This window comes from Asterias rubens, chromosome 12 (genome assembly GCF_902459465.1).
Source record: "Asterias rubens chromosome 12, eAstRub1.3, whole genome shotgun sequence".
Classification (NCBI taxonomy): Eukaryota; Metazoa; Echinodermata; class Asteroidea; order Forcipulatida; family Asteriidae; genus Asterias; species Asterias rubens.
In genome coordinates, this window is record NC_047073.1 from 13,215,093 (window position 1) to 13,345,587 (window position 130,495).

General features: G+C 38.5%; 8 protein-coding genes and 1 non-coding gene across 11 annotated transcripts in view; 3 read left to right on the plus strand and 6 right to left on the minus strand.

Annotated features, from left to right (window-relative positions):
* Positions 1 to 1,970, minus strand: part of LOC117297482 (FRAS1-related extracellular matrix protein 1-like) — a 29,390-nt gene extending 27,420 nt beyond the window's left edge. Inside the window, exon 1 of one of the 2 annotated variants that reach the window (XM_033780543.1) lies at positions 1,854 to 1,970. The gene's annotated coding sequence lies outside the window, so the exon portion shown is untranslated. The remainder of the gene's footprint in view (positions 1 to 1,853) is intronic. The other variant, XM_033780544.1, reaches the window with a different exon arrangement.
* A 10,692-nt stretch (positions 1,971 to 12,662) lies between these two features.
* LOC117297569 (rapamycin-insensitive companion of mTOR-like) lies at positions 12,663 to 59,188 on the minus strand. Its single transcript, XM_033780666.1, has 30 exons — positions 59,130 to 59,188; positions 58,988 to 59,035; positions 50,463 to 50,560; positions 46,326 to 46,387; positions 38,709 to 38,904; positions 35,799 to 35,925; positions 34,666 to 34,835; positions 33,696 to 33,760; positions 32,961 to 33,028; positions 31,123 to 31,205; positions 30,382 to 30,469; positions 29,259 to 29,416; positions 28,449 to 28,529; positions 27,990 to 28,090; positions 26,701 to 26,869; positions 26,093 to 26,197; positions 25,398 to 25,444; positions 24,638 to 24,788; positions 23,471 to 23,688; positions 23,163 to 23,289; positions 22,360 to 22,601; positions 21,221 to 21,500; positions 19,822 to 19,914; positions 19,386 to 19,492; positions 17,700 to 19,082; positions 17,074 to 17,212; positions 15,763 to 16,108; positions 15,048 to 15,330; positions 14,342 to 14,480; positions 12,663 to 12,968 (listed from the first exon to the last, which is right to left on the minus strand). Exons 1-30 carry the CDS (start codon positions 59,173 to 59,175, stop codon positions 12,876 to 12,878), a joined length of 5,313 nt encoding a protein of 1,770 aa, XP_033636557.1. The 5' UTR covers positions 59,176 to 59,188; the 3' UTR covers positions 12,663 to 12,875.
* Trnaf-aaa lies at positions 26,442 to 26,514 on the minus strand. The gene has a single exon. It is a non-coding gene; the product is annotated as a tRNA-Phe (tRNA).
* A 1,088-nt stretch (positions 59,189 to 60,276) lies between the features above and the next one.
* LOC117297320 (ATP synthase subunit delta, mitochondrial-like) lies at positions 60,277 to 64,757 on the plus strand. Its single transcript, XM_033780288.1, has 5 exons — positions 60,277 to 60,493; positions 61,356 to 61,509; positions 62,282 to 62,370; positions 63,284 to 63,439; positions 63,931 to 64,757. The coding sequence occupies exons 1-4, from the start codon at positions 60,341 to 60,343 to the stop codon at positions 63,410 to 63,412; spliced, it is 525 nt and encodes a 174-aa protein (XP_033636179.1). The 5' UTR covers positions 60,277 to 60,340; the 3' UTR covers positions 63,413 to 63,439; positions 63,931 to 64,757.
* Positions 64,758 to 66,460: 1,703 nt separating this feature from the next.
* On the minus strand, positions 66,461 to 71,200 carry LOC117297998 (cytochrome b-c1 complex subunit 6, mitochondrial-like). The gene is made up of 4 exons (XM_033781210.1): positions 71,122 to 71,200; positions 69,939 to 69,983; positions 69,228 to 69,389; positions 66,461 to 67,869 (listed from the first exon to the last, which is right to left on the minus strand). Exons 1-4 carry the CDS (start codon positions 71,164 to 71,166, stop codon positions 67,837 to 67,839), a joined length of 285 nt encoding a protein of 94 aa, XP_033637101.1. The 5' UTR covers positions 71,167 to 71,200; the 3' UTR covers positions 66,461 to 67,836.
* Positions 71,201 to 72,538: 1,338 nt separating this feature from the next.
* On the minus strand, positions 72,539 to 82,419 carry LOC117298050 (cell division cycle protein 20 homolog). The gene is made up of 10 exons (XM_033781278.1): positions 82,331 to 82,419; positions 80,318 to 80,635; positions 79,243 to 79,476; positions 78,749 to 78,877; positions 77,632 to 77,828; positions 77,084 to 77,178; positions 76,281 to 76,509; positions 75,485 to 75,610; positions 74,699 to 74,816; positions 72,539 to 73,855 (listed from the first exon to the last, which is right to left on the minus strand). The coding sequence occupies exons 2-10, from the start codon at positions 80,574 to 80,576 to the stop codon at positions 73,665 to 73,667; spliced, it is 1,578 nt and encodes a 525-aa protein (XP_033637169.1). The 5' UTR covers positions 80,577 to 80,635; positions 82,331 to 82,419; the 3' UTR covers positions 72,539 to 73,664.
* A 299-nt stretch (positions 82,420 to 82,718) lies between these two features.
* LOC117297968 (glutathione peroxidase 7-like) lies at positions 82,719 to 87,362 on the plus strand. Its single transcript, XM_033781168.1, has 3 exons — positions 82,719 to 82,905; positions 86,412 to 86,673; positions 87,056 to 87,362. The coding sequence occupies exons 1-3, from the start codon at positions 82,723 to 82,725 to the stop codon at positions 87,220 to 87,222; spliced, it is 612 nt and encodes a 203-aa protein (XP_033637059.1). The 5' UTR covers positions 82,719 to 82,722; the 3' UTR covers positions 87,223 to 87,362.
* An 11,745-nt stretch (positions 87,363 to 99,107) lies between these two features.
* LOC117297471 lies at positions 99,108 to 115,186 on the plus strand. 2 transcript variants are annotated; one of them, XM_033780529.1, is made up of 11 exons: positions 99,108 to 99,260; positions 100,001 to 100,273; positions 101,986 to 102,118; positions 103,076 to 103,269; positions 105,000 to 105,166; positions 105,400 to 105,544; positions 106,571 to 106,656; positions 107,469 to 107,601; positions 108,744 to 108,845; positions 112,527 to 112,663; positions 113,581 to 115,186. In XM_033780529.1, the coding sequence occupies exons 1-11, from the start codon at positions 99,176 to 99,178 to the stop codon at positions 114,922 to 114,924; spliced, it is 2,799 nt and encodes a 932-aa protein (XP_033636420.1). In that variant the 5' UTR covers positions 99,108 to 99,175; the 3' UTR covers positions 114,925 to 115,186. The 2 variants fall into 2 exon arrangements, with proteins under 2 accessions (XP_033636420.1, XP_033636421.1); XM_033780530.1 differs by lacking the exons at positions 99,108 to 99,260; positions 101,986 to 102,118 and having other exon boundaries at positions 100,187 to 100,273.
* Positions 115,187 to 117,470: 2,284 nt separating this feature from the next.
* Positions 117,471 to 121,926, minus strand: LOC117297472 (retinol dehydrogenase 13-like). Its single transcript, XM_033780531.1, has 4 exons — positions 121,148 to 121,926; positions 120,509 to 120,751; positions 119,581 to 119,971; positions 117,471 to 117,955 (listed from the first exon to the last, which is right to left on the minus strand). The coding sequence occupies exons 1-4, from the start codon at positions 121,305 to 121,307 to the stop codon at positions 117,766 to 117,768; spliced, it is 984 nt and encodes a 327-aa protein (XP_033636422.1). The 5' UTR covers positions 121,308 to 121,926; the 3' UTR covers positions 117,471 to 117,765.
* Between the last annotated feature and the right edge of the window lie 8,569 nt (positions 121,927 to 130,495).

The window sequence follows — 130,495 nt, forward strand, 5'->3', positions numbered from 1 at the left end:
AGCTTCAGTCAGGCGTGTAATTGCTCAGGATGGACTGTCAATTACCAGTCTGCTGGCTGTAAAAGGGGATGACCCTGGGAACAGCTTGTGGTCTTATTGTGTGGCAAGGCTCAGTCCTGGGGTGGGCTGCTGAAGAAAACAGTAACTGAAAGAAAACGTGCCCTCTGAATACTGGACAAATACTTCTTGTCCTTCTGCTGACTATTATAAATAATGGGGTCGATCCAAGTGTCCGAGTCAGGTCTGTAAACCTTTAACAGGCCATTTTTTATTTTTTATTAAAATCTTAATGATCAACAGTTCCAGGGACGCCTATGTTGATAGCAGCAGTGGTCTAGCCGGAGCTTTCTTCCAATCCATCAAACTTTGCAGCCTGTAGACCTCCCATTAAAATCATTACAGTCCAAGTCTGGCTCCATAGTATTTGATGAGAAACATAAGGCATGATTGGCAGTGAATGCAGGAAAAATAGCAAGCATGGATGCCCCATCATAAAGGGAGATTTTGAGTTTGATTCTCAGTACCATTTGTCTGTCTTTGTAAGTTACAGGGAAACCAAGCAAACACGCGTTTATAAATATCAGCCATGAGCTACTTTGGAAATATTTGCATTGTACTCGACGTCATCTGACGAGAATTGGCTAAAATTACAGAACAGACTTTAATTTCAGAACAAACTATTTTCAGGTGAGGTTTGTGGTAGCACCACGTGTAATATTAATAGGCCTACTGTTTGTTCTTAAAAGAACCAGAGGTTCACAACTCAACGCTTCTTTCAATATACTCTGCCCTCTGATCGTTTTGGGGGAAGCTGTTTTTGTTGTAATATGCAGTTACTCAATGTCCCTGACACGGTGAGCACAGTTTGTCCTCTAAGAGTCTTTTAGATATCCTGTCCGCTGATGGAAACTGTTCAGTCATTGACATACGTACACGTACACATTGAGTGCATTAAACTTGGTTTAACCTCAACTTTGATGGTCATACCATGTGTAGAAATCACACACTTGTGACGACCTTTATTAAGTTTAAACTGTGTAACTGTAACTCAAGTAAGTTTCAGAAGTTTGATTTGTTTGTGTATTGTTTGTTTGTTTGTTTGTTTGTTTGATGGTTTGTTTGTTGGTTTGTTTGTTTGGATGATCTTCCCGTCAAGGGAACTCGACAAACTCCAACAAGAGATGTAACACCAAGCTGGCACAGCCAATCTCTCATTATGCATTTGTTTAACGGCTATGAATTGCACAAATCAAGAAATTGTGATTTATCACCCAATATACTATGTTGGACGACTATGATTATGTAGTCAACCTAAAGTTTCTCCTAACTGTTCAATTCCATATCATCCACATAGAGGTTGTGATATACTACAACTCCTCTTTACAGGTTCAAAAAGCATAGAGCAAGGATGAAAGCATCTCCATGATTATAGCATCCTACTAAAGGATTTGTTTTTGTTTACATTGTTGTCATTATGATTGTGTATGGTCAAAAACAAAGATCAAGAAGACTTTTAAAAAAAACGAAGTACACTACGACCGTTAACAGCCCAAAACCATTTGTTCCGAAATTCAGAAAACAAAAGGGGATGAACACCAGCCACATTGTCTAACAACGGTGACTGATTTTACGGGGATCACTGTCCGGGTGTCCAGTGCACCAGCTGCGCTCCTACACCGGAGCTAGAGCTCCTACTCCTAGGGCACGGCCGACAGACCGGGCTCCGTACCCCTAACAAAGTGAACACTCTCGCTCGTTGATTACAAACTTAAGTTAAAACACTCGCCCGAGTTACATTTTAGTAACCTTAACCATAGCTAACATTACAGTATATGAACAGGCATTAAACTTACCAAACCTAGAAGACAGTATTCCATAGCTAGTCTGACTTACAATTTTGAGAAAAAGCAGGGAGCACACAAAGTGCACTGTGCACTTTTTGTTGACTCGACTCGTGTGTACGGTCTCTCGTCGTGGGGGTGTGTGTGATGATGTGGTGGCCGAAAATAAATCAGTGTGTTCACACAACACTGAAAAAGCGGATTAAATAGTTTAGTCTGTTTTGCAAACTTATAGTATGGAGGGCCAAAGTTGTTAAAAACTTCTCGTTTTCTGTTTTCAAGAATTAATCCTATTTCAAAATCAAAAACTTTGGGGGGGGGGGGGGTTGAAAAAAGTCGCAATTAATGCTTGACAAAGTAAGGCATGAGCTTCTGTCAACGAACATCTAATCTTGTATTCTTTCATTTCAACAAAACAACTTTTTTTAAGAGCCAAACCATAGGGACCAATTTCATAGCTGCTTAAAGGCACTGGACACGATTGGTAATTACTCAAAATAATTGTTAGCATAAAAACTTACTTGGTAACGAACAATGGAGAGCTGTTGATAGTATAAAACATTGTGAGAAACGGCTCCCTCTGCTTCTGCTCTTAAGTAACGTAGTTTTCGTGTGACAAGGGTGTTTTTTCTTCCATTATTATCTCGCAACTTTTGTGCATATGTTGAGATACACCAAGTGAGACTGATCGTGATCTTTGACACTTACCAACACTGTCCAGTGTCTTGAAGCAGAAAATTTTGCTTAAAAAATTCTGCTAAGCAAAACGTTGTATGATACCAGTCATATAGGGTTCACTTGCGATAGCATTTGGCTGGTAACCATATTCTGGTAAGCATAATTTGGTTGTGTTTGGCTATCTCTTTAGTGTTTAAGCAGCCTCTATGAAAATTTCTATGTCAAAGGCCTCAAAATGTGAATTCTTTTACTGCATCAATTGTTTGTAGAGTTTTAGTTTGACACATACCTTCTTCTTGTTTAGAGTTAAAGACCGTTTTTGCTGGACTCCTTTAAGGCTGCCCAAGTTTTGGTATTCGATCTCCAGCAGTTGTTCATGGTCTCTGATTTAATCCTTTACCATTTTCCTTCCTACTGCCTTGACTAACCACATTTACCGTAAATTGTTGACCAAGACAAAGACAATGCTGTTGCAGTATTGACAGTGAACGACCAATTAAAAAAAAAAAATGGCCTCCAATAAAAGTTCTAGCAACTGTACATTGATCAAAGGACGCAAACGTTTCTATACTATGAATTTGATATTGATGCATGTGGCGTCCCATACTTGGGAAAACAAAGTTCCCCGGGGCCCGCCGCTCAGGAAAACCCTAGGTAAACAAAATTTGTTAGACAAAACTCGCACAGGAAGCGGTAGTTGGGACGTTATACACACCAACAGAGCATTAAGAAGACAAATAGACCCTTCCTTTTCTGTTATTACAAACAAACAGCCACTGGGCCTATTGTTGTTGGAAGAATGGGTCTTTGTTATGACTGTTAACGGTCCATAACATAATCATAACCTGTGTCCGCCCATCAGAACACCTGTAAGAGGTATCAGTAGAGGCTTGAGTAGTGGGCATTGCTTCCTCGGTCAATACAGTCACCTTATATCCTGAGAGCTACATTTTAAGTTTGCATTACAATAGGTGTGACCTTACACATTCTTAGAGTATTCTGGCAGGCACGATACTGCACAGGTCGTATGGGAAACTTAACATTTTGTGTCATAATTTCCAGATAAATCCAAGAACTATGGAAGTAAAAGCTGGACAAGTTTTGAGATCTGCCCCCTTTCATCATACCAAAAGTTGGACAGAATTAGACAGTTGCAATCTCCATCAAGTATTAGATTTTGTGAATGTTTCCATACAAATCGTGCCTGCATGAAGTCCAGGCTCTGTGGTTCTTTTGTAAACATGTAATGTCACAGGTCACATCGTCTATAACATCAACTAGTTTGCCTGATAGTATTAAAGGCAACATATAAGTTGTTGGATAGAAATGTGTGCTTTCAGATACATCCGAAAAGCTTCATGCCTGAGCATTTCTCATGTCTAAAGTCTTTACTAGAAAATTAAAAAAAAATTAAACCACATTACTTCAAATGGAGTCGTTTCTAAAAATAATTTAAAGTATCAAAATCTGTCTGCTTTTTACCAAGTCAATTGTTTATAATCGTTAAGGTATCCCTACCTTTAAGCACACCAGTTATCAAATCAACACACAGAAACAAAAATATTGCTGAAAACATATCATCAGTTTTTTATTTTTTTACCTTCAAGTTGAGTTGTACATTATTAGTGCTGTACATGCAGCCATTAATGCTATGTAAATCAAGCTACCCAAAGCTGAACAATTACTGAGCTGTGATTAAAACAAACGACATTTTTGGTTTGGAACACTAAAACAAATTGTGAATGCATCAAGCTTTCTTACTTTTTTTTCTTTCTATACAATGCATAATTAGCTTTCAATTCCTGACACTTCAGTAGGTCTTCCTCTGAAAATAGTTATAGCAATTGTTACACCTATGTTTCGACAACTCGTATGTTCCCGACACTCCTAGTTTGTTTCCTTATAGACCTTTATCCTGCTGTCACCATCTTGGTCATGTTCCCCGTTTCCAATAACAATAATGAATACTAACACTCATTGCGCATGGCACCAGACTATTGTTTCGTCCAGCCTCAGTTTGGTTACAATGAGTTGGAATGGAGTCGGAACATAGGGGCGTCAGAATATAGAGCAGTCACCAAAATTGATCAGGCTCCCAAGATTTGAAACTCAACGTTACTAAAGGAAACCTGCAATACTCTTGATTAGTAGAAGTAATTTTTGGGGGGATGATTTTCAAAAACTTATTTACTAGAAAGTAGATACTACTTTTGAAAACAAAGTTTTTTTAAAAGTAAAATTTGACAATTGTGATACAAGAATTTAAGGAATTAGCATACAGCCTAGAGATCTGTGACTGCAGATTTGCATGATTGTAACTAATTTTTAAAAATGTAACATTTTACTTTCAAGGTGGGCTTATTCAGGAATAGATTCTTCAAATAATTTTGCATACTAAGAAACAGGAACCCGTTGGTTTGAGATCAAAAAGCCATTCCACTCATTTCAACTTAACTACATCATCAAATAACTTTTTCTTAGTAACAAACGATCTGGTAAGGTTCGCGGTAACACCATGTAATGATAATCTCTTTCTGATATTAATGATATCATTTTCTTTGGTTTAAATTTTAGATCTGTAAAAAGTCGCCAAACAGCAACAGGTTTTTTTTTTTTATCAAATCCTGATAAATTTTCATAAAGATAAACAATATATGTCATCATTTTCAAATCTTTGCTTCATATAGCCTATGCACTTCAAACCAAGAAAGTGTAACCTTGAATTGTATATTGAAATCTCAGTAAAGATTGAAAATTTAAACTTTTTTGACTTATTAGTTCAACTTCTGATGGTTAAAGGGAAGGTACACGTTTGGCAATTGTCAAAGATTAGTACTCTCACTTGGTGTATCCCAACATAAGCATAAAATAACAAGCCTGTGAAAATTTGAGCTAAATTGGTCGTTGAAGTTGCGAGAAAATGATGAGAGAAAACACACACTTGTTGGACGAATTTGTGTGCTTTCAGATAGGAATAAAAGACTTCTGGCTAGAAGTCTTTTATTATTTTAGTGTGAAATTACCTCTTTCTCAAAATCTATGCTACTTCAGAGGGAGCCGTTTCTTACAATGTTTTATACTATCATCAACAGCTCTCCAATGCTCATTACCAAGTCAGTTCTTAAGTTAATATTTGTTTTGAGTAGTTTTAAAATGGTTTTACACAAATTATTTACTCATCTATTTCAACAGGGTATGTTAATCCAGAGGGCGTTGATCGAAATCCTACACTAGTCAATTGTATTAGTTATCCCATAGCACAAGCGCTAATTACACGATGGTGAATAGGAAACAAGAAAAGGTTCAGTTTTAGATGTGGGAGGAAAAACCCAAGGGGGAAAACCTACGCAATCAGGTAGGGACTGAAAACCCACTCCACAGGGAAGGCTCTGGTCTGAGGTTGGGTTTGAACCGGGGACCACAGAGGTGGAAGGCAGGGGAAGGAACCACTAAGCCAACCTGATACCTCTTTTCATGACTGAAACATCCTCCAGATTATCTCATGACATTGAAGGGTTAGAAATTAGTTACAGATTTTATTTTAACATTGTTCATACATCTAGGAAAAAAAATATATTTTGACGTAAACAATCTCCAATTGTTAATTTTGCATGTGATGAGCAAAGCAAATTTGCTTGAATTTGGCAATTAGCCTACGGACTGCGCTTTACTACATCAAATATGATTGGAGACTTTTGAGATGATAGAGGCAGTCGCACTCACTGGAACCTTTCCATTGCATTTAGCGACAATAGAAAAGGAGCGCCCTCTATCGTCTCGATAGTCCCACATTCCAATGAGGCTTCAAAGCTTAAATTGACAACTATCCGGCAAACAACAACATTACGCTTACCGGAATCAAGTTAGAGGCCTATAACATGTCACATGAATAATTGTGCTTAGCAGAAAGTAATTCAGCAACTTTTTCTGCTTATAGCTCTGTGGAATTAGGCCCAGGGGTAATCAAGCACAAAATAAAACAAAGAAATCCAACATAAAATCACACAAGTTAAGTTTTGATCGCTTAAGTAAAAAATAATACCTAATAACTAAGTAAATGTCGATCCAAAGATCTCCTACATGTACAAGTATTTCAGAAATGACTAAAATTCAAGCTCGATCTACAGTATCGGTAGCTTGTTGTATTTCTAAACCCATCATGTGTGTGTATCATTTGACGATCAATTTAACGAACTGTACGCTTAACAGACCTTAACAGCCCCCCCCCCCTCCTTCCACCCCAGCCCCCGCTTTTAGGTGGCTCTTATAGCGCGGTCTGCGCTCCTGACAACATTGAGTGGGGGGAGCAGGGAGCGGGAGAGCAGGGAAGGGTATGTTTAGTGGCCCAAGCATTTTGGCCGGGATTATAGTCTCCAACATGATGCAAAACCTTGTTTCATCCTTTGAAAGTTGAAGGGTCTTTTTGGAAAGCTAGTCTCGTGCTCTGGCTTATGGCCAGGGCCCCAATTTCATAGAGCTGCTTAAGCACAAAAAGTAGTTAGGCACAACACAATTATGCTTACGAGAATAAGGTTACCAGCCAATCTACAATGTCACATGTACAAATTGTGACTGGTATCCTGCTCATTTCTGCTTAGCAGCGATTGTTAAGCAATATTTTCTGCTTAAGCCACCACTATGAAATTGAGCCCTGGTCATCAAAATTTGAGCAGTGTGTTTTTTTTTGGTGTGTTTTTTGTGGTTCAAAAACAAAGAAGCCAGAGCCAGAGTCAAGGTTTGGAAAAAGCCCTCTTGTGACCAAACATACAACCTCTTCACATGTCCATTCTGTTTTTATAGCTGGATACAGGGAATACACAAAGAACGTAGCAGCATGATTCAGAATTGCTTTTACAACCCCGAGTGCCTAAAGTTATTATTCCTACAAACTTATACTAATTATAAAAAACATTATACTAATCGATGTCCCCTTAAAATGTCTCCTCAACCCATGAACTCTGATCCGCTCAGCCAACCCTCTCCTCCCTTTAAACCCACCCACCCCACCCCATGCCCACACAAAAAAAACTCACTAAGAGTCACTTATTTTTCAGCAGAAATTATAACCATTCTGACAAAAACATTAACTCAAAAGATCTTAAGCCACTAATAAATAATCATTATCATTTCATAAATTTTTTCAAATTTTGCCTCTTTGGGTACATGTATACTGTTATATTTACAGAAACTCAATGCTAAATGTGTCTCTAATGATCACAGAGTTTTTTACACTATATTTTTGGCTCAAATATACGCTATATAACTTTTCAAGGTATTTACACCGTTTCAGTACATCAAATGTGAGAAATTGCATAATACTTCAATTAAGTATCTCTCGTTTAAAAATCACCTTAATCTCTGAGAGTAAAAGGGGATCATGTTCCCCCAATTGAAAACGTAGATATTGATGATCTACAAACTCTTTTCAAAGTAGAACTTCTGAGGAACATTATTCCCAAATCACAGAAATTCACAGCAAAACGTGGCCTAAATATTAAGTTCATGACTCATGGGGGAGATTCTTCTACCGTAATTTCCTGCAGCTAAGTTGCTAGGGGTTATAAGATGCAGTACCCTTAAACTACCAAAATAAGATACAAGTATTAATGTATAAGGCGCACCGCCATATAAGACGCAACATGTCTTTCATACATAGGCTAGCCAGGGGCCAATTTCATGGCTCCCCTTATTGCCGAATTTCCACACTAATGATCACCATTCTCCGCTTACTGTGCAAGCGCCGAATTTCTGCGCTTGTAGTGTAACCGAAGAATGCCAAATGTGGAGTACACACGCACACAAGCAAAAGTTTAAAACTGGGTTTTTACATTGTGTAATCCATAAAGTTTGCTGATTGGGGTAAGCATTTCAATCTGGGTGGAACTACCCACTCAATCAGTACGCGTCTTATAGGTCTTTGGTTGGTTACCTATTTCTTATTAGCAAATTGTGTGCGTGACAATTTTTATTAAATTATGTTCCATGTCTTTACGTTAAAAGGTGGGTTAACAAGCTTAGGCTCAGTTTGCATTTTTTGAGAAATATTGTTGTGATTTCACTTTTGTAGAAACCAGGAATAGTTTCTTATTTTGAATACAGTCCTTTTGCCACAAAGATTAAAACATGAACATTATGAACATAACAAAAAGCATTAACTTAAGTTAAAGACACTGGACACTATTGGTAATTGTCAAAGACCAGTCTTCTACCTTGGTGTATCTCAACATGCATAAAATAACAAACCTGTAAAAATTTGAGCTCAATTGGTCGTCGAAGTTGCGAGATAATAATGAAAGAAAAAATACCCCTGTCACACGAAGTTGTGTGCTTTCCGATGCTTGATTTCGAGACCTCGAATTCTAAATCTGAGGTCTCAAAATCAAATTCGTGGAAAATTACTTCTTTCTCGAAACCTACATGACTTCAGAGGGAGCCGTTTCTCACAATGTTTTATACTATCAACCTCTCCCCATTACTCGTTACCAAGTAAGGTTTTGTGCCATTAATTATTTTGGGTAATAACCAATAGTGTCCACTGCCTTTAAATTGTATGTGAATGCGGTAAACTTCACTTTAACAAATTTGATTTCCAACCATTTCGCATTTTGATTCCAAATGATAAACAAAAGTTAAAGCTTGGTAAATCAATACTTTTTATTAAGATTGATTAAATTCATGATTTAAAATTTTAGCACACACTGCTGCAAAAATGTAAAAAGACCAATCAAATCGAATAATATACATTGGGTGGGCAATGGATTACTTAAAGCAGTATACAAAAACTCTAAAATTTGTCTTTGTGGCTGCAATATTTTTCGCCCCACACTTTTCTCAAATTTCTGAGCATTCCTTTAGAATACATGATTTGGATTTAAACATTCAAAATATTTCACCAACATTCAAATCTCATACAAAAGTTACTTCTTTTTACAATAGATTGGTCCTGTCCAACATCAGTAACGTATTTTTAATTTTGTTTTCTTCGGTTTGTGATTTAAGAAGTTGTTGAACACAATCATCGGAATTTGACAAAAATTATTGCACTTTTTATAAACCTTAAATTACTTGCACATGATTTTAATTGGATAAAGTCCCTTTTCTTAAAGGATTCGGGTACTTTTTCAAAATATCCACATATTTACATTACAGTTTGTAGATAGTAGAAAGCTTCCCTTCAAATATTACTTACTGAGGTGCTGTAGAAATGAGAAACGAGTAAAACAAGACACAAACTTTAGCATGTAAAACTTATTAACCAGTTATGGTAACATACCATAACATTATTTTTGTAACATTGTTTTACTCATTTCTCAAAAACTACAGCACCTCAGTAAGTAATATTTTAAGGGAAGCTTTCTACTATCATTATCTTCAAACTGTGTAAGCTTTAATGTAAGTCTGTGGACATTGTGTTTTGTGTTAGAAAAAAGTACATAGACCCTTTAAGCTGAGCCGTAAATTCCACATTTGATTCAATGTTATTTACACAGGAAAGCCAGATAACCATAGTAACCAGAAAGACAAAAGAATACACCTATTAAAATTCCCATGAGCCGGCCTGGAATTTCATATTTTTGAGAGGGCAAGGCTTGTTTCATTTTGCAAAGAGCACTTCAACTGAACACATCTTGAAGTCTATGGCAAACTTTTCAAGGGGCACCAAGGCCAAGACCAGGGGCAACAGAGGCCACGGCCTTGACGGCCTCTGTGTCATTCCAGGCATGTAAGAGTTCTCCCAAAAATAAAACCCAGGAGTTGAAATTTGTTTTCGGGTTTGAAACAGACATGCCATTAGAGTTTAGCAATTAATTTTAAAATGTCATTGTTTTAGCTTTGTATTAACTGTCATAAAACTGAGATGTCACATACGAAGAAAAAAAGATTGTCGTCACAAGTTTTCGATAATTGTTTTTAGCAAGGCCATGGACTCTCAAGGTGGGACATAGCAAGGTACAAATCAAGTTATTTTTTCGAGTTGTGGGAGACACTTTTGTGGTGAAAAATTGAGCCACTACAGTGTAGAGTTGTTATAGCCCCCTCTTTTGTTCATTTATTGTCAGTTCACATGTTAATCCAAGATTAGCATGAACCTATGAAGTCACACTTCGAGGCTTCTGAATTGCTGTTGAGCCAACAGAAATTTATCACCTTTGAGCTTGCATCATTGAGATCTCAATTAATCTTTTCAAAGTTAAATTTGACGTGGTTTACATAAACCAATACCTGTCCTTATGCATAGGGATAGGGGACCAGTCGTATCCAAGATGGCTAATCAAGAATAAATCTGACAATGGGTGCGTTCGTTAAGCTTCCCTGGGTCGACCCTGGACTGCCCCCCGGTGCATTCGAATAGCTTTGACGTCATTCCAGGGGCTCACCTGGGTCAGCGCCAAGTGCCCTGCTTGTGGAGTGGGTCACTTGGGGGCTGGCCCCAGGTGCATGAAGTCACTACAAGAGCGGTGAGTGGTCGTACGTTTAGCTCTTGTCAGGGGCTGACCTGAGCGAGCACCGCGGGGTAGACCCAGGGAAGCTAAACGAACGCACCCGATGAAAAGTTCAGAAATCTCTCTAATGTTTCTTGTGGATAAGCCCAGACAGTATTTAAGATTTACAAAAGAAAGGCAGTGTTTCAGTAAAGAAAGTTAAAGAATACTTTGACGAATTGAATTTAGGTTCGGTAGTCAAGTCTTTTCTCTCGCGGCAATGCAAACATATTTTAGCACATTCGCAGAACGCGTTCTGTGACTACCTTTGCCTGGTCCAAACCTGACAGTAGGTGGCGGCAGACACCCAAGGTAGTTTGGCGTTTTTTGGTGTAATTCTGAGATCCAAAACTAATTCAAGTTTCACACTGAATGTAGGTAGAAGTAGGTTGTTTTTCCAACCATGGGCTGGGATCAGGTTTGGAGTCCATCAGTTATTTAGAAATTGTGTGCTTTCCTTACAAAGTTTCAAAGCCCAAGTCGTGATTTTGGAAAATGGCCGAATTGATTTCCTACATGTATATCTAAAAAATCAAAGTGACTTTTGTTTTCCATGACAAAGAATACGGTTATAACTTTAGTAAAGAATACCTTAAATCAGCATGTCGTGCATTTGTACAACACATATCTAGTATTAATGCCACTTTCTGTAATGCTAAGCGGAAGAAAACAAACAGGGAACCAGTTGCAATAACAAAGGTATCACACTTGGCTGGTAACCCTATTCTGCTAAACAAATATTTGTTGGTGCTTAGCTAAGAAAGTGTCAGATTCATGTAAGCGATTACAAAGACAGAAAACAGTTTTGACAAGTAGCTTATTATGCTTAATAAAATGTTTGTTTTTTGCAATAGACTGTGTAAGTATCGCTGTTATTCAAACTTTGGGTGTCCTGGCCGTGCGGTCGAGTGCCCCTGACTCAAGCTCTCGTGTTTCTGTTCGGCAGCGTGTGGGTTTGAGTCCTTTAATTGTCTTTAAGAGAAGGGGTTCACACCGGTATTCTCTGCTATGGTTGGCTGCGGATTGTGCTACATCTTGTTAACTATTACATGGTGTTATGTAAACAATAGGGTCTTGTGTTTTTTTACATAGCACTGCATACCTGTAGTAGAACAAAGTAAGTGCTTAGAGGTACCACACATTAAGCGCTAAAACGTTTATTACTAAAATGCTTGTTTTTCCTTCACACTTGGGAACCCTAGATTCCCAAAAAATTGAATCTTAGTGACACTTGCAAAGTGTATTGTATGTTACACAGCTTCATCTTGTACTGAAAGCTTTTTGAACACTGAGCCCTAGAGCTAATCATAAGATGTAAAAAACACAAACTACTGCTAAGCAGATTTATTCCTTTGGCAGGCATTTGCAGGGCGCCAGTCTCATTGAGCAAGATTTGCACTTCATTAGCTGGTAACCAGTTTCCACAAAGCAAATCTGTGAGCTTAGCAAGCTTATGGAATTTACCAATGGCCATCGACCATATTGACAAAAGCACTTCCACAAAATGCGCACCAACCATTTCCACCATTTTGGGAGTCACTTCCTTTGTGAATATTTCGACTACCAAAATGGCTGACACGGTAAGTGCGTGTAAGAGGTATAGAGATTCAATCCTTTGTGAATATTTCGACTACCAAAATGGCTGACACGATAAGTGCGTGTAAGAGGTATAGAGATTCAATCCTTTGTGAATATTTCGACTACCAAAATGGCTGACACGGTAAGTGCGTGTAAGAGGTATAGAGATTCAATCCTTTGTGAATATTTCGACTACCAAAATGGCTGACACGATAAGTGCGTGTAAGAGGTATAGAGTATCAATCTAAGCACACTCAAGCATTACCATGATGATGAATCCACTTTCATGACTGATTTATTGACAAACCACCGATAAGACGTTACTTGTTTCTTCAAGCTTCTTTTCGATCTCCTGCACGCCTTGGATCTCTCTAGCTTCCTCAAACAGCTACAAGAAAAAAGGGAATCACAAAGCAGTTAATAAATTTTCATTTGTTTAACTGAAGACAGGCAGTGGGTGCGTTCGATTAGCTTCCCCGAGTTGACTCAGGTCTCCCCCGTGAGCTGTCCAATGGCTTCGTAATTCCCTACTTGTGGAGCAGGTTACTTGGGGCTGACCCAGGTGTATGACTTCATGATCAGAAGCTTTCTCAATGGCCACAATTTTGTTTGTAATTTAGCGGGACACTCTCAGAAAGTTTGACAAACATTTTCACACTTAAAACAGCGATTATGTTTTGCAAAATACCAGAATACCAGACACAGATTGTACATGAGATGTGGTATTTTGGCTGGTAAGCATAATTTTATTGTGCTTAGCTACTCTAGCTACCGGGCAACCTCGGTAGTCTAGTTGGTTAGACACTGCTCTAGAATTGCAAGGGTCGTGGATTCGAATCCCACCCGAGTAAACATGCATGTGATATTTTTTCACAGGACTCGGGAAAGTACTGAGTAATACAGTGCTACCACACATCGGTGTATGGGTAAAAAACAAAATTAATATTCTTTAACCCTGATGAAAATTTAACATCTTTTTCTACTTGAGCAGCTCAATGAAAGTTGCCTTTACAGAAACTGGTTACCGGCCGATATTTCATAAAGCTCACATTGTTGCAACTGGTGCCCACTCCTTTTTTTGATTAGCAAAAGAAATGTTAATTTTGGTTTTACCCTTTAAGCGTAAACCGATGTGTGTGAGCAACTGTATTCTCAGTACTTCCCTCGAACCCCCCCCCCCCCCCCCCCCCCCCGAGTCCTGTGAAAAAAATCACAGGCATTTTTACTCGGGTGGGATTCAAACCCACAACACTTGCAATTCTAGAGTAGTGTCTTAACAACTAGAGTATACAGTGCTTTACACACATCGGTGTAAGGGTCAAAGCAAAATTAATATTTGTTCATCCCCCATGCAAATTTAAAGGGAAGGTACACGTTTGGTAGTTACTCAAAACAAATATTAACTTAAAAACTGACTTGGTAACAAGCATTGGAGAGCTGTTGATAGTATAAAACATTGTGGGAAACGACTCACTAAAATAATGAAAGACTTCTAGCTAGAAGTCTTTTATTCCTATCTGAAAGCACACAAATTCGTCCAACAAGGGTGTTTTTTCTTTCATCATTTTCTCGCAACTTCGATGACCGATTGAGCCCAAATTTTCACAGGCTTGTTACACCAAGTGAGAAGACTGGTCTTTGACAATTACCAAACGTGTACCTTCCCTTTAACATCAAAACAAGTTTGCTAAGCATTATTTTTCTGCTTAACAGCTTTATGAACTTGGGTCCCCCCCCCCCCCGACTGTAAACCAGACTAACCTCAGTGTATTTGAGATCTTGAAACAGCTCCTGGATGAAGCGTCTAGCGGAGAGTCGATAGCTACAGTTACCAATCAGGAACGCAACGTCGGAATACAGACACACACTCTCAAATGTTGAAGGGAATTTCTCTCTCAAGCTAAATGAAAAAACAGAACAAGTCAATAGTTAAAGTAACATTACAGAATTGGTAAGAAAAGTACTCGTCTAAGATAACAGATTTACACAACACTTACACAGTCTAATGATGATGATAGTAGAAAACATCCCCTGAAATATTTATGACTGAAATGTCTTATTTGATGAGAGATGAATAAAACTCTGTTTTGGAGTTTATCCCTCAGTGACCATTTTATTCTTGTTGTTTTCATTGATGTCATGGTAAATGTGTCACCGGTTTTTCCCTTTTTTTGTGTGACCCAGATGGCTGATCGATCTCAAATTTCTACAGGTTTGTCAGTTTATGTATATTGTGGATTACATAAAGTGCTTCACTGCCAGCAACTGTTTTGTAAGCAAAAATAAATTCTGTAAGTGATGTCTGAAGCTTTGCATGGTTTGAAGAATAAGAATAAACTATAAATAATATTAAACTTGCACGTGCAACCATGTAATAAATCTCCCAATGTAATTGGTCTCCCAACCAGAATAGTTTTGATGACGATAAAATGATTTTATACAAAGCCACTCTAGAACCTACATGTACCTTAAGAGACCTTGTTCCTGGGCTTTCATCCCCACTGAGCTACCTAGATTAATGACTAGACGTAGCACCTCTTTGCGTATCAAAGCCAGCCCTCGTGGGGTATCCTGTCTCATACGGGTGGAGTGACTAGAATCAGAGCTCTGCGCACTCCCCGTGCTGGTTGAGGACATATCGGCACTGGTTGGGGTGTAGCGGCCACTGGCGGCGCTTGAACCTCGTAGACGAGGCCGGGTCTGAGGAAGGTTGCTGTCTGCCTCACTGATAGAGCGAAGCCGGTCATCTTCTGAAAAACAAATCGGAATAATAATAATAACTTTCACAATAATGTCTCAATGCGCTCTACGTTGGTGCATTTCACCAGTATTATCTCTTAACTTAGAACTAGCCTTAAGTTTTTCAATAACTCCTAAAGAATCGTAGGACTAGTCCTAGGTTAGGACTATCTCTGTGAAATCGACCCCTGGTCACTGAGCCAATAACAATCCTTTAATCTTTTACTTGACTTTTCTGAAAGTCAAAACCACAACACTGTTTAAACAGTTTAAACAGTGAGACAAAACCTATTTTAGATTGAACAAAAAATTTACGCGACTCTCCTGAAAACATTGCTCTGTGGTTTTCACTTTTTTTCTCAAAATCTTGACAACTAATCTTGACAACTTATTCACAGTGAGTAGGGAGGGATTCAGGTCATGGCCAATCTACTAAATCTTACCGTCTTCCTCCGCGTCCAGATTAGTCAGGCTCCTCATCTTGGTGCAGATCAAGCAGTGCTCCACAAGATGCTTTGTGTCTTCAGTAAACTCAATCGGAACACTCCCCTTCCGTGCCCTGAACTCACTGTGGTTACCGTAGCTACCATCATCTTGTGGGTCTGTGTATAACGATTCGCTCGGATTGACGTGGTCTATGTCTCCCGTATCGTTGTGCTTGTCAGGGCGGAGCCGGCCGTCAGGAACGAGGGCTGATGGGTCGATGCTCGAGAAGTCTTGGAAACCAGAGTTCTCTGAGGAGGTGCTTGATGGCGGGCGTCGACCTCCACGGTACTGACTCTCATCGGTCTGAATGAAGAGGAGGAACAAGATTAGATGGCGGAGCCCACATAAAGGGATATGTACTTTTTCCTAACAAAAAACACTATATCCACAGATTTACATTAAACTTACACAGTTTAAAGATTATGATAGTAGAAATCTTCACTTGAAATTTTACTTACTGAGGTGCTGTACTTTTTGAGAAATGAGTAAAAGTAATAATTTTCGTCTCAGTTTTAGCATGTAAAAACGTATTAACCAGTTATGCCATGGTTTTGGTATAATATCATAACTGGTAAAGGGGATTTTACATGCTAAAATAATTTTGGTCTCATGAGACCAAAATTATTTTGTGACTTGTTTTACTCATTTCTCAAAAACTACACAACCTTAATTAGTAATATTTGAAGGGAAGCTTTCCACTATCATTATCTTCAAACCCTGTAAGTTTAATGTAAATCTGTTGACATTTTGAAAAAGTACCCAAATCCTTTTTAACTATGAGGAGCTCATCGAGAATGTACTCAACAAGTTTTCCTCTTAGGATTTCTTTTTTTGGCATTCTCTTTAAACTTGCCTTTTATTTTATTAAGGGGTAAGACTCCAATCCTTGTCAGAATTATTTCCATCCTAAGAAATGCCTTCAGAAATGTGTTCCTTTTTTGCTGTGTTTTGAGTCACTTTAAAAAAAGGTTTTAAAAAAAAGTTACAATTGACATTATACTTGAATCTGTTTTTGATTTACATTTGGTTTTGAGTCAGATATGGTTTTTGAGTAATACTTGTGGTTATGAGCCACATACGGTTTTCAAGTACTTTTGGGGGGTTTGAGTTTGATCTGGTTTTTTGTTTTTGATTGATTTAAAAGTTGGACTTATGTGGAATGTTAGCACCATGCTTTCATGATTGGTTGGTTTCTCCAAAGGAGTTTTGACCTGCTTTATGACTTATTAACCAAAGGTGTAATGTTGTTGAAACCTTGATATACTTACATGGAATATGAGGCTGACATCTACCGGTAGACACAGCCCTAGATACTCCCCCGTCACTGACTGGGATGAGGTGTGGGTATTAGATCGAGGTTTGGGTACACCTCGGATGACATCCAGAGAGTTTATACTCACTGTCCGACTAGCGGGAAATCAAAAAACAACAAAAAGCGGAGTTTAAGATGTTGCATCTTAACCCTTTAGAGACGCAAATGCAACTAATCTCTAACCGTCCTACTGTCTGACCACTCAATAAACTTTAGTGTTCTAAATGATAGATAAACTATGCCAGCCTGCACTGTGGTGAATGCATCTACATGTACACAGTAGACAGTCAACCCTCCTACTGTCTGACCATTCAATGTCATCCAAGGAGATTTAAAATGATAGATAAACTACACCAGCCTGAAATATGATATCATGTGGTGATACACATTAAACAGTCAACCATCCTACTGTCTCACCATTAAATATCATCCAGTGATATAACAATTTCATCAGAGACACATTTTAGGAGTTGATCCCAGTTTGTTCTGAGAGAATCCGTAAAAAATGGGTTACGAGGATTTGGGCAAGAGTAAGGTAGTTGATGTAAGCAAGTTCAGTACAAGTCACATAAGTGTACTTACTCGACAAGAAGTCCCTTCTTTCTTTCTTCAACATGGTAAGCCAGCTCATCATGACTACTGATAGAGGCCGGACGACGTGTGTTATTCTGAGCAGTCTGGTCCCCTGACACCTGACGATGAATACGCAATGCTTTCAATGCAGCGTAGCCATGAGCGTCCCGACTAGTTGTGAAGACAGCGCTCGTCTCCAGGACGTTGGAATACGGCGTGTTAAAGTTCGACGAGACGGTCTTCGATAAGCGTTTCATGAAACTAGGAGTACGCTTAAGATTGTGCTGCTTTCGCAATGTGTCTGAGGAATGAATACCTTTGATTGTTTGACTACTTGTGATGGTGTTCACGCTGGCATTGGAAGATTCCGTCGGAGGACTCCCCGGGTTGGAATGCAAAGAGCTGATCCCGCTGGTCTGAGTGGTGTCCGTCGCAAAACTCTCACTGCGACTCTTTGTGCCGAAGCTGCTGCGTCCGCTTTCGTTGCTGTCGCAGCGGCGTCCGAAACTACGCTCGCGCATCGATGACGCCCGTGCACGATCGGGCATGATGTCGGAATGGAAACGTGCTATATTTGGGTTCGGGGACGAGGATCTTGGTGGTTTGGAGCTTGCGTCACTGTTACTCCTCAGTTTTGTCAAGCGGCCATTCTTCCTCTGACCGTTGGGTTCTTCCATGGCCGGCATGGTCTGCACCCGTCTCAAGATACTGCTCCTTGGCGTCCCCCCAACATGTCCAATAGTTGCATATTTGGAGAATTTCGCACTATCGTGATTCTGAGTTCTAACTGGCATGTCGCTGTGGGAGCCCGACCTGGTCCGCACCTCCAGGTCGCTACCCATGACCCTTGACCTCTTCTCAATCTCGCTAGTGCTCCCGTGAGTCCTCTGCTCGGCGATTCCAACCATTAACATTTTGGTTGGGCTCGATTTGGTCCGGTCTCTTCGTCCCATCCTCTGAACCGGGGGGGCGAGCGACGGCGACTTCTCGTCCGACATAAACTGAGAGTCACTTTCATCCTCTTCCGAGAATCCATGCTGGGGACTGGAACTCCGGCACGGACTCACTTCTCCGCCCACAAAAAATACATTTTTCCCGTCCGGGTCGTTTTCAATGATGAGTTTTGGACTCTCCAGATCCGGCAGCTTGTCGCGGAGAAACAACTTGGGGCTGTCCAGTGTGTAGGTGGATTCACCCAGTGGGGAGTACGGAAATGGTGAGGATCCTGAGCGGTCGGTGAACCGACCGAGCTCATCAAAGAGATTATGGCGCTCCTCCAGAACGGGAAAGTACTCAGCACGACTGTGGCGTACGCTCTCCCATCCAAGAGAGCTCAGAAGATCTGCTCCTTGGCGGTTCTTGGAGAAGAGTCCCAAGACATAGAAGCAGGTCCTGTGGAGAAAGTTAGAACATCACATTAATAACTGGCAGGTTTTCTTAACGGAAGAGAAAATACATTGTTAACGTTGAGTCGTTAACCACTAGTTATATATTATTTACTACACTGTGTAGATTTTGTTCTTTGAGATCTTGCTATATGTTCTACTGCAGCGGAGTAGATTTTAGAATTCAGGAGATTACTTTGTTCCGAAAAGAACTGTCCTGCTCATTAACTACTTCGGACGGGAGTACTACTTTCACTTAGTGGGTCAAGGGGACTTCTCGACTTGAAAATTAAACTTGAAATAATTTTACCCTCGTATGGAGAAGACTTCGCATTCTTCAGCTAGCCGTATGATGTCAGGAATAATGGATTCTGCACTTAACAACTGTAGGCCGTAGGATGATGTTCCTGTGTGACCCTGTGAACGAAAAATAACTTTCAATTGCAAGAGATAATAACTTTATCAAACGAGAGAACTTTTTTGTTTTTTGATAATTTGCCTCTTCTTCAGACACAACAAATTAATACATAAAATGATAATAATAATGAGTTGGCATTCATCGTTTTGATGTGTCCAAAAAGGTGCTTAAAAATTACAACTAAGATGGTAATTTTTTTTAATAAAAATTCAAAATCAATGTCAACAAAACAAGTGGGCCTTTGGCAGGAGTGAGGTTTAGCAGGGATGGGGTTCAACAGGGGTAGAGGTTAGCAGGGCCATGTGTAGGAATAGGGGTAGAAACTTACCAGAGCCCACAAAGCTGCCTTTAGGTTGAGTATACTAGAGTACGTTGTAATGTCAGCGTAGCGTACAATATCACACAGCTCAGGAATGTATTGCTGTTAACAAAAACACAATGTAATTATCAAAAACCATCCAATTATAGTAAGGAAAACTAAACTACATCATAAATTTACAACAGAACCACAGAGCCTGCAGACATGTGGAGATCACACAGTCTAACTGTTAACTTCTTTTTGATATGAAGAAAATGGGACATCTGAACTTGTTCAGCTGTTTCTTTGATAACTCTTGAATTTATTTGGAAATACTGGCACAAAACATAACATTTTGTGTTTGTGTTGCCGTTTAGCCTTCAAGAAAGACTCTGCTTAAGTCAAAAGGTCAGGCCATTATCATTATTATGCTTTTGAAAATTCTCACCACTGTGCCCAAGTTCCCAGAGACTTACCTCATTAATCATTGTATATTACCTTCATTACCTCTATTCGAACTGCCTCCAGATGGGGAATTTTGGTGGTCTAGATGGTAAGACACTGCTCTAGATTGGCAACAGTCAATAAATACTGATCTACATGTACACATGGTGTAGGCTTTAAAGACACTGCAGCTGATTTCACGAAACGCTAGGATCAATCCTATCTCGAGTTAGGACGAGTAACCCATCCTAACTTACGATGAGTTCAATGCGTCCTACGTAATTAGATACGGAACTGAACCCGTCCTAAGTCCTAAGATTAATCCTAAGTTAGGAAGAGTTTGATGAAATCGACGGCTGGACACTTTTGGTAATTGTCAAAGACCAGTCTTCTCACTTGGTGAATTGCAACATATGCACAAAATAACAAACCTGTGAAAATTTTAACTCAATTAGTCGTCGAAGTTGCGAGAGAAAGTAATGGAAGAAAAAACACCCTTGTCACACGAAGTTGCGTGATAGTAATGGAAGAAAAACATCCTTGTCACATGAAGTTGTGTGCTTTCAGATGCTTCATTTCGAGACCTCAAAATCTTATTTTGAGGTCTTGAAATCAAATTCAAATATGTTAGTGGAAAATTACTTCTTTTCTTGAAAACTATGTTACTTCAGAGGGAGCCGTTTCTCACAATGTTTTATACTATCAACAGCTCTCCATTGATTGTTAAGAAGTAAGTTTTTATGCTAAAAATTATTTTGAGTGATGACCAAAAGTGCCTTTAGTAGACATTGCAGTCTATTTAATCACAACTTTTCTGATTTTTCAAGGGCCAATAAATCATAAATCAGACCAAAGTAGGGAAAAAATCTTGCCTGAATATGTCTGCGATTTTTTTCACAGGACCTTGGAAAGTACTGGTACCGAATATACAGTTCTCAAGCACATCAGTGTATAAGGGTTTAAAGCAAATAATACAGTTTATTACCTGTTTCTCAAGTGTCTCACAACCGGCCTTATGTTGAACCAACTGACCGTACAGATGAACCGGAACGTAGACATCTTTCCGCTTCTTCTTCTCATCTCGAGATCGTCTTATGAATCCGCCTTCGAAGATGGGTTTCTGGTAGCAAGTGAAAGCTTCGTTGATCTCTGTCTCCACCAAGGTCACGTACTTACAATTGTAGGAGGTGCGCCATTTCTCTAATTCGTGGGTGACAAAGTTTACTTCCGAGAGATATTTGAAGCCCTTGGGTGTCGACAGAAACCTGAGAGAGGTACGACACAAATTTGGTGATAACTTCGGGCGACTAATAGAAGAATAACTGTGATACTGGTATTTGATAAGTAAATAAACATAAAACAAAATCACCACCTGAGCTTTATACTTGGGTGTCATGGCCGAGCGGTTAAGAGCATCAAATTCAAGTTCTGGTTGTTAAGTTGTGGGTTTGAACCCTGAGCAAATGCTTTACTATAATTGCTTCTCTTCACCCAGGGGTAAAAAAATGGGTACCTGCGGGGATAGAAGAAAGTTTTTAATCCGAAAAACGTTTCATGCAGATGCATTTCTCACAATGTGTTATCCAATTACGGATTAATCTTCCTGTGTGGATATAACCATTCCAGATTTTCGGCGATTTCTCAAAAACGCTACCATCTTTTAAAAAGAAATTTTCATGGGTTAGTTTTATTGTATACATCTACATGTATACAGGATTAAAATAATTGAACAGTTCCAAAAACCAAATGTATCCTCGTCAGACTTGACCCGGCTATCCATTCCTAGATCCAAAAGGAAAGCCGGGGACACAGCCTTCGCAGTTGCTGTAGAGCGCTACCAACAAGTCTGAGAGGAGCTGCGTCGTTGGCTGTGTTTAAACGCCTCCTCAATACATTTTTTTATCCAGAACCATCCTAATTTGCTCCTCTTTTTGTTTCTCTATTAGACTGTCGTTGGTCTGTTTTTGTTTTAGTTCTTGTGTTGCCCTCCCTTTGTTAATGTTAGGCGCTCTGTTCTTTGTATAACGCCTAATAAATGCTTTGCATTATTATTATTATTATTATTATTATCCTTTAAGTAAAACATTTCACAGGGCGATTTAATATGAGGTTGACCGCTCGTACCTTGTTAGTAGTAGCACCCCCCTGTCTCCCATATGAAGTAACGATGGCCGTATCTGTACTAAGCTGTGTAGATTGGAATCGTCTTCACACGCTTCTTCAATGATCTCAATAGCCTCTGAAGTTACAGCGGAGTTCTTGTCGTACAGCTGTGTGACCAGGAACTCCATGCCCCAGTTCTGGAAGAAAGGAATCTGGGCGCGGAGTTGGACTCGGAGGTGACCGGTGGCGTACAGACGTACGGACTGTTAATACAAATATTATTATTGGTTTATTAGAAATGCAAACATTTTCCTCCCACATCTAAAACTGAAACTTCCTTGTCTTCTCTCCATGGGGTTCCTTGCTAGTGCAACGATCAAGTTTGCTCTTGTGATAAATATTGGCTTCACAACCAGGCAGTGGACACTTTTGGTAATTACTCAAAATAATTATTAGCATAAAACCTTTCTTAGTGACGGGTAATGGGGAGAGGTTGATAGTGTTAAACATTGTGAGAAACGGCTCCCTCTGAAGTGTCATAGTTTTCGAGAAAGAAGTAATTTTCCACGAATTTGATTTTGAGACCTCAGATTTAGAATTTGAGGTCTCGAAATCAACCATCTAAAAGCACACAACTTCGTGTGACAAGGGTGTTTTTTTCTTTCATTAATATCTCGCAACTTCAACGACCAATCAAGCTCAAATTTTCACAGTTTTGTTATTTTATGCATATGTTGAGATACACCAAGTGAGAAGACTGGTCTTTGACAATTACCAATAGTGTCCAGTGTCTTTTACAAATTAAATTAATTGATAAGACATACCTCTGATGCAGATGTAAGTAGTTTACTAAGAATAGTCCTCCCAAGTCCGTCTCTGCTACAGTCCAGACAGGTAGAGATGAGCTTCTGTAGGACCTCGTGACCTTGTAATGAACAAACGTCAAGAATACTGCCAAGACAAACACACAAAGAAAATTTAACATTTGTTCTCCTTTATATTTTTATTATGTAATTGAAATTCAGTTCAGCCCCTGACCATGATTTTTGAAATTTTTTAATAACCCCTGCACACAAAAAAAATGACATAAACCACAATTTCAAACAGTATTTCTCCCAAACGTTATACTCACTATTGGAACATGCTGGATTTCTCCATGATCTTCTCTCCTTTGGGTGAATGTGATATTTTACCGATGAACAGGAAGTAATCTTGGCTGAGTGTAGTCTGAATACTGACCGGACTGAAGACGGACTCCGGCGGTACGTTGTTATGAGGTACCAGGGTGATCTCTAAGAGACAGTCAGCGATGTCTTGGGCTAACTCTCGCAGCAACTGTAAAGCCTCGTTCTAAGTCAGGAAAAATGAACAAGACAAACAACTGTAAAGCTACTGAGTGGACTGAAGACGGACTCCGGGGGTATGTTGTTATGAGGTACCACGGTGATCTCTAGGAGACAGTCAGCGATGTCTTGGACTAATTCTCACAGCAACTGTAAGACCTCGTTCTACATTACGTCGGGTAAAAGTGAAATAAACAGAGAACTATAAAGCCTTGTTCTATGTCAGAAAGAGAAGGTTCAAAATAAATCTGAAAACTCACCTTTTCAAGATGTATTATTTTTAATTCATAGTTTTGTTGCTTTCCAGTGTTAATTATGGTATGCTTTCCCTAATTTTAATTTTTGCATTCTTTTCACCGGATATGTACATGCATTGTTTTGTTTAAATGGTCTCTGCGCCTTGAACACCTCTTAAGAATAATATGGGGCATTACAAATGCCTATTATTATTGTTATTATTAACACGACAAACAAACTCAAAATAAACCTTTAAGAATAGACTTTCTTGGTGCCAAGATACAACTTGTTAAAATGTCAAGATTAGTCACAAAGCACTAAACATGCCTTGTGAGGAGCAAAATCCTTGGGTAATTACTCCACAAATTTCTTACCATAAAATCCTATTGGTAAGAAGAACTGCAGCTGTTGATAATGCATTTTGAGAAATAATTCACCACGGAGGAATGTGTTTTAAGAGAGAGGAATTCAAAAAATGTTTGATCCAAGAAACGTTTTATGCAGAAATGTTTCTCAGATTGTGCATGCCAATTACGAATTATTCTTCCTGCGTGAGCATAACCGCTCCAGATTTTCGGGCGATATTTCGAAAACACCACCACCTTTTGAAATGAAACGTTTCATAGATTAGTTTTAAATGGATTACACACTCGCCTTTGACAGCAAGGTTTCATGGTCAGTATTTTCCGAAACTCAAAGAGCTGAAAATCATAACTTACGTCATCCCCTTCAAACAGGAACTCAATGAGTTGACATCCAACGAGTGTATGGGTCTGAAGATTGGTTGGTCTAACCAGCGACTTTGGCAGTTCAATACTTGCAAATTGTTTACTTGTTGGTTTGTAGAAATCGATCAGCTTTCTGAAAAACCTGGAGAGAGATGTTGACATGAAGGATGAGTAATAAAAGTGGCTTTCTATAAAGCACTCATATCTGTCACTCAGTAACGCTCAAGGTGCTTCAATATTTAATGTTTACTCGTAAGGTATGTTGGGCTACGTTTGAATTATACTCCTTTATATAGCACCATGTTATGGTTTACAAAGTGCTGTGGCGCAATATGCTGCCAATCAAACCAGGAACACCGGGGCGAACCACTTCTCTTTACAGTAAGTGCACTGGGGTTCTTTTCCGTGCATATCCATCACTCAGTGACGCTCGAAGTGCTTTCACATTCAGTATTTTCCTGCAAGGTATGTGGTACGTCAGAGTCATGAGATCTACGTCCTTAACATAGCACCATGTTATGGTTTAAGTGCTGTGGTGCCATATGCTGCCAATCAAACCAAGAACACCGCGGCGAACCCCTTCTCTTTACGATAAGTGCACTGGGTTCTTTTACGTGCTTTCATAACACACAGGACCAACAGCTTTGCGTCTCATCCAAAGGATTTGTATAAGCAAAGAGTTAATTGAACTGTACAAATGTTTGAGAAGCGTGGAGAAATAAAAAACATTTCCATGGTGGTTTACAAGTACCTGTTAATGTTAGCATCTTCAAGTTTCTTCAAGAATGGACCCCCTTTCTGTAGAAGAAACAATGGTCATATGTAAGTAAGTGATGAGGTTGCCAAGTGTGCATTTCTCTCAGTTCGTTTTGTTCACGTGTTTCAGTTGTAAAGTGAGTGACTAGACTTGACCAGAAGCCGTGACGTAGCTCTCGAATCGACCATAGACGACCATGCTCCAGTGCATGGTTTGATATAGTCAATCCCCCTGTGCTTTTCTGGTATTTGCTCATTGCTGTCCGTTACAGACCCCTTGCACAATGTGCAACGCTCCCATCCTGTCCGCCAATTTTCGTTAATCAATTTGGAAGTCGAAATGTGCACAGAGGAAACGACTCCCAAAAGGCCAAAATGGTAGACATGTATTGTTCAGATGTGCAGGGATGTGCTAGGCTGTTGAAAAAAACCTGAACTGTATACACAAAGCGTGAAAGCTTGCGATTGCGAAGACTGATTATACATTAATCTTTAGTTTTAAAAGCCCTAATCTGCAATCTGTGGCATTTGATATAGTATTTTACAAAATTTAAATTGGGGGGGGGGGGTTAAGAAACGGATTTCCAGTTTAAAACAGACAAATCACATCCCTGGAGGAGCCTTCCAGGTCGTGCAAGGGGTCTACAAAATTATTTAGTAGGATTCACCTCACTGTTGAAATGTACATACCTTAATGATGCAGCCAATGAGTTCCCAGTTCCAGCATGTATAATCTTTGGCAGACAACACTTGAGTTTCTTTCAGGCTGGCTTGTGTACTGATATCATCAGTATCCTGACAATGAAAACAAAATCTTTTTGATGATAAAAGGTCGTGTGTTCCAATCCCACCCAAGTAATATGCCTGTGATCTTTTTCACAGAGCTCGGGAAAGTACTCAGTATACAGTGTAAGAGATGTTAAATTTGCATCGGGGATAAAGAATATTAATTTTGTTTTTTTTTACCCATACACCAATGTGTGTTAGCACTGTATACTCAGTACTTTCCCGAGTCCTGTGAAAAAATATCACAGGCATGTTACTCGGGTGGGATTCGAACCCACGACCCTTGCAATTTTAGAGCAGTGTCTTACCAACTAGACTACCGAGGTTGCCCGGTAGCTAGAGGCAGTTTGAATCCTATGTTTTGGCAGCGGGTACCGCAAGATATAAGACATGTTAACAGTGAACAGTGCTTACACACATTGGTGTATATGGGTAAAACCAAAATTAAAATTCCTTATCCCCAATGCAAATTTCCATCTACTAAATAGTTACAGTTACTCCTTAAACTTTACCTTTGTCATGCACTGTTTGAGTTTATCCCTGTTGAGTTTAGATTTCCTGTCAGCCATGAACGTCTGCGATAAGCTCATGATGAAGCTGAGAAACAGACTGCAGGGTACAGGCCCTCGCTTGTTCATCTCATGAAGTCGGTCCAGGTGTGTTATGGCGGCACTGGCACGACTAAAAATAATCAAAAGATGACCATAAAAGAACTATAATATATATATATTCAGTTTATAACACTATGTAAATACATTGATATTTACTCTGCAGTGAAGATTTGTTCTTTGAGAACTTTTCTAGCTGTATATTCTACTGCTACCGAATAGTTCTTGTTAATAATAATAATAATAATAATTTGGGGGGCTAATCATCCTTACTCGCAGCTAAGAGCTGAATTGAGAAGGACGCGGCAGGCATGCAAGGGCGCCTTTGGCTGCCAGCCACATCAACCCATTATGACCACGGAGCACAGCCAAGATCGAAAGTGTTTGATTTTTTCCGAGGGAGGAAAACCGGATGTTCTGGAAAACCCTCGTGGCACAGCAGAGAACCAACGCACAACTCAACTCACATATGGCCCTGGCCGGGAATCGAACCGGGTCACCTTGGTGAGAGGCAAGCGCTTTACGCACACGCCAACCATGCCCCCTTGTTATTTGGAAGACTCATTAGCTATGAACTGTACTGTTTTTTAAAGTGCTACCCGAGGAGGTATGAAATGGACCATGACTACCCGTCGCTTAGTAGATCAAGGGGACTTCTCGTTTACTTAACTGCCACAGTGTGAGTTCTTTCTTAATTAGTCTAAACGCTTCAATAGACAAGTCTCACACATATCCAATTTGGGACCCCTTTGCTGTAACCTGCGAAGGGAACAAACGGCGCACTTTCACTGCCGCACCGTTGTAATACACGCGAGACTTGTCCAGTCAACTGCACCGTTTTCTTTCTTCATTGTCGAGTAGATAGTCTTAATACTTGACCATCAGACTTGTGCAGTGACAAAAGGCCAATTCAAATCCATAAACTAAAAGTGGGTACCGATTTCACGGAACACAAGAATTAATCCCATCTCGAGTAAGAACAAGTAACTCGTCCTAACTTAGGATGGGTTCAATGCGCCTTAATGTCTATGGTTACAGAACTTAACACAACCTAAGTCCTAAGATTAATCCTAAGTTAGGAAGACTTTAATGAAATGAGTTAGGAAGACTTTAACTTAACGGCTGCAAACATTTTACCGAATGTTATCATCAGGCGTTACACAAAATATACTTGACAAAATATATTGGCTTACTTTCTTTGGAGTACAGGAACGTCAAACGACGCTGCTAAGATCATTAGGGTCGGTAGACAATGATGATGCTGTTCACATTCCGATGGCAAGATACGGTCCGCCTGGGGGAAAAAAATCAAAATGCCATCTGGTGGTCAGACCGTGGTACCACGTTTCTCCTCGCTAGCATATTTTTGTCTTATTTTTATGTGTTGTGCATCTCTTTAACCATTATTTACAACCTAGGTCATGTTTTTTTCCATATCCATTTAGTAGATACTGCATAGCGCCCTCATGTGTTTATATTGAGTCAGTCAGTTTGTTTGACCATCGTTTGTTTGACAAAAAATTGATGACTAACGAAGATTAAGCTTCTACAGGTAAATTATATTACATACGTCTTCACTCACAGTGAGTAGGGATTCATGTCATAGACAACAAATTAATCTACAAAAGGTATCAGAATACTTTCAGACTCACCATGTGTAACAGTTCACCCAGTAAGACGGTGGCCATGATAGATAAATGGTCCGAGCCTGATGTGATTACTTCAACGATACTCTGTAAAGAAGAATCAATCCAAATTACTTATTATTATCTATAGGATCCTTCAGGAAATAGTCATCTTATCAATCCAAATCACTATGGTCCAGTTTCTTAAAGCTGCTTAGCAGAAAATGCTGCTCAGCAGATATCTTATCGGAGGAAGAAATGAGTGGGGCATCGGTGGCAACAGTATAAACCTAATGAATTTTTGGCTGGTAATCTTTTTCTGCTAGGCAGCATTTTTCTGTGCTGAGCGATATTTTGTGCTAAAAGGCTTTAAGAAATTGGGCAATGTTTATTGTAAGCAAAGAATTGGCACTTACACGAGAAGTCATTCATTGACTCCCCATGAAATAAAATTGCAAAAATATTGTCCTTTCTCTAATTTACAGTTCCTAGTTATTAAGTTCAAAGACAAGCCAGGGAAAATGTATAAAACATAAAAACTGTACAAATTTCTCTATAATGTTAATGTGTTCAGTTCTAGTGAAAGAGAACATTTTGTGCTTTGGCAAGCAACAAGAACATTTAAATCTAGTGAGGTCATCCCAAACAAGAAAAGGCATTCACATGTGAATATTTACATATTTTTCTTTGTGATCGTAAGACATTGTTTGAAAACTGTGCTATCAAATTGGTCCTGTAGCATGCACTGGAGCGGGTTGCCTCCAAGTTGCCTCGTGTGACAAGGCCCTAAGGTTTGAGGAGATACCATGTCCCAACTTTTAGAAAGATGTTTCTTACTTCTAGAAGTCCAGCGTTAGTGAATGCTAGTAATATCAACGCTAACTGGTTCTCTGTGAGGTTGGTTCTCGTGGCTGCTCGGTGAGGTAGTATGGCTTTGCCTTCCTCCACAACGAAACCCTCGGTTAACGCCCACGACGACTGCATCTCATAACGATCTGCAAAGAATAAAACATTACAATAACTATAAGAGAGGTTTGGGGTGTCGCGGCCGAGCGGATAAGAGCACCCAAGTCAAGCTTTGGTGTTTCTGTCCATACACAATAATATTTTTTAGTAAGAGCCTTTTCAAGCAAAATAGCTCTTTGAGTACAATTTTTACAGATTATTTCTTTGACACGTTTCGTTCACCACATTTCTTTATTAAAAAAGTATTTAGATAGCGGATCATAAAACTAAATTTGGCCTTGCCATCCCTCTTTTTACGACTAACAAAGTCACAGAAATAAACCACAAGGGAAACTGACTGGGTCAAATAGAAATGATTTGGTGGAGTTAAACATAAAACAAATTTACTAGAGCAGTATTTGAACCAACGACCTCAGGATTAAAGTGTGGGTGCTCTACCAACTGAATTATAATGGTGGTTTTCCTAATCTTTCAACACCTTTGTTTGGGGTGCAACCACGTTAACACAGAGGCATTGGTTCAAATCCCACTACAGTAATTGGACACTATTGGTAGTTACTCAAAATAATTATTAGCATAAAACCTTACTTGGTTACGAGTAATGGGGAGAGGTTGATAGTATAAAAAATTGTGAGAAACTGCTCCCTCTGAAGTAACCTAGTTTTCGAGAAAGAAGTAGTTTTCCACGAATTTGATTTTGAGACCTCATAATTAGATTTACATGTAGAGGTCTCGAAATCAAGCATCTGAAAACACACAACTTGGTGTGACAAGGGTTTTTTTTCTTTCATAATTATCTCGCAACTTCGACGACCAATCGAGCTCAAATTTTCGCATGCTTACTTTCTTATGCCTATGTTGAGAGACAACAAGTGAGAAGACTGGTCTTTGACAATTACCAAAGGTGTCCAGTGTCTTCAATCCCAACTGTTCCGTTTTCACTGACATCTTTGTCGACTTACAATAATCTGAAACTTGTTGAATTGAAAGTTACCTATACTCTGAAGAGCCACGTCAAAATCATCTGTCCAATCAGGAATAGGGATGTAGAAAATATCAAACAAGACTTGAAGAAGATATCTCTGTGTTAAAAAAAAAGCAAATATTAAAATAAAATAAAAAGTAATAAATTGACTGGGTAAATATTGAAATAACTTAAGTTTATTATTATTATTGTTTTTTTTTTTTTTTTTTTCCTCAAAACCTCCAAAACTGGAGAAGATTTATAAAATTACATCAAAGTTTAGTGATGTTAGACAGCAGGACTTGAAGTCAGAAGGTTGTCGGTTGATTCTACCAAGCTAACCGATGGTTTGACTATGACCAGAATAAGTTTTGTCGTCTAGTTACCGAGTCAAAATTTCTTAATTTTTGCAATTCATAATCATAGACGATAAACCAATGTTTGTATGAGAGAGATTGGCTGTTGTTAACTTGGTGTTTATATCCACTTGTGGGAGTTTGCCGAGTCCCCTTGACAGAAAGATCATCTAAACAAACAAAAAGAAAAATTAACTGGAGCAGGACTCAAAGCTGCAACTTCTGGATTGACGGGAGCGCTGAACTGTAGTCATTTTTCCTTTGTTCAACCAACAAAAAATAATACAGTTATAATGAATAAAGTACATTTTGCACAAACTTTTTTTTTTTTTTTGCTCAAGTTTTTTATTTTTGGAGGATCAACTGTTAAGAATTGTTTTTTAATTAAATAACTTTGAAACTATAATGAGCTTACCCTGTTTTCATCATGTGGTATACATAAGATGGACATTAATGAGTGAAGCCCACTGGCTTCTGGCTGACATAGTCGGATCATTCCTACAAGAAGAGAATGAGGAATAAAATAAACTAATAAAAACCCGCTCCATCGTGACCAGGGATGAGATAAGCTGTTGAGGAAAAAACCTGAACTCTGAGCGCAAAGCACGAATTTCTAATTCCAATAATAGAAATAAATGTTTATGCAATTGGAATTAGAAATATTAAAATTTTTCTTTGGTTTTAAAAGCCATACTGTACGATCTGGGATAAAAATATATATGGTTGTCTCTTCATTTTGTTACGAATTTGATCTTTTTCCTTTTCTTTTTTTAAGGTCAAAAAGAATGGAATTCCGGTTAAAAAGGAAATCACATCCCTGCATGACTCAATTGTTAAAGAGAGCATTTCTTGATTATTACCAATATTATTGTTATTTATTCAGACAAACATTTCAATAAATATACAAGATTACAAGATATTAACATCTAAAGGGAATGTATACCGTTGAGGTTTTTTCAAAAGGTGGTTGCGTTTTGAGATTTGGCTGAAAATCTGGAGCGGTTATAACAACGCAGAATAATTCTTAATTGGAATACACTGTCTGAGAATCTTGCAGCATGAAACGTTTCTTAGATTGAAATGCTTTTCAATCCCTTTCTCTCAAATAACATTCCTTGGAAGTAAATCGTTTCTCAAAATGTCATACATCAGCAGCAGCAGCAGCAGTGTTTCTTACCGAGTAAGATTTTACAGTCATTAGTTTTTTGAATGATTATCCCTCCCTTAAAGTAGCCAACCTCCGCCCAGGGTATGTAGTAATGATGTCACACATGACCACACATGGCGTAAAGACTCATCAGACATCTACGCTTCCCCCAACCTTTGCATCTTAAAGGCGCTGGACACTTATTGGTAGTTATCAAAAATAGTTATACAAACTTACTTGCTAGCGAGCAATAGAGAGCTGTTGATAGTAAAAAAACATTGTGAGAAACGGCTCCCTCTGAAGAAACGTAGTTTTTGAGAAAGAGGTTATTTCTCACTAAAATATTCAGAGCCCTTTTTAGGCATCTGAAAGCACACAAATTTGGGCAACAAGGGTGGTTTTTTTTCATTCATTCTTACAACTTCGATGACCAATTGAGTCCAAATTTTCACAGGTTTGTTATAGTTTTTGAGAAAGAAGTAATTTCTCACTAAAATAATAAAAGCCTTTTTCTAGGCAGGGGTGTTTTTTCTTTCAATATTCTCTTGAGCCAAAGTTTCACAGATTTGTTATTGTACGCATATGTTGAGATACACCATGTGAGAACACTGGTCTTTGACAATTACCAAAGGTGTCCAGTGTCTTTAAGGAGCGAGTAGACAGCGAGACACCGTCTGGGTCTGGAGCATGACTCAACCCACCCACTCCCTACCTTCACATACATGTTACTGTTTATTGTTCATTTTCAATGTTGAGCATTCATGAATATTTTCATGTGCATTTTTTATCTCTTCTGCCGGGATGCGGTGAATGATACCATCCAGCATTAGACCGATCCAGTAGGCTCCGCCCACGACGCACGTGTGAGCAAGAACACGTGGGGCTCTCCAATGCCTTTCTGCACAACACTGCCGTGCGCGCCAAGATACGCGTACGCATGCCGGACCTTATTTGTCGGACCTTCGTTGCGTTGTTATTGGTCAATACACAATGGGGCAGGGCTTAGCGGGGTGCGGGGTTTTCCCAATTTTGATCCCTTCTTGTTTTTTTAATGTTGGGGTGTTTGTTTGCTTGTTTCCTTTTATCGTTTGTTTATTTGTCCTTACCTGGCCAGGATCTGATGAGGGTAACGATGGCCATCCGACTTGCCGCATGTCTCATTTCACGCTCCTCGCTAAAATCACAAATTAGAATCAATTGAAAACATTTAGAAATTGACTCTGGAGTTTTTAATGAAATGTTATTTACAAGTCCAGAATCAAAACGCGAAGAGACTAGAATCAAAACGAGAAGAGACTAGAATCAAAACGAGAAGAGACTAGAATCAAAACGAGAAGAGACTAGAATCAAAACGAGAAGAGACTAGAATCAAAACGAGAAGAGACTAGAATCAAAACGAGAAGAGACTAGAATCAAAACGAGAAGAGACTAGAATCAAAACGAGAAGAGACTAGAATCAAAACGAAAAGAGACTAGAATCAAAACGAGAAGAGACTAGAATCAAAACGAGAAGAGACTAGAATCAAAACGAGAAGAGACTAGAATCAAAATGAGAAGAGACTAGAATCAAAACGAGAAGAGACTAGAATCAAAACGAGAAGAGACTAGAATCAAAACGAGAAGAGACTAGAATCAAAACGAGAAGAGACTAGAATCAAAACGAGAAGAGACTAGAATCAAAACGAGAAGAGACTAGAATCAAAACGTGAAGAGACTAGAATCAAAACGAGAAGCGACTAGAATCAAAACGAGAAGAGACTAGAATCAAAACGAGAAGAGACTAGAATCAAAACGAGAAGAGACTAGAATCAAATTAAGAACACTCAGTTTTATCATCTTACCTTGTTTGTTCATTAGTATCTCCATGGTGACGGTAGTGTACATCTGTATATGGTGCTATGACTTGCTGTAATGATAAACCACATCAACATTAAAACAGTCACTGTTCCTATTGGTGGAGAGTGCGTCACGTGGGGGTGTTTAAACGGCTGATAATGACCAGCTTGAGCTCTGTTTATAACCGGTTGTTTTCAGATACTACGCCCTAGTCTTGGTGCAAGATGTTTCTCGCTACGGGCGATGCGGGCGCTGTCGGTGAGTTGGCCGCGCTGTGTGTGAAAGGAAAACGAGAAACGTCTTGCACCAAGACTACGCGCACGAACGGATCCGGTTGGATAACAATGCAACACACGGACGGCGTACAGAGCTCAAGCACGTCGGAAAACGGATAAGTTTTACAGAGTTTCATACTTTCTTGGGCCTTTTAACCAAAAAGGCATTTATGAATGGGAATAACAGAGTAGGGACCCGTTCTTAAACTGTCGTTTAAATCTTGGCAGGGTCGTTGCCATGTCATCGCACGGCAACGACCCTGCCAGTTTTAAACGGCCGTTTAAGAACGTGTCGCTACCCATTTATTCCCTTATTCACACCACTCTATTCCCTGGGGTCAGCCCTTTCACACTTTGATCGCTTAACCCCTGATCCACGCCGGCAACTGGCCATACCCTTGGGAACAGCCACCTCTGTTGTGGAGTAGGCTTGAATGGTGAAACCCTTGAGTGTTCTTGTAACATGCAACGGGGAATATGGACCTAGGATGGGACAGTGTGAAAATGCGCCTGGGTAACCTTAGGGTAAAAGACTCCCAGGGCTTCCAAAGGGTTAAGAGATACAATGTGAAAATTCCCTTTAAAAAAATAGTTATAAAAATAAAGTTTGCACAGCCACACACTTTTCACAATTGGAAAGAGGACTCTTGAGGGTGCTATTGCAACTTGCGCGCCGTGCAAGGGGTAAATGTTACCGTACCTCTATATCCACATTGAGTCGGATGAACTTGCGAGTGTGTGGATGATTCAGAAGATGAAGTACAGTCATCATTATGGCCTCGTTGATTCTCAGATGCTGGGAGTCTAAGATATTCTGAACCAGGGTAGCCAAACCGCCTGCTACTGCAAACACCTCCGTGTTTTTTATTGCTGGGTAAAACAAAAAACGAAAAAATGTTTTTGTTTTTTTTTCTTCAAACTAAACAGAATCATACAATGGGATTTAAGGCATTGCATGGTGAGGGATCAATATGTATTTGGTGATACCTCAAACCAAATATATAAACAGAATCAGTATAGCTCGATGACAACGTTCAATTTGGTTCCACTCAGCACTTAGCTGTCATGAATAATAACAATTTGCCGTTGAACAAAAGGTGATCCTTCTGCTGCCACTTCCCAGGCTGTAAGACCGGGTGTTATCCCCGGTAGTACAGTAGTTACAGGTTGGATGGCTTCTGACTGGCATGCCCCCAACTGGGAGAGAGCCAGCTCAGTTGATAGAGCACTGGCACATTAATTATGAGATCGCAGGTCCAAGTCTCGTTCTAACTAGTTTGTCTTTGTTCAACCCCAATTTATTTAAAACTTAACCAGTCAGTTTCTCTTTTGGTTTATTACATAAATAATAATAATATAATTGTTCACGACGATGAGATTTGTGTGAAATAGTGAGATGTTTGAAAAGCTCCCCCCCCCCTCTGTATTGCTGCACTTTGGAACTCACTATTTGTATATTGTTTTCCACCATCTTTTAGTCTATCCCAATTTTAAAAGGAATTAAGTCAATATCTTCTCAAGCTTTAAATTGTATTTGTTTTCCTTGTAGCCTCCATCTTATAGTGACCCTTTGACCTTGTGTTGGGCAAGTTTCATAAACAAAACAGTGTCTTCCTGAATAGACTCCTTGCACAAAGCGGAACACACCTCCGAACAATGCACGTCTATATTTCCACCTTTTTGGGAGTAAACTCATTTGTTCACATTTTTACTCCCAAAATGAGTCCCTAAATATGGCAGACAGGATGAGCATGTGTAGGTCCATTGTGCAAGGAGTCTACAGGCTAAAATCACAAAGTCTAAGATATTTCTAAGAAGGGGGAAAGTTCTCACCTAGCTCACAGAGCGTCTCAAGGGCAGAGCGTACCATTCTATCTCGCATCTTCTCACCATCGTTGCCGATAGCAACCAAGGTGTGTACCAACGAGGTGGGGCATAATGCTGGGGCAATGGCAATTATCTGCCAATAGATAGAAATGGAGAAATATTAAGCAGAGCACAGAACCAATTAGCAATTATGTCAGTAAAAAATTAAATCGAGCAAAGTGTCAACCCATGAACAATAGTAGTACATGTAGCATCTTGTGCCCCCCCTTTCACACTGTATCTCTTATCCTTGTGGAATAGAGCCCCGGGGAGGCCCCTGGAGTTTTTCTACCCCACAGTTAAGCCCGGTCCATACTTCCTGCGAATGCAAATGTGAATTCGCATTCGCAGGAAGTATGAACCGGGCTTTACCCGCGGCAAACTGTCCCCGCCTAGGTCCCTATTCAACAGGGTTCCGGATGCACGTTTCAAGAAAACCCCGGTGCTGTACCCTGGGTATTCCCAGGGTATGCCTCTTGGCCAGGGTAGATCAGGGATAAAGTGTGAAAGGGCTGGCCATTATTTCCTGGGATTGCCCCCAGGGATCATAGTAGTGTGAAAAAGGCTTTTGAATCTTCCTCCTTCCAGTGAATTTGCTAGGTAACCAGGGTAACGTAGAAAATAAAAAACTACTGCCAAAAAGATGAGCAAAAATCGTTGCTGAAAATTCAAAAAATGTCTTTTGTTTTAGCCACAATGGTCTTGATATTTACCCTAGGGTCCAGAAAACAATACGCTTCAGGGGATCCCAAGACCAATCCTCATACACCATGGACCGAGGGAAGGAGAGATATCGAACCGCCCTGACCCTAGTATTTTAGACGACTGTTTAAGACCTCATCGCCTACTCTTTTATTCCCGTTATGGCATATGGACAAATTAGTACAACACACACCCTTTTTACAACCAACCACAGGAGTTATTTAAATGGCAGTTTAATCATTTTAATTTTATCGTTACACATCTTGGCACTTGAGTTCATCTGTAAGACACTTCACCGTTATTGCTTTAAGGAACGCAGAGGCTTGGGTCAAGTGTAGGACACTCGGGAGCCTTGGACACTTAAAGTTAGAGGGTTTAGTGTAATGTTTCTGGCTCTCACAAAAGAAACAATAGGGTCGATAGACTGGGTGCTACATGTACTTAAGTAGAAGCTACAAGGCGTTTGTAGGAGTAAGACAGAGGAAACAAGAGAGTACACCGTGACATTTGTAGGAGTAAGAAAGACAAAAAACAAGACAGTACACTGTTCAAGACATTTGTAGTAGTAAGACAGAGGAAACAAGAGAGTACACCGTTCAAGACATTTGTAGGAGTAAGACAGACAAAAAACAAGAGAGTACACCATTTAAGACATTTGTAGGAGTAAGAAAGAGGAAACAAGAGAGTACACCATTTAAGACATTTGTAGGAGTAAGACAGAGAAAAACAAGACAGTACACTGTTCAAGACATTTGTAGGAGTAAGACAGAGGAAACAAGAGAGTACACCATTTAAGACATTTGTAGGAGTAAGACAGAGGAAACAAGAGAGTACACCGTTTAAAGCCATTGGACACTTTCGGTTAACAGTATTGTCTAAAGGCCCACACTTGTATCACAACTTATATATAAAATAACAAACCTGTGAAAATAGGCTCAAACGGTCATTGGGAGTCGGGAGAAAATAATGGGAAAACCCACCTTTTTACAGTGGTTTAAGACCCAGACATCAGGTCCGATTTTTTTTCTGAGATAACTACATATCTTTGGTGACTTGAACAAGAAGAACTAATTTGTTGAAGAATTTTTTTTTTTTGAAATTTATAACCCTTGTTGATTAAGGAATTGTAGTTCGTAAATATAGTGACATACGTTTATATTCAGCAAAAATCACGTGCCCTTATGTTAAAAAAATACCTGGGTAGGCATATAAAAATTGTTTGAGAAAACAAATATTGTTTTTAAATTACCTGTATAAGTGACCTTTCACACTGTAGAAAATTAAACACAGACTGAAGTTTTGATGATACGGAAAAAATGCTTTGAAATCTTTGACTAAAATGTCAAAAAATGCTACTTATAAAAAAAAATACCGCCACACATCTTTAAAATGAGCCATTAAGGGCCTGGACGAAATGCTAAAAATATGTAATAGATTAATAAAGTAACCATTCGTTGTGGCTAGAAATTCACGGTAAATTAGCGAAAATGTAATTTACTCCTGAAAATGAGAATTTTCAAAAAAGCAATTGTTTACATCGCAAAACTAAGGAAAATAAACAAAAATCAAAACGTTGGATATTTTCCCAATCGGCCACCAACGGCCAACATATTTTTTGTATTTGTTTCTATAAAATGATAGAGTGACTACTTAGCTTTGAATATAAAATAGCGCCGAAATCCAGCAACATCGCTTTCACGAATGCGAAGCGAATGTTGACATCCTGCGAACGCGAAGCGAATGTTGACATCACAAAATTCGCAACGAATAATTTGCAACAGTTGAGTTGTGTGCAACTCTCTTGCGGATACCGCAGCGAAAAGGGAGTTGTGACGTCAAATTCACTTCAAATTCGCTTTGCATTCGCATTCGCAGGAAGTATCAACCAGGTTTAAGACAGAGGAAACGAAGGTAGAGACCATAGAGTTATATATCAGAACTATAGGGCGCACTTGCCTATATACGCAGCCAGGCATGCACGCATGCAGCCATATTGTAAGGTCACAAAACAGCATCACATAGCGTGTGTTTATCAACACACACGACGTGCATCTCACATACAAATTTCATCTTACAAAATGGAGCGCGTGTCTGCTTGCGGTCCCGTCGCGTATTTGCTCGCAGCATCACCAGTGCGCCCTCTAGTTCTTATATATAACTCTATGGTAGACTTACTCTTCTGATGAACCTAATGGCTTGTACTCGTTCCACATCGTTAGAGAGACAGATATCTAATGATCTCATGATCAGGTAGTCAACGTGTAACGTCAACATCGCTTGTAGACTCGTCTCATCTTGAAGTAGGTATCGCAGTGCCCGGATGCCTGCGCTACGTACTTCCTTTGTGCTGTGTAACAGGGAAAGCCTTAAACTGCGACAGGAGAAAACAGAAAGATTAAATTGGTTGAGATAAAATGTACTCTAGATGCAAGTACATGTATAGTGCGCTTTTACCTTTAGCCCCAACCCATCAAAATCCAACAGCATGTTTTATTTGATTCCATTGGACTAAGGACTGCAATGGTAAAATGGGAGCAGGCATACTACCATAATCAGAGTCCAACAGTTGAGTTACTGAATGGTGTTGGATGAGGACTGCACTAGTTAAAGCCATTGGACCCTTTCGGTAAACAGTGTTGTCCAAGGCCCACACTTTGTGTACCACAACTTCTATATCAAATAACAAACCTGTGAACATTTAGGCTCAATCGGTCATCGGAGTCGGGAGAAAAATCCCACCCTTGTTTCCACGCGTTTCGCCGTGTCATGACATGTGTTTCAAATAAATCCGTAATTCTCGTTAACGAGAATTGATATTGTTTTGCTGTTTTCTCAAAAAGTGAAGCATTTCATGGAATAATATTTTAAGAGAAGTCTTTCACCATTGCCTTCTGTAAACCCTGTAAGTTATTTGTAAATTTGTGAACTTTTTTTTTTTTTCTGAACCGGAAGGGTCCAATGGCTTTAATTGATTATGCTTTTCATGGGGCCAGGCATACCACCATCAACTTGTAAAGTAAAAGTATAGTTGACATTATTTTAAACTGCATGTAGTGGGTTTTGGTAGTGCAACAGTAAAACAGAATAAACAATACACTGGAACTGCAAGAGCACTGGCACAATAAACCCCGAGGTCCTTGGTTCAAATCCATTTTCCTTTGTCAACCCCAAATCGTTGATATTTCAGAATGTTTTTAAACTAGACTTGCTACACATGTACCAGGTCTGGAATTACACGCAGGCCACGGACACCATGGAGACCTCTGTTGCCCCGGGTCTTGGCCGTGTTGCCCCTTCAGATTTGCGAATGGAAGTGCCCTTTGCAAAATGAAAATGGCCTTGTTTGCCCTTTCAAAGATGAAATTCCAGGCCTGATGTACATTCCATTGTACACAGCAACCATAGGCCCAATTTCATAGAGCTGCTTAAGCACAAAATTCTGATTAAGCAAAAAAATCCATGCTTAGTAAAATCAGAATATCAGAAGACTCCACTCAATTGTTATGCTAAGTAAACAACAGCTAAATTTCATTCACAAGCAATGTTGTATGTATGGCATGAAATTTTGGCCAGTGTGTAAAATAAGCAAGCTATTTTCATGCTTAACCAATTTTTTTGCTTAAGCAGCTCTATGAAATTGGCACCTAGGCCAACACAAGACCAAGAGTAAAACGTGATGAGGAAGGAGTGTACGGAAGAAGGGAGTTCCACATGTCCATGAATCACTCAACTAACCGGGGGAACCCCGGTCCATATGGTTAATACTCCTTAATTGATTTTAAGGTAAGGGGAAACCCCATAATACAGTCTGCATCATTTTGTCATATATGCAAGATGTTTGTTCCTTGGGAAAAAAGTAAGAACATTTTATCGAGGGCAAGGGAAGGCCTATATATACACATTTTCATGCTCTAACATTGAAAAGGTTGTCGGTTCCTACCCGAGTAATATGGCTATGATTGTTTTTTTTCACAGAGTTCGGGAAAGTATGAAGTAGGCCTATACAGTGCTAACACACATCGCTGTATATGGGTAAAACAATCTTTTCATGCTATTGTATTTAATCACAATTTTTTGGATTTTCCCAAGTGCAAAAGAAAATTGGAAATCAGACTAGAGTAGGGAGAATATCATGCCCGACTTGTTTTTGTTTTTTTGTTTTGTTGTTGTTGGGTTGTTTTGTTTTTGGGGTTGGTTTTATTTTTAAAAAATTTTTTAATTTTTTTTTTATTTTTTTTTGGTGTTGGGGTTGGGGGGGGGGGGGGGTTTAGGGGGTACTGTATTCAATAAATTTTGCAAATTTAAGGCAGGGTACACTTTTGGTCAAAAACAAGTATCCTTGTGTATCCTAACGGATGCCTACAAAATAATAACAAACACATCTCTGAGAATGGCAAGAAATAATGAAAGAAAAACATCCTTGTTGCTTATAAACTGTGTGCTTTCAGATGCCTGAGAAAGGCTTCATGCCTTGAGCCTTTCTCGGATTCAGAATAACAAACAATATTTGTATTGCGCATCATACATCATAAGGCCATATCTGATTTGGCTGCTACGGCCTTGGCTACTGCTGTTGCTACATGTATAACGAAGTCTTCTAATAATAGTATCGAAGTCTTATAATATAGCCCACGTATCTACCAAACAAGCCTCAAGGCGCTGAGTATATACACGTTTACAAACTTTCAGAAACAGAGGTTATTACAGTGATGAATTCTGAGACCCAATTATTTAGCCCCTTATGGGTTTACAAGGTGTTACGGCGCATCCACAGCCAGGAACACCGGGGCGAACCCCTTCTCTTTTCGATAAGTGTACTGGGTTCTTTTACATGCGTTACACAACACATGGGACCAACGGCTTTACGTCCCATCCGAAGAACAAAGCAATGGTTAAGTGTCACGGCTGGGGATTCGAACCCACACTCTGCTGATCAGAAACACCACACTCTGCTGATCACAAAGTACCTTGTGTATATCCTTTGTGTTATTGCTTTTTACTTGCCATCTTTTGTTTAAACTTTTACTGCAATTTTAGAATGTTTTAAAATGTATAGTATATCTATAATGTGTATTTTTTATGAGCTAGGTCTGGGAGAGCACATCTTTTTTGATGACAGTTTTCGGACTTTTGCCCTTCCCTGGACGGCCTGTGCTTGTTTTATTGTTTTGCTTTTTTTTGTCCGAAGAATTAAAATAAATAAATAGTGCTCTTAACCGCTCGGCCACGACACTCCCAACAAGGTACTGAAGGCGCTGAGTATATATACAAACTTTCAGAAAGATAGGTTATTGCAGTGATGGGTTCTGAGACCCAATTATTTAGGTGCTACGGCGCATTAAGCAGCCACAACCAAGAACACCGGGGCGAACCCCTTATCTTTCTCCAACAACCCATAATGACCCGGCGATCCAGCCATAGCAGGCCAGAGACACAGCCTAAGATTGGAACGTAGAATCTAAATAAATGAACCATAAAGTGATTTGGACTTGTGTCAGCGGAGTGTTTTTATGTTTATCTTGGTAGCAGCATTGAGCGATTTGGTACCAGTCAATGTTAGGTTGACTGGTCAAAGGGCAAAACCGCACACCCTTACTGACATGTAATATGTAGACTGCAAAAACAGTTAGCAAAGTCCACAAAACTTGAGTTAAAGGCACTGGACACTATTGGTAATTACTCAAAATACATGTTAGCATAACAATTTTTACTGGGTAACGAGCAATGGAGAGCTGTTGGTAGTTTAAAACATTGTGAGAAACAGCTCCCTCTGAAGTAACGTAGTTTTTGAGAAAGAGGTAATTTCTCACTCAAATATTAAAAGGCTTCAGGCCTGATCGCCTTTTATTATGCATCTGAAAGCACGCAATATTGTGCAACAAAGGTATTTTTTCATTCATTATTCTCTGGCAACTTCTCTAACAAAGGTGTCCGATGCCTTTAAGATAATATGTCAAAGTAACAACATCCATGTCAAACACACTATTAGTGACTTTTGCCCTTGTTATTTGTAGACTTTGCTGTCATGATAAATGTACTAAGCAAACCCAAAGTGACACAACAATTTATTTGTTGTTTGTTGTAAGCAAATCTTTAAAACATAATCCTAGAAGTTTGACTTCCGCACAACACACCAGCAGTTTTTCAGAATATCTAAAAAAAAGTACCATTGGTGTTTATGCCAGTTTCTTTGTAATTATTTTGTTTCTTCTTTTTTTTTGGAGTGGGGGGGGGGGGGGACACAGGTATCAAAATATGTAACTTGACAACAAACTATTCAAATTTATAATAACTTAATACAGGCATGATGTTTGGCATTTGGAAATAAGTAAGACAAGTATATTTTTAACAACAATCAGGTGATTTTTGAAAAGAACACAAACTCAACGTTTCCATTAGTGTGCTTCTCTGTCGGTCTCGATCAGAGTCAGAAAAAGACTCGGGACCCGTGCTTGTGCAAAGCAGAGGTACATTTCACACTACCTGTGAACATTGCGTTCTTAGGACCATGGACCCTCTCCCCATGCTTATTTCCCGAGGCCTGATACGTCACAGAGGCAATTAAGGCGATTGCCTCCATGCCCCCATTGGTCATTGCCTTGGTGCCCTTGAAATGCTCTAAAAGAAATTTACAATTTCCTCATAGGGTGCCCTTTACCAAGGAGAAATTGCCTTGGTAGGCTATTCTTGCCCTTTCAAAAACAAAGTAACAGGCTCGTTGCCAACGTGCGAAAAGGGCTTTGCTCAGGGTAAAATATCGAAAAAATCAGACTAAGTAGAAAGAATATCATGCCTCTTTATATCATTCAAAACAAAAGGTAATCTGTGACGCTCAAAACATCATTCTTAACAAGGTGCCTCCCAAAAAACACCTAGCCATCCCCAGAGGCTATAAGTCAGCTCATGCCATCAGGGGCATTGTCCACTTTGAGAAAAACAAAATATCAACTTTCAGTGTGAGAGAAAAAACAGTTTGTAATAAGCCCATAAGGACTGCCTGGCAATAAATTGCATCTTGCAATAGGAGATTTCATTCAACAACCAGGGAGATATGTAGAATTACATTAATAGGACAAAGTTTTCCATTATCAGTGAGTCAAATTTGTGTTCCATAGTGAAGCAAATTTTTATTTTTTTTTTTTTTCCAGGGAACTTTTTGCAGAATCGCGGAGAAAACCATAAAGAATGCTCTAGATGGCACAGCTAGGTTTTTTTTTAAACCAAGATAAATGCAACGTGAAAAATATTCAAAAGACCTTTTTTTCGAATTCAGCAGTAAACAATGAGTTCACCTCTATATTAAAGTAAACAATGCCTGATTCTCCCCATGCACAAGCTAGAATATCAGGCCGATACATGCAACGTTGGGCCAATTTGCACACATTTCGGCCAACACTGGGACTACCAACATAGGGCTTGATAGATAGCCCAGTTAGTAGAGCATCAGCACAATAATCCGGAGGTCGCTGGTTCGAGTCCCACTCTAGTCAATTTTTATTGTTCAACCACAATTATTTTAAATTTACCCAGTCAGTTTCCCTTGTTGTTAAAAAAACAAAAATCTGCCCAAAAATAACATCAAGAGAAAAACATAAAGAAGATTGCTCCAGAAGTTAAAAACAACATTGCAATAAGGCCACATAAAAAAACCAATTGTTGATTGTCCTTTTTTTTGCGGATGGGGGAGGGAGGGAGGTTTTTTTAGTTTTTTTTTAGTTTTGTTGACATGCCAAATATGAAATCAAGAATAAAGAAATCATCACAATCACTATAAAACGGAGGGTTTGTGTGTTTTCGATGTTTTCAATAGTTTTGTCAAACAAATTTAACTCCTAGATGACACTTTCTGTAAACTTTTCGAACAACTGAGCACAGTGTACCCCAAGTAAAAACCTTCTTTAAACATCTTTTCAAACCTGTACATTTTGAAAAAAATATCAGCTGAAAAGTAAGCTTGGGCGATATCGATTTATTTTATTCACGATATATCGCCGACATTATATCGCGATATTCTACATAATCGCGATTAATAAAATTTGACATCATCCGTCTTCAAACTCCAAGTGAAAGTTGTAGAAGAGACAGTCATAGCATAAGAGAGGTGTTCTAATGACCTATTCTTCTGGTTTTACTCCAAACCTATGGGGTGCAAGATGTCTCAGCTAGCAAATACATCGCGATATTTAATCGATATCGCGATATATCGCGATTATCGCGATATATCGATTTTTCGATTAAAACCAAATCCATCCGATATCGAAATCTTTTCCAAATTAATATCGCGATATTCGATAATATCGTGATATCGCCCAAGCTTACTGAAAAGGTTGTTTTTTATGATTAAAAAGATTTTTTTTTTTAAATGGGGTCAGGGTGTTTTGAACGGTCGGGCGGGGACGATCATCAAATTTTTTTGATGTGGCCTAATCCTTGTTTCAATTCAGCAGGCTGCGGCCAAACACCCCAATAAATTTGGTCCTAAGGAGAACCCAGCCATGTGTAGGCGGAGGGGCGAATGATGTACAGTCATGAGAGAAGGCACTAGTCTCATGCAGAGTCAAATGGTCTGTGCCCTAATTTCATATCAATAATTGACAAGGATAATGATGTCAGTGACATAGAGTTCTGCATTGTGCCGCGTCACTCAGACGGTCGGACTCGATACAGAGCTAGAGTATTGTACAGGTGATAGCACTCCACCAGGAAAACTTCAAGCAATGTCTATTTACCTTAAAGGGAAGGTACATGTAGGCCAGTTCTGATTGGAATGATGTCTATTTCCGTAGAAAAAAAGCTTGTGGCAAAAAATTTCTCTCAAAAGCAGAAACAGCAAAATGAGAGTGTTCAAAACAACAACAGAATTAGAACATTCTCTTGAAAGGGAAGGTAATTGTTTGGTAATTGTCAAAGACCAATCTGCTCACTTGGTGTATCCCAACATGAGCATAAAATAACAAGCTTGTGAAAATTTGAACTAAATTGGTCATCGAAGTTTGGAGAAAATTATGAGAGAAAAAAACTCCCTTGTTGGACGAATTTGTGTGCTTTCAGATAGAAATAAAAGACTTCTGGCTAGAAGTCTTTTATTATTTTAGTGAGAAATTACCTCTTTCTCAAAATCTTTGCTACTTCAGAGGGAGCAATTTCTCACAATGTTTTATACTATCAACAGCTCTACAATGCTCATTACCAAGTCCGTTTTTAAGTTAATATTTGTTTTGAGTAATTACCAAACGTGTACCTTCCCTTTAAACAACACAAGCACACTAAGAATCTTTTCTTGAAAACAAGAACAAATTAAGGACATTTTCTTAAAAACAAGCCCACAATAAGAAGGGTTGATTGAAAACAAGAGGATGTTGAGAACATCCCCTCGTAAATAAAAACATGCTAAGAATGATTCCTTGAAAACAAGTGCACATTGAGAACATCCCCCTGAAAACAAGGTTATTGAAAACAAGAGATGTCCAGAAAACAAGAATACATGTTGAGAATATTTTGTTTTTATTTAATCAAGAACTTGTTGTGAACATTCTCTTGAAAACAACACTAGCACATTGAGAACTTCCTCTTGTTTTCGAGAGAAAGTTTGCAGTGTTAAGAACATATTCTTGAAGACAATAAGCATGTTGAGAATGAGAATGTTGTCTTGAAAATGAGAACACATCCCAACCCAAGCGGCTATACTCAATGGGAGTAAAGGTACATCAAGAGTTCGCCTAAGGTCTTTTTCAAGACAACGAATGAGGACAGATGTAGAGCAAAAATGTTACATCAAAGTTTGACACCTACCATCCAACTATTTCCAGTACAGGATGACCCAACTTCTCGATGCTTGAGACATGATTGATGACCTGCAAAGAGAATCAAAAGTTGCGATTGTTTACACAGGCTGTGACCACAGTATCAAAAAGTAACAACCCAAGCCGCAAAATAACCCACAGTAACCACAGCAATTTGCGTGTTAGATTTTAATATAACACACCTCTTGCTTTTTCTGTATTCTGGTTGGCTGAAACACGGTCATCTGGGATGAACTAATATAGTCTAGTAATCGCGCACGCGTGTTTTGCGGGAACTAGTTCTTGAGTGGGCACTAGTCTTTGAAAATAGTGCCCGGTCAGAGCGCCCTCTCTTGACTTGAACCATGAACAGCAACTACAAAACTTCCTTGGTTTTCCAGATTTCTGTTCTGATTTCACATTTAAGACCAAGCTGTGTCATAAAACACATATCTGACTGGCATCGATCTCGGGAAATAGGTCCCTCTTCTGGTCTCTTAAAGTCCCTCGGGGGAATAGACATCCACTAGTTACCTCATTGCCAGTCAATATGTGTATAATATTGTCTGGTACAATGACATGCTTGATCACAAGTTACCACTTAAATTTGAATTCCTCTGTCTATCGTTTTTTTCCCCAAAGCATCCGAACCAAAGATGCTTTGCCCCTTTAAAGCTAAGCGTACTGGGTACTTTTGGTGCAATGTGCACCTTTAATCATGGCAGGACTAGTACCCTTTGCCTCCCACACACCCACACTCAGAAAATCATCCATCCACGAACACCCCCCCCCCCCCCCTTTACGGCCCCTCCAATATATCATAAAAATGCATTAGGCTGCTTCAAATGTCATTGAGATGTCTTGCTCGACAATACCATACTTCCTGTTCCAAATAGCGATCGTGCCGTCGCTTTGCTATATAAAAACTACCTCCAGCAAATTACGGCAACTCACTTCGGGGAAGGGTGCCTTTATTTTTGGAGACAATGAATCATGATCTGTTTCTGACGAACAATAGTAAACGGTTTTTAAAATCTTGACAGACGACTCAAGATTTTTATAAGCCCTATCTCAGAAGTATGCATAATCCCAATGTAGAGAAACAATTAATTAATAGTTCTAATGATCAGGGATTAATATCTTGGTTGGGACATTTGAATCTGGGCAAAAAATTAGGCCATACTTATTATTATTATTTATTTTATTACACAAGTTGTTTGAATCAAGAAGAATTGTATCATGGATCTCCTAATTACAGTAATTAACTGCCAGAAATTTTTATATTTAAAGCTGCCACCACAGAATTGCAGATAATTTTTACTATTTCTCAAATTTTCAGGCAATAAATTTTGCTGATAATGATGATTTCTTTGGATTTTTCCAAAGTCCGTTGAGATTTAATTGTTGATTTTGCTTTAAAAGAATACATTTTGGGGTTTGTTTTTTACTTGCTGTGCTTTTTTTCTGTTTTGTGTTTCTTTTGATTTACACAAAACAAAAACAATGTCTCTTGAAAGTTTGTTTTAATCTGATTCCCATGCAAGATTTTTCCTGATCAGGTTTTCCTAGAATAATTCGTTGCCTCAAGCCTTTACCATTGACGAGCTTGAGGCATTAACTGTCAGTTTCCGACTTCTATATTCTTTTCTATCTATAGGGAAAGTTCACCATCAATTGTTTATTCACCTGAAATCATGAATAAAATACCAGCAACTATCAGATTCATGGAAACATAATCTTCCCTGACAACAGCCAAGGTGCATAACAAAATATCGTCAAGGATTTTTGTTTTTCTTGAATTCAGAGACATGGTTCCCCAGTGACATTTCCATTCGTTCTGTCTCAACTCATTTGATTACACCATTTCATCTCTTGTTAAATTTTCCCCTAAAATCTTGTCCGATGAAGTCTTCAGGAAAATAAACGCGTGGTGACTCGGACTTAATGGTACATCTAAAGGTCTCATAATGGAGATAAAGCCAGGGGGAATTCGAGAAGAAATTCCAATTGGTTAGGTTGAGGTTTTTTTTTATATAATATTAGAGACCAGATATGTCATGTCGGAAATTAAATTTTGAATAAGATTTGGCAATATCGGTAGCTTTGATCGAAAGTTGGGGGAGGGGGGAGTCATAAAAGCGTGTCAATCAATTTTCTTTTCTGATGTAGATTTACTGTCGAAAAGTGATCAAACAGCAAGGATAATAAAAAGTGCAACCGAATGAGATTGCCAGAAGGGATTTACTATGAAACAATTATCAGGGCTCAGACTTGGGGTGAAACTCGCAAGACCTCAAAGGCTTGTAATCTGAAAATGTTTACTGAACCAAATTATATTTCACCAAACCAGAAGTGAAATGAGAACAAAAATACTGACACAGACTTACATTGGAACTGTTTTAATTTGAACAAGCTATAAGAGAAGATTTGGGGTAAACCTCATTTTGAATTATGGGTAGGTATTCTTCAAAACTGAACAAAATTTACAGATAGTTTGGTTGTTATGTGTTTACAGTACTGTACCCAAAGCTGAATTTTGAAGTTAAAAAACTAATTAAAAAAGTGAAAATAATAACAAATTCTTCTTTAAAAACTGAAGATTTTAGTCGGATAAAGTTTTATGCTCAACATTGTACAAAAAAACATAATATATATGAAATAGAAATGTTAACTTTCCTGAAGATTAAACTTTGACAAGGTTAACCATACACATTTCTTATTGAAAAAGATTTTGCTAAAACTTCACTTTCCATTCCAAATTTAAATTTTGTACAATCCAATTCATAAGAAAAACGATAACATTTCAACCACACTAAATTGAAATAATTTAGGGTTCTCATACCAAGCATTCCTTTGTTTGTTTTTTATTTTCACCTCTTCTGGCAATTTGAGTCTTAACTATACAACATGTACACTGTCCGCAAATATGAATTTCCTAATGCACTAACCTTTCAGTGAAGGCATGCAGAGCTTGAAAGCTTTTGATTTTCAAAATCTAAACTGACAGCCGATAACATCACCGAATAAAAAAAAAAGGGTTCTTTTTTTTTATACTGATGGCGGGTAGGGTTGGAAATTGTGGAATAATAACAGTCTGTCGTTATTATTAAGTGAGCCAATTCATCACAGAGATTGTGATACAATAATAGCCGCACGTACCAATCTGTGAATAAATATTGTTTATTACAATATGCACTTGGGTCTTTGGACAGCCGTATTCCGATAGGTTAAAGGCAGTGGACACTATTGGTAATTACTAAAAATAATTATTAGCATAAAACCTTACTTGGTAACGAGTAATGGGGAGAGGTTGGTATTATAAAACATTGTGAGAAACGGCTCCCTCTGAAGTAACATAGTTTTCGAGAAAGAAGTAATTTTCCACGAATTTGATTTCGAGGCCTCATAATTATTTAGAACATGAGGTCTCGAAATCAAGCATCAGAAAGAACACAACTTCGTGTGACAAGGGTGTTTTTTCTTTCATTATTATCTCGCAACTTCGATGACCGATTGATCTGAAATTTAAGAGCACATTGGGTAGGATGATTTTTTATTTGTGTTTTTTTGTTAATTTTGTTTAGTTTTAAGACTTTTTGTGTCAATGAATCATTGAAAGTTTGATATTATTATACATGTACTTTTTAAAGGGAAGGTTTGCATTTGGTATCACTCTTAAAGACACTGGCCACTATCGGTAATTGTCAAAGACTAGCCTTCACAGTTGCTGTATCTCAACATATGCATAAAATAACTAACCTGTGAAAATTTGAGCTCAATCGGTCGTCGAAGTTGCGAGATAATAATAAAAAACACCCTTGTCACACAAAGTTTTGTGCTTTCAGATGCTTGATTTCGAGACCTCAAATTCTAATACTGAGGTCTTGAAATCAAATTAGTGGAAAATTACTTCTGTCCGAAAACTATGTTATTCAGAGGGCGCCGTTTCTCCACTATTTTTTACTAGCAACCTCTCCCCATTACTCGTTACGAAGTAAGGTTTTGTGCTAATAATTATTTTGATTAATTACCAATAGTGTCCAATGCCTTTAAGCAAAAGTTGTATTGCCATTAGCTTCAAGAGTGATTACTAAATGTAAACCTTCCCTTAACGGAGATAAAAAAGAAAGATTTCAGTAGAACGCACCTTGACAAAGTTGTTGAGGAATGCCACCCGGCGCCCTCTATTGATATTCCGCTCCTGGGCAACATGAACGAGAATGTCTCTCACATTATCAGCTGGATCTGTAAAGATACGCAAGAAATTGATAACATGAACGGTTGAATGGCCAAACAGGTGACTGTGTTATAAGATGCAATCAATGATAGGACAGGTGCGGCGGGGGAAATGGTTATTTTTTCTCTCCTCATGATGTGCAGTATTGCAGTTTGTGTTGATCGATAAAGGCACTTTATGTGTGCGTGTATGAATGTTTACGCAAGAATTTTTACTATTATCTTACAATATATTCTCTGTTGACTTGATATTCATATCATGGCAGTTACGATAGAAGGCAGTTGCCTCCATGCCATGGCTCACCCTTAACACTAGCCCGGCATACATTGTCTAGTCAAATCAGCTGTGGGCTAGTAAACACCACTTCTCAACTTGCCCTGTGGGCTGCTAAAAACTACCCAACCTACTGTGACCAGTGTGCTTTGATCTTGCCTGCCAGGAAATGCCCTGGAATGTATTAAGGTTACTTTTTTATACAAAGGTCACATGGTTTTTACTCCTTTTTCCTATATATTAAAGACAGTGGACACTATTGGTAATTGTCAAAGACTAGGCTTCTCACTTGGTGTATCTCAACATATACAAAAAATAACAAACCTGTGAAAATTTGAGCTCAATTGGACGTCAAAGTTGCGAGATAACAATGAAAGAAAAAACACCCTTGTCACACGAAGTTGTGTGCATTTAGATGGCTGATTTCGAGACCTCAAATTCTAAACTTGATGTCTCGAAATCAAATTCGTGGAAAATTACTTCTTTCTCGAAAACTACGCCACTTCAGAGGGAGTATCTCACAATGTTTTATACTATCAACCTCTCCCCATTACTTGTTACCAAGTGAGCTTTTATGGTGATAATTATTTTGAGTAATTACCAATAGTGTCCACTGCCTTTAAAACAAAAATTCACCTCACCATAAAAATAAAGTGCAACTGTATAATATTTCCCACATTTCTTCTAGCACAATAATAATCAACAACAGGTTACTTTGGACTCCCTCTCGTGACAACGGTAATTTCCAGAGCTGCCAACATTTGCATTTGGAAATCAGGGAGATTTTGTGCAACAATGAGAGAGATGTTTAGAATTACATTCAACATTTCAATAGGAGAAAAGTTTCAATAATATTAGGGAGATTTTCAAATTTATTCATCAGAGCATGGACATTTGTTGGGGGTTTTTCAGGGAACTTTCTACAGAAATAGGGTGAACCGACAGCTCTGAATATCCTAATAATAACTTAAATATTTCATTTTTGTACTGCACTGTGGCTCCTTAGATTTCTTTGTTTAAAGGATTTGCATATTTTTTGTAAAACAAAACACAATGTCCACAGATTAACATTAAACTTACACCGTTTGAAGATAATGATATAAGAAAGCTTACCTTAAAATGTTTTTTTTTTAAATGAGTTTAACAATGTCACGAAAATACAATTTACATGCTAAAATAATTTTCGCCTTTAGAAATGAAAGTTATTTTTGTGACTTGCTTTTGCTCATTGTTCAAAAACTACAGCACCTCAGCAAGTAATATTTTAAGAGAAGCTTTCTACCATTATAATTTTCAAACTGTCTAAGTTTAACGTTAATCTGTGGACATTGTGCTTTGTGTTAAAAAAGTACCCAAACCCTCTAAGTCATGAATCACAAGCTAGACACCCGCTACCCACGCTCTACAAAACCTCCAGTCAGCCATTTTGTTTTCATACCCATTTTTACACCAGGAGAAGAATCATGTATAACAATATTCATTAGTTTTTAGTCACGCTCTCTCCTTCCCTCTCCCTGCCTCCCTCAGGAGAATCATCATATAGGCCTACATTGTTACCGGCCAGTGATACTATAATATAAACACTTGACTACATGTACTTCATAAAATATCAGTCCTATAAGGCCAAGTAAAAAAAAAAAAACATGTTTCACGTCCGGGTTTTTCAAAAAAAGGAGGAAGAGGGGCTTTTTATTTTTTATTTTTTATTTCAAGATGGCCGCCATTCTTTGTTAAAATGTCAAATATCCATTGTTTTTTCTACTGCTGAAATACACAAAACATAAATGAAACAATTTAGTCGAGGCAGTCAGACAAGACATTCAGATTGTTTTTGCTGAGATCATTTAAAATAACCCTATTTAAAAAAAAAAAAAAAAAACAATGTGCATAAAAAAATAAAATAAAAAATAAAATAAAAAAGGAGGCGGCCTGTAAAAAGGAAGCGGGCGGGGACGCGAAACATGTTTTTTTTTTCTACTTGGCCTAATATATGAACCAGGGGCACAGTAGTAACATGGAGATAGTAGCAAGTACACACTTCAAGTACTGTGATCTTTCAAACACAAACATCTTTATCTTTTCTTCATAACCAACTGAGCACTACACATTCATCACACCCAGACTTCCCAAAAATCCACAGCCAGGGCCCAATGTCATGGAGCTGCTTAAGCAACAACAAAAAAAGCTTGGCGCAAAACAATTTTGCTAAGCAGAAAAAGAGGTGTTTTTTTTTATGCAAGTCGCCAGACACACAAGGCATAAAGGCTACTTCAAGGTGTGGGCTACTTTTTTCCAGAGGTCGTTGCCACCTACTCCTAGGGCTGAAACAGGGTTACCCCTTTTACAGTCCATACGGATGTAGGCTTGGGTATCATCAACCCGAAGCCTGGCCGGTAGAGCAGAAAGTACTACCTCCCCAATTTTACGTAGCAAGTGTTCAAATCCCAAATCTGCTGATCAAACACCAGAGCTTGAATCCGGTGCTCTTAATCGCTCGGCCATGACACGCCGGGTGCCGGCCAAAATAGCATTATACAGGTATGTACATAGTTTGTCACTGGTTCCCTGCCTATTTTTGCTTAGCAGACATTTGTCAAGCAGTATTTTGTGTATATAAGCATCTGAATGATATCGGACACAGAGCCCAATTTCAAAGAGCTGCGTGAGCACAAATAGAGGCTAAGCACAACAAAATTTTTAACTTACCAGAATAAGGTAACCAGCCAAATACCATTTCACATGTACCATCTGTGACTGGTGTCCTGCTCATTTGTGCTAAGCAGGAAACTGTTAAGCAACTCTCTGCTTAAGCAGCTCTATGAAATGGGCTGTTGTGTGAACCGAGCACCTAAACCCTTACAGTCACCAAAGTGAAAGATTCAGATGGACTGTTTCGTCCTTCAGATCAGTGGACATTAAGCAATAGGATTGGTTTAAAGGCAGTAAACACTATTGGTAATTACTCAAAATAATTATTAGCATAAAACCTTTCTTGGTGATGAGTAATGGGCAGAGGTTGATGGTATAAAACATTGTGAGAAACTGCTCCCTCTGAAGTGCCATAGTTTTCGAGAAAGAAGTAATTTTCCACGAATTTGATTTCGAGACCTCAGGTTTAGAACTTGAGGGCTCGAAATCAACCATCTAAACGCACACAACTTCGTTTGACAATTGTGTTTTTTCTTTCATTATTATCTCGCAAGTTCGATGACCAATTGAGCTAAAATTTTCACAGGTTAGTTACTTTGTGCATATGTTGAGATACACCAAGTGAGAAGACTGGTCTTTGACAAGTGACAATTACCTATAGTGTCCACTGCCTTTAAATAATTCTTAAAAGACAGGACACAAAAATAGCAAAAACAATTTGTATGTAATTTGGCTCCAAAAATGGCCGACGATGGACTGACTGTCACCCTGTTTGATGTCAGTGCAAGGAGAGAGTCACAACACTCAAGGGTAAAGGTTAAAAGAGTAAAAGAAAAAAAAGATAAATTTGTTTTAAAGGGAAAGTACACGTTTGGTAATTACTCAAAACAAATTAACTTAAAAACTGACTTGGTAATGAGCATTGGAGAGCTGTTGATAGTATAAAACATTGTGGAAAACGACTCCCTCTGAACGAATGTACTTTTTGAGAAAGAGGTAATTTCTCACTCAAATAATAAAAGACTTCTAGCTTTTCTTGCAACTTCGATGACCAATTGAGCCCAAATTTTCACAGGCTTGTTTATTTTATGCTAATGATAGGATACACCAAGTGACAACAATGGTCTTTGACAATCACCAAACGTGTACCTTGCTTTTAACATTGGTGAGAAAAAAAACAATGTGAAAGGGCAGGTCTGTATTCTTGGCATCATCTTGGCATCAATCTTCAAGATCATGTTTTTTTTATTTCAAAAGGTCACTGCTTCTAGATTAAATTCTAAATTAATTCATCCTTAGTAGATAATACGGAAATGTAACAATTATGATAATAGGTATTCATAATGATTCCTTTGAAGTTGGACCCTCACAATAATAACTTGAAGCATGTGCGTGTAAGGTGCATTCTAATAATATTCTCAAGGCTTACTTACAATTCAATTCTGAAAAAACTGCGCTCAAGTTTTGAAGGATGATTTACACAGTAATCAATACAATAACCCAATTTTTTCTGAACGGAGTAATATTTCGTACTTTAGAGTGCAACGCTTGCTGCTCACCAACAACCCCGCTAAATTGTATTGGATTTAAAGGTGATCCAGGGCCTTAAACAGGATTTTAAAAATAGAGTATTGCAAACTGGTGTTTAAATTGAAAAACAGGGCATCAACATTTGTTGTAGACTGAAAACTAGGGTGTATGGTCAATTGAAAAAAAAAAACGGGGCATAAAAATTTGTGGAAAAATGAAAAAACTGGGCATGTAAGTTTTGTGGTAAACTAAAAAACAGTTCATCCAAATTTGTGATAAATTGAAAAGCAGGGTGTTAAACATGAAAATAATAATACCTTTTGATTTTGAAATGAATACATTGTTGCAAAATATACTGATGCGAAATCTGGACTATTTGTGGTGGAAAGTTATGGAAAAGTCAGATTTCGCCTAGTGATTATATTCTCTGATGGCAATGCACCAAGGAAATGCATTCAATATTTGTTTTAGACCTTGTTCATTTGGACAAACGGGCAGAGAACAATCATTTAAAAAATGATGGCCTAAAGACACCCTATTATCGATTTATATAAGACTCCTATAGATGTTAAATTTTGGAGGTATCATGGTGGTAAATTATGTACAGTGGCAAAATAAAGGATGCCATATGAATGAAATGACAACCACAGAGCAAGGATTCTAACAACAAGCTTGACATGCCTCAGGCCTAATAGGGCCTACTTCACAGAGGCAATGAAGGCGATCCCCATGCCCCCTGGTCATTGCCTTAGTGCCCTTGAATTGATGCTTCAGTGGAAATTTACAATTTCCTCAAAGGGTGCCTTTTTACCAAGAAAAAAATGCCTTGGTGCCCTTGCCCTTTAAAAAAAAAAGGAAGTATACATGCCTGATACATATTTGTACCACAACTGAGCCATACCCTTTGACCTTTCTGGTTTCTAAGAAACACACAGTGCAGACCACCCCCTTTAAACATTTCATTTTGTATCAAACCCAAATTGTTAATTTGTTATTTCCACATTGATTAATCAGTGGCACAATAGATGAATCTACTTAGACCTCAACAAATTAATCTCTTCCTCCCCGGGCTTTAATGTCGCAAATAACATCCCAGAATGTCCAGGCCTAGGGCTCTCGGAGTCAGAGTTACTCCTAAAATAACCAGTCCCCTCTTCCTTTATAAATATAAATGTAGCCTACTTCTATGGGTTAAATTTTATATTGGTCATGTTTCCGTATCGGTCATCTCACAAGGATTGACACCTTGGGGTGAGTAGTGTGGTTAATTCACAACGCCATATGCTGACCACTGATGACCACCCTAACTAGATTAGCGACCATGAAATAACTGTGTACACAACATGTCCTGTGTGGTTAAGCCTGTTTCATACTTCCTGCAAATGCGATTCAATCATGGAGGTAGAAATAGCCTCCATGATTAAATGCAATACAAACTTTTGCATCACAAATTTGCAACAAATAATTTTGCATCAGTTGACCTGCGCTGAACTCCTGCGAAACATTTGCTGCGAAAAAAAAACAACCCTTTGACTTCAAAATTCACAGGAAGTATGAAGCGGGCTTTAAGCAGTGTGATTTCTACATGTCATTTTCACACCATTGTTTTTCAAGTAACAAACAAACTATATCTAGGGTGTCATGGCGGAGTGGTTAAGTCATCGGAGTGTGGGTTCGGGTCCCGGTCGTGACACTTGAGCAAGATACTTAAACTTACCTCTCTTCACCCAGGGGTATAAATGGGTACCTGCGAGTGCAGAGGTTGATATTATATGTATGAAAAAGCCTGAAGCGCTTTGGTTGCCCGGGTTGTATACTCCCCAGGGAGCTCAGAAAGATTAAAGAAATGTTATTGCCATTGGCCAATGACCTGGGCACTAATGTAAAGCGCATTGAGACGATTATTGTGAAATTAACTATATAAATTATAAGAACTAGTTATTATTATTATGTAATAATAACAATAATTTTAATAGTCGGCCTTCTATGATGTACAACATAAAGCGCTTTGACAAGTGAGATCAAAGCATTGCAATACAGAATAGCAAAATAACTAGCTCAGGGTAAACAAGCTACATTAAAGCATATCAGACGGACAAGTGCCATTTGCAGGCCGAAACAAAAACAATAAGAAGTTATTTCACGAAAAACATCTAGAGAAAACCACAGGCCTGATATCTCATGGAGGCAACGGAGGCGATTGTCTTCGTTGCCCCTTGTCATTGCTTTGGTGCCCTTGAAATGCTCACAGTAGAAATTTACAGTTTCCTCATAGGGCGCCCTTTACCAAAGAGAAAATGCCTTGGTGCCCTTGCCCTTTCAAAAACGAAGCATACAGCCCTGAAACCATATAAAATAGAATAAGCCTTTTAAAACCAAGAAAACAACAAGTAGAAAACATTCAAAAGACCCTGTTTCATACCACAGTGCTTTGGCCAAACTTCCAATTAGAGGGATTTATTTGTACCAGTGAATCATGAAGTAGCAAAACAAGTTGTTTATAAATAGCACTTCTTGAAAATTGAAAACAAAAATCGGTACTTTTTACAGAACTTTCCTCTGTGCTTACGGTACCTGCTACAACTGCAGCATTCATAATAACTAATTAACTTCATTTTATCCTTACATAATGTGTGTTATTAAAAGCTCAATGCTTTCCAAATCCTTTGGGAAAAACAAATCTAAGACTTCTTGGGTTGGAGTATGTTATGTAATGTATAAACTGTGACTGGTTTCCTGCCAATTTATGCTTGTTTACCTGCGTTACACTAACTGCCAACTGCCATGTGGCACGTTGAGGATATTATGGCGTGATGGCTAAAGTAACGATTATGGAACGTTTATCTGACAGCCTGGTATTTCATGTATTTCGAGCAAAAATGACGTCATAAGTGCTAATTGCAATAATAATATACTTCACTGTGTAAAAATGCGGGCCAAAGGCCAGTGATTTGTGACCAGTGACCAATTTCATAGCGCCGCTTAGCAGCCGATTTGTTGCTTACTGTGCGATTTCTATTTCATAGCGCTGCTAACCGTAAGCACAGGAAAAGGCATGCTAACCTTCCGGTGCTTACCGCACGAAAATAAATGACGTCACAATGCAAATCCACGGTAAACACGCAGTATGGCCGCCCAATTTTTCTTAACCTGTGAAATACGCTAAGGCAGCGTTAAGCAGCGCTATGAAATTGGGCCCAGTACATGTAGTTCTTCTTCTTCAAAACGGCCTAGGGAAGACTGTCCATCCATAATATCTAAACTGCCCCTTTTGCCCCTCATTGTTACCAAAGCAATCTCATTTGAATAAATAAGATCCCTATACCGGGTACTGCTTTATTTGGATAACTTTCCGTATGGCGCCACCACTTTTTCACTCATTTGTACAAAAAGTGATCTCATTGAGGTAAATTAGATACTATATTATTTCATATCGAATGAAATGAAAAAGTGGTAGCTGGATACATAATTTGTCCCGTGCCTCCTTGAACTGGTTTGCAGACAAATTTCCTCAACACTTTTTCATTTGTCATGAAATAAATCGTATCAAATTAACCTAATTCCTTTTTTAGGTGTATAAAACATTACCATCATATATTATTAGTGACACATGTGTGAGAGTGACAACATCATCATGATCCTAATGTAATAGAATAGTAACATTTATAACTAAATTAAATATTTAGGGGCCTAATTATTTTTAAAATAAAAAATAAATAAAAAATCAAATGTATCCATAATCATTCATCGCTACAATTAGACTGTCACTATAGTTTAGCAATAGTAAAGAAAAAGTAATTTAAATTTCAAAACACGCACTTCACCCACTGTGATCACAGTAAACACTGACTCAGCACACCAGTATGTCAATGTGGTGGTGGGGGAGTCACCCCGCATTACACAGTTAGTAATGTTGTTCCACTCAACACTGTATAGTACATAACAATTTTATGCATTTTTCATCTAATTTTACGGCAACCTACCTTTACTCAAATCAAGCGGAACGTCGGTATCTCCACTATCATGACGACCTGAAAATAAACATCAAAACACATCATTATTCCTTCTATCAATTCCGACCAAACTACAACGAAATAAACATAGAATTGGTGAAATACGGCTTACCTTTGGGGCGCCTTCCACTCCTTCTCGGGTACATGGTCGCCGCCATACTACATGACAGAAACGCGCATGTGCATACATTGGATGGGCTGCCAAAAAAGTCTGGTGTGTCTGTGATTAACCTGCACGTTACAGTTGTGGGCAGATGAACAATATCAAATGCAAGGTCATTTCGGGTTTTTCATGGTCAGATGGTCACACTCGTCCAAATGGTACAAAGTTCAAAAACGATTACTTTTTTTATACGGGTGGAAAAAAAACTGTTTTGCACATCAGGATGGCTGGGTACTTTTGGGGAGCTGAAATTAAATTCTATCTTTGTAATTTTGTGATGCAATGGGCAACTTCGGAGTGCCTTGGATAGGCGGGCGCCCGTCCCGCCCTCCTCGTGGACTAAAAGTACTTAAGTCTTTCATAGAAGAGAGACAGGTGTACCCCCTGAGTTACCATGTTCCCCCTCACTGCTCCTCCCGGTCCCCATACTCAAGTAGGCCTAAAATGTGTGGTGGTGGTAGGGGGGCACTCGAAAAGTATCCATAGACAAAAGAAGCAACCTTATCAACAAACAGATCCGTATTATTTTTGTATTTAAGACCTTTGAAGTCATGCTCCGTTTATTGTCAATAACTTCGGTACCCCTCCCCCTTTTTTAAGGCTCTCGAGCGAGCTTGACTTCTGCTGCCTGGTCGTGTCAAATAATTTTCCAAGGAAGATGACTTTGCAATTTTTATTTTTAATTGTGTTTCTCCCGGCAACAAAAAACATTGCAGTAATATAGACCCAGTAATGGGGCTCTGTACTCTTTTTTTTTTCGAAATTTGTAAAATAAAAAAAATAAAAAATTTCGAGAAAAAAGGAGTACATCGCTCCATGCAGTTGGTCTAGATAACATAAAATTAACGTTAAGAACCATTAGGCCTATTTATAAATACAATATTTGTTTACATTCATTTATTTATTTATTTATTTATGTAACTAATATTTGTAAATATCAATAATTATTTGTATATAATCATTACTTGTAATAAAAAAATACTACATGTATTTGTGTGTAAACAATTATTATGACTTCTATTTTTACACAGACGACGATCGAATGAATAGGAAGTCATGCGCCCTCTGTCGGTGTGTCATTTGAGATCGGCTTGAATCAAGACTACGACCGGCCTGGTGGTGTGAACTTTTCCTGATCTCCAACAAAAAAATCATCAAAAATGTCGATGTTGAGGAATATCTTGAGGTTATCTGCAACTGTAAAAGTATGCAGAACACCAAAGATAACACAGCCACTTAGATGTTATGCAGAGGAAGCCTCCAAAACAGCGGCAGCGACTCAAATGTCCTTTTCATTTGGCATGCCAGGAAAGGTAAATTACTAAAAATTATTTGTATGCCTTCACACTAGTGAAGAGGGTTAAGATTCTATTTCCGACACAAATCATTCACTTTTGCTGTAAACTTTTCTCATGGTTTAACAGTTGGTGTGTCGTTACTCTTAATCTTATATGACATGATGATGTGTGACCCTAGCTATATTTGGCTGCCTTGAAGTAACTAATCGAATTCAATATATATTACAAATCAAGAGGAAAGAAATTATGGTTTTGACTGAGGGCGGCTGAGCGGAGTGAGATAGGGGATCTGTTTTTGTTTTACTTTTTTGTCTGGTAATCTGCACCTCGCCACCAATTTATCTGCTCCAAATTAGCTCAAATTTCACTTGGGGGAATTGAAACGGCTCAGTTTGAGCCAAAACAATGCCGGCTCTCCTCTGATCAAGAAATGGCTCAAATTCAAAAGATCCGCTCAAAATAAGCCAGTCTTGGCTCACATCTGTTGAGCCAAGACTGGCTCAGCATGCTCAGATATGAGATGGGATTTGGGGGGGGGGGGGTCCCGCTTGTGTGGGTTGTCATGGATGTTGACTGTTCTCCATTAGGAAAGATTTCTGTATCATGTTCCTTCCACCACTTTTTCATTCATTTAAAAAAAAATTGCTATCCTTTGATTAAGTAAATTTTGTCCATATTTATTTCATTAAACATAAGGCATAAAGAATTGGTGGCAGGGTACAAAAAAAACAAAGAGTGCACAGTGCTGCCTCAATTACCAGACATGTGATTTTGTTTTACTTTAAACTTAGTCATAATCACAACCTATAACCTGTGGACAAACCTTCCCATCCCGTCAATAACTTCACATTCTTGTTTCCTTTTCATTTTTCAACAGATGTTTTACAGCGACTCCGATGTTAAACAGATTGATATTCCGTCAGGAACTGGGACCTTTGGTGTACTCCAGCAACACGTACCAGCATTGGCCGTATTGAAACCTGGTCTTCTTAGTGTCCTAGAGCACGATGGCACCATCAACAAATTTTTCGGTTGGTGAAAAAGTCTTCATTAAACCGTATTAAACTATCCCATATAATGTACTCTTTGCCAAAGTGAATGAATTAGAAGGAACGGGGCTATGTTACTTAAAGCCACTGGACACTATTGGTAATTGTCAAAGACTAGTCTTCTCACTTGGTGTATCTCAACATATGCATAAAATAATTTGAGCTCAATCGGTCGTTGAAGTTGCAAGATATTAAGGAAAGAAAAAACACCCTTGTCGCACCATGGTCACACAGTTGTGTTCTGATGCTTGATTTCGAGACCTCATATTCTAAGTCTGAGGTCTCGAAATCAAGTTCCTGGAAAATATCTTCTTTCTCAAAAACTACTTCACTTCAGAGGGAGCTGTTTCTCACATAGTTTTATACTATCAACCTCTCCCCATTACTCAGAATCAAGAAAGGTTTTATGCTAATAATTATTTTGAGTAATTACCACTAGTGTCCACTGCCTTTAAGGATTTCTTTGCAGGGGATTGTATAAAATAACAAATTTTCCATCAAGGAGACTGCAAAGCTCCTCTCAAGTCGTTTTATAAAAAAAAGATAACTGGGTATGGAATTTACAGGAACAGAGCGCCATAGCAAAATACTTTTGAAGAATTTTTTGTGTGTGACAGAAAGTACCAGATATGAAATGTGGATAATTGTGAATATTTTGTCCTGCGGATAATTGAAAATATTTGTTGATGGCAGTCAGTAGATGATAATGTAATGTGGATAATTGTGAATAATTATACATTATTTTGTATTGCAGTCAGTAGCGGTTCTGTCACAATTAACGCAGATTCATCAGTGCAGGTCCTAGCAGAGATGGCTGTCCCCTTAGACCAGTTGGATTCAGCTGTAAGTCAAATCATCTTATCGTTTGTTGGGGGTGACATATCATTCCTTGCACTGCAAGACTTTACCTAGGATTTGGTAAAAAGGGTGTCCAAATTAGCTATATAAAAAACTGGGTGTCCAAATTGTTCCCTTTTAATACATCTATTTGAAATGACAGATAAAACAGGGTGTCAATATTTATTAAAGGAACACGTTGCCTTGGATCGGTCGAGTTGGTCTTTGAAAAGCGTATTTAACCGTTTGTTATAGAATGCATATGATTATGAAGATATTTTAAAAGTAGAATATAATGATCCACACAAGTATCACTCGAAATTGGGTGGTTTTCCTTTTACCTCGTCGACAAACACGGTCGGCCATTTATGGGAGTCAAATTTTTTACTCCCTTAATGGCCGACCCGTGTTAGTTCGCAAAGTAAAAGGAAAACCATGCAATTTCGAGTGATACTTGTGTGGATCATTGTATTCCAATTCTACTTTTTAAACATCTTTCTAAACAAATTTTATAACAAACGGTTACAAACGCTTTTCACAGACCAACTCGTCCGATCCAAGGCAACGTGTTTCTTTAAAACAGGGTTTTAGAAAAACACCCATACACCCCTCTGGTCAACACTATGTTGCACTAGTAGCATAAATCATCATTAGTCATAAGCTGTGTCATTCAGTGTGGGATGTACCGTCTCATGCATCTAAGCCATTCAACTTTAGCAGGCGCTTACGCAACTGCACAAACACCTTTTGTTTTAGTTTTATGAGTTTTAGTTTATTGACACTGTAACTGTAATCCCTAGCCTCTGGCCTGTGGTCCAGTGCAAAGTTTGAGCCCTGGCTGATTACTGAGGATGTATCTCACAATTTAGGATACACTAAAATTACCGACTCTTTATGTTTTGTTTGTTCTTTGTGTTAGGCGGTCAAGGAAGGATTGTCCAAGGCCCAGCAGGAATTAGCCGCAGCCAACACGGACCTAGCCAGAGCCGAAGCTCAAATAGCGATTGAGACACATGAAGCCATGGATCAAGCTATTTCTGCAAAGTAATCTCCGAATAGGATTGTTTCCATTATGGTAAGAAGTCTCTCTTTTCTTCACCGCTGTTTCTGTAACTGTTTTAACGGGAGACTTTGGAACACTGTGGCAGCAGACTGACCAGGTTAAACTTCATTGTTTACGTAGTTCTGAGCATGTGCACATTACAGAGAACAATGGATTTACCTGGTAAGTCTGCTGCCACCTAGTGTCCCAAAAGTTCTCCGTTGGTAGAGCGCCAGCATGTTAATCCCAAGGTTACAGGTTCTAGTCCTGCTCTAGTCAAGTTTTCTTTGTTCATCCCCAAATTATTCAAAAGTTACATAGTCAGTTTCCTTAGTGGTTTATTCATTGATATTTGAAATAAAAAGCTGCATCCTCTTGAGATGATCCGGGGAAGAGATTTCCCTAAGACACGTTACTATTTAAGTATTTAAGAGACCACCACATCCTTTGCGTTTTGCTTTGGTAAACATTGGTATCACATTGTGAGTGAATTAATGTAATTTTTTTCTTATTCTTGCCATCAGATTTTTGGATTTTCCAGAGTTTTATCAGAGTACAGGTTTGATTCGTGTCGGCTCACTACCTGCAGGTTGGAATAGTTTAACTGGAGGGATAAAAGCGTTTGTTGAGGGACTGACTGCCTATGAATGCATTGGATGTTTTACTTGACTGGTCACAGTAGCTCATCAGGCAACAAACCAGAGCAGTCTCAGACTTACTTGAAACATTTATCCGTCTAACTTGTGAACTAAGAGATAAAAAAACGAAGAAATTACACACTTCATTCTTCAAACTTATCTTAGTTTTTGATGTTATAAACAAATCCATTTCCAGTAAAAAAAAACATAACTGAAAGTTTAGACTGAAGTTTACTTCACTACATGATCCACATTGACTTCTACATTTGTAGGTAGTTTAGCCAGACCCTCCGTTCAATGACACCATTCTTACATTTGAGATTGTATCCCTTATAAAGGAGATTTGTTCGAACTCTAGAAACTTAATGAAAATTATCCTTTGTGTAAAAGTTTTAAACATGATTTTCAAAGTTTTGCTCCCATTTGTTTAGACTTACGATTGTCAATGCAGCAGTTTTGGAAGACGACAATTTCAATTGCTCTTAAATGTTTGGAGTTTTTAACGGCACTGGTGATGTTTTTGGAATTTCCATTCTGTTTCTGTTTGATTGTTAGATCTTTTATAATACTTCATATTTGGGTGAAACAATTATAATTGAACTGCTTGAAATAATATTGACAATTATTAGGATGGCGGCCCTCTTCACTAATTTACATTAGATTGGTGAAGAAATTTTGTTATGAGTGAAATAAATTTGATGACAATAATTTAACTCTTTTTTGTGTTTTATGGATTCTTTCAAATTATGTGAAGACAGTTCACCAGTAAGAGTTCTGGGCCCAATTTCATAGAGCTGCGTAAGCGCCGCAATAATATTTTGAATCAGCCAAAACGCCATTCAATATGTATCATCTATAACTGGTATCCTGCTTAAATTTTTTGCTTAGCAGAATTTTTTTAATCACCAATTGCTGCTTAAAGAGCTCTATGAAATTTGTTCGGTTCTTAACGGCATAATTCATTAATTGAGAAATCTTTTGCTTAGGCAGGTCCATTAAAGGGACGGTACAGAATTTGTAAGAAAAAAACTTGTCTAAGATCACAGATTTACATGAAACTTACACGGAACACACAACATCCCTTGAAATATTTCTGTCTGAAATGTCATTTTTTTATGATAAATAAATAAATATAGTTTCCCATTTGGAGTTAAACAGTTTTTCTCGTGACCCAGATGGCTTATCGATCTCAAAGTACCAAGTATAGATGATGTGACCTCTGACGTCACATGAAAACCATAACATGATTCGCGCGCATATCGCCGGGCAAAACCTTTGTGTTTTGGCAGCTAGCTAGCTAGTGTATGAAATCTTACCATGAATACGCATCTTTTTGCCCGGCGAAACATGACATATTACAGTGTTTTTTCAACAGGGGCTGTTTGAATGTAAAACATAGGTCACATCGTCTTTACAGTGCTAATACACATCAGTGTATGTGGGTAAAAAAAGTAAAAGTAATACACTTTGTGAGAACTTGTTACTTTTTCTTCAGAATGAAGTTCCTGTTTCAAGAAGTGTCTGAATTGTGAAAGTAGGGATTGATTTTGGTTATAATTGTATTATATGTAAAGACAATACACATAATATGCATAATTTGGAACTGAAAGTGTGGAACAGCTCATACAGTACCCTCACCGAGGTCAAAGGAAGACTTATTATTGGCCGACAGTTATGAGAAAGGGGCTCTCTTTGACAAACACCCCATGTAGATGACGTCACGAGCTCCAAATAGACCGATTCATTAAGATCCGCCCCATTGCGTATTGACTAATCACAACGCAACGAAGGTCCGACAAATAAAGTCCGACATGCGTGCGCGTATGCTTGGCATGCGCGGCAGTTGTGCAGAAAGGAATTGGAGAGGCTCACGTGTTCTTGCTCACTCGTGCGTCGTGGGCGGAGCCTAATGGATCGGTCTATAGCGCCATCACTGATGCAAATGAAAACACATTTATAATGCACCACGTGTCAGAAAGACACTCCTAGCGCAGGAGCGATGCAGAAGCAAGTTGGCTTACATTGAGTTAAGTAGATGACATTTTATGCAAGAATTGGATTTTTAACCGAGTTTTGAAGATGGTACAAGTGGTAACTTGTGGGAGGGGGGGTGTGCACCCCATAAGTGGCCAGAGTGCGAGGAGAACTCGGGGAAAATACTGAGTATACAGTGTTAACACACATCGCTGCATATGAATAAAAACCAAAATTAATATTCTTTATTCCCATCTATTAAATTTGTTGGGAAAAACAAAAACACAAAGGTGTTCGAACACAACTGTTAACCTAACCCAAATTAATGTTTTCTAAATCCATTTGCAAATTAGTGAAATTACATGCACCTCAGAACTCAAAACAGACAAACAAGACATACATGTGTTGCCCAGACAAATGTTGACCACATAAACACCAAAACTCAATTTTACTAAACTGCTTTAATGACTTCACAAACCTTAATAAAATCTTTCAAATTAATCATACACATTCAATCCATTAAATCACTCAAACTAATAATTATCACAAACTCACTTCAAAGAGGTCTAACTTCAACAATAATGTAATATGCAAATTCAGACTGGATAGTTTCATCAAATTTGACTTCTGAATGAACAACAAAAAACCCAAACTTGTTTGATTGTGTTCATAAAAATATTTTTTCAGCATAAAAAAGTGTTACACAAACCAATTTAACAGTTTTATAATTGAATTCATCATTGTGTCATTGGAAAAAGTTGTATTTCCCAAAATGGCATTTTTATTACATGCGCGTTTGATGTCAAACACACAAGTATGCACCGAAACAAAGAGTTTCTGCACATAGCGCAAGATACATTTTTGCAAATTCGAGGTACAACATTTTTTTCACTCCGAAGACTTAGTGAGAAGAACTTTTCAGCATCAGAATTTTTGCTGAAACTAGATGTGAAAAATATTGTAAAATACAAATATTATTATATTTTTGTAAGATAAACTCATGAGATCAATGGAGCTATTTGTTTCAAATTTGAGGTTGACACGTTTTTGAGAAAACCTTCATAAATCTGTAAGAATATTGCCTAATTTACAAGTAACATTTTTGTAAGTATAGTAAACACAAATTTCTGAAGCAAGCTTCAGAGAATACCAATTCACTAAATTTCTGAAAAAGTATATCAAACAAGCTTATGTGATGTCATCCTCCTTGGGGAAACAATATTAATGAAAATTGCAAATTAGATGTTGAAGAAAAAAGTTAGCTGTAGTTATTCAACATTTAATATATCAGTCAAAAAAACAACTCAACAAAATCATGTGAATGAGGTTTCAGGTATAACTTTTGTGTTTTACTTTCAATAAGTTTTACATAGCACAGTAAATGACCGCATACCCAAACTAACTTGACATGAGAGAAAATACTATCTTGTGGTTATGAAAATATTGCATGGTTGGTAAAACTTCAGCTCAACAGGAACTAGTTTCATCAAAATGTTAATCCAAATCAAACTTGAGACTGCCTTGGTGAGGTCTATCAAACTAGAGCTGGTAACCATATGCAAACAATACACATCAAATGACAAACTAGCTGGTAAAGTTTTTAGGAAGCAAAACATTTCTCTGCTTTTTCATTTTGTACGCTAAGTAGCTTTATGAAAGTATCCCAAGTGACGATCAGTTTAAGAGGTCTGTGTGAGATGTCTGGAAGAATTTATCCCCATAGATGGTCAGGTTTAACGGGTCAGTGTGAAGAGTCTTGAAGATGATCCAACAACAAGACGCTAATCAAGTGAAGTAACTACAGGCAGGATATTCACATCATTTTACATTCTTGAAGATCTTATCAGCAGACTGAAATAAAGAATAATACATAAACATTCAGTTTGGAACAACGAAGGAAACGGCACGAGTAATGGTTTATTTTTTTAACACAACTTGGTTTTCATTTGTGTAAAAGACATGTCCAAAATGGTGGCTATGGCTTAAGCTGGATCACCATGTCAACATGCATTGATGTATAAGCTTCCCTTAGCAACAGCTAGAGCCAAAGCTACTAATTTGTACTCAATTTGAGCCAGGGCTCGAATTTGGGGAAAAAATCCACAAGACCGCAGGGCTTGTTGCTCAGAATTTTTACTGGACCGGAAGATTTTTTACAAGACCAAAATTTTATTAGGAAAACAAAAAGTTCACACGATAGAACAGCAGGCCTTTTTAATCCCTTAGGAGGCTTTTTTTTTGCTGTGAAACCCAATCAATAAAGTTCCATATACCTACTTCACGTCATTCTCGTCGCCTCAAAAAATAAATTCTGATTTGACAGGCAAATCACCAACAAAACACTGCAACGCGCAGCATTCATAAGAAGATCGTCATAAAAAGAACCAAAAATTTGACAGCAGTAGTCAGAAGCTCATCACTGTTGGTAGCCATACTTAGCAAGACGTTTGGCAACAAGACCTTACTTTTAATCCATGCAACACAGGGATGTGTGGTATTGCAACCAGACCTTCTTAATGCAAATTCAACACTCCTTTGTAAGGTATCAGACTTTACACATGGTCAGTGGTAAACAAACATCGCTGTACTAAGGTGTGCCGCCGCGCCGGGTACCAACACATCACTCCCTCGTCCCCGCTCGCTCACTCCCCGGGTGCATAAACATAAATGGTTTGAGACTAGATGTACAAGGTGTGGGCATGAGTAAACTGAATGGAAAACTTGTATGCAGCCTGATGAACGTGAAAAAAGGACGGATTGACGTTCCGCAGGCAGGCTCAGAACACTGATTTGACGACAAGTAAAACAAAAACTTTTATTTTAAATGAGATTGAAAAACATTTTTTAATGAAAGATAATATATTTCATATAATTATTTGTAATAGTAACTATATTAGTATGCATACAAAAAACACAAGACCGCTGGACTTGTTCGGCATAAAGTTTACTGGACCGAAGCTAAAATCACTGGCCTCGGGCCTGCGGTCCAGCGTGAAACTCGAACCCTGTTGACCTACATGTACACATGGTGTAGGCTCCAATAGTAGACTTTTCATGCCTCGTAAATAACAGTTTTCTGATTTGTCCCAAGGGAAAAATAAACAAATCTGGAGAACAGACTGAAATAGGAAAAAATGTCATGCCTGCTTAAATGTACCCCAGCCTGAGAGGCTTTCATTATAATACACAAATTTAACCTGAATACTCACACAATGATCCACACAGTGGATGAAGTCAAACAGCTCCTGCGTACATGTCTCTTCTGTTTTACTACGACTAGAGACCCTATCGGTGCAGACCGCCAGCTCTTCCTTCAATGCTTCACAGTGATGACCCTCACGACACTCCTCCAATATGCCATCTCTGGGATCCTGGTAGGGGTACGACAAAGCAAAATGCAGAATACATGAAATCATGGCATTATTTATATATAAAAGCAGGACAGTACATTTAGAACTGAGAAGTCTCCCGAACATCCAATAAATCTACTCCGCAGTAGTAGAATAAAGAACAAACTCTACCTGGCAAGTAGATACACACATGGAGTTACCACAATCCAAAAATATATATTAATACCTCACCATGCAATGCCTCAAATCCTACAAAGTCAACTTGTTTTCAATAACCGCAATTACTATGCCATAGATCATGTGGGCCAATCGGCGCCATCAATCGATTGACAAAAAAAATTACAATTGACAACATACGCAGTTTATGATTTAGTTACTAATTCCGGATCCAACGTGGCATCAACATGGTACAATACTATTTGTAACATGTTGGATATGTTCCGACCATCCCAACTTGACATTCATCCATCTTCCCAAAGTTGAGACGCCCCAATTTTAACATTCAAGTTTGGACCAGTCACAACAACTTTAGGAACAGATTTCAATAAAACCCTCTATTTCTAATCTCACCACAAGATCTTCTTCATCCTCCTCCTCCTCTTCTTCTTCTTCCTCCTGCAAAAAAAAAAATCAAAATAAAAGAATGATTTAACTTGACACTCTGTGTCTCTGGTAATATTTATGTCCCTCCTGTTCATTCATATCGGATTTTGAATAATACTCAACCGGGGAATGTGGGTTGCACTGCAGTACCTAGTGTAGTAGTAGCTACTACTAAAAAGCGGGGCATTTTTATTTACGAGTATTAATTATGTCACCCAGACCGCACTTGTCATGTAGAGATGTTTTAAAAATGACTTCACAAAACAGACGTAAACTTAATGGCACTCTCGCCGCAGTAATCGGAGTAAATCAGTCTGACTTGTACAAATTCAATTTTTTTTTTTTGCAATTGATCAAATCGTTATTAATATTATTAATTACTAAGTTGTTGTGTGAGGGAACTCGTGAGCGAGTGGAGGGAACAAGACACAGTTTTTCAACGCATTGACCAGTGAGCGAACAGCTTCATTTCAAGAGAGGGCGCTGTTGAACCCACACAGAGATAGGATTGCGTGCGCCACCGTGCATGACAACATCACTGCCTACCAATATTGTGAATCACAATCAGGTGCAGTGCTCAATCTCGTTAACGCTATGAATATGATAATTTAGTTATTATATGAACACAAGCCTTCCATTCCAAGGAAAAGAAAGTTATTTATGAGAATGTAACTTGTGAACAACTGGAAAACATTGCTGTATTATTCAAAACATATTTCCCACCATATTTCCCAAGCTGTATCCCACCATCCAGCAACTTTTTAATTTGTGATGAAATTTGTCTGCTCGTCGTATTTCGTAACAAGTCAAATGAGATATTGCTTTTGATAAAAATGATTGAATAACTATAAGTAAGTGGGGGCAGGACACGGAAACATTTCCCAGTTTCATGCACTGCTAACCACAATGTTAACCAATATTAACATAACTTATAAGTCCGACTGTTACAAATTACCCCCCCCCCCCAAACTCAACTGGGATTTTTTTTATTTTAACAAAAATTACATAATCGAAACTCAAGCTAAATCCCACGCAAATGTTACGTAATAAACCGCTTTTAAAAAGCAAGCTATTTGAAGTAAGTACCCTTAAAAACGTATTAGTTGATAAATAAACAGTGATATATTTCTTTGAAAAGCAGAAATTGTACCTCAGGAGGATCGTTCTCGAACAGTCTTTCGTCGTCGATCGCCATTTTGCAGATGTAGTAACTGCAATATCTAACCGGTATCTGGTGTTGTTAAAACGGTGTATCCGATTGGTCAAAAGTGCCAACAGACTATTATTCTGACCAACCATACTAGCTGTTCCATGTAACCAAAAAGTTGAGGCAAACGTGCTTTTGCTCGGGTCGTCGAATGATGGCGCCCTTCTTCAAATTGAGAGTAGGAAAAAATGTTGGTGGGGGTCGGGGGGGGGGGGGGGGGGAATTCTGGCAGCCCTTTACAAATTTGGTTCTCTGGAAGAGTTAGTCTTCGGGTGATGTACACATTAGGATAAATTTAACTCTTAATACACAGGGATCAAGAGTGAAGCTCTCAATCATGTCAATTTGCTTTTTGAGAGTAATTTTGTTTTTGTTTTAAGAACAAAAAGGGCTGTGCATGTTTAATTAAAACATCGTTCTTGACAAACTAAAACTAAGGACTTACTCAGTTCAAATAACTGCAACTGTGGGACATAAAGCAAGTCCACATTTTATGCCAACACAAAACAGTTCAAACAGTTCCTATAGCATCGTACATGTATAGGGAAGGGGAAGTGGCCAATATTTACATGAAAGCCGTAAAAAAATGTGTCCAAAATAAGTGACAAGTTTCAAAAGTTCAGATTTTCTTTTTAAAGGCACATGTGTCGATTTCACAAAGAGTTAGGACAAGTCCTAGGAGATACAAAAGACGTACGAATTGTACTCGTCTCAACTCAAGATAAGACAAGTCTTTAAGACAGTGGACACTGGTAATTGTCAAAGACCAGTCTTCTCACTTGGTGCATCTCAACATATGCATACAATAACAAACCTGCGAACATTTGAGCTCAATTGGTCGTCGGAGTTGCGAGATAACTATGAAAGAACAAACACCCTTTTCACACAAAGAAGTGTGCTTTCAGATGTTTGATTTCGGGACCTAAAAAATCTAATTCTAAAGTCTCAAAATCAAGTTTGTAGAAAATAATTACTTCTTTCTCGGAAACTACGTCACTTCAGAGGGAGCCGTTTCTCACAATGTTTTATACTATCAACCTCTCCCCAATACTCGTTACCAAGTAAGGTTTTATGCTAATAAATTATTTTGAGTAATTACCAATAGTGTCCACTGCCTTTATCTCTTTGTGAAAACCACCCCTGGACACACTGGTTCTTACTCTAAATAAGTGCAAATGTTCACAGATTTCTTATTTATGATTTCTTACATACACCAAGTGAGAAAACACAATGTACAAATATTACCCAAAAAACGCATTCTGTGCCTTTAAATGAAAATGCAATGTGATAAAATATCCCCTTTGAGCTGACAAAAAATTAAATTGAAACAAAAACGTTGTTCACAATTAACTTGGTTTGCTGGCAGCTCACTTTTATTACTCTTTTGTATAAACACTATACACATTTCTCGGCAACATAACTAAGTTTTTAGTTTTTAAAAAAGATCTTTTTACAAATATCTGAATACAAAGTACCTTTTTTGTACAGAAGCGAGATCGAGAAAAGTTAAAATATTAACATAAGAAGCTATAAAATTGACTGTTTTAAGCTGAATTATGAGCTGTGCACTTTCTTTGCACTGTGGCACTAGAAGGAATTTAAGTGTGAAACTGTTAAAAATGTTTAGTGAAGAACTTATAAAATTTATGTTCAGATACAACTCTATCTGCAAATCGTCTCCAAACATTTGCCATAAAATAAAATTACTGTACAAGCATGGAATTGTCTTCTGAATAAAATCCCCCGGTGTAAATGGTCATAATATAGGCAGGTTATTGAACATTCATCATTTTTGTTTTTTCAAAGTGCATTTTAACTGGTAATTAAAGAACATGCAGCCAGCATGCAGTAGCTTGGTTCGCGATTAATATTATGATGGGCCTACAGAGCAGTTCTCTGTATTAAATATTGCTATATAACAGTTACAACAATAAAGACGCATAGTATTTCATTAATGTGGCACTGAACAGATAAAAAGCCCAATAGAGTAAGCAGAAATTGATAAAACTTTTCACATTAAAAAAAACCCAGATAGAAATATTTTGTGATTGACACAAAATTTGTGTAACCAACAGACATAATTTCTAACCAATTTATGTTTACTTCTATAAAACATTATGTAGATTTTACATAACATTATGCTTCATAGGCATGATAATGGTTCTTGGTAAAAAGTGGGAATATTTTATAGAGTACAAGACCGACTGGTGTAGGCTCTCATAGAAATTTCAGACTATTCAATCACAATTTTATTTTACAAGATTTTTCAGGGCAGAAAACAATCGGAAACAAGACCAAGTAAGAATTAATAACATCAAGCCTGGCATCACAATGATCTTTTTTTCATGAAACAAAATGTGAGGAAATTTAAAAATTGTGAAATGGATTGCTGACCAACAATCTTGGTTTGTAATCAATGCATAATCTATCTGCCTCGCTGGTTCTCTTGGGCGAGCAAACACTTCCTCTAAATATTTGTCCTTCTTTTATCGGATGCTTTGTCTGAGTTTGAGTGTACCCGACATGGCTTTTGGGTCTCGGGGCCCCTTCTTTGCGGATTTCCCGTGAGTTTCACTCTGGAAACACTTCCATAGCCTCAGAGTCTCATCTCCTGCAGCTGTAGCCACTGTCGACCCATCAGGACTCATGCACATGTGAAGAATACGTGACGTATGACCTACAAGGATAAAAAGGGTGGACAAATAATTACCTTTTGCTCAAAAGAAACAATTGGGATATGGGTAAAACAAAACGTTATTCTTCATCCCCAATGCAAATTTAACATTAAATCCTGGTTCATACAAATTGTTGACGTCACAGGGCTGTTTTCGCAGTGAATGTTTTGTAAAAAGTTGAACACAAGTCAACTGATGCAAATTGTTCATTGCGATTACTGAGGTAACAGTTTGTGTTACATTCACATGAAGTGTGAACCACGCTTCATTTGTTGTGGTACCAACTGCAAAAGATTTTAGTATTCTAATGCCTTTAGCTAGCCTAGGCAATCCCGGTGGTCTAGTGGAAAGACATGCTCTAGAATGGCAAAGGTTTTGGGTTTGAATCCCACCCGTGAAATTTGCCAACATATTTTTTTTTTCTTTTTTCACAGGACTCAGGAAAAGCACCCAGTATACAGTGGTTTACACATCAGTGTATGGGTAAAACAAAATAATATTTGAAAACATGTGTTTGCATAGCTTAAAGGTTAGCTTTTCATAAAAGTGAATCCTCAGAGAAATCACAATTGTAAAAGTTAACAGGGCAACATTTTCTTCATTTAGTTTGTTTACGCTTTATTAAGCAGCTCTATAGAATTTCAACCAGGTCACAAAGAACCTTGCTTTCGTTTAAAAAGTTGTATGACGATTTCTAAGCCCAAAATTTAATTAATGAAGGGGGACAGAAATTTTCCTTTGGCCAATAGCTTTGGAGGAAAATTTAAATTTGTATTGGAAATTTGCAATTGCTGTGGGTTCCGTGGGCTATTTCGAGACCGTCATTTTCTGATGAATAGACCTACCGAGGAGTTCAGCTGTTCTTGTCATTGCTGGGTACTTCCAGATGACGAGTTGATTCTGAGCGTAGCCGTGGGCCGACACCAACTCCCGATACTCTTTGGACCAAAGAACTGAACAGACCTATCACAATGAAAACAAAATGTAAACAAATCATTAGTTGTAAATAAATAATAATGGAGACGGTGACACTCCTGGTGCAGAGAATAAAATGACATTTGAGATATATACAAATAAACAGAAGACGGTAACAACATATTTTTCAAAAGAGACGAGTTTTGAGGGTTTATTGGGAGGTAGAAAGTCTCCTTTAAATCAGTTTGATGGGTATTTTTAATAATTCAATCATCTGAAGGAATAACCTCAAATACAATGTACGTGACTCTTGTCAAAACAAGATCGCTGGAACTGGCCATAATTACCTCTTTATATCATGAACAGCAAAACAAAGAAACAAACAGCAGAAAAAGAGTATCAGGATTTCAGAATGTACTCTTTATTGACGATGTGACCTATGTTTACATTAAAACTGCCCTCTGTTGAAAAAACACCGTATACGTCATGTTTCGCCGGGCAAAAAGACTTGTAGTCATGGTAAGATTGCATACACTTTTTAGCTGGCTGCCAAAACACAAAGGTTTTGCCCGGCGGTATGCGCGCGAATCGTGTTATGGTTGCCGTGTGACGTCAGAGGTCGCATCGTCTATAAGCGGAACCTTGTTATAACAGTACTCTTTATAATGAGTGTTGACTGTGTATAACAAACAAATAAATATGAAAAAATAAAATACCTGTGATTTAGTGTCGATGCTGTTCAGGCAGTTGCCGTTGCTGACATTCCAGAAGCGCAGGAATCTATCTGCAGTGCCACCCCCACTCACTAGTACACTTGGCTGCCAGGGACACCACGCTAGAGCCTAGAGAGAAAAAAAAACCACAAACAGAGTCAGATTTTAATTTTAATTTGAATGTGAACTTCATTTCATATGTAGGATTTGAAAATTTGCAGGGTGGAAATACGACACCATGTAATGACTATCTCCGAGTTAGGGTGGTTCTGAAAAGAAAAAAAAAACGTTGGTTTCAACTCGACGTTTAGATCAGTATGCTCTGATCGTCTTCTGGAGAACGCTATTTCATTTCATATGTCACTTCAGAAATAGTCCCAATAAACAGTAAGCCCATATGCATATAATGTGCATTATCGGCGGGCAAAACATTTTGGGTGAAATGAGAGTCAAAGCAACACTCAGCAAACCAGTTTGATAATTGTTGACACCCCGATAAAGTAAGAGTTAGGAGACCATGTGCATTTAAGGTGGTAAATCATTTGTTTTTGAAAACGTTGGATTGCTTAAATTCTATGTAAATGTAGATGTACTAAAAAATATTAATTTCAAAAGGTGGTCGCTTTTTTAAAATATCCTTGAAAATCCGGAATGGATGTTATTGTAGGTACAGTTTCCCTTTTACAAACTACATTACTTTGAAGTGAAATGTTTCTCAAATTGCTAAATACTATCAAACACTGCTGTAGGCTTTTATTGCCATTAATTTTCAAGATTCCCTTTAAATGATAGCACTGACCTTAACGGCAGCTTGGTGCTGGGTGAATGTATGAATCGCTTTAGATGGGTCTCCGTGTGTTGCTGAAGGCCAGATGTTTAAGAGGTTGTCATTTCCCCCACTGGCAAGGTACCGACCATCCGGAGCCCACTTGAGCCCACACACCTCTTGGGTATGCCCAGCTAGGCTAGCTATCTGATGGTTCTGGACTCGTACATCATGGTGGTGGATAGCTCCTGATCGTGAACCACTGCAGAGATAAATCAATGGTGCATACTTGTAAAATGGGACTTTTAAATGGTACAAAAATGAGATGGGATTAAGTTAACCATAACAACATACGAGACAATTAAAGTCAGGGGCATCATTGAACAAAAAGGAGATCAAATGGAGATGGGCAGGCCACCTGTCAATGGTCCAAGACAACAGGTGGCCCAGACGAATGACATAATGGCAGCCAAGAACAGGCAAGAGAAAGAGAGGTTGGTAAAGGGCACCCAATGAGGAAAAAGTTAAACCATTGATACACTTTCAGAAAACAATCAAAACAATCAATTATGGTTTTATATAACGGGGGAAGTGGAGGAAGCGACAACTTGATTACTTGTCAATTATTTCTGTAATATTGTGTTTCGTCGGATATCTTAAAAATGGGAGACTTTGGAACGCTATGTGGCAGAAGACTTACCAAGTAAGTTCCCATTCGTATTTCTAAGCATGCACACTTTAACGAGAACACTGGATTTACCTGGTATGTCTACTGCCACCTTAGCTCCCAAAAATGTCCCATTGCTCAAGTTTTATTTTAAGTTAAGAGATCTTACCTGCTGAGGATGTAGCTATTCCAGGCAAGTGAGCCAACTCTAGCAGCATGACCGGTCATGTTCCGTAACCTCTTAGTGGCAGTAACATCCCACAGCTGCAAACGAAAAAAAAAAAAAGGTAACTGTAACTAGACATTTCGGTTTTGTTAATTTACAAAAACAACATGTTCGTGAGTGATGTCATCAAGTTATGATTGAATCAAGACTTTGGTGTCTACATTTTCCCTTTTCAATCCAATGTAAACCCAAACGCTACGGCCAGAGAGTGAAATTTTGTAGGGACACCAAGACCAAGTAGGAAACACTTAGCACAAAAACTTGCTAAACACAGAAAAATCTTACTTATCAGAAACTTGTTACGAGTTAAAACTCCATAAGCTTTACATTCTTGCAACAGGTGACCTACTCATGCGTTGCATAGCAAAGAAATATGCTAAGCATTATTTTCTGCTTAACAGCTTTATGAAATTGGACCCAGGGCAACAGAGGCAATGTCCTACGTCCGCCCAAATGGCCGTTCCTAAGACAGAAGGACAGTGACAGCTTACCTGAACCTCCCCTGTGCTGGTCCCAACGGCCAGGAAATTGCCTTCCTGTATCCAAGACACGGAGCAGACGTACTCTTCCTGACCCTCCAGCTGCATGAGGTGATTGATACTACCCGAGCTGGCGTCCCACAGGTACACGTTATTGGCTAAGGCTACGGCGAGATGATTGTTCCTACTCCAGTCTATCAGATTCAAATCTGCAAATAATAATAATAATAGTGGCGTCTTCTATAGTGTGCATATCCAGGACACTCAGTGACGCTCAAGGAGCTTTAACATATATTTTCCTGCAAGATATGTGGGACTAGGTTTGGATTATGAGACCTACTACTTCTACAAGGTGCTGTAGCGCAATGTGCTGCCAATCAAACCAGGAACACCGGGATGACTCCCTTCACAATAAGTGCACTGGGTTCCTCTTACGTGTGTTACACATCTACAGGACCACTGGCTTTATGTCGCATCCGAAGGACAAAGCATCATATCCGGTGGATAATAATAATAATAATAATAATAATAATAATATCAAAGTCTTATATAGCGCATGTATCTACCAAACAAGGTACTTAAGGCGCTGAGTATATACAAACTTTCAGAATAATAGGTTATTGCAGTGATGGATTCTGAGACCCATTTATTTAGCACTGTATAATGGTTTACAAGGTGCTACGGGTGCTACGGCGCATACAGCAGCCACCACCAGGAACACCGGGGCGAACCCCTTCGCTTGTCGAAAAGTGCACTGGGTTCTTTTACATGCGTTACACAACACATGGGACCAAAAGCTTTACGTTCCATCCGAAGGACGAAGCAATGGTTAAGTGTCTTGCTCAAGGACACAAGTGTCACGGCTCAGGATTCAAACCCACACTCTGCTGATCAGAACCACCAGAGTTTGAATTTGGTGCTCTTAACTGCTCGGCCACGACACTTCCATTGCCATTGGAATGAATGAATTAATTCATTCTTCTGAAGAAGAAATGCCAAAAAAAAAAAAAAATAATAATAATAATAATAATAATAATAATAATAATAATAATAATAATAATAATAATAATAATAATAATACAAAATTACTTGAATAAAAAATTAAATTAACAAATTCTTTTTGGCTTACAGTAATCATCCAGGATATCAGGGGCGTCCAGTATCCTCTCTGGAACCTGTGGAATATGTCGTATTGACTTCTTGGTTGAACCTGGCGTCTTGGTCTGACTGTACAACACTCTCAAGTTATTCTGGAAACCTGTGGATTGAAAAGTTGGGGTTGGATTTGATTATTTACCATGCATTATCAGGAAGCTAGTATTGTTATCAAAGGGGTGGGAATGAGATGTAGGTCACTGGTCACATTTTGGTGCTTCTGTTTCGGTGCAATAAACTTGTTCCTTTTTCATTTAAACTCATGCACAAATTACAATATAAGTCGGTATATATTTCACATAAAATAGGTGAGGCTTGTGGTTGTGGTTGTACTTTGTGTAAATCTCTTTTGAGTAGTGCTTTTAACCGATGGTTCTTTTTGCAACCAACACTACTCAAAAAAGATTTACAAATAGTGCTACCCAAAACCTCACCTAAGGTGAAAATCCAAAGAAGACATTTCTTTACCTTCAGGAGCATCTGGGGGTTTACTTTTGTACGATAGGATCTTTGCATTGAGCAATTCTCCGTTGAGGTTGTCCGACATTTTCTTGCAGTAGTCAATCTTCTGTGGGCTCTGTGTGGCTTGGTTCTCTTGGTTTGTGGAGCAGTTCAGCAGTTTAAAGGCGCCGACGTCAAAGTTTGTGCCGCTGCGATTAGGAATGAAGCGATCTCCGACGGGTAACTTGGATGGTGTCTTACCTGAATCGAGAAAAAAATGTGAACGAAGTTTAGTTAGCAAGCTTGTGATTTTTTTTTGATAGAACTCGGGAAGGTACCGAGTATAACAGTGCACACATCAGTGTAAATTGTAAAACAAATAACATTTTGTTAAAAGTTCTAAATCCATAAATCAGAAGCAACATCAATGTTCACTTGGTGCTGGCACCCCTTTGAAATGTTCCCCTAGAATTTATTTTGGGGGTCCTTTTGAAAAATTAAAATGGCTTTGCTTGCTCAAAGTGAATTTCGAAGGTTTTGTCTTGATAATGCTGTTCTTGTGTAGAGCAATTTCTGAGCTTCACCCGTATTTCATGGCTCTGGCTTCATGGCTTACCACCGAATTCTGTGCTTGTGATAATCATTTGTTCGCTTAAAACAGGGCAAGCAACAAATTTTCCTCCTGGCCGTGAAAGCAAAGAATACCAAGTAGTGTGAAGTACACAAGGGAGAGGCAAAAGTTCCTGCTATAACCTGTGCCATACGCTTGATGCAAGCGCGGTGTTTGATCAGCAGAGTGTGGGTTCGGGTCCCGGTCACGACACTTGCTACGTAAAATTGGGAGGTAGTGGTTTCTGCTCTACCAGCCAGGCTTCAGATTGATGATACCCAAGCCAACATCCATATGAACTGTAAAGGGGGTAACTTCTGCTTCAGCTCTAGGGGTAGGCAGCATTGGCCTCTAGAATAAAATAATTGTAGCCCACACCTTGAAGTGGCATTCAGGCCTTGTGTGTCTGCGACTTGCTTAAAAAAAAACTAAAAATTAAAAAACATGTACTGTACAAGTCTTGGTCTTGCAGATTTTGTGTCAGAAGTGTACCTGGTGTTTTGCTTCTTTTTCCATTTGGAGTCTTTGATTTTGATGGTGTCTTTGAGCTGAACGACTGATTGGACGTCTTCATCGGTGAGATGTTTCCAAGACTCTTGTTGAGGCTCTTATTCATGCTCTTGTTCACCGAGGCGTTATTGCACATTGATGTCTCTGATGCCTTGCGTTGCCAGCGCATTGCTGGACCCCCGATTGGACCATCTAACCTCACAAGGTTGTTGATGTCCGAGTCAAATTTAAACTGGGACATCGCTAGTGGTGTAGAAGTGTTAAAGTCTTGCAAGCAAATGATGTTTTTCACTCTGAAATCTGTAATACAAAAGATACAATTAATTGTGTGACTGTGGGTAACGTTGTTGTTGGACTTTGAGGTAATCGTAAGCCTACACGCTTCCAAAGGTTGGATGGAGGCTGAATAGAGGGTTACGCTTATGTATAAATCGCATTTTCAACTTAAAGATAATTTTTTTCAGGTGAAAAAAAAAAAAAAACATTCATTACCAAGACCAGACATGGGCCTGTAATCCTTTTTTAAAACTTTGGCTGCAGATGTAAAAATTTACAGTGCCAAGTTTACACTGACTGGGTCTATAATAACAAAAGTCAGAACGACTAAGTTAATATTAACTTTTTATGAAAAGATGACGGACTAACCATGCTGATGGTCCTACTAATTGCCATCAACTCGCTTACGTGCCTTCAACACCCACTACATAGATGGCAGGTACTACCTATGGATTAGTCTTAACCAACCCAAGATGTCAGCGATCAATTTACACAAAGTGCAGTACATATTTTTAACTCTGGGGAAAACGACTCGGTTTGAGCCAAAAGATGGCGACTTCTCTCTCCTCAATCTCTCTCCGACTGCCTGTTTGGTAGCGTGTTCTTCACTCACTAGTATATCTTACTATTAAATGAAATTATGAAAACTAAATCGGAGCCTCAGTCTGGTCGTGTTAAATCTGTCAGTCAGGCGATCGTGCACAACAAAGAAGTGGATTTTTACTTCAGTATCAGTCATGATTTTGATTTGAACTAAAATGATTTGCACAAAATTGTATGCACAATCAGTCGGTCTCGTTGACATTGAGTGGAACCAGTACCTCGTCCATCTATCTACATCAACAAGAGGTCACAAATCCCGCTTTGTCATCCCTCACACAAAATCAACTGTGTTTACTAACTCCTTCTTCCCACGTACCATCTGGGACTGGAATAGCCTAGCAGTAGATCCAGCGGAGTACAAATCGCTTGAAGCCTTTAAGCTTGCACTTAAGGTTTTTACTTGCACTTGTTTACACTAAAAATTTCCGCACTCGACAGCATGTCCTGCTTATTTTTCTTGGACGCATGCGCAAACACGCAGTGCATTTATCCTCACATATGCGAGGCTGCACTTTACAGGAAGGAAGGAAGGAAGATCTTGCAGGAAAAGTTTGTGCAATTGCCGGCCGGCCGATCGTGCAGGAATGGTTTGTGCAATCGACCTAAACTATTGTGCACGAATAGATTGCGCACTTTGCCAACAGTGCAGGAATAGTGTGCGCAATACGGCGATAGTACAGGAATAATGTGCGCAATTTGGCGATCGTGCAAGAATTATTTGCTCCCAATTATTTTCGCAATTTGACAACAGTCAAAGTTCAGGAATGGTTTAGCGCCCGGCCAAAATTTAAACCTGTGGAGAAAAACCTGAACCCAAAGGTTGATTTTTTTTAAACAGCACTTTACAAGAAATTCTTCTTAGGTTTAGTTCGTTTCAGCATAGTTTCAGGAACCGTAATCTAGAATTTAGAACTTCATGATTAAGAATAAGCTTGGTTGTTGTGTTGGACCAGGAAGAAGATCTTTTAACTTTTTCATCTATTCTAAAATTTGCCAAGGCCAAAAAAAATGTAAATACACATTTACAAGACGTGATCACAGTGTATGCAACAGTAATTTTGACTAAACGTGTAGGTCACATTCTTAATATCGTATTATTTGTTGCATTTTGATTACCTGTTCAGCAAAAACCTGTCATCTAGACGTCAAAAGAGGATCGGAAGATTGGCTTTTCTTGCATGACCAACGCCGTGTATGTGTGTGTGTATGTTTTGTTTATTAAGCGTGGGTTTTAAATGACCCGCGTTTTGATTGGTTCTCTGAGATGCAGGACTCTTGATTGTGATTGGGCCATATGTGAAGTCACGTTAAAACCAGTCTTTATTGTTGTTTACCAGTAAAAGGAACCAATTTTACTCAATAAAACACATTATGAATAAATATACTCATAATTGTGGATATAAAATAGTATTTTTGTTGTTGCTTTTATGAAGTATTTAAGTTAAATGTTAACGTCAAGTTCAAAATCTCGTTACGTTCGAGATTTACTCAGGCATTTCGTATTCAAGATGGCAGCCCCCATCAGAAATTTGACGTGTCAAAACCGTTTTCAATTTATATCTTTCCTATCAATTAACCACTCTATTTTTCTAATATGTACTCTAGTTAATCTTACAAATGGCAATTTCTATTCACACTTTGTCATGGACGGTCAAGGAAGGGAGATTTCCCTGGAGGTTTTTCGGGGAAAGGTGATGGATTTTTGTAACTCACGTTCGTTCACGTTGTTATCTAATTCTACCTCCATGGTTATACATGGTTGGAGCATTCCCTGCTTCCATGATGCAGCATGCACAGTGCAGTGTTGCACTCGTTGCATTTAATCCCCCCTATTCACCAACCATTTTGCTTGTGTTTGTGCAGTAGACTAATGGATGTAGTGGAATTGTTGTGCATGCCAATACCTCAACTTTCAATGACCAGCATGTTTGCTTTGTACGCTAAGCTTGCTTGGGTTGCAAGACAAAACTTCTAATTTAGGATGTGCACACGCTCTTTTGTTGTATTCTTCTATCATTAGTTTGTCTGCCATTTCTCTATTGTCTGCCATGCCATTACCCCCCCCCCCCGCATAACCTCACCCCCATGCTCAGACTAGCCTTGTTGTTTGTGTTAAATTTGCATCCGAAAAAGTGGAAAGGGTCACCAACATTTGTTTGACAATTTTACCCTAAATTAACTAACATTAATTTAAGGCATTGGACACATATTGTTAATAACTATTAAAACAAATGTTAGCACAAAAATCGTACTTGGTAAGAGTTACGTTGGGAGGTTAATACTAATATGTAGAACATTGTGTAGTATTAACGCAGTCTTCGAGAACGAAGTAATTTTTCACGACATTGATTTCAATACCTCAAAATTTGAATTTTAAGTCTTGAAATCGGCATCTGAAAGCACACAACTTCGCGTGACAAGGGTGTTTTTTCTGTCATTATTATCTCGCAACTTCGACGACCAATTGAGCTTAAACTTTCAATGGTTTGTTATTTTATTCAATCATCAATGACAATTGCCAATACCCACGGTTCTTTTCAAACCACGGTGTTACCGCAAACCTTTCCAAATCATGATTCCACCATGCAAAGTTTCAAATTCTACCTATTAAACTGTTTCGATTTGTCCATGTGCACAGCAACTTTCACAAATCACAAAAGTAGTTTGTTCCATCGCGTGCTCAACAACTCGGGTTTAGACTCGCTGTTCTCAACGTTTATTAGTAATTTGTAAGCATTTTCCAAGTTTATTTTCTGCAAATCTCTTTCCGAGAACCTTTAAGTTGCCTTGAGGAAATAAAGCAACCCAAACCAAAGAAAATAACCCACAAGGGGTCAACCGGTTGTTTTATTTCTGGCTAAAAAACGGTTTGTAACCTCTTGATGGATGGGAGCTAGGTTCCGGGTGTCAGGAACTTTGAAGGGGAAAAATGCTCAGTTGAATCAGCATTCAACAGTCAAAAGGAGTGTTAGCCTGATTCAATTTCATCACTTTAAGCATTATTAATCAAAGAAAAGTTCAGTTTCGTAAAAGCATATCAACAGCTGGTCAATCATTGAATTGTATTAAAACATCATGTGTGGATAGGTTGTAGAAATTCAAACTGAAGATTTGTCAACATGAAGTTTTGAACGCTTAAAATTAAATAGAATGACTGGAACAAACCTGATACAGAGAAACTAAGTAATGTGCACAAATAGCTCAAAGGAAATAAGATTTTCGGGGAGTGGGGAAACTGCACAGAACTCGGCTGCATACTATTGAAACGCCGAGTAGGTTTTTGTTTTTGCTGAAATAAGCCAGTAAAACCTCTAATGCAGTAACAGTCTTCATCAATGGTATTTGTTTCTTTATTTACTTGCGTCTAGTTGATTCATAGGCCCATGGAATATAATTACAGTTAGACCAAGTTACGATGCATATAGTGGAGAATGAAAGACAATCCTTATTAAGGAAATAAACTTGTATTTATAAGCACCGCAATGACATGCGTTGAATCGCAATGAAGCTAACTCAACCCAACATGTGATATTCCAATCCACTTGTATTAAAATTGCACACATTTTAATATTTAGAATATAAAACTAATGCGAAGGAAAGCGAGTACCATTCTAAAGCATCTAAACAAATTGGATGTACATTGTATCCCAAAAACAACACTTCAGCAGCATCCATTGTTTCATTTTTAGTTGAACACATTTTATTCGGCCATAAAAGTGCCACTCAAATTTGACGCTAGTTGGTACTGTCCAAAAAGGACTCAGCTAATTTTTGTGTAAAACCTGAAGAGATGTTGATACCATCTCCGGAGCATTGGTTAATTTCAGGAACGTTTTTAACATGAGTGGTTCAAAACTTTGTATTTTGAACTTTTCTCTGACTAATGCAGGCACAACTCGTTATGAATTTTCAGCAGTTTGCAAAATTGTTTTAGAGCTTTGACAAACAAGATTTGTAACACTATTGGTAATTATCAAAGACCAGAATTCTCACTTGGTATTATATCAAAAATTTGAGCTCAAAGTGGCCGTCGAAGTTGTGTGGTTTCAGATGCTTGATTTCGAAGTTGATGTCTCGAAATCAATTCGATTGTTTTAGTGAGAAATTACTTCTTTCTCAAAAACTACGTCACTTCAGAAGAAGCTGTTTCTCACAATGTTTTATACTACAGGGATGAGATTGTTCAGACTTTTGGCTGAATTCAGACTTTTTATGTCAGCCTGGTGAAGAAAATCGGACAATGTTTTGTGGATACTGTTTCCAAAAGCTCCGTGAAATCTCTAACCCCGGGGGTTACCAAACGGTAGAAATGGCATCATTTCAAAATACCTTTGAATCATTTGTATCCATGATTTCAGACTTTTTCGTTCGTAATGACTCTCACCCCTGATACTATTAACAGCTCTCTATACAAGTAAGTTGTTATGCTAACAATTATTTTGAGTAACTACAAATAGTGTCCAGAAGAGCAATGTTTTTATAACCATTCGATTGTTGTGATCATTATAATGTGAACTATAACAATAACTTGTGAAAATCTCTCACATCAAAAAGTGGTCGTGTTATGAGATGCCGCCGAAAATCTGGTCCGAAAATGTTCATATGCAAAGAATAATAAGTTACATGTATATGTACACAATATGAGAAGCGTTACCGACAGTAATAAATTCTCTTGATCAAATTTTATCTCAAAAAACAAAGTATCTTTTTACATAGCAACGTTACTTTCGAAGTGAAATGTTTTTAAATGTAAATCCATGTACATGTACTATCGAAAGGCGACAGGCTTTTAAAGGGCACTGGACACTATTGGTAATTGTCAAAGACCAGTCTTCTGACTTGGTGTATCTCAACATAGATGCATAAAATAACAAACCTGTAAAATTTGAGCACCAGGTCGTCGAAGTTGCGAGATAATATTGACAGAAAAAAACTGTTGTCAAACGAAGTTGTGTGCTTTTCAGATGCTTGATTTCGTGACCTCAAAATCTAATTCTGAGTTCTCGAAATCAAATTCGTGGAATATTACTTGTTTCTCGAAAACTACACGTCAGAGGGAGCCGTTTCTCACAATGTTTTATGCTATCAACAGCACCCCATTACTCGTTACCAAGTAAGATGGTATGCAAAAATTATTTTGAGTAATTACCAGTAGTGTCCACTGCATTTAATGTTTGCTTATGTTTGTTTTTCACAGCCAGCTCTTGTCGTCAACGTAGCCAGTGAGTGTGGATACACTCAAAACCATTACGAGGACCTGGTGTGGGCAAGTCAACAGCCAGGAATAGATGAAGAATTACACATTCTAGCATTTCCTTGTAATCAGTTTGGCCAACAGGAGCCGAAGGGTGCCGAGGAAATAATCGCCTTTGCCCGGGAGACTTACGGGGCTACCTTCCCCATCTTCGGTAAAATTGACGTGATCGGAGAATACGCTGATCCTGCTTTCAAGTATTTAAGTACGAAGTTCCTTTAAATAATTCATTATCAGTATTTGACGGAAATTATCTCTATTTTTATAAGATGCACCAATCATGAAAATAATATGAGCGTACATTCGTTGTTGTTTAACATATGTACATGATTCTTATGTTTTGTTTAATCAGAACTCTGTCCTAAATTTCGTGGAAACGCGCACTTGGGTCAACTATGAATTGGATTAAATAGTCATAAACTTTGATGTGCACTTAAACAAGTATTATAAATCAGTCATTGTATCGGGACTCTTTCCAAAATGTCAAAGAAACGGGTACACGAAACTTGGATAATAAGTATCAACCATTTCTTATTTATTTTTAACAGCTCGGTCATTGTATCGTGTCTCATAATTTTATATAACAGGTGCATCAAGTGGTCGGGAACCGGACTGGAACTTCTGGAAGTATCTGATCGATAGGCAGGGGAGGGTTATCGACGCCTGGGGACCAACCACTCAAGTTTCAGAAATATACGACTTTCTACTTGCAGCCACCCAAACCCCACGCCTTGTGAGAAGAGATGAGTTCTGAGCAACGGCTATATAACATGTACTGAAAATTGAGCCATATTCTTGCCAGTCAATATTGTTATTCTTACAAGGCAGTGGACACTATTGGTAATTAGTCAAAATAAATATTATCATAACATCTTTCTTGATTACGAGTAATTGGGAGAGGTTGATAGTGTAAAACATTGTGAGAAACGGCTCCCTCTGAAAGAAATTAGTTTTCGAGAAAGAAGTTAATTTCCACAAATTTGATTTCGAGACCTCAAGTTAAGAATTTGAGGTCTCGAAATCAAGCATCAAAAAGCACACAACTTCGTGTGACAAGGGTATTTTTCTTTCATAATTATCTCGCAACCTCGATGACAGATTGAACTCAAATTTTCACAGGTCTTTGACAATTACCAATAGTGTCCACTGTCTTTAATTATACATGTTTATTAAACATTTCCTTAACCCTTCAACTGCAAATAGAAAGGACTATACCATTTTTTTTCATACATTTGTTACCAAAATCACCATTACAAAATCTGCCCTAAAAGTCTGTTTTTAATTTCTTCACTAACATTGCATATGCAAAAAAAAACGTGACAGGTCAAGAGAATTTAAACATCTCCCATAAGTGTTTCCTTGTGACTTGAAGGCTATGCAAAATTGGATTAATAAAGTTGTGATACGAAAATAAAACCACTGTTGAATTCTTTGAGTTTTTAACAAGGCCAACTGTATAGAAAGGTTTGCGGTAACACCATGCAATGACCATCTCTAAATGAGTTGGTTTCACAACTCGACATAAGAAGACCAGTTTTTTCGTAAGCGAGCGAAAAAGTGTACAGTCACACAACAAACATATTTTCGATTGATATGATAATTATGTTACATAACCTTGATAATGAATGTTACATGGAATTTTCCATCCAACGTAAACCAGTCCATTCATTGTGGTATAAGGGGATAATAAAAAAAATAGGTACCTATGTTCAAAAATTGAAATCAAATGACCTTTGAAACATTCAATTCACGTGACCTACAACCATCCTATCAAATGATGCATCCAGCTGGATAGGGACCAATGCATTTCGTTGGTGGTTGGCAGTGGACACTATTGGTAACTGTCAAAGACTAGCCTTCACAGTATGCATAAAATAACAAACCTGTGAAAATTCGAGCTCAATCGGTTATCGAACTTGCGAGATAATAATGAAAGAAAAAACACCCTTGCCACACGAAGATGTGTTTTTAGATGGTTGTTTCGAGACCTCAAGTTCTAAATCTCTGGTCTCCAATTCAAATTCGTGGAAAATTACTTCTTTCTCATAAACTACGTCACCTCAGAGGGAGCCGTTTCTCACAATGTTTTATACAATCAACTTCTCCCCATTACTCGTCACCAATTAAGGTTTTATGCTAATAGTTATTTTGAGTAATTACCAATAGTGTCCAATGCCTTTAACAACTGCCATTACAATCACCACCCAACATAAGCATACAATAACAAGCCTGTGAAAACTTGGGCTCAATCGGTCATCGAATTTGCGAGAAAATGCTGAAAGAAAAAACACCCTTGTTGGACGAATATGTGTGCTTTCAGATTGGAATAAAAGACTTCTAGCTAGAAATTAACTCTTTCTCAAAAACTACGTTTGTCGTTAGTTCAGAGGGAGTGTTTCCACAATGATTTATACTATCAACAGCTCTCCAATGATCTTTACCAAGTCAGTTGTTAAGTTATTTTATGTTCTTGAGTCATTCCCAAACTTGTACCTTCCCTTTAAATTCATCGATATTAAATAATGTAGACTTGACTTGTGCTGCAATCATCACAGAGAACACCGCCCTCATTGTTTACAGCTCCTACCCTCGGCCGAAATAAAAACCACGAACATGTTGAAGGTTGAAACTGGAATTGTTGAAGCATGGTTGAAGCAAGTGATTTTTACAAGTGCGTAAATGGCAGTATGTGAGCACAGCTGGAAGTATAAATACACAGCTATGCCAACATCTTGCCTTCTCCACACTCGAGAAATGAAGAACAGACATCAGCAAACCCAAACATCTTCGAGAAGTCGATGCAGCATCTACAAGAGTATAAATAAAAACAATGAATCTTACACTAAAACAGTATACTAGCAGTGTCCCTTCTATATAGTTCTATACAGTTCCCATTAACACTGTAAACCACGCCCTTATTTAAATAACAACCACTTTGAGGCAAACACTGCTAGGGAAAGTGTATGCCCAATATATTATAGACATTATGCAAATTTCCACAACAAACAATATTACAAATCATGTGCTATTTATGCAGAGCACAACTCAAGGCCGAGTACCATTACGCTATATCTATATCTATAAAGTATTTAGAAAATAGTTACTGGTCCTATGTTATTGACCCACACTAAAAATAACTACATGTACTTTCTGATGTTATGAAATTGTTGACATGCTTAAAATAATTTCGGTGTCAAAAAATCAAAAACTACAACACCTCAGCAAATAAAATCAGGGAAAGCAAAGAAAGCTTTCTACCACCATTATCTTCAAACCGTGCCCTTTTATACATCGTCTAATAACGCGACGGTGACGAGGTATATCCAACCACAGAAGCAACAGGTGGAATATTGAACTGTCCAATTGTGCCGGGCTCAAGTTGTACGAACAGGCATACAAATGGCAATACGTTGGTACAGCTGAATAAGAATAAACCAGCTATGCCAACATCTTGCCTTCTGTACACTTGCATCTTGAAGAAAAACACATAGCTGAGCACTGCATCTGAAGAGAGAAAGTTTGCTAATAATACTCGAACCATTTGCACTGTGCCTCACCATAGCACAAGGGCTTTACTTGGAACATGTGTGTGACGTGTGTGCACTGTGCACGCATCATTCATACCTGCTTTGAAATTCTAATGAAGTTACGTAAGACGCATGTTGACACACCTCACTGGCAATAAGCATGAGCAAACAAAAATGGCGGGCAATTCCTCCTCCATGGGGCAACACACGGAAGTTGAGGCTTCTTTTACATTAGGGGAAGCTTTGATGGCTTCCAAAAGACACTCACTGAAAAAAACCCAGATGGTCTCTTCGAAGTAGGATGGCCCCGAAGCAAGTACGAGAAACAAAATGGCAGTATGTGAGCACAGCTGAAAGTTGACAACACACAGCTATGCCAACATCTTGCCTCTTTGGCACTCTAATTTAGCAGGCAAAATTGCCGAATCAAACTTCACAGTGTGGTCACTGTGTGCATCACTTAGGGCTTCGTAACCACAGCGGGTTGGTATAGTAACAACCCATTAGAAAGCCCGTTAACTCGTAGATTGATTAGATTTAATTAAGAATGATGGGTGTAGACTTCATAAGGTGCAAGCCTCTATGGTGCAAGCGACTGTTTAACCATAGAGTAAGGGTTTAACATGTCAATTAGAAGCCATACTATTAGATGTCCATTAGCTTGGAGGCCACTCGGTAAAAAACGAAATATGTTAGAACTGGCCGTTAAAGTGGAGATACATTGCTCTTGTTTGGAAAGAAAATGGGCACTCTTTCAGGTGTAAATATAAGGCTACAGCATTTGCATCGTGATACCACACACATTACATTCAAAATAGTTGAGGAAAACCGCTGTCAAACATACATACAAGACAATTTAAGAATGATAATATTTCTGAACATAAAATTTGGCGCACTCCCAAAATTTGGTATTTCAGCTCAACTGAGCACAAGATATTTTTGTTCATTGGTATAGAAATACGTACCTACAATCAAAAATGGAGTTGTAGTGTTGAAATTAGCCCGTGTGTGAATTGACCTTGGTATGGCACTATGATTTTCCACAGTAGAAAAGCTTTCATGGAACGGTTAAAAGGCCGCATATCCACGGCATTTTACCCATGGACCAAAGGTCTCTTTGCACTGCGATAAAGATAAGCCGGGGTGTGTTTTATGTATACAATACCTCAGGTCGGTTTTAAAACGTTGCGTGGCTTATTTACCTAATTGATTTGAGTATCGCCACGTTTAGTTCATTCCGGTTAGAGTTAACAATTTATTAATAGCACAGGTCATCAACACACACCTACAATGATCAACAATAACATATTTTTTTTGACAAAAGATTTTATGTCATCTTTGAAATAAATAATTGACTTGATACATGATTCTACCTGTGGAGGCTACCTCGTGCTCTTGCCTACCTAGTGCCAATGATCGTATCCTTCATAGGTGCAATATTCTTCTTCCCCTTTTATCCCACAGGTCGTGGTTCGTGACAATGTACCCCATCCCAAATCGACCCATCCACCCTTCTCCAACAAGTAAAGATAAGACGTTACGTAACTAACATTTGTACCCATTGCTTGGGTATTGACTGAGGGTATACAAAACGGGGTTGTACCGCAACGATTGGTTGTGACTAAACGCCATTTTAACAATGCACGTGCGTAAACCATTTCTGAGAATTTTTTAAAATGGCGGGAAAACCACAGCAACGAGCAATGTCATAATGGCCGTCTCTAACAACGGAACTTGAACTTTGTGAGAAAACCACAACATTCTTCGAGTGTTTTCATCAATAATTATGCAATTTTTTTTAATAATGCCATTTTGTATAATTGTTCAATCACACACAAGTTTTTGAAATAGTAACTTTTACCAAAATGAGGCTCGTCTCGCATGATTTTGTCGCACAAAATGTAAAACCTAGATTGCAAACTTTGACTGAACTTTTAAAATCATTGAAGAGTAACAAATAATAAAAACTATTTCCTATATCTATAACGCGGTAGGAGTGACCTGCGTATGTTATTCCGCTCTATTCATAAGATTTTTTTCAAGGAACACTTACAAAAGACCGAACAATAGGTTATTTTAGATGAATTCATAGGATCCGGTCAGTGAACATGCCGCTCCACGATGGTGGTTATAAAATAGGTGTAGTTTTACACCGCACGGTGTGTATGTGTAAAAGCATCAAGGTAGAAATAGAAAGATGGAGGTCAACAGAAAGTCGTCAATGCTTCACATAGCTGAGTTTTGTTAGGTAGTTCGTCATGAATTATTGCAGTTTGTTATAAGATACAGTTATCACTAGCTATACAAAGGAGGCAATGTTCACTTAAAGTTTGATATATTGACATATAAGCACATGGTTGACAATAAATGATGACTAAGATGACACAATATTACATATAAAATTGTTATTAATCTATTATTTATAAATGTTAAGATCAAAAGATCAAATATTCTCCATGATTTAAAAGATGCTAATTTTAAGTAAAATGTGATCCAATTAAAACGGTGTTCGCCATCAACATTCATATTACCACTTCTCCGTTAAGTATTAGATGTAAAACTTCAGATAAAACATCTACAACAAGCATTGGGATAAGTCGAAACACTTCACAAGGATAAATGGTACATTGATCCATTGATCATTATTATACATGCATTTCAAAAAAAATACTTAAATCATACTCACTGACGAACATGGGAGAGGTGTCTAGCGTCTGATCTGGCGGGTGTACTGATGTTGCATGAGTGTTTAGTTGTGTTGTTGTGTCGAGTCGAGGACTAAATGCTGGTAGCAGTTTTGCCAGGTCAAATTTCGGGCATGCTTGCGTCGACCATCGAAGCATAGGAGTGGTACCCATGTCTGAACCACGCCGGTAATGCAGTGGAGAGCACCCCATACCCACCTTTAAATTGACACGGCTGGGTGGCTTTCGATTCCATTTGGCTGGTTTCAACAAGTGAATAGGTGCCATGCCATCAGTCACTACTGTGGTTTCCTATTCATGTTGGGCAAAATGGTGCACGCTCACGATGCTGCATTCCACCGGTCCATTGTTACGTGGTTTGTGTATTATGGGCGTTTTACGTATACGATTGACATTCAAATTACTAAGCTTTGTGTTTTGTTTGACCCAATGAACAATGTAGAGATGGGTGACGACATCTACGCACTAGGGGTAGATTTAAATAACTTTAGAAGTCTGGTGTCGTCCATCCACTCACAGCCGAGCCAAAAGGGGCGGGGTTTAGCTGACCAGTAACAATTGCTAGTGAACCCCAACGTTAATTATCTATCACAGGAATTTCGCCTAATCCGGTTTTAGATGCCTTTACGCATAACAATACCACACCAAGTATAGCTTAATAGTATCACCCGGGATACGGCAAACCCCAATGCACAGGCCAATGCTCCATGGACTTCAATGCAAACACTCTACTATAGTCCCCTACATGGTTTGTATAGAAAAAGGCTTTAAGACTGGACTTACCAAGCTTTTTTTCCTTTCTTTGGAAAGCCTTCTTGTGCAATGAAAAAGCTTCACAGGTTGCGTTTGCTTTAGTTTAAGATGGAGGGAAAGAAGAACTAATTGACGGGTGGTGAGGGGAAATGAAGAGTTTTGTTTTGAGGGGACGCGATTAGGGAGTTATTGAAATGAGTGGTCAATCTGTGCATAGAGCAAGGATCTGTGAGAGTTAAATCTACAGTTAATTTGTGAAAAACCAGAAAAATGTCACTGCGTGGTTCTTGGTAAAATTAATGAAACCAGTCAGTTAAAATCTTGCTTATACGAAGGAATAATGCAGTTTGCATTAAGGAAGGATAATAAATGATCAAAAACACTAGTTTTACTCACTGTTGACAAATGGAACCAACTTTTACAACATGTCCTAATATTTATCTGTACTTTAAATATATATATATAACTCTTGCTTAGTTATATTGGGCATTTCAGAAAATATGTTTAATTTGAAACGAGGAACACTGTATTTGTTAAGAATACAAGTTTTGTTATCATTTTTTAAATATTCCATAGTATTTTCTTCTTCTAAACCCCAGAATTTAAACGGTTGTCATTTATGTCATAGCATTGACAACCCCCGCCAACAGTTTTCTTCCACTTGCAACTTCGACAACCAATTGAGTTCAAAGTTTCACAGGTTGTGCACATGTGGAGATACATCAAGTGAGAAGTCTGGTCTTTGACAATTATCAAAGGTGTCTTGTGTCTTTAAAATGTATAATGAATGCGTCACTATGACGACACGCAATTTTGAATTGGCACACCTTCTACGATGCCCAACAATGAGGAGCAGAGCTGCCTCATGACGACATGATTCAGCAAACGAGAAGGTTGTGAAATGCGCCCAATCTTTGCCAAACGTTTAAGTGGTTGACCCGAAAGAAGATTAACAGATATACAACAAATTTAAACGAAAAAGGGAAAACATTTTTTTTTTTAAACCAACGACCTCATATAAAAAAATCTTTGCTCAGCCCCAAATTACTTAATTCGTTTAACACTTTTTTATTCTTCTCCCATTACACCAATATTGTGTTCATGTCTCGTAATCAAGTTATAGGTGAACAAAAAAACGTGGGTCAAGACAAGTTGGAAACTTCACCGGTCTTAAAACCTTAAAGGTACTGGGGCTCTATTGGTAATTCCTCAAACTAATTTTTAGCATAAAGCTTACTTGGTAACTAGCAATGGAGAGCTGTTGATAGTATAAACCATTGTGAGAAACGGCTCCCTCTAAAGTAACGTAGCTTTTTTTTAAGTGTAATTAATTATCCCCCAATTAATATTAAAAAACTTCGGTCCTGAAACCTTTTATTTGCATCTGAAAGCACACCCATTGTGTAAAAACGGGTGTTTTCTTGCATTACTCTCTTGAACTTCAATGACCAACAGCCAAACTTTGGACGGATTTGTTAATGCGTTTATTGGGATACCAAGGGTGTCCAGTGCCTTTAAAATGATTGAGCATCAATGAAGGGAACGCGGCATGGACTTGTGAAAAGTGGAAACGCCTCTTTAATTTTTCTTTAATTATCCCCCAAAAATACCAGAAGTTGCATCGACTAATAATAAAGAGAAATTACTTTTTTTAAAGAAGAATAAGAGAAAGAGAGAACAAAAACAACACAAATATTGGTATAATTTTTTTTAAAGGACAAGACTTTCTTCAAAACTGCATGCCTGTTTAAAGGCACTTTACTCATTTAATGTCAAAAACAAGCTCTCACTCGGGAATGTACTGAGTATACAGTGCTTACACACATCGGTGATGGGTACAAAATAACATTAACATCTCTTTTAATCGTTCCGGTAGCCGCTGCCAAACATAGGATTCGAACTGCTTCAGCTACCGGACACTGCTCTAGAATTGCATGGGTCGTGGGTTCGAATCCCACCCGAGTAACATGCCTGTGATGGTTTTTTTTTCCCCACAGGACTCGGGAAAGAATACTGAGTACAGTGCTTACACACATCAGTGTATGAGTGAAATAATGAGCTCGATCTCACTTGGTGTATCCCAATGCATAAAGTATTATGTAAACATTAATTGGTTGAATTAGTCATCAAAGTTAATGAAAGAAACTAAACCCTCTACACAAATTTGTGTGATTTCAGAGTGCATGTAAAAGGCCCGAGGCTTGAACTTTTGTACTAAAAATTTTATGAGAAATTACCTCTTAAAAAAAAATCCCTACGTTACTTCAAAGGGAGTCGTTTTTAAATTTTTAATATTTTTATCAACAGCTCTCCATTGCTCGTACCTAAACATTTTGAGTAACTACCAAATGTGTCTAGTACCTTTAAGTCATGGCTCATCACAATATTATGACATACTTTATTTTATCAATGCCCCTTTAACACTTCAAGCAACCTCACTTCGTAATGCCCAAAGATGCAGGCCTCTATGCTCCGATTTTGAAAGGGCAGAATTACCAAGGCATTTCCACCCATGGGGCAAATTGTAAGGCACCTGAGACAATTTTTAATTTCAACTGGAGCATTTTAAGGGCACGGACACCGAGGACGGAAATCGCCCCGGTGCCCCGTGTGAAGACAGCATTTGTATAGTTGCCATTTTCTAACAGTGTACTAACACCATGCCAGTCTGTTGGAAGTGCTACCTGCTGCGATCCCTTACAAAACGAATACCACAACAACTCGGAAATTGCTTTCTGTTTCATCTTTTGAAATGTTGGTCCTGCAGTGATCTGTACCCTGGTGTATTGTCAAACGTGGGTCGCCCAAGAAGATGTTGGGGAGGGGAGTAAATGACAACTCACTAGCAAGGAGTCTGTTTGCCGCGAAATATTGTACATAAAAAGGGGTATTACTGGAGTATGTTTTGTCCGTTGCTAGCTAGACTATTGTCAATATTGTGGATGCCCTAGGTGAAAAAAACCTGAAGTGTAACCGTATGTAAACAGCGTCAAAATTCCCGCTCTTCTTGTGCTCAAATATTTGACGTAAGGATTATGGAAACTACAGTCAAACGTAAACAATATGCAAATGAAGGGATGTGTTGTTTTGTTTTCAGATAATAGACGGTTCCCAGATTTGGAAAACAGCCTCACAATAAGTATACTCCAATGCCTTGAAGATTGTTATAGACCAACTGTACGCTAGATTTGAGGACTTTTACGATATGGGCACATCCAGGCTTTTGGGGCATAAGGGATGGTGTACCATTTTTGGTGGTGGTGGGGGTCTTGTTTGGAAGGGGATGCAGGCTGGGACCCCATCTTTTCCCTTTTTCTTGCTCTTTTTATGGAAAAACTTACGTATCCTGCCACCACTTTTCATTATAATTATACAAAGGAGTAAAATCATCTCTTAAACTTTATTTTATTTCATAAAGAACTTGAAAAATTAGGGGAAGGAAACTTTCAGATAATAGACGGTTCCCAGATTTGACAAACTGCCCCACAACTTGTACGTATCCTGCCACCGCTTGTTCACTAATTTTTACAAAATAGGAATACAATATTTTCACATGAGTAAATTAGATACTATTTTATTTCATAACGAATGAAAAAGGGTGGCAGGCAGGATCATACGAAAAGTTTCCCTTTATATTTTGAAGAATTTTGAATAAAGCTACATTGCAAACTGCTTGTCAACCATATTGGTAACAAAAAAAAACCTGTTATTGGCCTGGCATTTTGACATGGGGTCTTTCTCGAAGGCCTAGTTATTTTTGTGTGCACGTTCGCATGTTGTTGTGGGGGCAACTGTACTGTTGTCAGGGGGTTACTCACAATCTGAGGTCTCAAAACGGAATGATTGTTATCTCAGAGCAATAATGGTGAGTACACCGACCCTTCCGAAAAAAAAATAGTTGTGGTAGGCCTACTTGTTTATAGAATCGAAGATTTTGTGAGTACCCAAGAAAAAAAAATCCATTATTCCTACATTATTTCTTTTGTCTTTATGATACGGCATGTTCATTCAGAAAGAATATAATTATATAGGCCAAGTCAAAATGTAAACAACAATAGCAACAACAACTGAAGTTTGTGATCACTTTCAGTAACCGAGTAACAAGCAATTCATTTCGTGATACCCGTGAAGACGATAGCTTGTTTAAAGACACCTTAGACCTTTGGTTATTGTCAAAGACCTGCAGTCTTCACTCTTGGTGTATCTCAACATTTTATGCATACAAAAACAAACATGTGAATTAATATTTGAGCTCAATTTGGTCGGCGAAGTTGCGAGATAATAATAATATAAGAAAAAAACACCCGTGTCACATGCTTGTGTGCTTTCAGATGTTAGTGATTTAGAGACCTCAAAGTCTAAATCTGAGTTCTCGAAATCGATAATGTCTCACAATGTTCTATACTTACCAACAGCTCTCAAATGATCGAAGTTTTTACGCTAACAAATTTTTTGAGTAACTACCTTTAAACCCGTTTGGTTGGCCGTGAAAGATTTTGTTTGCATCTGAGCCATGTTTCACAATGTTAACATTCAAATGACCGGGTGGTGCAGCTGGTAACCACTTAGCTCCAATTCACAAGGCACTAAGATTCCTCTTAGAGAAGTTTTTTTTGCCATGACATGATTTACTCACTGTGAATTAAAGGCAGTGGACACTATTGTTAATTACTCAATTATAGCATAACATTTTATTGGTAACAAGTAATGGGGAGAGATTGATAGTTTAAATCATTGTGAGAAACGGCTCCCAGCCTATGAAGTAACGTAGTTTTCGAGAAAGAAGTAATTTTTTCCACGAATTTGATTTCGAGACCTCAACGTTTTTTTAAGAATTTGAAATAAAGTGAAATTCAACGCAGGGGAGCAATGTTTTCAGGAGAGTCGCGTAAAAAATACATTGTAGGCCGCCCTACTACACGTTAAAATAATGTTCGTGACATTGTTTTACTCATTTAAAAAAAAGAATACAGAGTCACAGCAAGTACTAAAGTGATCACAGCAAGTACTAAAGTGAAGCTTTTGACCCGTCATTATCTTCAAACCGTGTAAGTTTGTACGAAAATCTTTGTGCCGTACAAAAAGTAGGCATACCCTAGCAAGGTGTCTTGTCTGTGTAGTGATGTGTAAAGTGTGACACCACCACTTTGCCAGCAGTTAAAATGGATTTACACTATATCTTTATTGTCTGTAGCACTTTAGGAATATTGAGCCCAAAGCACAGTCTCTCTGGGCGCCGCCCGTGAGACAGGTATCCTATAATTTAACTGATAAGTTTATCATGCTTCTATTAGTCGCACCTGTAATGGTAATGAGGTGGTCAACATTGTTATACAAAGAATTATGTTTTCTCTTCAAAATAGTGAAAAAAAGATTATCAACTTGAGCGATCGGATTGGAGTTAAAATCTTCTGTTTTTAGGTTTAAAACAGGGGGCTTGACTTTTCCCTTCGAATACACAGAAAAGACTGCACGAAGATAATGTACATGTGTAAATCATGGGACACCCCGCCAATCTAATGGTAAAATTTCCGCCAACATCGCTCATCGTGAACGCGCTATCGTCGTTCGCCCTCTATTGATAGAGGGCGCCCTTCATCCCTCTCTTTCACTCTCTTTCACTCTCTCTCTCTCTCGCAGGTAAATAAATTCAACAGGTGTATTATACTCTATAGTAATACAATGATAAATCACAACATATATCGTCCAAAATGACAGGACAATGGTTGCCCATGGAGGAAGGGAAATTGCCACAATATATATCATTTATAGATGTCTTCTTATCCTACCAACATTGGCAAATATATGTAAGTATTGTTGTGAATCTTGTACTTTTAAAATGTAAACAAAGATCATGAGATCAACAAGTACATTTAACTTCGTACTTGTCTGCGGCATCTAAAAACAGTAGATTGTTTATTCATTGTTATAAACTTTGTTCGACTTTGTATAAACCCGGAAGTTTCCAAGTAAAATATATTACCATCGTCCAAAGTAAAAGTGTGCCCGCGAGTCCGGCGACAATGAGTATTTAGCTAGGAACTTTTGCCCCATTCCCATTATATTATAATATAATTAGTAATGAATGGTTTAAAATAGTGCACAGTTGGGGAATAGCAATTATTCTACTCAAGGATCTCTCAGTCTCAAGGAATATTATATAATTTATCGGTCACAACTCAGCTCGGGTAGATCTTTCCCTTTTATTTTTGTGTTTAATGTTTATAACTTTAAGCCCTGCAGTTATAATTTTTGTGACACCTGTTGCAATTATGCCAGTTTTTGGTTTCTGCAACGAAAAGTTACACTTACAGATACAGTTTACAGACTTTTCTCCCTAAATTTTGATGACCAATAGTGCGATTTTCCTTTTTGGAAAAAAACACAGAATTAAAGCGTCCTTAATTTGGTTGAGTCTGTTTAAATTACTCTTGTCTTAGAACTAAAAGTTCGTTTGCTATTGCTTCCTCCATGCTTAGTTAGAGTTTAGACGACAGTATTTTTCAATTAAAATTGCATAATTGATCCATCCTCACATTGCTCCCAGTGCTGCATACAGATGAAGAGGTTTCCATTGTAGGTAGTACAGTGAGACTTAACTGCAGTCTGGAAGCGCTCAACCAGACTCATTTCTCACCAATCAATATAACCTGGTACCGCAATGAAACCGCTCTGGTTGGAGTCAGGACTCCAACAATCCTTCTCGGTGCGACATCCTCAACTCTAGTCCTCCGTGATGTTCAGTTTAATGACAGCGGTACTTATTCTTGCTCCTTGACCGAGGCTCAGACATCTGCAAGGATCGAAATCAATGTTGGCTGTAAGCATTTTTAAATTAATGTTGGTTTATGGTTTATTTAAAGCAATCGCACAACATCGGTAAACAGTATTGTCCAAAGGCCCTCAGATCTTGTATCACAACTTATACAAAATAACAAACCTGTGAAAATTTAGGCTCAATCGGTCATCGGAGTCAGAAGAAAATAACAGGAAAACCCTCCCTTGTTTCTGCACGTTTGGCCGTGTCATATGACATGTGTTAAAAATAAATCTGTAATGTTTTCTCAAAAAGTAAAGCATTCCGTGGAATAATATTTCAAGGGAAGTCTTTCACCATTACCTTCTGTAAACCCTGTAAGTTATTTGTAAATCTGTGAACTTTTAATTTTTGTTCTGTTCAGAAAGTGTCCAATTGCTTTAAAAGAAATCATTCAAACATTTGCGGTCAAACAACCAAATTGCATTATGAATTTACAATTTTAAAAGACTTGCAAATCACACAAAATAAAAGATTAATTAAACATTCTTTTAAAACTTGTTGTACCCATTCAGAATAACATGATTCATACCCGACTCTTTGTTTCATATCAGAAAGGGATTTAAAGCAGGCATGCAACTCTTCCGCGTTTCCGCGGAATTCCACGTTTTGTTTTGGTTTTTTTAACGTGAAAAAAAAAAGGGGAATTTTGTTTTTTTTGTAGCCTAATATATGCCTGGCAACAACAGTGTACAACTACAATCATGTAAAATAAGCCTAATTCATGCTAACAATGCACCTAAGAGCATAATAAACCTCAACATTGTCTAGGGTACCATTGTGGGTATCATGTCCCATGGCGTTTCGGCTGCCTCGCTTCGCACTTGCGTTGTGCCTTTGAACATTTTCCTCTTTTTTTTCAACGGGTAGTTGCATGCCTGTTAGAAGCTGTCAAGTCTGAAAGCTTACACTGTTGTAAGCGCAAATATTTTCTACATAAAATGCAGGCATGTAGGAAGCCAAGTTCAAACTTGTTAATAGGTCCCATTATTTTTTTTCTTGAAGCCCCTTAGTCTGATTTGCTTTTAGCTCTGTTTGGGGCAACAAGTCTTTAAAAAAACACATTACAATTTTTGAGGTTGGTGCCCTAAACACTTTCATTTTTTTGAGCATGCATTTGGATGATGAACAAAGACAAATTTACCTGAGCAGGACTTAATGAACCTACCCACAAGTTAAAGGCACTGGACACTATTGGTAATTGTCAAAGACCATTCTTCTCAATTTGAGCTCAATTGGTCATCAAAGTTGCTAGATAATAATGAAAGAAAAAACACCCTTGTCACACAAAGTTGTGTGCTTTCTTCAGATGCTTGATTTCGAGATGTCAAAATCTAATTCTGAGGTCTCAAAATTAAAAGTTCGTGGAAAATTACTACTTTCTCAATAACTACGTTACTTCAGAGGGAGCAGTTTCTCACAATGTTTTATACTATCAACAGCTCCCCATTACTTTTTACCAAGTAAGGTCTTATGCTAATAATTATTTTGAGTAATTACCAATAGTGTCCACTGCCTTTAAGGTGACTTTGCTCTACCAACTGAGCTATGTAACCCTATACTTGGCCAGGTCTAAAATAATTACTCTACAAGTATAACTAAGGATTTCACCCTATAAAGCTAAGCCTTTGAATCTGTGAACCCTTTTCTTGTTTTAGGAACTCCTCTCGCCCGAGCCCGAAGGAAATTTAATGTTTTGATGTTTTTTGTTTTAGTACCCCCAGAACCAGCCACTGCTTTAAAGTGTTCCAGTAGTAACTTTGATAACTCCATATGCACATGGAATAGAGGAGGCCAACACAGTAACCTTCTTACTGAGGACAGTGTTGAGCGAGTTACGGATGATAGGTGAGACACTGTTCAAAAAGCATGCATGTTACACACCCCCCCCCCCTCCCCGGTTGTTTGTTGTTGAAAGTACTAGCCTTTGAACTCTCAATAAAGGAAAAAGTTATTCCTATCTTTTAATTTTTTTCAGATGACTTGGGACCAAGTTGTCTGGTGCCAAGTTGATTTTGGACCGACTTGACTTTGGACCGAGCTAATTTTAGCCCAAGTTGAATGATTATGGACCCAATTAAAGCCATTACACACTTTCGGAACAGAGAAAAAAAAGTTCACAGATTTACAAATAGCTTACAGGGTTTACAGAAGGTAATGGTAAAAGACTTCTCTTGAAATATTATTCCATGAAATGCTTTGCTTTTTGAGAAAACATTAAAACAGTTATCAGTTCTCGACATCGAGAATTACGGATTTATAGTAAACACATGTCATGACACGGCGAAACGTGCGGAAACAAGGGTGGGTTTTCCCGGTATTTTCTCCCGACTCCGATAACCGATTGAGCCTAAATTTTCACAGGTTTTTTATTTTATATAAGTTGTGATACACGAAGTGTGGGCCTTGGACAATACTGTTTACCGAAGGTGTCCAATGACTTTAACATTGTACAGAGTCGATTGTGGACCGAGTTGACTTCAGACATAGTTGACTTCAGACTCAGTTGGCACTGGGATGGAGTTGACTTTGGACTGGGGTGACCTTGGACAGAGTTGACTCGGACCAAGTTGAATTCCGACCAAGTTGATTTCAAACCCAGGTGACTCAAACAAAATTAACTTCGAACTGAGTTAACTTCAAACCCTGAGTGACTTTAGACCAAGTTGACTTGGTACCGAATTTACTTCAGACCAAGTTGATTTCATAATAAGTTGACTACCAAACCCAAGTGACCCAAACAAGTTTGACTTTGGACCGAAATGATTCAGGAATTAATTGTCAATAACTTGTACTTTTGTTCAGTCCAAGGGAATCAGAGTGGAAGGTGTGTACAGAAAACATTAAGGGTGTGTCGACCACACAGTCCATCTGCAATCAAACCACATGTTATGTTGTATGCTATATGCAAGGAATGGGTGCCAGATATCGAGTCAATTCTAAAAATCTTCTCGGGACAAACTACTCTGGAGACGTCCACTTCAATATTGATCAAGAGAGTAAGTTACTCCTAGTACCAGTTGCTTATTTGGTGTCATTAAAAACGGCAGGGGCTTAAAGACACTGGACACTATTAGTAGTTGTCAAAGACTAGTCTTCACAGTTGGTGTATCTCAACATGTGCATAAAATTACAAACATGTGAAAATTTGAGCTCAATCGGTCATCAAACTTGCGAGATAATTATGAAAGAAAAAAACACACCTGTCACACGAAGTTGTGCGCATTTAGATGGTTGATTTCGAGACCTCAAGTTCTAATTCTGAGGTCTCGAAATCAAATTCGTGGAAAATTACTTCTTTCTCGAAAAATATGGCACTTCAGAGGGAGCCGTTTCTAACAATGTTTTATACCATCAACCTCTCCCCATTACTCGTCACCAAGAAAAGTTTTATGCTAATAATTATTTTGAGTAATTAACCAATAGTGTCTACTGCCTTTAAAGGCACTGGACACTATTGGTAATTGTCAAAGACTAGTCTTCACAGTTGGTGTATCTCAACATATGCATAAAATAACAAACCTGTGAAAATTTGAGCTCAATCGGTCGTCGAAGTTGCGAGATATTAATGAAAGAAAAAACACCCTTGTCACACGAAGTTGTGTGCTTTCAGATGCTTGATTTCGATACCTCAAATTCTAAATCTGAGGTCTCAAAATCAAATTCGTGTAAAATTACTTCTTTCTTGAAAACTACGTTACTTTATAGGGAGCCGTTTCTCACAATGTCCACTGCCTTTAACTTTAGGCCAGATACAACATTCCACTGTTTATTTTAACATAAGTTTAGTATTATACCATCACCATTATACTGGTTATATGATTTGAGGCATTGCATGGTGAGGTATCAATTGGTTTGTGGTAACACCATTTGTGACCCGCTACGTGAAAATGAGTCAGATGTCGCCCAATGCATTATTAAGTTATGGATAGTTTAATGTGTGAAAAAAAAAAAAAAAAAATCTTTATTTGCATGGTTAATCTTGAGAACATTTACCTTTAGGCTATAAAGCTATGAATACAACAATTTTGTGATCATACTTATGTCTAATTTGTATCCTTTCGCGCGAAATGGTAGTTTAAAACATCACTTTACTTGTAGTTCACTTTTCAGAAAAAAAGGATGTATTGGCTAATTTCAAACGGGAGTAACTCAGAAACGCGACACACCCCAAAGCTTAGACATATACCAAATTACTGCTGCTGGTGTGTTCTTTCCAGCCGTGTATACAACTCAATTCTTGAAAGTGTCAACATCTGACTCATTTTCACATAGCGGGTCACATTTGTGTATCTACTTGCCAGGTAGAGTTTGTTCTTCAGAGAACTGTCTTTCTGTATTCTACTACCGCGGAGTAGATTTATCTGACTTTTTTGTGAGACTTCTCAGTTCTGAAATCGGCTGGGACTATTACTTTAGCTTATAGGATCTACTTTAGCTTATGTAAACATAGTCCCAAATCTTGCAGGAAATACTGTATGTTACAGCGCCAGGAGCTTCACTTAGTGACGGGCATGTGCCCTATATAAGAAGCCACGACTATTACTATTATTAATTATTATTATTAACTATTAACTGAGTTATTAAATTATTGTTCTCAACGGACAAGCTTGCTGTAGTCATGGTTAGGAGACTATGAAGAGATATGAGAGAAGTGGGTCTATTTATACTTGTTATGTTTTGAAAATGTCATCTGCATACCTCTTCTTCTCCGATCTGATTGATGCAGCAATACCGAATCCGCCATCAGACATCAAGGTCCAGCATGAGTCAGCTACTTCACTTCTAATAACATGGACACCAGACCCAGGAGTAGCTACACCAAGTCGTCAACACCTCGTGACCTACATTGTGAAGTACCGTTGGGAAGGGGAGGAGAAGTGGTCAAAAAAAGAGGTAAAAGAATATAACAATAAGAATTGAAACAATGGTGGCGAAAAAGGTGTTGGTACATGTAGTACATTGTAGGATGGAGGGAAACATGCACAAGGCAGGGAGTTCCAAAGAGTTGCAGTGCATGGAATAAAGCTGTTGGAATGGCTCCTTGTACTACATCTCAGCAAATCAGGAGTTTATGGGTGATTTGTATGTTGAAAATTTTAAGGTCTTATTCAATGTGTTTTTTCCAGGCTCTTGAAAAGAATGAGGTTTTGCTGACCGGGTTGAGTAATCCTTATGGCCTCTACTTCGTCAAAGTCAAGTGTTCTTCTTATTTTCCATCAAAAAAAGGTGGTAAATATTCTAGAGTGGTCGCTGGACGAACATCGGAAGAAGGTCAGTACGGAACAAAACTCTCTTCTAGTGATATCCTCTATCCTATATCACACAGAATTCAGTACAAACTTAGCCTGTTTCTTTACAACGCCCTTCAAAACAATGCTCTAGAATATACCTCATCAATATCTCATCAACCCATACACCTCAGCACACACAGGACTGCATTTTTATTTATTTTACTTTTGTTTATGCAAGTTGCATGACACACGAGGCCTGAAGGCCACTTCAAGGTGTGGGCTACAATTATTTCTTTCCAAAGGCCGTTGCCACCTACTCCTAGGGCTGAAACAGGGTTGCCCCCTTTACAGTCCATATGGATGTAGGCTTGGGTATCATCCATCAGAAGCCTGGCTGGTGGAGCAGAAAGCACTACCCCCTCAAGTGTTCAAATGAGCTCATTATGCTTCATCAGCCCAGAACTTCTACTCTTTGGGGCAATAGGTCTTTTTCTGTAGCATAAACCCGCGTGCAGAAGCAACTCCCCCTGACTGTCAAATCATCTCCATCCACCACAACATTCAAGACAAACTTAAAATCGCACCTGGTCAAATAAGGATACTAACACAATGCACAGTTCTAAGTTGTTGTTCAGTTGCAGTTACCACGAGTCCTGTTTTTAGGCGGAAACCAGTGCTACTATTAAAGACAGTTTTCCAGTCTTCTAATTCTGTTTATCTCAACATATGCTTTATTGTTATTATTTATCCTGGTTTTTCCTCTCACATGATTGTAGTGTTGTAAAAGAAGATAAACTCGGACGAGAACAAAGATTTTGATCAACTGCTCTTTCAAAATTTCACAAAAGAAGTACCGCCACTTGTCTGTAGAATGGCAAAATTAAACCCTATGGGGACACATGGTAAACTGACCTCCCTGCCAACTTACTGCGACCGTGATGTAAAACTAACTGGTCGAAAAAGGTCGCGGAAGACTTCCGCGTAGACATGGTAACTAAACTAAAATATTACACCAAAGCCAGTCACGGCTTAAGATTGACTGATTGATTTTTTTATTCACTCACAGCGCCTGTTGATGCTCCAAGGAATTTTAGCTGTGTTTCTGAAATCCTGGAAAGAACCGACAGAAGAAGTATTCACTTATCTTGGGAGGTAAAGTAATTTTTGTACTTGAAAAATATAGTTTTAAACAATGGTGATTTTGGGTTGAACATATACATATTTACCAAAGGGGGATTTGAACGAACGACCTCCAGATTAAACTGGTGCTCTACCAACTGAGCTATCTAGCCATGTTGGTGGTCTTCCTTTTTTTGCCAGTATCTTTGTTCGGGGGTTCCAGTCAGAAGCCATACAACCGTAAGCTGCATGTAGCCAGGGATCGCACCCAAGTTTACAATATCTCAGTTGGTAGAGCGCCGGCGCATTTATTCCGAGCTTCAAAACCTCCTTAATTTTTATTTGTTCAACCCTAAAAACTGTTTGTTAGGGTGTAGGTGTTGCTTTGTAAGGATGCACAGTGCAGAAACCTTTTATAAAAAAAAGTGTAACGCTTTTCGTCCTCGAGTCTTTAATGGTATCGGCCTGGACACAAATAAATGTCTCTGTTTATAAATCTTTTTAAATCGTTCATTTAATCAGGGCCCAATTTCATTTCATTGGGCCCAGGTCACAAAACAATCATTTGGCTTTTTACTTTGAAATCTGGATGTACTCTGTCTTTCAGGGTGAAAGCGCTAATTCTTTCTTTACAGAGGCGTACTTTATAGGTCGCGAACGTTCTCAACTGTGCCAAGCAACTTCGCTCTAAGCGTGGGAACGCCGGCTCCTGCGCATCCGGTAGTCAACAGCATGCGGCTGTTTCCTGCCGAAGTGTGCCAAGCCCCACCGGCCCGAACAGACAGCACCTCCTTTTGATATTCTCTGCAATAGGTTCAACATTTTGTGTGGTTTCTGTTTTTCAGTTGTTGACGGATAAATTCAAGAGGAATGGAGAAATCACTGATCTGATTATCCGAGTCAGGCAAATGGTTAATACGAGTGCTCCAGCAGAGGTTAGGATTGTGGGACCAAATGTGACCAGCTATACACTAGAAGGTAAGAAGATTGTATAAACCTTATGCACATGACGTCATGTCAGTAGGGCGCCCTCACCTACAGGTCAAAAGGAGGTTGTTCATTGGCCAGTTCTATGCGCCGCGCTTACAAATCTATGGGTTTTGATAGTTTCCTCACCGTTTTACTTCTAAGATGGCGGCTGGATGACGTCAACGCATCTGTTTGGATTGCAGCAACATTATTTGTGTATCTATGTGCCAGGTAAATTTTGTTCTTGAACTGTCTTGCTTTATATTCTACTACCGCGAAGGAGATTTTTGGATTTCAGGATACTTCTCAGTTCTGAAAAAACTGTCCTGCTTTTGAACTACTAGCTAGGAGGAAGGTAGAAAATCGGCTGGGACTATATTACTTCAGCTTTAATAGTGGATCGTGATTAATTTCACTATTGCTTAGTGAGTTCTTGTAATTGATCACTATGTTTTGACTGGTTTGCTCTAGTCATCGTTAGGAATATTATGGCTTTGGCTTCCACAGTGGCTTTTGATCCATGAGCCACAAGCTGATATTTTGTTTTTATATATGCTGTGTCTTAATTGGCGGCTATGGCTATGGCTAGGGCTGGATCCATGAAGTCTAGGATGTTCTTAGCACCAATAATAGCCAGAGTTATAACCACTTATTCGGGTACGCTGAAACAGCACCCTCAAAGCTCAAACAGCGTATATTGAATAGGGACTCACAGTGAATCACAACACCCTGGCTTTGAGCCACGGCCAATAATCTGCCATGGGGATCCAATGAACAATTTTGGCAGCCTGATGCCACAATTTTATAACAACAGGACAAAGGGTTCAGAATTGGGGGTTTCACATTAACCCTTGGAAAGAGATTTTACAAGGCATGTTTCAAGAACCTGTTGTTGACTCGGTGGAACAATTAAGTGTATCACAGTGATCAGTTGACTTGTGCTCAGTATCTGCGGAACATTCACTGCGAAACATTCACTGCAAAAACAGCCCCGTGACAAAAGTTCGCTTCACATTTGAATTTGCAGGAAGTGTGATCCGGGCTTTATTCTGTCCCAAAACAATTTTGCGGAAAAAGGTGCCATGTGGCGTGAAGTGATTAGTTTGACAATTTAGTTATTGATCTGCACTCTCTATGCTTTCTATCGTCAGATATGAAATTAGAGGAAAAGTATGAAATCACTTTGCGATTACGTAACTCAGTGAGACAATCAGGGAATTACAGCCTTTGCACCACTGAGCCGATTCCATCAGGTAAGTTTGTTATTAAAGGCAGTAGGCACTACTGGTAATTACCCAGTATATCTGTCGGGGGTTGTGTTTGGACTGTACCTGGGGGAAGTTTGGCCCTGACTAGTATGTCACCAAGGTTCTTTGGGCGGCGGAATGCAACCATGGGAACCTCAGGGATTGCTGAGTGTAACCTGCTGGAGGAGTGAAGTATAGGCATGTTATTATTGAGAATTGAGGGAAGTTTGGGTAGTTTGGGGTGGAAGGTGGTGACCAAAGCAACTCTATTGGTAGGAGCTTTTTTAGCTCCCGTGTTAGTCAACAGAGTATGACGAAGTACGTTGAGAGCCCTGTTGATAGCAAGTTGGACCCTACGTTCGCTGTGTCCCCTAGATACAAGGTGTTTCCTTAGCTCTGATGAGCACCTCTTGTACAGGGTATCTGTGGAACAGATACGCCTGATACGTAAGGCCTGAGTGTAAGCAATTGCCTTCTTACAGTGACTAGGGTGACAGCTATTGGAGAGAAGGTACTGGTGGGTGTCGGTGGGTTTACTGTAAACATCTGTGACAAGGCCATTAGGAGACTTGGTTATTGTCACATCTAAGCTGTCTAGGTCACCACACCAGATGGAGAAAATATCATCAATAAATCTCCACCAAACTAGTGGTCGGTTTGGGGCGGAGGACAGGAGTCTGTCCTCCAATTGAGACATGAATAGGTTAGCATATGAGGGTGCCATTTTGGTACCCATGGCAGTACCCTGTTCCTGTAGAAAATGCCTGTCAGAAAATGTGAAATTATTCTTCATGTGTTCCTTAATATGACTCACTGAGGGGCGGGACTGATTACTAGCATTGAGGGCAGAGACACATGCACTCATGCCTTCATGATGGGGTATGTTAGTATACAGTGATGAAACATCAAAAGTAACCAAAATAGCAGAGTCAGGTATTTGGTGCTTGACCTCATCTAGTTTGTGGAGAAAGTCTTTGGTATCCTTGATGAAGGAAGGAATACGGCAGACTAAGTGTTTGAGGAAGCTATCAACAAACTCAGAAATGCGCTCTGTGGGGCTACCATTCCCAGATACAATAGGTCTCCCCGGGTTATTGGGCTTGTGTATCTTAGGTAGAAGGTAGAACCTTGCTGTACGGGGGTCATGTGGGAGGAGATAGTTAAATGTATCTTTCTCAATACCATTGGCATTATAAATCCTAACCAGGGTGTCACTGATATCTTGGGAGAAAGATTCAGTGGGATCAGAAGCACATTCAATGTAATGATCAGTGTTACTGAGCTGTCTAAGGCCCTCAGCAATGTAGTCATGTGTGTGTTCATGACTACAACTGCGGACCCCTTGTCAGCCCGTTTAATCACTATGTCTGGTGATTGGCAGAGTTGTGTAAGGGCGTGCCGCTCATCTTGGGGGAGGTTATTGGGAGTAGGGGTACTAGGGGCCTTAAGAACCTCGGAGTTAACCGAATTGATGTATGTCTCTAGAGACACATCTCGGTTCTTAGGGGGTACCCAAGTACTCTTTTCCCTGAAGCGGTTGCGGGGAATAGGTTGGGTCTCCACAGATGACTCGTCGTCGATGGAGGGCTCTACATGAAAGTATTCACGTAGGCGTAACCTACGATTGAATTGGGCCATGTCCTGTTGGAAAAGAAGTTGGTTAGGCTCTCTGGGTGTGGGGCAAATCTTAAGACCCCTTGAGAGGAGTTTAACCTGTGGGTCAGTAAGGACCATGTCAGACAGGTTAACTACAGTATTGGTCTCTGGCGACCTAACAGTAGGAGGAGCAATGGTGGCTCTCTTACTGTGGAAACGTCTATGGGTGTGTTTCTTATGGTTAGCCTGGACATTCATACGTTTCTTGTTCTGTGTGTCCATTAGAGTGGACCTTAAGTGTTTGACGTTACATAGTATGGTATCTTGTAACTGTTCAAACTCTTCAATAGAACATGACTCCTGGAGTTGAGACTCAGTGTTTGTTATCTCATGTAACTGATTATCAATGAATTGTTGGCATTGATTTTCCAGCAACTTGATCGAACGGAAAGACGTATTAGTGAGTGTCTTGTTCCATTTCTTCAAAAAGGATGGGTCAAGGTCCCCAAAGGAAGGGGTACACTTGATCTGTAGGCCTTTGGGAATGATACGGGACAAACGATAAAAACGGTAGTTATCAAGATGTGACAAGTAACGGGTGTTCTTTTCCTTAAGCTTACGAAGCTTGCGGAAAATGCACTTGGTGTCGGGAGCAAGTGCCATAATGGATGGGGGAATACAGTCAAGGGGAAATATGATAAATTGTTTAACAAGACCCTGTAAAAGAACGGGTTAAACCTGCAAAAAAATAAAGTATGTACAAACCTGAAAAGACAAAATGGGTTAACACAAACCTGTTGAAAAAATAGGGGTTAACATAATCCTGTAAAAAGAATGTAGTCAATAATAGGAACCTGTTAAAATAGTAAATTATGAAAACTTATCAAAAACCTGCAATATAACGGGTTATAAAACCTGCAAAATCAAGTAATGTACAAACCTGAAAGGGAAGACATTAACATAAACCTGTGAAAAAATTGGGGTTAATCCAATTATGTAAAATAAAGGGTTGTAAAACCTGCAAAAAAATATGTTATGTACAAGTCTGAAAAGGAAAAGTTATGTACAAACCTGAAAGGGAAAACGTTAATATAAACCTGTGAAAAAATAGCGATAAATATAGTCCTGTAAAAGAAAGGGTTATAAAACCTGCAGAAAAATATACGTAATGTACAAATCTGAAAAGGAAAACGTTAACAAAAAATCTGAAAAGGAAAACATTAACGCAAGCCTGTGAAAAAAAGCGGGTTAAACACAATCCTGTAAAACAAATAGGTTAAAAACCTGCCAACCAAATTATTTAGTTGTATTTACAAACCTATAGGGTGAAAAATAATGATTTATGGAAAAATGTTAGAAAATGTTCTGAGAAGAACAGGTAGAAAGTGGGAAAAGATAAAATGGATATGGTTATGACAATTAAAAACAAAATACAAGCAAATCAAGGGGATCACCCCGAAGGGATACAACAACAGAGAAATAAAAGTTTCTTACTACGACTTGTGGAGGGTCTGTTGAAACCGTTGAGTTGCAGACAGGAAAATCCTGGTGACCGGGAATATATATAATGAATAGGGTAGATGGCCTTAGCTTTCGATCCAATCCGGACCTTCTTCAGAGGCATAAAACAAGTACAAACAAATACATATCCATTTATAGAAAAAGAGAGGGGGAAAGGGATTAAGGAAAGGATCCAGAAAGAAGCAGGAAAATATATATATATTTTTTTAACGAACACAAGTAAAATGATATTTTAAACTACCATTTCGCGCAAAAAGGATACAAATTAGACTAAAGTAGGGTCACAACATTGTTGTTTCGTAGCTTTATTGCCTAAAAATAAGTGTTCTGGAAGTTTACCATGCAAATATAGATCTTATAAGAAAAGAAGAAGAAGATATTTTCCACTTAAAACTGTCCATTACTTAATAATGCATTGGGCGACTTCACATCTGACTCATTTTCACAGAGTGGGTCACATGATTCCTCAAACCTGTGATGAAAAGTCCAATATTAAATCACCAAAACTGATCACATTTCATGTTATGTCTCCAACTTCCGAATAATTTTGTTGTCTTCACTTTTTCCCAGGTGATTTGTCCGTGTTCCTCACTGTTGCATGTGTGGGCAGTATTTGTCTGTTTGCAGCCATCTTTTGGACGGGTTTTAAGTTCTACAAGAAGGTTATGAACGGCATTCCAAATTTTCAACTTCCACCACATCTTGGGGTAAGTGGGTCTTACTTATAGTTTTCACTGGTAGTCATACTAAGTGGGTAGCGTTGACTGGGGGTTGCGATGCACACAGCTTTAAATGACACAAGAAAATACAATTACTGGCTTTTCTGTCGCTTGTTCTGGCGCTGTATTTACCCTCACTAGACTTCTTCTATGGTCACCTTGCCAGTTAGTTTAGAATTTTAGCATAGTTAGGGTTAGAGGCGTCTGTCTCCTGAAAAGGTCAAAACATTACCGATGCCAGCAGAGATAGGCCTATGTAATAAGTAATTAACTAGTTTTTTGTTGGCGGGACAGACGTATCCCCATACTTTTGTTTGGGCACTGGCCTGGTAACCAGTCTTTTTTTCCACTCTGTGCTTTTTGACAAGTGTTCTGCGCCTCTGATCATTTTGTATGTAAGGGGCGCAATATAAATTTTAAATATTATTATTATTATTATTATTACTAGTCATGACTTTTACATGAAGAAGAAGGCCCAAACCGCACGAGAGGGTTTCAAAGGCGGCCAGCTGTGCTCCGATGGGGAGTTGGCTGGCGCCCCCTCGCACCGCTGCTACAATTTGTTAAAGGCATATCTCAAGGGCGCCAGTCAATGTGAATGATCATATTGAAAAGATTTTTTCTAAAATTTTTGATTTTTTCTAAGATTTTTTTCTAAAATTTTAAATTTTTTCTAAGATTTTTTTCTAAAATTTAATTTTAAATTTAATTTTCATTAATTATTTGCTGGACCTGTTCTTGTACTTAATTTGTTTATTGAAGTTTATTGAAGTCTCCTTTTTTTACCAATATGGAAAAAATGTTGGTTGAATTTAGTTTAATTGATTTGAATTGAAAGTACAGTGTATATCCTTTTCTCTAATAAATTAATACAGGTTATTTCATTCATTCTGTCTCATTTACAGAATAGCAACTTGTACTTTTCGGCAAGAAGTCCTCATCGGACATTGACACAAGAAAAAGAAGTTTACGATGAACTACTCACAGGCGATAGTCTATTTGTTGATCTCCCATCTGAGAAGACACCCTTTGACAGCCCAGGGGTTAGTCCAGGACCTAACAATAATTTAGCCTTCTCGGTCACATTTGATAATGGAAATACACCCCAAGAGAATGTAGAAAGTTTCCCTCGGGGCAAAGTTGATGAACTAGACATCCCTTTTTCATCGTTACCGCCTACGGAGAGAGAAGCACACCGAAGTAGACATTGGTCCTCCGAGACTTGCACCTCATCTCTGAACAGTCCCATCAGCGTTGGGAGCGGGGGGAGCTACTTCGTCTTGCGTGAATCCGATTCCACCAGCTACTGCGTCCTTGCTAAGGATGGCTTCTCTCCAGCAAAGGAGAACAATCGACAGGATCAGGACCTCTCTGATGTAGGGGCGTCTGGGGGTTTGACACCTTGCTTGGACCTGGAGACTGATTCAGATGGAGAAGTTTCAATCTTAGGGTTTGAGTCTAAGAAGAAAAGCGGCAAGTTTGGTTCACCGGAACGGATTCTGTACACACGGAAGCATGTTCTACCTACCTTGACTGATTCTGAAGTAAGTAAGCACAGGTCACTTAGAGCTTCCACCGATTGTCCGATGAAATCCAGAGACACTGCGGGGCTCTTCGGCTTGGATGAAGTTACTGAAGAGCAGGAGACTGAGAGCATTGGATCGATCCTGGAAAATGACGACGATACAAAAGAAAATGGCAGCGGTGAAAACGGAGATGAAGCCGAGATTGATTTAGGACTGGCTGGCACACCCGAGAAGCTACAAGATATAAACAAAGATGCTGTTCTCAACATTCCACCAGAGAAAGTACAAGATGAAAACAAGGATGTGGATATTAAGATTCCGACCAAGAAGGTACAAGAACCGAATGAAGACGATGGTGTCAAGATTCCGTCAGAGAATGCGCAAATCTCTGTGGATGAAGAGGGTGGGGGAGCAAGCGCTGGACAAGTCGTAGAGAATGCATCATTGCGCCACACTGACCAACCTGACTTCGTTTTAAATTATATCACCGTCTGTAAAGATGATGACGGAAGCAATGAGGAAGATATTGATGACGAGGAAGTGAAGGCAGAAATCGGAGAAGACGAAATGACGATCACAACGGGGAGTTCCTCTAACCACATGTATCCCGGTTCTAGTAATGGGACGTACATTGATCAAGTGCAGCTGGCAAACATCTCTCCAGTATCATCACCGACTCACTTAAACCATCATGACTTTAAAAATTCCACTGTCAGTTTTTAAATTTTTTCTAAGAAGAAAGAAGTGGCACTTTTTACTTTTAAGCTGTTATTTTCTTTACTTTTGAATTTATGTGGTACGTAGACAACATTTCTCAGTGCGGTATCTTGCCTGCCAAGAAAGACCCTGGATTTCAAGGGTTATCTTTTGTTAAACTATTTCTGTGACGTCACTCTACTGTTGAAAGTGTAGATTATTTTTACGAATCGACACTTTCGTTACGAATATACACGTAAGTCTATAGTTGAGTGTAGTTAAGTGAATAGTTCAATGTGACCAACTGTCGTTTGACAACGTATACGACATTAGATAGATTAAGTAGTGTTGTTACTATTGAGAAATTCAATTCATTGAAACTGTGTTACATAACCAATGGGGGAAATAGTTTCAAACCACTGGACACCATTGGTACTTGTCAACGACTAGTCTTCACAGTTAGTGTATATCAGCATATATGCGTGGTGCGTGGTGCATGCGATCACACCGCATGACCCACCCGTATACACACTGTCACATATCGTACGACTACTGTGCACACAAGTCATCCGCACTCGTACCACTAACCGCAAGCGGAGGCAGACGCATGCGGATAGTGTACGGGGTCATCGTGTCGTGCGATGTTACGCACAGTGAATACGGGTGGGTTTTTATACAGCGGCGGTCTTTTTTTCGGAGTGAATAATTCGACTGCCTTGAGCAAGGCTATTCATAAAGTGGTCACGTTTTTTGGGATCGCCAAAAAAAACACTATCTGAATAATATGTCCATGCTGCAGACAGTTATAGCACTTCTCAGACTCAAGTTTTTGGGGCATAAACTCTGATATCTTTTTCATAACCACGTTACTTCAAAGTGGAATGTTTCTTTGAGTGATTACCAAAATAATACATTCCCTTTAAAATTTTCTAGAATGATTTCAAAATGTGAACTCATTCCAACATGAAAAAGATACTTATATACTTAGATGCCAAAGTTTATATGTACTGTACTTATTTTTTTGTCAAAGAATTACATTAACTCTTAAGAAATTACATAAAAATACAAAAGTATATTTGAATACAAAATTTACAAGGTATTAATTGTTTTCAACCGTGTGCTGAAAAAATACAAAAGTACTATTGTTTTAAACCATTTGCAAAAAAAAAGACAAAGTACTAATTGTTTAAAATCATGTACTTTTAAATATGATAAGTACACAAGTGCAAGTCAGTGGTCCGTGCAATACAACTTTACATCACACTCTTGTTGCTATGGTTTGACCGATCATTATCGAGGATTCAAGTTTGCTTGCAGATAAAAACATAACAATTTTATAAGTTACAGCAACCCTTTATGAAGATGTATTACATATTGTATTAATGGTTAAAATTAAAAATAACATTTTGCCATATTTGTTGGTATGCTTTGATACACAAGTCGGTCACAGAAATGTATAAATGGTGCTTGAGTTTTTTCACTTTTATATCATGGAAACATCTCCATATTTTCACATTTTTGATATATATTTTATAAATACATCCTGAAAAGGATTTCAAAAGGGTAACCTATCCATTGCTTGTATGCTAGCCTTTTTTTTTTACTAGTCTCCAATTAGATATAAATCACCTGGCTCAAATTTCATAAAGCCTATAAGCACACCAACTTGCTAAGCACAGGATACTATTGCTTAGCAGAAACAGCTTACCAGCCAAAATCACATTAAGTTTGCATCTGCTTACAGGCTGTATGAATTTGAACCCAGGGTGTTGCTACAAATTCCTGAAAATGCAAGACCGTCTTCAAATTTGAGGAATTCCAAATAAGCATTTTTTGCTTTTGACCAAGTAAAGCTTGGTTCATACTTCCTGCAAATGTTTAGTCTTGGTTCAGGACTCTCCCGTTATTAATATCTCTCCATAGACCACTGTCACAAGAGGGTGCACTCTCACCGTAGATCGCAGTTCTCAGGGTGATAGCGGTCTATGGTGAGATAGTGCGCCCTCTTGTGATAGCGATCTATGGAGAGATAATAATAACAGGAGAGTCTTGAAAACCAAGACTAGCAAATGCTTTGTGAGAAGCGAGTCTGACAACACAGCTCTTTTTTCACCATGAAATGAGTTCAGCACATCTCAACTCTTCCGAAATGTTCATTGCGAGTTTGTGCATCACAGTTTGCATCGCATGCGCAGGAAGTACGAACTGGGCTCGAGTCATTGTTTCACACAAATTTAAAGGAACACGTTGCCTTGGATCGGTCGAGTTGGTCTTTGAAAAGCGTTTGTAACCGTTTATTATAAAATGCATAGTTAGAAAGATGTTTTAACAGTAGAATACAATAATCCACACACACTTGCCTTGAAATTGCGTGGTTTTCCTTTTATTTTGCGAATTAACACGGTCGGCCATTCATGGGAGTCAAAAATTTGACTCCAATATGGCCGATTGGTTTGTCGACGAGGTAAAAGGAAAACCACGCAATTTCGAGTGATACTTGTGTGGATCATTATATTCTACTTTTAAAATATCTTTCTAATCATATGCATTTTATAACAAACAGTTACAAACGCTTTTCAAAGACCAACTGAACTCTACCGATCCAAGGCAACTTGTTCCTATACAGGTGGCTTCAAGTTTTGTTTTGGTGGGAAAAATGAGAATGCTTTACACCAAGCCTGTTGCCATGCAGCTAATGCTCCATAACTCCTTAGCAAGTTCTTCCGAGATGTTCTTTGCAAGTTTGTGCATCAAAGCTTGCATTGCATTTGCAGGAAGTGAGAACTGTGTTTCAGTCATTATACCATACTTAATTCATAACTCACAGGCGGCTTCAAGGTTTTTGGGGTTGGAAAAAATGAGTAAGAATTACACCAAGCCTGTTGCCGTGCAGCTCACGTCCCATAACTGTTTAGCAAGTTCTTCATCCGATGCCTTGATGCTTTCTTTCCCAAGTTGACAATCAACAAAGTACGATCCCGACAGCTCCCTCACTGACTCGTCAATTGCACAATAGATAACACATTGGGCCCCAGCCTCCGGAGATCTCATAATGGACCTAAAGAAAATCGGGAAAAAAACACCAAAATCAAAGTCTATAAAGGATGAGAAAAATGTTTCAGTTAAAGATAACAGTCCACAGGATTGTTAGGCCCCTAATCATTGTTTAAACATGAAGATAATAACCCTTTACAGACAATGAACAGTGTTGGTAATTGTCAAAGACCAGTCTTCTCACTTGGTGTGTTTCAACATATGCATAAAATCACAAACCTGTGAAAATTTTAGCTCGATTGGTCGTCGGAGCTGCGAGATAATAGTGAAAGAAAAAACACCCTTGTCACATGAAGTTGTGTGCTTTCGGATGCTTGATTTCGAGACCGCAAATTCTAAACCTGAGGTCTCGAAATCGAATTCGTGGAAAATTACTTTTTTCTCAAAAACTGCGTCACTTCAGAGGAAGCCATTTCACACAATGTTTTCTACTATCAACCTCTCCCCATTACTCGTTACCAAGTGAGGTTTTATGTTGATAATTATTTTGAGTAATTACCAACAGTGTCCACTGCCTTTAAATGAATCAGAAAAGTCATCAAAATCATCTTCAAATAATGTAAGAAAAATGTTTCAGTTTAAGACAACATAGCACAGGATTGCTCATCATTGTAATAAAAGGAAGATTTGTTCAGTTTTGGAGAGCTCACTATAAATAATAATTGGGTGTGATCCCTGGCTACACAGCAGTTACAGGTTGTTGGGCTTCTGACTGGCACACCCCCGAACAAATATATTGACTACTAGAGAGACCGCTAACATAGGGCTGGATAGCTCAGTTGGTAGAGTGCCGGCACGTTAACCCAGAGGTCTCTGGATCAAGTCTCACTCCAGTAAATTTGTCTTTGTACAAACCCAAGCTACTTTAAAGGCAGTGGACACTATTGGTAATTGTCAAAGACTAGCCTTCACAGTTGGTGTATCTCAACATATGCATAAAATACAAACCTGTGAAAATTTGAGCTCAATCGGTTATCAAACTTGCGAGATAATAATGAAAGAAAAAAACACCCTTGTCACATGAAGTTGTGTGCGTTTAGATGGTTGATTTCGAGACCTCAAGTTCTAAATCTGAGGTCTCGAAATCAAATTCGTGGAAAATTACTTCTTTCTCAAAAACTATGACACTTCAGGGGGAACCGTTTCTCACGATGTTTTATACCATCAACCTCTCCCCATCACTCGTCACCAAGAAAGGTTTTATGCTGATAATTATTTTGAGAAATTACCAATAGTGTCCACTGCCTTTTTAAAAAGTCACCTGGAAATATATATATTTTTTTCCAAACATAAGAAAATATGTTGATGAACATATAAAATAATTTGTTTACTAACTGTTTTTTTCATGATAAATAGATAAAGTTGTTTGGGGGTGACTCCACCTGTCCCCTTTTGTGACGTCAATCGAGGCAGACTTTGCCTCGATGGAACACACAGGCAAGTACAAGCAAGTCCTAGTCGTGAGTTTGTACGCTTCAAAAAAGAGTATTTTTCTTGCATTTTTCTGGCAATGCCAACCAGGTGTATTGCTGCTGGATGCAGCAAAACAACTAAAGATGGGGTCAGTTTGCAAAGTGGTCCAGGTGACTTTAAACAAACTGAGGAGCAGCAAGAAACCAAAATACACACCTAAAAAACGGCATGAAAAGCTTCCGGCAACATCCGCCACGTGTTAAGACCTTATCAATCCCTCCCGTGTAGACAATACCTGGATGCACTGAGCAAACAGAGACTTGGGTATTGGTAAGTCTACGAGAAAGCTCATGAGTGAAGACATTGACTGCCATCTTGCTGATGGGGTAGCTGGCTAGGTGAGGGTATCGAACCCCATCTTTCGCCTCCTCAGTGAAGTCAAATTCAGGGGAGAATCTGTGTGCCAAAGAGGACAGGTTGATGATGCGACTTGGTGCAGATCTGATCAGGAGATCCAGGAGAAGGTTGGTGAGGAGGAAAGGACCAAAGTGGTTGACCCCGAACATAAGATCAAAGCCATCTTCAGTCTTGCCTTGTTCTCCGATACCTGTTTAAAAAGTTAAAAAAAATCCACATTAAGTGATGTTTGAAGCTTTGGTGTACAAACCTCTTTTAGGAGATGTGTTGGCTCTGCATTTTGAACAGTATATTCTGCTTGTCTTCTCCCGAAACGCAGAGTATCACATTTGTTCCTTTTTTTTTTTCAAGTTTGCCCCAACCAAGGCTAAAAGCAACTCTTGGTAAGGGGCTTCAAGAGAAATTATTAAATGGAAAAATAACTCAGGGGAGCTGAAGGTAGGATTTGATATTCCTCCAATTTCATGGCTCTGCTTACCGTCAGCAAAGAATCATGCTTACAGAAGTAGGAAATTCTACGCTTTTTGCCAAACGTATTTCAACGGTTAGCAGGAAATTGTTGCTTGCGCGCGTGCGTACTTCACAATACTAGGCATTCTCCACTTTCACATCTCGCACAGAATAGCCCTTTAACAGAAAGCGGAGAATGGTGGCCATAAGCACATATTCCCGCGGTAAACAACAGAGCCATAGATTGGGCCCTAAGCTTGGAAATATTAGAACACACCAGCATTGTTAATGAGGAGATCTAGCTTTGCCACATCTTGCTTGATTTTCTCGGCAAACGAACGAACCGACTTCAGCGAGGCAAGATCAAGATGGTAATCTACAACATCAGCATTCTCTACCGCCTCTCTGATCTCCTTAATGACTTCAGACGTCTTTTTCTCATTTCGGCAGGCGAGAATTACTTTGGCACCACGACGGGCAAGGTCCAATGCAGTTGCCTTGCCGATGCCAGATGAAGCCCCTGAAAAAAGGAATGATCAGATGATGAAAAAGTAAGACAAGAAAAATCACATCAGCCCATCCTTCCCCCAATCAGTACAACTAGAATTTTAAGAGGTTTGTTCCGCTTTCATCTCAACGCCCGATTAAAACCTTCTTTGTAGTTTGTTGAAATTAGATTACAGATGGTAAAGAAAACACATGCAAAAGGGGCTTAACAATGCTTATTCATTTCTACAATATTCAATGAGGCCAAATATATAGGATTTTCTTTTTCAAGCAGTGCCAAATTTCCTGAATTAGCAAATCTATTTCTGGTTGTTTTTAGGCAGAGAATATTAACAAACAACAGCAAAATAGCTTTATCATGAAAACGGGTAATACTAATTTCTGATGATCAATATTGTTCATGTCTCACCTGTTATAACAACAGTTTTGCCCTTCAGAGAGACCAAACCTCGGTAGGTTTTATAACGAAGAACACAACAGTAATACAAAACACATATTAAACCAATAAGAACGGTTATACTGCCGACAACTATCATCATAACAATAACTCCAGTGCTCAGCAGTTCCATAATACTGTGTCCAAATCTTCAGCACCGACCGAAACAGCAACCTGCCCGGCCCCCGGGAAAAGAGCTCTCTGCTGACCACCGGCGGCTAGTTAAGTTCAGGATGGTTCAGGAGATAGCCTTTGCCCAAAAAACTTACATAAGCATAAGTCTTTTGTCAAGGCCTTCGTGGCTTGGACATCGTCGCAGAACCGCGATCACAAGCGACTGGAAGGGAGACCACGCAAGCGACTAGCGAATTTCGTGTGCGTGGTCTCCCGTTCCAGTCGCGTCAGGTCCTGCATGGAGCAATCTCATGAATTCAATATGTCTTAGTCGAATCAGATGAAGTCCGGAGCTCAATTATTGGAGATTATTTCATCTATGGTTCGTCCATGGAGGGTTCATTCAGACTGACATCACTTCGAAGTGTCTTTAGCATGAAAAATTCGACCCGGCTTAACCCCGTTGATGTAAAAGTGAAGGTATCAGATTACATGATGGCTGCTCCGCACACTACCACCACTACATGTTGTTGATGATGGAGTGTGGAGTTAGGGCGCTCTCTTTTTGTAAAGCGGTTTCAGTCTTCCGCCGTGTTCAGTTTTCCGGGTGACGTAGCCGGAATACCGCCGCGAGTACCCTGGCGAGTACTGTAGTTCTCTCGGTGACCCCAAATTGTTTATTATTACGATTCTTTTCTGTTTAGTCACATTCTCTTGCCCCATCTTTACACGTATTCATGCGTACAACTTTAAGCAGGTCACACTGCTTGTGCCACACCAAAATTCTCTCATACGATCCATGCGTTCGCCGCTCGTTGTACTCGTGGACGCCGCCATGACAGCTACCGAAGAGTAACACGGATGACTCAATACAGCACTAAAAATTGACTACTTTTGCTTGCTGCGCGCAGGCATCGCATAACGTAATGTTACCGTATTTGGTCATTCGGAAAACTGAACACGGCAGAAAGTTGAAACCGCCACACCGGCGTGTTTTTTTTACCTCTGACCTCGGTCATTTCACATAATTATAGATACGCAGTCAAATTCCATTGCGGACATGAGAGCGGACATGAGGGCATATGTCACTGCATGTATCCAATGATATCATTGTATCCAATTAGTTTGGTTCCCAGACCCAAAAATCTCCGACTAGGCTCTGCCCAATTAAGGCATGATACATTGATTCTAATTACCTAATGATTACTCCCCCAAAAATACAAAGATATTTAGTAAACCATAAACACCAAGAAAAATCACACAGAACACTCAGTTACCAAAAATTCAAGGCCCCTTTTTATAACATATAATTTATATACCCAACATTTACATTAAGTTTTTAATATAATATATATATAATATCTATGACTTTTTTTTTTTTACATATTTATCTGAACTTCATGTATGTAACAGTGTAGATAAAAGAAATAAGATGTACGCTATTCTTTTATAAATATGCAAAACAATACAAATTTGATAAATACGAAAAAACTTGCTCAACAGAAACAGATTTTACCAGCCAAAAAGCCATTATGCTTCCTATGTGATGCAATCAACTCATTTGTCAACCCAGGTAAATTCTGTTTTTACCTTTGAAAAAAGCATAGTCTATGCTTTCACTCTGTTTAAACTCCATGTTGATATCACTTTTGGTTTAAAAGAGAAAAGAAACACCCAAAAATGTGAGAGAAACCAAAAAACAGAGAAAAGGGTTCTAAAGTCGAGTTGTACATGGGTTTGGCACATTGACATTTGTTAACATTTTAACCCCCTTTTATGTTATTAATCAGGAAGGAAGTTACCAATATAAAATAGGTTATATTTGTAACTTCCTTCCTCGTTGGCCTGTTTTGCCTTGTTTTTCCAGAGTGATATGTTTCTGACAAACGACTCAATTAGCAACACATCACAGATTTTCAACATTATTGTTTGGTCACAGTACAACAACATCAATATATCTCCCAAATGAACCTGTTACTATCAATATTACTTTTTGTAGGACACAAAATGCAATGTCCACACATTTACATCAAACTCACACAGTTTGAAGAAAATGATAGCAGAAAGCTTCCCTTAAAAATTACTTGCTGAGGTGCTGTAGTTTTTGAGAAATGGGTAAAACAAGTCACAGAAAATAATTTTCATCTCCTTAGACGAACATTACTTTAGCATGTAAAACGTATTTTTAGTGACATTGTTTTACTCATTTCTCAAAAACTACAGCACCTCAGTAAGTTATATTTTAAGGTAAGCTTTCTTCTATCATTATCTTCAAACCGTGTAAGTTTGTAACCGTAAATCTGCGGTTGTAAAACAAAACACAATAACCAGGTTATTGTGTTTTGTTTTACAAAAAGTACCCAAATCCTTTAACTATAATGTGTACACTGTGTAACACCCATCAGTGTAATACCCATCAGTGTGTGGGTGAACACAACTAATATTACCCTGGTGAAAATTTAAATGTTACCATGAAAAAAACACTAATGTTAAACATTGACAACTGGTATATTTTTTTTAGCCAGTTTGACTTTCATCTTTCACACGGAAAGGCAAACGTTTTACAGCAACAACAAGGATAGCACAGCATAAAATATACAAAACTAGATAAAGAAAGTCACCTTGTTATTCCCGTTAAAAAAATAATAATTCTGAGGCTAGAATTAAGATAGACTGGTCTTTTTCCCCTGAAATGAGTATAGTACCCACAAATTGCTTCTGTATACTTGGAACAAGACAGAGATGTAAGCATATAAATATATCACCAACTGATAACAAACCTCAAGGGGTTACTTAACAAAGATGGGAACAAACTGCAAGAAAAATATGTTTTATTCAACTGTATGGACAATGATTTTTTCCCAATTTCGACAAATTTATCAGCAGATGTTTTGTGTTTAATGTTAAAGGGAAGGTATACGCTTGGTAAAATTAATGCCAATGAAACCTATAACTTATTTTTTGATAATATAAAGACATTTTGAAAATCATTTCACTTTGAAGTAATGTGGTTTTGGAAATTAATGTGTAAAATTCCCCCCCCCAAAAATAAAAAAGTATATATATATATATTTAATAAATTGTGTATACCAACTATGGGTTATTCTTCCTGCGTAGACATAGTCGCCAAGGATGACCTTCAACAGCTCTCTGTTGCTTGTTACAAGTCAGTTTCTATACTAACTTATACCTTGAGCAATTACCAAATGTGTCCAGTGCCTTTAAGATTAATTCAGAGTTAAGATCAATCCTGAACTCTTTGTGAAGAGCATCTTTAAAAACAGTTCTTTGGAAAGTCTTAGTATAAACAACAATAGCAATTAAATAGATCCAAAATCTCTGCAAATGCAGATCTACACTTTGTTGGCACACTTTCAGCTGCATATCTAGAGTATGTATACACATTCAAACCGGAGACCTAGAACAAAAGAGGACAATAGAGTCCACGGTTCGGGAAAGGTGCACAGTTGGAAAAACGTGTACAAAACCAATGGGAGCTGATGCAAAAAAGTATAAACAAAAGAGGGACTATAGGAGGTCCACGGTTGCAGGCAAATACAAGCTTGTAAGAGTAACTCCCAACAAACTTTGTGAATTGTCAATCTAATCACAATTATTTCATTGTGCCCATTGGTTTCTTCTGCTGCATTTTTCTATCGCAACGCCAGAGCCTGAGCTTTTCCCAACAAAGCCATAAATGAAAAAAATAAATAGCTAGCCACTTTTTTGGGGGAGCAACGTTACACAAATTTTTTAAAATTATAGTCTAACAAAGTACTTTGAATGGTGATCAAATATTAAATCAAATCAAGTTGTAAACAGCGTTATCTTAATTGCAGAAACAAACCTTTTAAAAACTCATTCACAACAACAACAATCACTGCTTTTAAAGCACATTTTCACTACATTAATAGCATGTACTACTTCATTACAAGAAACACTTCATTGTAGTTTTGTATGACATCAACTGATTTTGGTCATGCACTAGGGAGTGATGCTGCAGTAAAAGCAACTGCTCTAGAATAACCACGGTGAAGGTTCGAGTCCCCCCTGTGTTTTATTCCCAAGTAACATCAGTATAAGACAGTAAACGAAATCATTAAAGTGGAAGATTTTTCTATCATCACGATAGCAGTTTCTCCAATACCTTCTTATGAAGTATCTGTAACCACCCAATAGTGTATCAACATGTGAACAGGTCTGTACTGAAAATAGTTTGAGTTGATTAGAATGGTTAATTTTGCAATGACTCTCAAATTACAATAACAAATTGGATTGGAAGGTAGTTAATCTTTATCGTCCATTATGAATGGAAATTTAAGGAAGATTTACAATACAAAAAAAAAAAAAAACATCAAATGAATTAAAAATCAAAGTATTTTCAGTATAAGCTAATGTCCATTTCTTATTGAAACACTTTTGATGGTTTAAGGTACTTACACAACTTAACAATAACTACAACAATAAGGAGTGTTGTGGCCAAGTGGTCTAGGGTGGTGCAGTCAAGTTCTGTAATTTACAGAACGAAGTGGTTTGAATACCGGCCTGGGGTGGATTTCACAAAGGTAGTCCTTACTTAGGACTAACTTAGGACTAGTCCTAGGCAATGCTAAAAGATAGGACCAGTCCTAAGTTAGGACCAGTAACACATCCTAACTTAGGACTGAACCTATCTCTTAGCATTGCCTAGGACTAGTCCTAAGTTAGGACTACCTTTGTGAAATCCACCCCTGGTCAGTCACAACAGAACACCTATGACCTTGAGCAAGACACTTTATCATAATTGCTTCTCTCCACCCACTAAAGGAGTCTAAATGGGTACCAGTGAGAGTTGGTGAGTTGGTGTCCAAAATGGCGTCTTTGGCTACATATATGGCTAGATCTGCGGGTCTGCCAGTGTTGAATAATAGGCAGTATTTGCGAGCGATCTAGCCGTAGCTGTAGCCAAAGTCGCCGTTTCGGACACGTCCAAAGTATTTCCAGCCATATATTGCCACTGAAAATCGGATATAAACACCGGCCTGATAAGCCACATTGGCTCCAGACAGACATTTTTTTAACAACCTTTGGAAAAACTGCCAGCGTGACAAAATGCAAAGTGGCTTCTCCATTTGTTTGCTGCCATAAAATAGAATTGGTTTTGAGTACACCAATACACACGTCTACTTAATTCTCTGAAGCAGCTATTTACAACACTAGGCGAGCTGTTAAGTATGAAGAAACAAAAATATATGTGTGAATAATATACTTAAATTTGATATTATACAGATAATAAAATTTGAGTTCAATTAAAATGGTACAAATTACATATAATACTGTTAGAAATATATTGATATACTTTGAAATATTATAATGAATACAGAAAATACAAATATAGTAGATACTGACACCACAATTTAAGATAGAGCTTTTTATATTAAAAAATGACCACTTCAAACAAGAAAGACATTTAGATATATAGATATAGATAGAAAGGTATGTAAGACGTAGCTCAAATTCATTCCAGTCCTAGAGCCAGACACACCTGAACAGTTGTTCCCATTTAAGCTGAATGTATGAATATATACTATTCCGACACATAAATCCTCGTCATTTGATAGGTGGCACACGTGTCGCTTACTCCCGTAATGCGTAATAGTAAACAATTTAACAGCAGTCCGATATTGATAAATATAGGATGCTTTGTGATCTTCACTGCGACGCTTTGCAGCCTTCTTCCAAAATAATCATTCCCCGCCAAACACAGCAAGGTCATATCATGGCAGACAAGGTTGGTGTCAAGGTTTAAGGTTCACATGTCAACATGTGTTGTTTAGAATCGCCAGGTGGGCAACTTTGAGGAGGGCGAATTTCCGCCTCTGTTTTAGTGTTGAATTTGATAACATTTTTTCAAAAGACAAGTATCTTTGTGCGAGTTACATAAAAACATGACTCAAAACGTTTTGTTCCTGCACCGTCTAAAAAATAGTCCGATCTACGTATTAGGCTCCGCCGACCGTGCACTTGAGAGCAACAACATGTGAGCCTCTCAAATGCCATTCTGCACAACTCTGCTGCGCGCGCCAATCATACCCAGACGCATGTCAGACTTAATTTGTCATTTTTGTCAGACCTTTTGTTGCACGATGTGATTGGTCAATACGCAATGGGGCAGGGCTAAAAGAGGTATGTTTGAGGATGAAAACTAGGATTGCTCCCGAGACAGCGCCAGTTAAGTAAAGATTTTTTTTAAATAAAGCACACATTATTTGCTTTGTTTGTTTAGCTACTTTTCCCATCAAGGGAACTCGGCAAACTCCCACGAGGCGATATAAACACCAAGCTGGCAACAGCCAATCTCCGTCATACAAACATTGATTTATTTAGCATCTATGGTTATGAGTTGCACAAATCAAGAAATTGTGATTTAGCTTGACGGCAATACTTATTCTAATCATTATGAAATCAGCGGCTAGCTTTGTTTAGGATTCGAACCCACAACCTTTTGAATGCAAGTCCTGCAACCCACATTCCCCCTCCTCCTCATTATTTAGAACATAACTGTTTTTCTTGTGAGGCGCTGTGTTCATTGTAGAGCGCCATAGAAATGTTTACTATTATTATTATTATTATTATTATTATAATCATTTACGTACATCTCATTATTAAAATCAAAGGCAGTGTTAGATTTTTTACTTCAAGATGTAGCTACATTGTGTTCAGTTGCCCTCAGTCCCTCAGAATCCTTCATTTTGGCAGAGGATTTTGATGGATTTGTCATGGTATGAATCATCACTTTGCATTGGTCCTCAGTTCCTACCAATCTACAATCACAAACAAAATGCAAGGGCCAGGTGATACTAAACCTGATACTACCCTCTCCCCCTGATCCCCGCTCAGTGTTGTAAGGAGCGCAAACCGTGCAATGAAAGCCAACATGGAACGGGGGGCAGGGGCCCAACAAGATATGTCCAGGATTGTAGACCCAATCCCACACACTCCTCCTATATGCCAGTGCTTATAATTTGGATTATTCTTGGATTTACTCAAAGACCACTACTTTGTTCAAGATGATAATTTCTCATTATAACTTCCATCTTACACAAGGTTTTCTTGATCAAGTAACAAATATTTAAGAGAGTTACAACTCGGGTACAGATCCTTGGACCGAAGTTTCAAAGCCTCAAGTTCGGCTGTGACTCCTATCGGCTCCATTTACCTTACTGAATCACTACACTTAAAATGGATAGAGTGTAAGCAAAATGAGCCTTTGATACTGTTGATGGGTCGCTAAACTAGTAATTTGGATATAGCAAAAGTCAAAGCCAAAGCATAAAGCATAAAGCCAAGATGTTAAAGCAAACCTTTGATTCTAACATCTATAAGACCGTTATTTGAAGGTCAGGTCCTGGGGTCAGGATTTGTTGAGAGGGGGGGGGGGGGGGGGGGGGGTACAAACTGTAAGGGCTAATTTTGATCATAGAGTAAGGTCCAAGGGCCAGTTTAAGGGCCCCTGAAAAAAATGGTTAACATTAAATGCTATCTGCATGGTTCAATCTAGGGCATATCAAAAGTTACTGTGTACCCATTTTCCATTCAAAAAAATTGTTTCAGTTGCTGGAAAAATAGAGGCGGGCAAATGCAGTGAGTCTGCTGCCACCTAGAGTCTCATAGAACATTTCATTTTAATCAATTTAGAACTAGCAATTTCTTTTTTTGGCCAATTCTATTTTTGTTTTAGGTAATAGCGGTGTGAGGAGCCGGTCTTCACTGTGTGGTACTGACCGAGTTGGTGGTGACCACTGTTAATGTACAAAGCTGAAGGGGAGGTCTATTAACAAAAATCTGAGGTCACAACCGAGGTTATTATCACGCAGTGAAGACCTGCTCCTCACACTGTTATTTCCATTCATAAACACCTTAAATGAAAAACATCCGAGGAGTCACAGATTCACATGTGTTGGACTAATCTCTTACACATTATTAACTATTAATGCATATTTTTAAGAACCAAACTAAGAACTTTCAAAGTTAACAGCACCATTTATAGAAATACTTTGGTACGTGTTTGGCTTTACGCTTTGAATTAGGTTTCATGCGCATATCAGCTACCTATCATTCTCTATGCATTAACGCCTACACATGGCATAAGCTTGCACGCCACACCACCTGTCCTTAATAACGAAAAACAATATGCACAAAGAAAGCAATTGTTTTGATAGTTACCCAGCACAAGAAACACAGCGCATACAGAACTGTTAAACGACAATAAAAAGGGGCCATTTATTCACTAGTTCACAGTGCTAGCTGCCAATAAGTACAGGTAGTTCGTCAGAAAAATGATCAAAGTATCTTTATCGCCTGTAATAATCAGCACGGAGATGAAAATTTCACAGACCGGAGGTGACAGAGGTCATGGCCTTGGTTGCCCCAGTCTTGACCTCGGTGACCCTTCAAATTTTTCCAATAGACCGTATTGAATATGATGTCAACATTCAAATATCTGCCCTAAAAGATGGCTTTTGTGCGCGTGTGGGTGTGGGTGTGTGCATGCATGTGCCGTAGAAATCAAACCTGGATTGCTGCGTGATTGGTGTTTCATTGATGTACGCGGTTTGGACGCGCAAACGGTTTGACCTACATGATGGCGACTTTCATAGCAAAAAAAACGGGTTATTCAAAACGGTCTATTAGACTGTAAGATTTTCAAATGGACATGCCCCTTCGCAAAAACGAACACGACTATGCCCTCTCAAAGATGAAGTTACAAGCCTGATGTCAGAAATGATTTTAACTATTTGGTCAATTTCTTTATTGTGCTTTTTATTATTTGTAAATTTGTTTAAACTTCATTATATTTGTTCATTATTGGTTTTAATAAGTTTTTTATTAACTCTGCAAAAGCATGGAGGAAGACATTTCTCGCTCCATGCTTAAAGTAAATTAGTCTATAGTTTATTCTTAAGTACAGGTGGTTGATTTATCTATGATTTTATGCTTCATGCTTATTTAGTTAAATTGCCATTTTAGTTACTAAATCACATTTTATTATTGTTGTTTACAGCAAAACCTTCCCAATACACCTTCTGAATACACCTCCAATCTCCTGAATACACCTTAAATCTTCCGATTATTCTCTTGATTATGGGTGCGTTCGATTAGCTTCCCTGTGTCGACCCCGAGGTGTTCATTCGGGTGAGCCCCCTACGCGAGCTTACCAAACGATCA

Bases quoted from the DNA above. Each gene is read 5' to 3' on its own strand.
- LOC117297471 (XM_033780529.1), top strand. From the start codon at position 99,176: ATGGTTGCCCATGGAGGAAGGGAAATTGCCACAATATATATCATTTAT. The intron at 105,167-105,399 runs GTAAAAGAATAT...TGTTTTTTCCAG, and splicing joins AGAAGTGGTCAAAAAAAGAG to GCTCTTGAAAAGAATGAGGT. The intron at 112,664-113,580 runs GTAAGTGGGTCT...TCTCATTTACAG, and splicing joins AACTTCCACCACATCTTGGG to AATAGCAACTTGTACTTTTC.
- LOC117298050 (XM_033781278.1), bottom strand. From the start codon at position 80,576: ATGTCCCAGTTTAAATTTGACTCGGACATCAACAACCTTGTGAGGTTA. The intron at 78,878-79,242 runs GTAAAGAAATGT...TTCAATCCACAG, and splicing joins ACCCCCAGATGCTCCTGAAG to GTTTCCAGAATAACTTGAGA. The intron at 74,817-75,484 runs GTATTTTATTTT...TCATTGTGATAG, and splicing joins GCATCGACACTAAATCACAG to GTCTGTTCAGTTCTTTGGTC.
- LOC117297968 (XM_033781168.1), top strand. From the start codon at position 82,723: ATGGCAGCCCCCATCAGAAATTTGACGTGTCAAAACCGTTTTCAATTT. The intron at 82,906-86,411 runs GTGATGGATTTT...TGTTTTTCACAG, and splicing joins TGGAGGTTTTTCGGGGAAAG to CCAGCTCTTGTCGTCAACGT. The intron at 86,674-87,055 runs GTACGAAGTTCC...TTTATATAACAG, and splicing joins TCCTGCTTTCAAGTATTTAA to GTGCATCAAGTGGTCGGGAA.
- LOC117297998 (XM_033781210.1), bottom strand. From the start codon at position 71,166: ATGGCGATCGACGACGAAAGACTGTTCGAGAACGATCCTCCTGAG. The intron at 69,984-71,121 runs GTACAATTTCTG...TTTTTTTTGCAG, and splicing joins TCGAGAACGATCCTCCTGAG to GAGGAAGAAGAAGAAGAGGA. The intron at 67,870-69,227 runs GTGAGTATTCAG...TCTTTATTTCAG, and splicing joins TCCACTGTGTGGATCATTGT to TCTGCTGATAAGATCTTCAA.
- LOC117297472 (XM_033780531.1), bottom strand. From the start codon at position 121,307: ATGGAACTGCTGAGCACTGGAGTTATTGTTATGATGATAGTTGTCGGC. The intron at 120,752-121,147 runs GTGAGACATGAA...TCCTTTTTTCAG, and splicing joins CAAAACTGTTGTTATAACAG to GGGCTTCATCTGGCATCGGC. The intron at 119,972-120,508 runs GTGTGTTCTAAT...CTTTTTAAACAG, and splicing joins TCTCCTCATTAACAATGCTG to GTATCGGAGAACAAGGCAAG.
- LOC117297320 (XM_033780288.1), top strand. From the start codon at position 60,341: ATGTCGATGTTGAGGAATATCTTGAGGTTATCTGCAACTGTAAAAGTA. The intron at 61,510-62,281 runs GTTGGTGAAAAA...TTTGTATTGCAG, and splicing joins CACCATCAACAAATTTTTCG to TCAGTAGCGGTTCTGTCACA. The intron at 62,371-63,283 runs GTAAGTCAAATC...TCTTTGTGTTAG, and splicing joins TAGACCAGTTGGATTCAGCT to GCGGTCAAGGAAGGATTGTC.
- LOC117297569 (XM_033780666.1), bottom strand. From the start codon at position 59,175: ATGGCGGCGACCATGTACCCGAGAAGGAGTGGAAGGCGCCCCAAAG. The intron at 46,388-50,462 runs GTGCGTTCTACT...TTCTCTTTGCAG, and splicing joins TCCTCAACAACTTTGTCAAG to GTCATCAATCATGTCTCAAG. The intron at 22,602-23,162 runs GTATGTCTTATC...TTGTATTAACAG, and splicing joins TACTTACATCTGCATCAGAG to TCCGTACGTCTGTACGCCAC.